General features: G+C 39.3%; 2 protein-coding genes across 3 annotated transcripts in view; one reads left to right on the forward strand and one right to left on the reverse strand.

The window, feature by feature from the left end:
- Nucleotides 1-14733: 14733 nt before the first annotated feature.
- MAP3K4 (mitogen-activated protein kinase kinase kinase 4) lies at nt 14734-77259 on the forward strand. Its single transcript, XM_026844562.1, has 27 exons — nt 14734-14759; nt 19972-20162; nt 24208-25589; nt 29810-30052; nt 34709-34855; nt 37471-37628; nt 38026-38142; nt 38566-38665; nt 38755-38838; nt 41025-41291; nt 43177-43326; nt 44340-44501; nt 45527-45660; nt 51018-51096; nt 53147-53213; nt 55496-55592; nt 56480-56596; nt 60777-60877; nt 62010-62090; nt 63531-63722; nt 64386-64456; nt 66714-66830; nt 68333-68492; nt 74617-74739; nt 75261-75367; nt 75574-75753; nt 76712-77259. Exons 1-27 carry the CDS (start codon nt 14734-14736, stop codon nt 76730-76732), a joined length of 4674 nt encoding a protein of 1557 aa, XP_026700363.1. The 3' UTR covers nt 76733-77259.
- A 2627-nt stretch (nt 77260-79886) lies between these two features.
- Nucleotides 79887-133646, reverse strand: part of AGPAT4 (1-acylglycerol-3-phosphate O-acyltransferase 4) — a 67395-nt gene continuing 13635 nt past the window's right edge. For both annotated transcript variants that reach the window (XM_026845474.1, XM_026845475.1), the window contains 7 exons: nt 117093-117262; nt 106000-106161; nt 104118-104271; nt 97325-97427; nt 95103-95178; nt 89639-89837; nt 79887-81226 (listed from right to left, as the gene is read on the reverse strand). In XM_026845474.1, the coding sequence (XP_026701275.1) occupies nt 81135-81226; nt 89639-89837; nt 95103-95178; nt 97325-97427; nt 104118-104271; nt 106000-106161; nt 117093-117262 (956 nt within the window). In that variant the 3' untranslated portion in view covers nt 79887-81134. The remainder of the gene's footprint in view (nt 81227-89638; nt 89838-95102; nt 95179-97324; nt 97428-104117; nt 104272-105999; nt 106162-117092; nt 117263-133646) is intronic.

A 133646-nucleotide genomic window follows, 5' to 3' on the forward strand; every position in this document is an offset into this window, starting at 1 on the left:
GGGCAGCCCGAGCGCTGCGTTGCCGGGGGTGCGTTTTTAACACCCCCCTCCTTCCCTCCGCCCCCCTCCGGTCCTTTGGCGATGCAAAAACTCCGGCTGCTGCTGTTGCTACCTCAGCGCTTTTATAAAGCGCCCACCGAGTGAGAAAGCGCCTCGATAAGGAATCTCTAGTGGCTGCGGTGGGTAAGGCAGTATTTTGTGGGCGCTTTGCAATTAAAAACAAGCCGTTTCCTTCCCCCCGAGTTGAGCAGCAGGAGCAGACGGGTGGTTGTGGGGCACTCGCAGGGCTGGCGCCGGGGGGAAAACTTTTACCGGCAGCTGGGGCCGGCTCCGGTGGGGGAGTGCGGAGAGGAGGGGGAGTAGCTGTCGGCGCCCCCCGCGAGGCTGACAAAGGGTGGGCTGTGCGCCTTGACTTGCGAAGAGCAGCGATGGAAACACCACCTTCTAGGAGGGTCTCTCGTGTTTATAGAAGCCGCGATTAAAACCAGGTAGTTGGGCTCTCCCTGGCGTGCCGATGAAACAGCAGGATCTTGGAGTATCGCTCCTGGCAACGTTGCAATCCGTATTTGTCAGAAGATGCAGTTTGAAAAAAAAAAAAATCTTCCACAAAGAGGGTTAGCGTTATGCCTGAAGCTTTTTGCAACTGCTGTTACCTCCTGAATGTGCTGACCTGCAGATTGGCTTTTTGCAAGTCTCCATCTGTGCCCTGCTGAGAGATGGGGATGCAAATTACTTCATGGTTTAGTGTTTCCAACTGGCTGTAGAAGTGTTGCATAAGTCCAAGTTATTAATTCCCTGGCAATTATTTCTCCTTTTAAAATAAAATCCTGTTGATGCACTTCACTTCTCACTAGCAGGCATTTAGGAAACGTTTTTTAAAATGCTTGTGCGATCAATTAGTACTGTAAAGCAGTAGTCAAGCACATTGTATTCCAGGTGTGCTGTGCAAAAAAGCTTCGTGCTGTCACGTTCCTGAGATCAGTCTTGGATATTGCACGTTGCTGTTTGTACTGATGTAATAAAAGGGAAGTGGTGATGCACTCCAGTTTGGATCGAGGCTATGGTGTTGAACAATGTCTGGTTTGAATTTTCATTAATGTATTTTAATGATTTGTTTTTCTTACGTCATGAGAATACCAAAACCAGAAGGTATATAACAGTTAATTAGATTTAACAGAAATATTATGAAATGCAAATGCCAGTAGGGCAACTGAATTCGTAAGCTTCCAAGTTACCTTTTGCAGTCTCTTCAAAGAGTAATAGTGCAGGTTAAGCAGAAGACGATTTAAAATTAAGTTTGTACAACAGCATGACCCTAGACCTGGGCTGTCTTCATGTAGAAGAGTAATCTGCAGTGCCTGAATGGAAAACACCCAGGCATTTCCTGTCTAGGGCCATTTCTGACCTCTGCTGGATTCTGCTTATTAAAAGACAGTTTATATGAGTCGGATGTGGGTGTGGATAGTGCGGTGGCAACTTTACCCAGCAAATGAAAATTGAATTAGTTATTTCAGAGTGAGCTGGTGGGTGGGAAGGAGATGTCTCAAAACAATTAGGTAGCCTTAATTTGTGTAGGGTAATGTATGTACTCCACTGTGATTCACTTCTGTGTGTACTTTGTGTATCGAAGAATCACAGAATTGTCTAGGTTGGAAAAGACCTTGAAGATCATCCAGTCCAGCCATTTATGTAACACTGACAGTTCCCAACTACACCAGATCCCTAAGCGCTATGTCGAACTTCACATGTATATATCAACTTCACATACGCTTTAGAACAGAACTGCTCCTCTGGCTTTACCTAGTACTTGATTTTTCTTGAAAGTAATGCAAGAGTAGAGTGAAGCATTTTCAACATGATTAAAGTTGATTTAAGTTTTGGAGTTATTAGATGTTCAGTCTTGTGGCTGTGAGGTCAGAATCTTGTTGAAATCGATGGGTCTGTGTGCAGGCTTGGCAATTTGAAATCCATTTGGTGGCAAATAGCTTTTAATTCTGTTGTAGAGTATGAATGTGTTCTTGTGATAAAGTGTTCTCACTAGTACTGAAGTGCACTGGTATAATGTATTCTTTTAAGTTAAGTTTACTTCTGTTGGAGAAGTACTCATTCTCATTAGCAATATACCTACTTTTGTTTAAAAAAGAGTTTATTGATTTATTGTCATGAGACTGCCTTATGGGTTGGAAAGCTGTTTGTGTAAGGATTCTGTGTCTTTGCAGAAGAAATATGTGACAGTATATTTTGTAAATCGCAGACAAGCATATGGTATATTCATGACTTTTTTTGAATCACACAGTCGTTAGTCCAAAGCATTTAATTGAGACTCTCTCCAAAAGCAGACTGGTTTTCCAGGTCTTCCTTTTCTTTCTTGAAATACACACTTCAGGGTGGAGAGAGGGGAGGCAGCTGTAAACTGAAAAATGCTCAGGGAACATAAGGGCAGATACTGTTTTTGAGATAGGATTGCACTTGGACATGGGCATCCTGCAGTGGTTGTGAATAAGTGAAAAGATACTAAAAAGTTTGGGGAAGAATTCACATTTAAGTATCTTATCCTTGTAACAAAGGAAACAAAGTTTTCAAGATGTTACCATTTAGATAATTTAAAACGATAATTAAACCAGGTTCATGTTTGGTGCTTCTTGGTTGTGGCCTTTAAGCTTTAAATTTTCTGAGCCAAATTTTAGGCTTTCCCAAGAATTTTCTGACATAAAATCCACTATAGAGAAAAATGAGGCCTTAAGCATTTCCTTTGTTGGGATGCCAGTTTTGGTGGCATTGCAAAGGCATGAAGAGCCATAGGGCTACTCTAACTTATGCCTTGATGCTTGTGGCCCTCCTCCTGGCATACATCCAGTGCAAGGGTTGAGGGAAGAAGCAAGGCTGTGAATAAAGCAGGACAGAACTGTGAATAATGTGGAGGCTTCCTCTGTGCAGGGGAATTTTTCAGTGGTCTGTCTATCAGATTTGTTGGCTCTATGGTGACAATGAACTGGGCTGTCAGTCTGCAGCATCAGTTGCTTGGGGGAAGCCTGAGGTCATGTCATGAATTGTGCTCAACCTATTTTTCTGTTTGTCAAATTATCTGTATGACTGATAGTGTATCAGCAGTGAAAGAGTTTAAAATTATTTTATTAATTCAGAATTATAGCTTCAGTGGGAAAAATGATTTATGTGTATAGAGTTTTACCATCTTTTTTGTTGTTGGGGTTTTTTTTTATGCATTTAAATGAGGTAAGATGTAATCTCTATTCTTCATGTATTGCATTTTCTTGTTTACATGTGCAAGATCGGGATGAATGACTGATTGCGCCACCTACGCACAAACACACATGAAGTGTTAGTTGTCTTTGGCATTTGTAGCAGCAAGGATTAGTCTGCCTTGTGTGGCTGCTTGAGTTGTTTTTATGTCTGTTAATTAGTGCTGTCTGTGTCAAGGTTAGTTTTACTATTATGTAAGCTAGTGATATTGGCCCTTGTGGAATGCAAACTCTGCTGTGATGAAAAACAGATCTACTGAATTTAAAGGAAAGGATAAGGGATATGCAGTAACTTTTATTTTAGGGAGCGAACTCGGATTTTTAGAGGTTTATAAAGTTTTGCCTTCCTTGGCAACCACATTTCTTAAATTATATACAAACGGTTCTTTTAAACTGCATCTAAAATAGCTTTAGAAGACATTTTTTTATGCTACCTTCTGCTAGTCAAGTAGTGTGTTGATTTCTGTCAGCATAGGAAAATACAGGTATCTCGGTTGTTATTTCTTTACCTGTGTGATTGGATTTACTGTTGTATATGCCATTTATGTTTGCAGGGCTATTACTTCCCTTAAGTTTTCTTCTGCTATCAACTGTTAACTGCGTTGATGCTATGTTTAGCCTGTAAACTATTAACTAAATAATATTTGAATTTTTAAAAACAGAAGTTTATTCATTTAAAGAGCTGATAATTGTGCCACGCTCTTCCTTGTCCAACTGCAGACTTAAAGCTAAACCAGTATGTTTGTTCTTAACGCTTGAGTTTGAGTTTGTGAAATGTTCATGCTTGTCCAGTCCAGGAACCCTCTATGTAAAATCACATCAGTGTGCCATGAACCTTGATCAAGTTTATTCTGGATCCAGACAAGATGGAATATAACTTTATTGCTCTGATGAATGTCTTCTGCTGTCACAGGGTAGAAGGAGGAAATTAATTCTGTCCCATCTGTGTCCTGCTAACATTTAATGGTATTGCCTGCCATGTGTTGTTTTCTAATGTGGTAGACATGTATGATTTTTTCTGCCCTTGGCTTACGTGTGCTGCTGGTTTACTTGCTGATGGCTTCTCTCAGAGCTGTATTTGTAAAGGTTTTTACCATTTTGGCTATGAGACATCCATCCAGTAAGTGATAACAAGGCCACAGTTACATATACCTCTGTTACTTCTTGGCTGCACTGTAGAACTCTCCATGGGTATGTCCGTTGAGTATGTGGGATGCTCCAAATAGTGCAGAGTACCACAGCTCCACTACATTGCCTGGGTTTTCCAAAGGTCATGGACTAGTAGTCCATCATCCAGTGCTTAAGCACCAGCTTCCACTAAACAATATATTTAGCTTCACCTTCAGGGGACTTATAGACTTTGACTTCGTCTAAAAGATGAACTGAAACTTTGGGATGAAAACCAATTGGTAGCTTTTTCTTACCTAGCAATGGAACTTTCTGACAAGAAGAGTAAAATTTCTGCATGGGAGAGTAGGGGAAGAATAGCAGTTACAGATCTTGTTACCTTTTATCCTAGATCTGTGTCTCTCCCAATTTATCAGTGTTACCTTTTATCCTAGATCTGTGTCTCTCCCAATTTATCAGTGTTATATATATTTATAGTTAAGCCTAGCAGCTTAATGCTTTCTGTCATAGTATCTCTTTTCCCAGTAGTATGTAACTCTTCTTGGTGTGGCTTAAATTTTCCTGAAAATCATCCAGATTTGGTAGTGTAGATTTTTCATAAGTACTTCTTAATGAAGTACTTTTTTGGGCTGCGTAGCTTGAGTCCTTGGGATCTGATTTGTGCAGGTGCCAAGAATTGAACTGCAGCACTTACTCTTTGGATTTATGCTATGCAATGAAACGATCAACTATCTTTACTTCAGTGATGAAAATGTTTTTCAGAGCTTCTAATTTTAAAAAAAATAAAGTCCTGTTCTTGAAAATTTCAGTTTGAAAAACTATTTTTCCCCGAAGGTGAGTTATGATATAACTGCGATTGAAAAAGTAGCACTAAGGATGAAGCATGGTGACTGAAACCAATTAATATTTTGACATTATTTGTTCTGAGACATTGGAGAGAGCTGGATACTAGCTGGGCTGGGTAAAGCTCTCTTAGCTCCTGTTTCTACAGTTCTAACCTTTGATCCATTTGCAGCTTCACCTGGTAGGCTTAAATGTGTATGGGGAAACCTGACAAATCCATCAACATTTTCACACTTTTTTACATGTTATAGACAATGTCAGAATTAAATAGGCCCATTGTTCTTTCTTATTGAAATAACATATGGCATAGTTTTAATCAAAAAATCTATTTGTGAATCAGAGGAAAAAAAACACTCAGAGATTAATGTACATACAGATTCTGTAAATGCTGTTATGTCATAATCCAAATTTGCATGAAAATTTACAATAATCCAAGATGGAAAAATTAATTAACCTTTCTCTGTTTCCAGATTTACTAGTAAAAAATAACAGGAGGTTCTGATTATTATTTTTTCTGAGATGAGAACATGAAGAACTGCCAAAACTGTTATAAGAACTCTGTTTTATTTTTTTTATACTTATTTCTAGTTGGTGTAACTTGTAGGAGAAAAATATTTAAATAGGTCTTAATAGCTCTTACCTCTGCTTACAATAAAAAGATATGAATACTCATTTGCATTTTGCTTAATTTATTTTTAACTCATCGTTTGACAATTTCTGTGGTTTTGAAGTTTACCATATTTTTATAGTCAAAAGGTGCTTCAACACCTCTTTGCTGTTTCAATAGGCTGCTACATTTTTCTGTGACTCTTAGGTCTTTCTGTCCTAAATAATCAAGTATTTTAAAACTTCTGCACAAGAATATAGGAGAACTTTGGAAGAAGTGTTAAAGTATTAGTAATTTACAAAACTGACTGTGATAGTTTCCAGATCTTGAGAAACAGAAAATTTTGTTTGAAATTCTCAAAATAAATGTTGTTCATCAGTACAGTAGTGCTGTAAGAAACTTTGTAATGGGGGGAACTGTCTACAGTCATATGCTTGAAGTCTACTGTGGAAATGAAGTGTGTTCACACTTGGTGGGTCCTTCTACTCTAGTTAAACAGTTTGAGAGTAACCAAGGGGGAAGAGATGTCATTGGGAATCAGTAAAAGATTAACTGTTTAGCTCTAAACTTTACCTTAGTCTTTTTCCCCAATAATGACTTCTTTTCCTTGTGGATTTCTACAGAAAGTGTGGTTGTTCTGTCACAGAGAAGTCTTGCTACAAACCACTGTTCATCTTGCAGCAGAAATACTTACTTTGTACTGCTCTGAGGCCTCAGCTGACCTGGGATTTAATGTACTTGGTGCTTAACTGTTAGCAGAACTGTTGTAGAGTAAACACACAGTTTGCAAGGAGGTGACAAGATGTAGGTAAGGGCTTCCTAGCAGTATTTGGTGTTTGCATTTGTGCAGCCATGCTACAGGTTAGTCTTCAAAGATAAAGAAGGTGTAAATAGTGAACAAAGTGTGGCTATTACAGGGCTACTATTACATTATGCTTATTTACTAATGAAGTTTTAGTGTTTCTGTAATTATTTCTATGCTGATGAACCCTTGTTCACAGGTTCATTTGTAAATAAGATACTGGAATTATGGAATTCAAGCAATTCTTGATAGTAATAAAAGTATTACCTTAAGCATCTTCCTGCCCAAGTACTTTGCTTTAATCATTGCTGAATTAAAAAGACTATGTTAGTTTTGCAGCTGTCCCAGAATAGAAATTATTATTCTCATATCCTAACGTCGCTCTCTCCCTCCCCTCAACTAGGAATATCTGCCATATGAAACTTGCTAGCGTAACGTGAAGTACATTTGTTTGTCTAATCAAAATGAAAGGGGTTGAAGTTGCAAAAATCTTTCTAACAAAGACATTCCAGCTAAATTGGATTGTTTTGGCAGGATGAATGAAGAACTAGGGTCTGTACTTTCAGTTACCTGTGAGTTTTGGGGGCTGATCACTTCTGACAAAGTGTCAGTGGGAAGCAGAAAGGACAGGCATCTTATCAGTTGCTTCAGCTGTAGCCAGAAGAGAGTGACTGAGGGTACAATTTCACATTACACTTAATGTGTTGGAGCATCAGGTTGCTTGCTTCTACCTGGTCTCTCCCCAAGAGGAAGCCGAGATCCTCCACTACATTCTTTCTGGTTCTAGCAGTCACATGTCTGTAGAGTTTTCACTTCAGCTTATTGACCTGGTGGGTAACTGATGCACCAAAAAATTAATTTGTTTCTTTTCCCTGTCAAGTTGGTGACAGAGTTCACATGATTGTTGGTGTCTACGCAGACAGGGCGGGGGTGTGCAACCTGGGAGACAAAAGGTGCACTGGAACAAGTTCCCTTTTTGCTGTCAGATGAACTATAGGCTTGGTAATTTCTGAGGCTCTTTACTTCATCCCAGTAGAAAATTGTGTGAATAAACTTCATTACATTTTATACTTGATTTTTAAAGTTTTTTAATATTACTTCATGTTTCTTGTGCTCATAAAACTTCTCTGCTGTAACCTGTTTTAATGAAAATGTAGAATCTGTAAAATTTGCATCTGCAGACTTACTTGCTGAAAAATGTAAGTGCTTTTTTTCAGTTAGCATCAGCAGTAAATGGTAAAATTATCTCTAAGTAATACCACCCTCCAGGTGCCACTTTTCCCCAGTGTCCTGGTTCATCCAGGATAGAGTAAAGTTTTCCCCAGCAGAGAGAGAGGGGGAAGGCATCTCCAGCCGGGTTATTCACACCATGCTGATGTCAGGTCCAGGGGCGGAGCCTTTTTACTTTCGCTTCTGGTTTTGGTTTTTGCCATACACGTCCTGGGTTTTCTCCTTGATCATTTAGCAGTATTTCTCTGTATATCTTTTGTCTTGTTCACTGTTATTGCTGCTTATTGTTGTGACCATTGATACTGTTGTTGTTCAGATTGTTCTATCACAATGTTGTATTAAATTTCTTGTTATTTTAGCCGGGGTCGGTGTTTAACTTCCAGCCCGACCGGTGCGGGTGGGGGAGGGGCAACAGCAACGTGCTCTCTCATCCCAGCAAGGATTAAACCTTGCACACCCAGTAAGATGGTTTTTCATTTCTAGACTACTAGACAACTATTCACATATACTGTCTTCTCCTCATTCCTCTGGGAGGAAAAATGTAGCTATGTACAACTGAATTTGAATTTGAAAATTCCTTAAAACTGAAGTTGTTGTGCCGATGCTATTTCTTCTTTAAAACATTATTTTGTAATATTAGTGAGTACAGAAAAGCAGTAGACTTTTGCCTTAGGATGTTGCTTTAAGATGACAACATGACAAAATATTTTTTCGTTTCCCCAGGTTACTTCTAGTCATTTAGCATCTCTGTCTCCTTCAAGCTTTCTTCTAATTTTAAGATAAGTTTCAATTTGGTTTTTTTCCCATTCATTTTAGCCTTGACATTGGTGTGCCTTACATAATAGCGAAATCGATGAGAGATTGAATGTGACCCTCATAAATATTTATATTTTAGCTTTCCGAAGAGATGGGAAATGGATGCCTTTAACTAGATAGGATTAGCCACCTGTAGAAAGCAAGAAGAGTGCAGATGTAAGGGTGATCATAGGGATACACAGATTGAGTTTGAGACACACGCTTGAAAAACAGGTACTGAGAAATGAAAGGAGTTAGTAATCTTGCTTTTTACTTACCAACTGAAGGAAGAGTTGCAAGGGCTTTAGAGAATTTTTTTTTATTTTGTCCTCCTTCCCTGCATTTTTTGATAACAGCCTTCATGTCATAAGAGATGATATTCTGAAGTTCCCCTTTGCCACTGTGAGATTGCTGTTAGGTGTTTTTCTGCCAGGTTTTATTGTAAATTAAGTTATTTAGATGCCTTTTTTCTAGAATAAAGTGATGTCTACAAGATCCTCGTGAGCAGAAAGCTTGGAACACCAAAGCCTTTGTTACTGCTCTCCCCTCCAGCTCAAAGTTGCTTTCAGTGCTTTTTGTTCTACTGGTGGGATGTGGCATAGGTCTGTGTGCTCTTGCTCTCCCTCAAATTTTGGAAGGCGACAGGTAATGGATACTCCTTCCAATTCCTTACCCAAAACCATGGGTATTCATTTGTTGAGCAGTGGTATTTTCTAAAAGTAATAAAGTGTGGTGTTTTGTTGTGGTTTTTTTTTTTTTTTTTCAGGAGACAGCTGATCTAGGTCTTTAATAGAGGAATCTCAGTGCTTTTTGCATTCACCCTTATAATTTGAAGACTTTTCTGTTCTTGTAAGTTTTTTTACACTAGAGAAACTTTAAGGACTATATCTGTAACTTGGCTTTGTGATAGTGATTCCTGTTAAAAAAAAAAAACAACAAAAAAACAAACAACAAACCACAAACACCCAAAACTTGGTGTTTTCCTGTAATTTGCCCAAGTTAAAGCCAGGCATGACTTTAGTTTCCGGTCAAATTCAATTGTACTGTTAAAAATCTTACCAAGTATTACCAAGTGTGTAACAGTAAGAGCTATTAATATGTTGGCAGCAATTAGAAGTTACTGGGAACTAATATTTAACATTGACTGTTCAGAAATGCTAAGATGAGGCATATGAGATTCAAATGTGAATACAAGGTCAACTATCTCCATTACTGTATGTCAGTATTAGAATCGTAGAATACCAGGGTGGAAGGGACCTCAAGGATCATCTGGTCCAACCTTTCTTGGCAAAATCATGGTCTAGGCAATGTGGCCCAGCACCCTCTGCAGCTGAATCTTAAGTGTGTCCAGTGTTGGGGAATCCACCACTTCCTGGGAGATTATTCTAGTGGCTGATGGTTCTCATGGTGAAAAATTCTTCTCTTGTGCCCAGTTGGAATCTCCCCAGGAGTAATTTGTACCTGTTAGCCCTTGTCTTTTCCCTGTGATTCCTTGTAAAAAGTGAGTCTTCCTTGTAGCCACACTTTAATACTGGAACATGGTGATAAGGTTTCCCCTAAGCCTTCTTTTCTCAAGGCTGAACAAACCCAATTCTCTCAGCCTTTCCTTTTATGGCAGGCTTCCCAGTCCTTTGATCATCTTTGTGGCTCTCTTCTGGACCCTCTCCAGCCTGTTCACATCTTTATTGTATAGCGTGGACTAAAACTGAACACAGAGTTCCAGGTGTGGCCTGACAAGCACTGAGTGGGGTAATGGCTTCTTCATCTCTGCTGGTGATACCGTTGTTGATGCAATCCAGTATCTTCTTGGCTTTCTTTGCCGCAGCAGCACACTGTTCTGCAGCCTGTGCTGCACTCCTGGATTATGTTTTCCCAGGTGCAAGACCTTGCACTTGTCCTTGTTGAACTTTGTAAAGTTCTTGTTAGCCCACTCTTCCAGATTCTCCAGGTCTTCCTGCAGGGTGGCGCTCTGTTCCAAGGTGTCCACTTCCCCACTCAGTTTGCAAACTTCCCCACATGCCAGCAAACTTTGTTGGATACACTTGATCCCATCATCCAGATCACTTACGAAAATACTAAACAGTGTTAGGCCCAGTATTGCTTCCTGGGGATCCGACTCCTGACAGGTTGTCAGTTTGAAAAGGAGCTATTTACCACCACCCTCTGGGTGCGACCTGTCAGCCAGTTCCCCATCCATTGCACAGACCACTTGTCCAGACTGTGATGTATCGGTGAGGAGGCTGTGGGGAATCATATTGAAAGCTTTGGAGAAATCCAGGTAGGCAATGTCCACTGCTCGCCCCACATCAACTCAGGAGGTTACTTGGTTGTAGAATGCGATCTGGTTTATCAAGCACAATTTCCCCTTGTGAATCCATGCTGGCTTTTCCCAACCATGTGCCTCATTTGACTTGTGATAGCCCCAAGGAAGATTCATTCACATTAGGTTTTAATGTGAACAATTTTTTTTGTTAGTGTCTCTCTGGAGGAAGAGTCGCAATAGGAATGTGTGACATGTACATCATTTAAATGTCCACACTAGTCACAGAATTTTTGTATCTTGCTATTAACCAGGCTATTTTGCACCTCCGCCCCCCACCCCCCAGCACTGTGACAGATGTACGCAGAGTGTATTTAGAAAAAAAATAGTTTTATTTGCACAAACTGTGAGGAAATTCCTGCTGCTCTGTAAAAAAATAATAAAAAAAACCCACAAGATTTTTTTTCTTGCTTTTTAATGAAGTCTTCCTTGGAATTGCACTATAGTCCTTCCTTCAAGGTTTTTTGTTACTGTTTCTTTTACTGCCCTTACAGCAGTTTGTATAACTGCTTTGAATGCAACAGCTGCAAGCATTTACTTTTAGTATTCAAAAATGTATCAGATCCTTCTAAGAGAAGACTGTATACAAAATTGGATTTATAGTCCTTTCTGCTTTCAGATCAGGAACTTTTCAGAACCAAGCCCACTTATTTAAGCTTATAGCTTCCCTCACAATGGGGAATTTTTTAAAGGTGATTAAAAAATAGGAGTGTGTGATGCATTCATAATGTTGGAACATACATACACTAGGAGTTTACAGATAGCAGTCCTGTACTTGAGCAGAACTTCAGTTCATTTTATCATGTTTTCCTGACTAGGTTGTCTCATCCTCAGTCAGAATTTCCCAAAGTGCTGCAGGTTGATTAATGAAGGTCCTTCCTAGTGCTATTGGTCCAGGAGTACTGTCATGTTCTGTGCTATACAGATAAAACCCAGTACTGCTCCATAGAGCTGCTGATTCCAGAGTTGTGTTGTGTGTGGTGTTTAGCAGCTCTTAACTGGATTTGTTTTGCAGTTTTAACAGATGCAGAGATGGTGACCTAAAAATCCTATTTGCTTTTTGCATTGCCAGCAATGGGACGATAACAATTTGCAATTATGTTCTTGTCAGGATATTGTTTATCTTTGAAATAGAGTGGTTGCAACTACATTTAGGGAGAGCTCACTTAGCTTTAAAAAGACTTGATTGTAACATGTAGTGCCTGTGTTTACTGCTACCTTAGCTGATTGACAGTGTACATTATGAAGAACAGGCTAATGAAGCTTTGTCTTCCTACATACTTTAATTATCAAGCTGAATCCCTGTTAAGGAACATAAGTTAAAAAATAGATACTTTGCCTTTAAAACAAAGGCACTGAGTGTCAAGAACAAGTACTTGGTAATTTGGTGGTGGACTTTGTACAGACCTTGCAGCTCCCTGTATGGGAATGGCAGGACGCCATCGAAAGAGTTGAGAAAGAACGTTACTGATATGTGAATGGTGTGATGTCTTTAAAACTGCAGGAAGCTGTTTACTGCAGCAGCCTGTGGAGGGTGCAGCTTGGTAAGTGTAGTGGTGAGTGATTATCCTGGCTACTGCGTTGTAATTGCATAACTCAAATGTATTGCTCTGCGCTTGTAGTCCGATCAGTTGACCTCTACTGCTCTGATTCTCAGCAAGCTTTTAAGCTGCACGTGGGATGATAGGCAGTGGCCGAACCTGAGTTAATTATGTAAGAGCCTGATACATTTGAACTCCTTCTTAGAGGATCAAGGGTAGCTGATAGAAAGGGAAGATTAAAAAAATGTTTTCTCCACATAGCTCTCAATTTTTAGCACGACCTCTTATTATTGGTTGTTACAAACTTTGAGAGTTTGAATAATGCTTCAGTAAAGTGCAAAAAAATTATACTGGTTAAAAATCATACTCTTTAGTGTTAGCCTACTTAATTTTAACATGTCCCCATGTGATCTTCAGTGGTCTTTTTGTGCATTCACTTATTTTTAATGATAAATGACTATATTTTTCTAAAGGCTCATGGCTTTTATAAACAGCAACAATTGCCAGACTTTTTGCTCCCTGTCCTGCTGCTTCAAATTTTATATCTCAGTTTTCCCTCTCTCCTATTTTTGTTTGCAGGCCTCTGAAAATCTAGAAGATGTATCTCTGTTTTCATGACTGAACTGGAATTGTAGATACATTGCCAACATTTTGACTCTGTTAAAAAAAACATTGAAGAAGTTCTGTATTCTGTCTCTTCAGATTCTGGTTGAGGTGTGCCCTGGTGTAACATACAGTAGTTGTTGAAAACAGTCTTGGTTATTTAGTTTTTGTTGCATTTCAGAGCTGTCAAGGTGTTTAGTTGTTTTTGTTGGTGTTTTTTTTTGTTTTTGTTTTTGTTTTTTTTGGGGTATTTTTGTTTACCATACTGCTCTTGCAGCTTTCCCAGTATTCCTGATTGATGAATCCTGGCTACAGCCTTTTCTATATTCCTAGGGAAAAAAAATGATGAGAAGCATTCTGTTCATTAAAATTGAAGCTGGGACCAGCCTGTAAACAGACTGATGTGAAAACTATGCACTTCCAGTTTTCTTTCTAATTGTTGTGTTTAAAGTGTCCTTGACAAATAGGAGCTTCAGTTGTCACACTTCTTTCACTTCTTGGGTTTATGCCTAATTAAGATTAGGATAATTTTCACTGGCTGTGGGGGAGAAAACCTTCAGTTCTTTGTAGCAAACAATAAATTAGCTTTGACTAATGTTTCTCAACTCTACTTGCAACAGTATTTAGGAACCAATAATTCTGTGTAATAACCAATACTATAATCTGTTTTAGGTTTGCTAGCAGTGCATTTTACAGGTTTGCAGATTTAGTCTTTGGTTAGTTCATAGAAGTAAATAGCACAAAAATGTTACAAATGCTGTGTCAGTAATCTGTTAAAACTATAACTGCTTTTAATACCAGAGGGTTCTTGCTGATGATCATATATGTCTGGTGTCATCTGGATGAGAAAAATTGATACTGGCATGACTAAACTGATGTAGTTGCTTTAGTTCAGACTGTAAATATCTAGTGCATTGTTGTACAATAAGGTTTTCACTGGTGTTCAGTGTCATTGATTTGAACTCTGAGTTAAGATTATGGTCTTTGCAACAAACCCTAAACTGAGTATGCTGAATTTCTAAACTTGAGTTGCAACCTATGCCTGCCTTTAAGCAAATCAGCCAGCTCCAGTTATCATGTCAGCTGCTAACAAAACTGGTTCTGTAGAGCATGATTGCTCTTTTGTAATGTGACTTCTAGTGCTGCATGTTTTGTGATAAATCTGCTATGTTTTTTAACAAATCATCAGCTTACTAATTATCTAGAAAAAGAATAGTATCTGAATGTTAAGTAAGTCATACTGGATCCCACAGTATAGGTATGTATATTATTCAGGTATGAGATTGGAGGGTGTTTTGAATACTTTCAGACTTCATGCCCTCTCATCAGGCATAGCAAGAAACAAATAAAGTAGTGACTGTTGAGGAAAGAACCAGCTTATGGTCTTTAATCAATTCTGTCAGACTGGTGAAGAGGTTTGATCGTTATACTCTTAGAAGAGGTTACTCACTTAAAAACAAGAGGAAAACGTTCACTTCAGGAAAGCAGACTTTGGCCTCTTCAGGGATCTACTTGGCCCAGCAACATGAGATAAAGCACTGGAGGTGAGAGGGGCACAAGAAAGTTGATTTGATGTTCAGAGATCATCTCCAAGCTCAGGAGTGATGCATCCCGACAAAGAAGAAATCAGGTAAGGCCACCAAGAGGCCTGCATAGATGAACAAGGAGCTCCTGGACAAGCTGATTCAAACATAAAAAAGAAGCCTACAGAGGGTAGAAGCAAGGACAGGTAGCCTGGGAGGAATACAGAAAAACTGTCTTATGTAGCCAGGGATCAGGTTAGGAAGGCCAAAGCCCCGATGGAATTAAGTCTTGTCCGGGGATGTCAAGGCAACAAAAAAAGCTTTTACACATACCTCAGTGATAAAAAGAAGACTTGGAAAAATGTGGACCTTCTCTGGAAGGAAAAGGGAGACTTGATCATCCAGGATATGGAGAAGACTGAGGTACTCAACAAGCTTTTTGCCTCAGTCTTGACTGTCAAGGGCTCCAGCCACACTGCCCAAGCTGTGGAAGTTAAGGGTAGGGACTGGGAGAAAGAAGAACTGCCCAGTGTAGAAGGAGATTGGGTTTGAGACCATCTAGGGAACCTGAAGGTGCATGGAATGAGATGCATCTACAGGTCCTGAGGGAACTGGAAGTTGAAGTGGACAAGCCACTGTCCATGCTATATGAGAAGTCCAGTGAAGTTCCCGCTGTCTGGAAAAGGTGAAACAGAGCCCAAATTTTTAAAAAGGAAGACCCTGGGGAACTGTAGGCCAGTCAGCCTCACCTCTGTGCCCAGCAAGATCATGGAGCAAATCCTCGTCAAAAGTATGCTAGGGCACATGGAAAACAAGGAGGGTAACTAGTGATAGCCAACATGGCTTCACTAAGTGCAAATCATGCCTGATGAATTTGCTGGCCTTCTACAATGGGCTTACAGCACTGGTGGATAAGGGAAGAGCAACTGTCGCCATCTGCCTGGACTTGTGCAAAGCATTTGACGCTGTTCCCCACAAAATCCTTGTCTCTAAATCGGAGAGATGTGGATTTGATGAATGGACCATGTGGTAGGTAAGGAATTAGCTGGATGGTTGCACTCAAAGAATTGCACTCAAAAACTCGATGTCCAAGTGGAGATCACTCATGAGTGGCGTTCCTCAGGGGTTGATGTTGGGGCCGGTGCTGTTTCACATCTTTGTTGGTGACATGGACAGTGGGACTGAGTGCACTCTCAGCAAGTTTGCCAGTGACACCAAGCTGTGTGGTGTGGTTGACACGCTGGAGGGAAGGGATGTGCCATCCAGAGGGGCCTGGATGGGCTTGAGAGCTGGGTCCCTGCAAACCTCATGAAGATCAATGAGTCAAGTACAAGGTCCTGCACATGGGTCAGGGCAGTCCCAAGCACAAATACAGGCTGGGCGATGAGTGGTTTGAGAGCAGCCCAGCAGAGAAGGACTTGGGTGTATTGGTGGATGGAAAACTGACTATGAGCCATCAATGTGCGCTCACAGCCCAGAACGTCAACCGTATCCTGGGCTGCATCAAAAGGAGTGTGGCCAGCAGGTCAAGGGAGGGGATTCTCTCCCTCTGCTCTGCTCCCAGGAGACCCCATCTGTAGTCCTGTGTCCAGCTCTGGGGCCCTCAACATAAGAAGCACATGGACCTGCTTGAGCGGGTCCAGAGGAGGCATATGAAGATGATCAGGTAGCTGGGACAGGCTGGAAGAGTTGGGGTTGTTCAGCTTGGAGAAGAGAAGGCTCTGGGGAGACCTTATAGTGGCTTTCCAGTACTTAAAGGGAACTACAGGAAAGATGGAGAGGGACTCTTTATCAGGGAGTATAGTGATAGAATGAGGAGTAATGGGTTTAAACTGAAAGACAGCAGATTTACATTAGATGTAAAGAAGAAATTCTTTACTGTGAGGGTGATGAGGGACTGGAACAGGTTGCCCAGAGGTGTGGCTGCCCCCTCCCTGGCAGTGTTCAAGTCCAGGCTGGACGGGGCTTTGAGCAACTTGGTCTAGTGGAAGGTGTCCCTGCCCATGGCAGGGCGTTGGAACTAGGGGATCTTTAAGGCCCCTTCCAACTCAAACTGTTCTACAATTCTATGAAAATAGTGTTTTCTCTGGTCTTTTATAATGTAACTTGTCCTGGTTTAAAACTGACTTGGAAGTGAGACCTAATATGAGTGCTGCAGGATCCACTCTGCTAGGCCCAACAAGAGTATCAGCACCCCACCCTCATCCTTGCCAGGCCAGTGAGATCACTGAAAAAATAAATAGTTCCATAAGCACTGAAATTAATGACTTTGTTTCATGTGGTTTAGTCTCTTGTGCTTGTTTTGTCTTTGGCAAAATGAGAAGGGTGTGATCTGCCTTAAGTTTTTCTTTGGTAGGGCTGTTTGCAGGAGTTCTCAGGAATAAAATTTTTCTGGTGTGTTCTGCTTTCCCAGTTCTACATTTACAAGATCCTTTTCTCTTATTTATCCACTTGTTTTCACAAGATCTGTAGGAACAATTTAAGTCTTCTATGTTATATTTGGCTAATAGTGGTTTATTAAATCAGATTTTTAGAAGGCAGACAAACAGCACGTTTTCCCAAATCAAGGAAACTAGGCTAAATGTATTGGTGATTTCGTGTGGTTGTTGTCATGGCCAAATTCACTGTAGGGTTCTCCTTTGACTACAGGTGGTGCTACAGTACCACCTGAGTCGTTTTTCTTAGATAGCCTCTAATGTTTATGTACAATAGTTGGTGAACTTGCCTACCACCTTGTCAAAGCTGTAATGTGAGAACAGTAATTTCAGACACTAAATGTTTCCATGGCTTTGCAGAGAACATAACTGTTCTGCATGTTAAGGGATTTGTTTCTGTTTATAGCTAAAGGCAAAGAAAAAGTACATTATCTGATCTTTTTGTTAGTCTTGCTGCTGTTTTACTAGCTGTCAATATTCTGGCATATTTCTTCTTGCAGATGCTTAGACTCACTCCACTAGAGCATGAGCAACATTCCTTGTCTGCCTCAAAAATAGTAGCAAGTAAAATGTCACCTGTGATTCAAGTGAAATTGAAGTTACCATGTACTAATGCTAGTCTTGCACTTTCTGATTTAGGTTGAGTGTTTCTTTGCCTCCATGTCTTTTACCAGAGTGGAGATTGTGTTATTTGCATGCCTACTTCAGACATAAAATATTTGAGGGGATGGAGACAAATTGCATTTTTTTTCACTCCTCCAAGATAGAGTGGTAGATGTTCTTCTACTAGATGTATGATAAAGCAAGAGAGTTGCATGTATGGCACCAGTGAGGAGTGGTGGAAATGAGAGGACTGTGCTGGGATAATGGTTCCCATAGTCTGGGAGAAGTCAGAGGTCTTGGTATCATTGAGAGCTCCAGCCTGTCCATCTAAGGCCGAAATTAAGTTAGGGACTTGTTTCGGCCTTGGTATCCTCCTTCCCTTTTTCTCCCTTCTCTCTATTTACCCTGGGTAGATAAGCATCAGATGGGTATATAGAGATAGTGAGACAAGTTAAAAGCCTGTCCTGCTGCCATCTACTTTCCCCTGAAACCTTAATTGACCAGAGGATTTCATAATTTTGTGGGACTTTTTTAGTATTGTGAAGAACTCAAATGATACGTTATTGGTAGGGCAATGATACAGTTCAAAAATTGTCTTAAAAGAGTTTATGTGTGAATTTAAAATTTTCTAGTATGTCAGCAGCTTAAAATATACTGAAGTTTGGTTGCTCACAGTCTGAGAGTAATTTCGTTGCTGTGTGTCACTTGATCATGCAGAGGAGATCCAGCTATTCATGGTATTGTTCTCAACTGCCACTCTACTGAAGTACTCTATTTAGTGGGACAGAGCAAGTGTCTCAGAGGAAGGAAAGGGTATCTGATACAATTACTTATTTATTGTATTTGTCATATTTTATTTTTAAAGCAAGCCCTAATATAACAGTGCATGCATGCCCTCCATCATAGTTGTTTTACATCTGACCTCTTAAGAGATGAAGCTGAAGCTGTCTTTGAGCTTGCCCAGAGATTACACATGAAAACCAATGGTTGTTTTTTGTTGTTTTTTTTTTTCTTCTTTCTTTTTCCTTCCCATGTGAGTTTACAAATAGATCAGCTCCTGGTGTTGGCTTAGTGGGCAGTTCTATGAGTGCCAGAACTGACTCAAAAGAAAGGCTATAGGAGTGTTTGGCTGGGGAGAAAGGGAGACCAAAATCATAGCAGTCTGAACTTCGTCTTGTTCTGCAATGGAGTTGTGCCATTGCTAAGGGTTAACTGTGTAGTACCATGCAGTTGTTTTGTTTTGGGTTTTTTTGGGGGAAAAGGCCTATACCTCACTGAGGGAAAGAAATGTTACTCTATAGTTTTATCTTTGACCAGTTTAAATCAAAATAGTTTAGAGCTTTGGAAAATGACAAAGACAAGTCAACATTTTTAAAATAATGAAATGTTTTCTAATACTGTATGTAATGCTACACTACAATGTTTGCAGATACTGCTAGATGTAATAGCAGTGAAAAGTTGTACTTGGGGTTGGAAAGCTATCTTGCTGGGCTCTGTGCTGACACACGTACTAATCCTGCAAAGATACATGCTTTCTGTTGAATTCAGTGATAGAGCATCCAGTGCCTAAGCTGATTTGGGGTTTGAAGAAGATATATACATTATCTTAATTTTGTGTTTGCATGAGCTCTGACTTCTTTTTAAGTTTTACCAGTATTTTTTCCAAAGCACCAAAGTAATTGACTCTAATTAAAAATTTACTATGGAGACCCTGTTTTCTTTTGGTACTAAAAACCAAAGTTCTGAACTTAAGCTTAAAATCAGTGGGAAATACATAAAATACATAGAGGTCTCCTATGCTAGATAAAAATTTTGTGAAAGGTGGAGAGCCTTGTCAATGAACTTAGAAGTTACCTTCATGGTTATGCATGTTAGGAGGTGGAGGATGGAAGGGAAAACCTCTGGTATTGTCTTTGCTGCTGATTAGATCAACTATCTTGCATTATGTTTGTATTTCTGGACCTGTGTTTTTTTCATGTACCTCTTAGTTTAGGCTTGCCACAAGTTTTCTTAGAAACAAATATATTACATATACACGTATGTTTAAGCTGTATTCTCCTGGTGACACTGGCTGTATGTACATCCTCTTTCTTGTATGTTGCTTATGCTTGCTTGATGGAAAAATTGCCATTATGGGTGTGAAAAAACTTGGGATAAATATACACATCTGTGGCAGGAAAATACAAAAGCTTGATTTGTTGGGATTTATCAATGGATTAGCTTTCTAAACAAAGTAAAAATTATTTATCTTTAACATCATGGTTTAACTTGTTCTCTACAGGAAAGAGTGCACATCAGAAGATGCTACTTGCAAGATCTCTGAATCTGACCCTGAGGAATTATCAGATGAAGCAAGTGCTGATACTTTTTATGGAACTTCTCCTCCTAGTACACCCCGCCAGATGAAGCGTATGTCAACTAAGCATCAGAAAAATAACGTTGGGAGACCTGCTAGCCGCTCCACCTTGAAAGGTGGGTGTGGTGTTTTGTTTTGTTTTCCTAAAATGACCTTAAAAATCATAGTAGTAGCCCACCATTACTTGATGGAGGAGATGTAAAGAAGATGGATCCAGATACTGAGATGCAGTGAAAGGCCAGGAGGCAGCTGTCGTAAGTTGTGACGAGGGAAAACTCTTTTGTGTATTAGAAGAAAAATTTTACCATGAGAGTGGTCAGTGAACAGTTTGCCACAGAGGTTGTTGGGCTGTTGAATCTCCATCTTTGGAGATTTCCAAAACATAACTGGATAACATCATGAGCAGACCAAACTAGTTTTGAAATAAACCCTGCTTTGAGCAGGAGGTTGGAAAAAATTATCTTCATTTTCCAATATTTTTTTTCTGCGATTCTATGGTCTCTAGTAATGTAGGAGTTGCTTCTCTGCCCCAATTTCATGTTCTGAAGCACTTCACAATCTGTTTTATAGAAAAATAGACTTTTTAGTGATTATTCTTTACTTCTTCAGTGTCACTGAAGCAATTAAATTGTGGTTACCACTACTTACTTCTGTTGATACTTTAGTCATAAAGTCATGACTGGGAAAAAAGAAGATACTTGACATATGTTTTTTTCCTAATGTTGCTAAGTAATGATATCTAATACTGAATAAAACAGTTTTAGGTGAAAATACAAATTTTAAGCTCTTCTTTCTTTATTTTTGAGCAGATATAGAATATGGTAATTGCTTGTTGAACAGATAATTTAAAAAAAAATGCAGTAGCTATATCTTTCCAAGCTGCTCTTCCAAGAAAAAAAGAAAATATGTGCAATTTTTTGCTGAGCTTGTGATGGATGCAAAAAAGCCCTTTTTTTAAGATTGTATGTTCAGTATTTTCATACAGAATATACCTAGGTTTGGAGGTTTTTTGTTTTGGTGTTTTTTGTTGTTTTGCTTTGCTTCCTTGCTTAAAAAAAACCTAAACAACTCAGACAAGGTCAGTTGCAAGAGTTGTTATGGCAGCTTGACTATTGCCAGTTAATATTTTGGAAGCAATTTTTTAAAATTGTTCAGCAGGAAACAGGAGAGGTTGTCACAGAGTACATTTACTTGAAGGGATTACATTTTCAAGGTAAAGTGTAGGAGAGAAGAAAGTAAATGGTTTAGCATGAATAAGGGAATACAGTCTGTTCCTCAGTTGCATAGAGTTGTGGAGTGCAAGTTCATAATAAAAGAAGGGACCATCCAAGCATCTTCCAAAGCTTTTGGTTTCATACAGCCTCTGAATAATGTCACTGCAAAGAGAACATTTGCCAAAAGACCTCTTCCATGAGCTAAATTGGAGACAAGTCTCCTTATACTTGCCAGCTAGCTGTGTAGGCATGGGAATTAAGCTGCTTTTACTGGCTTTTAATTGTGCCTTTTGGCTAAGTTAAACTTATTTTAATGCGGCATTAACCTTATTAAGTCTGTATATGGTAGTTATGTATTAACTTTCCTTGCTTTCTGTGATTTTTCTTGTTTGTTTCTGGGCTTTAAAAAAAATTAGTTTTTAAACAGAGAAATTGTGAGACTAAACAACTATAATGCATGGTATTTCATGGTGACCATTTGGTGCTGAGCACATACTATTGATACCTGTATGAGAAATGGGGAGCTGTTGTTTATCCTTGCTAATACATTATGAGTTTTGGAGTGAGGTCTCTCTGCTTGTGAGGGGAATGGTTTTTGCTTCTGGAATAAAAATATCCTGTTCTTGATTGCGGTAAGTAAATCTTTAAAATACGGTGTGGGGTTTTTTTAATGAATTGGATAGTGATATATTGTGTAAAATATCTCTTTCTGGAAAGTCCATAGTTCATTTTGTTTAACTTTGCCTATATGTACTATCTTGGAATATTTGTTCTGTATTGGTGGTAGGGGGGAAACAAAACAAAAAAAACCCTGCCCCAAAGCTAACAACTTTGAAGTGGACTCATTGATTAACTCTGAATGTGTATGCACATGCAGTTACTGAGATTGAATTAGTTTTACTTCAGTAAGAGAATTTATTCAGGGGTTAGTTTGATGTAACTAATTGGTTTAAAAAGTAAACTTGAAATAACTCTTCAGACATTTACATATAACGCAGATGAAATGCATCTTCCCTTTATTTAGACAACTGAAACAATTTTGGGCTTTAGGAGCTTGCTTACTTTCATCTCCAATGTTTGTTTAGTTTCTGTCATGCCAAGTTTCTTACAACTTGCATTATCAAAAACTAAATTGATTCAATAATCTGTTTAAACTTGTTTCTGAACCATCTCTCCTGTACTCCAGGACCCATGGGATTCATGTTTTCTGAGCTAAATGCATTTTAGAGTTGTTCCTAAGGCATATGTGTATCTCCTGATTGGTTTTTTGACTCAGAGGGTATGGAATGTCAGTCCAGCAGTGCTTGCTTACTTACTGAAGTGGTAGCTTCTTGGACTGTGCAAAAAAGTGCCTCAGTGTGCTTTGTAGTATCAAACTTCTGCAACTTCATACTTGAAGGAGAGCCTCTGTCCACCCCACTTACTTACCCCCATCAAGTTCTTCAAGTTCCTTTTGTCTTTTTTTAAATGAGCTGTTTGATATCTCAGACTCTACCATGTGCCCCCTCTCAGCAATCGATCATTGCTTAATCATGAAACCTATCTGCCCTATGTAGCACTAAAGGTAATTGTAAATCAAAATTTGCTAGTACAGCTGAACTTGTTTTACAAATTATTTTAAGCTTATTACAAAGCTGCAATAAAATTCATAATAGGAGCTCATACACTTATAACATTGATACTCATTCTGGGTTGTGGTTTGCAAATTTTTGAGAATTCAAGGTACAGTTGAAGTCAGGGATCATTGAACACGAAGTGCTCAGTGTTCTGAAATGTTGAGCAATAGCTATTCCCATTTTTGGCACCCAAAAGTACACTGAATCTTTATCATGATTTTTCTATATATAGAAAGGTAATATTCTTCCATCGAGCAGGCCTGTTTTGCATATAAGCTTATTAGTATTTCTGGTACTAATGGATGTTATAGTGAGGAGTACAGTAGCAAAGACTCTTAAGGAAATTACTGCCTCTAGAGTGGGGAATGAGCCATGTGCAGCAGATAATCCTTAGAGTCACAGTGAAAAGAAGACAAAGTATTCAACCACCATTCAGAAAGTCTTTTCTGTTCTTGAATAAGTAGGGGCCTTGTGATTGTGTATCTTGTTGTGTTCTAACTGCTGATCCTGGACTGCAGCTGGTCTACATACAGGTGTTTTTCTCCTACCTGCCACCAATTCCATGAGAGAACCACTGTTTTAATACCAAGCAATTCTTCTTGTCCCGATCTGCAAAGCCTAGACTGAAGCGCTTTTGTTAGTGCTACAGAAAGTGATAAGGTCTGCTGTTCCTGAGGAAAGAGCAGAAAGAGAAGAGGAGGTTTCACAATTAGGCAGGAAAGGGCTGTTGTTATGTGGTGAGGGGGAAGGCAAGTGTTTTTGTGTTAGGTGAGTGGGGAAGTAGGTTCCTGGTGTTAAGGCAGTGTATTAAGACTATGAAGACATTCCCATAACTAAGATCAAGCCCCTCAAGAGCCAGAATTGGATCATTCAAGCTATATTTCAGAATCCATACATGCTCCAGTTTTTATGAAATTGCATGTGTCATGAGTCTCTTTAATTCTGTTTGACTTGGAAACCTTAATAATGCTGTGTTGCATTTTGAGTTTTTGTTTGGGAGGCTGTGTGCCAAATGTATGGAAAATGAACTTGGAAACCGTTCTTTCCCTTTTGATCATACTCAGTTCTCAATTCTCAGTAGATGACATACTCAGGATAATGAGAATTCTCTGAGGTACTTTCCACAAGAGGTAAATCAAGAGGAGAAAAAAAATTTCCTTTGGTGCTGCTGTTGACTTAGATATATTAACGGTAACTTCCAAGATTACATTTTACATCTACCCATGCCTATTTTGTTTTATTGGTATTAAACAATGTTGTGATCAGGAGCTGGATTGAATGATGCTTTTTTTTGTTGCTGCAGTCACATTCTTTCTTTTTTTTCCTTACAGAAAAAATGAGTGTGCCGACTCAGTCTGTGCATAAAGACAATGGGAAAACCATTGAGAATGTGGAGGAGCACAGCTATAAGCAAGGAAAAAAGATCCGAGACACTCTAAGGACAACAGAACGAGATCACAAGAAAAATGTGCAGTGCTCATTTATGTTAGACTCAGTTGGTGGGTCTCTGCCAAAAAAAACAATTCCAGATGTTGATCTCAATAAGCCTTACCTCAGCCTTGGCTGTAGCAATGCTAAGCTTCCAGTCTCAGTGCCCATGCCAATACCCAGAACTGCACGCCAGACTTCTAGGACTGATTGCCCGGCAGACCGCTTGAAATTCTTTGAAACCCTGCGGCTTTTGTTAAAACTTACCTCAGTCTCAAAGAAAAAGGACAGGGAGCAAAGAGGACAGGAAAACACCTCTTCTGTCTGGCTGAACCGATCCAATGAACTGATCTGGCTGGAGTTGCAAGCTTGGCATGCTGGCCGGAGCATTAATGACCAAGACCTCTATCTCTATGCAGCCCGTCAAGCTATTCCTGATATAATCAATGAAATCCTCACTTTCAAAGTGAACTATGGAAGCTTCTCCTGTGTAAAAAATGGAGCCAGTCTCAATGGTACTTCAGGAGAAGGAGTTTGCAAAGCAACACATGGAACTAGTGCTTTGGGTTACTCAAGTTACCATGAACACCTCCATCGCCAGCGCGTCTCATTTGAGCAAGTAAAGCGGATAATGGAGCTGCTAGAGTATATAGAAGCACTTTATCCATCTCTGCAGGCTCTTCAAAAGGACTATGAAAAGTATGCTGCAAAGGACTTCCAAGACAGAGTGCAGGCACTCTGTCTATGGTTAAATATTACAAAAGACTTAAATCAAAAACTAAGGATTATGGGAACTGTATTGGGCATCAAAAATCTTTCTGACATTGGCTGGCCAGTGTTTGAAATTCCTTCTCCCCGACCATCTAAGGACAATGATCCAGAGGATGAAGAAGTTGATAGGGAGACAGAAGTAAAGGAATCCTCAGGAACATGCACAGAGGAGAGTGATGGTGAAGAACAAATCTCTGAGGAGAATGTGGAGGAACTTAGACAAGCCATCAAGAACAATTTTACTAATAAGCCAAATTTTGACTTTCAGGACCATTTTTCAAGGAGGCTTGATAGGCTTGAATCTGAGGATGACTCTGCCTCTTGGGTTATTCCAGAATGCAGTGCTGAGGCAAGCTGCAGCCAACACTGTTTGACCTCTATTTACAGGCCATTTGTAGATAAAGCACTGAAGCAAATGGGGTTGAGGAAGCTAATTTTAAGACTGCACAAGCTAATGCATGGTTCATTGCAAAGGGCCCGTATGGCGTTGGTAAGGAGTGATCACCAGCTGGAGGTAGGTTGCTACTAGTGTAAATGGGTAACAGGAGTGCCTCCTCTGCTGTATTGTTTCTAAGTGAAACTGGAGGAATTGGGATGTTAAGAAAATGTTGGTTGCTTTTTGAAACAGTGTATGTTATGGTTAAGAGCCCAGTTCTGCTTCCACTGAAATGAATCTGTCATTTGACCCGAACTAGAATTTGTGTGAAGCACAAGTGTTTGTATGATAAAATCTGTGCTCATTGCATTTTCTGATGTCTAAAACCGTAAGTCTGGAAAATTACAATGGAATATTAGGCACAAAAGTTGAATTATGAGAAAAATTAGCTATGAAAGTGGTCATCTTCCTTTTCTTGTCTTCAAAACTGGATATTTCTCTGCAAGACATCCTTTATGAAAACGTCACTGTTGTTTGGGATTCTTCCTCATCTAAATTAAAGTACTGTGGTGGCATGTTTTGCTTGAGGCCAGATTGGGTAAATGAATGGACTCTCTTGACCTATGATCTGTGAAAGCAAGTTATGTTAGCATGTTGCATTCTTCAGCTGGCTCTTAGTTTATTTTTTTTCTTGGTCATTTTATATCATTTAAGAACGATTGTGAGTTAATAAAAAAATTTTGAAATAAGCAGTAAACTAAGGACAGTAGCTGAAGTTCCATATGGTAAGTTGTGGTCACTAATTCTTTCAAGGCAGAATATTGTTTCTTAATATAAACTGTTACTCAACTAGTAGGGATTTTTATATTAGGAAGAACTAGTAGTAAGGATTACTTGCCCTCCTCGATAAAGTAGCACGGAGTGGGGGGGGGTGGCTAACAATGGATTTTGGAGGAAGGAATTTTTTAGCCAACATGCCCATTCTAATATGGATACCACATGTGGTCTTTGACACATTACCTAATCTCTTAGTGTTGACTGTCACATTTGCAAAAGGAACAAGACTTGTTTATCTCCCTTGGAGGTTACTTTTTTTAGGATAATAACTTTATAGAGTTACTCATTTTTGAGAAAATTGTTATTTGTACTGTTGTTAATATACTTATTTATTCTCTAATTGGTTTCGACTCGTGTTCTAGGAAGTTTTGCTATAAGAAAATCTTTGTATATTTCTAAAGTCATGCCTAAAGAAAACTTGCAGGTACCCGTTACAGTCACCAAATGTACCCCCAAACCATATATGCTTAGAAAGTTCAGCTTAATATATAGGTAGGAATACCTTTAAAAACCCAAAGGAAATAAAACATAATTTGGGGATACTGAAATCTACTTTGAATGTATTTTTGAAAATGCTGAATACCTCAAAAGTTTTGACTTCATAAGGGTTCTCGTAACAAGTTAATGAAACACTAGTAGCTAGACTCTTTGCAGCTTCACAGAATTAAACTTTTTGGTGATTTAGCATTGGAAGACTTCTGTAAGTTGTAAGGTTAATCTTTTCTCCTTCTACCCTTGCAACCTCTTTGAATGTTCATTTTCAGTAGTTATTACATTTTCTTTGGAATATGGTCCTCCTTCAAGAAATTATTTTATCACTAAGGGTGAATGTTACAAGACTGTAAACTTCTTTCCTTCCCCCAAATTAAAAGAATGCTGTCAAAAAAACACCCCAAACTGTTTAAGAAGTGTGGTGCCTACTGCAGCAAAAGATGACATTAGACTAAAATAGAAGAGATGGTTTTGAATTGCTTGGTCTTTGCCCCTGACAGTACTTTGAATGTAGTGTCTTGGGATTTTTTTAGTGCAGATCAGTTTGATATTTGTATGCAGCCACAGCTGTTAGTGTTTTCTTAATCATTATTAGTTCTGTTATTTTTGTAACTTGACTTTGTGTTTATGTGTGTACATACACCTTAAAATTTCTGGACATACTTTTATTTCTATTGTTCCTTTAAACCACTATCTTTCATCTGAAATACGCTTTCTGGATTCTTTTTCTGTATCCAATTTAATGCTCATTTCATCTTAAATATATGCATGTGTTTATACAGATAGCTGTAAAGTACAAGTTTCATTCATCATAGGCTCTGATACTTTAATAAGGCTCTAGGCATTATAGAGTCTGTTTTGCATAGAAGCTGTATGATTTGATTTTTAAAGAAAATGGCTAATGTTTCTTATTTTAGTTTACAAAATCAGAGTTGTGTTAGTAGAACAGTATTTAAGCCTGTGTACCTTGCTTGTTGGTTTATTTAGCTGGCTGCACTTTTGAGTATGAGTTTTATATATGATCTCAATAAATGGCTTGGAATTTGTTTTCTTGGGGGTTTTTAACAAGAATGTGGTAGTCACTTGAGGCATTTCAGATTGGGTCTACGGAAGGTTAAGATTAGTTGAATTGAACAGTAGAAGTTTGGGTGTCTGATACTAAGCCCTAATGTAATTATCCTTAATGTTAGAAAATTAAATAATACATATATTCAATTTTGTTATGTTATTTTTGCTCACAAATTAGTTCTTTAATATTTTTATAAGAATTGAATTTTTCAACACTAATATCACAATGAGGATTGTATTTTATAAATATTTTGTTGTAGAAATGTAGTATTTTCATGATCTATTATTAATGAAACTTTTTGTATAACAGCCTTTAGCTCTGGTGCTATACATGTCTTTAAAAGAGAGTAAAAAGAAGACATTAGTATACCATCTTAAAAGATAAGTTGTTATACTGTAGATCAAGTTGTGATTAAACTTCAACTAAACTAGGTATAAAGGAAATCCCCACTCATGCATGTTTGTTATCTCTGCATAATGAGCTAGTGGGTTTATAAACCACTTAAGAATCTGCAGTGTATAGTATGTTTTGTGTCAGTGTTAGACAGTAATGAATATGCTATTCCATTCCCTGTGACAGTTGAGAAACATCACAATATAAAAAAGAACCCAACAAACTAATAAAACTGGCTTTGTCAGTGGTTGTAAGTTTGTGTGGCTCTTCTGAGAAAGCAGAGTTGAACAGCACTGTAGGCACAAATGTCAAAAATGTGTGTGTAGGTGTAAGGGAATAAACAATTTCTTTTTTTTTTTTTAAATTTTTTTTTATTTTTTAATCTTCTGCTTAAGAGTGGTTTAAATTTTAACTTTTTAGCCAGAACTTTATCATTTGATCTAATTTCTGGTAATGTTTTCTCCTCCTCTGAAGTGATGTTATATAACTTTGGCACTGTAAAAAAACCTGAAAAATGTTGATTATGTCTAATATATGAGTGAAGGATATTCAGGTGTCATAGTTAAGAGCTGTGAAATGAGAATTAGAATAAAACAAACTTAATCTGAAACAAATCTTATCCTTAGATGATGTACAGTGTGTTGTTATCTTTAAGAGCTGCACAAATATTGTAGTTCATATTTTATTCCTAAATTAAATCCTAAAGTGACTCTATGTGCAGCTTTCTTAGAATGTTATCACAAGGTATATAGTTTAGTTATCTAGGATGTCTATTTTGGATACTTTCAATTATTTTTCTCTAATTAGAAATGTCACTTCATTTAAATGCAGCTTTCATTTAAATGGAAAATAAGTTTATTAATTGAAAAAAACACCTTGATCTTTCTATATTTTACCTTCCTTTTTAAATTTCAGTTTCAATTTCTTAACATCTACCAAAGTTTGTAAGTTATTTTTTCAGTAGTTTTGTTCAATTCCGCTAGTGACACTTTCTTGAATATTGCATTACTTTACAATATGGAGTTTTATATAATATATGCGCTATGTATCTGAAAAGAAACGAGGTTAGTTACCTGACACAGCCGAGTGCAAACTTGTTTTTCTAGATGTGGTTATTAGTGTAGACCTTTTGATTTATTTGTTTTTTAAATATATTTTGAAATTCTCAATAATCTTAACAATGACTTGAATATATGTTCCTATATATTATGTTAGGCTTAACTTGTATGCTTGTCATTAACCTCAAACAGCAGTTTCTCCCTGTGTAGTGAGCAGATCTCCAACTTTAATGAATTCCTTAATTACTTTAAAGCAGAAACATAAAGTAAGAGATTGTCTCGTTCACTCTCAAGGTCCATAATTGTTTTCCTCAGCCTGGTGATCCTCAAATTAAAAAAAAAAAAAGTTCACTTTTTAAAAAATAACTAAATTGAAACTTCTGTGGTCGATTTGCCAGTTAATAGATTCTTACCTTTTAAAAATAAACTTTTGTGCATGTTGCTTTAAACAAATGCTAAATCCTAAAGAATTTAAAGATCCTTTTCATGATACCTATTTCTTGTTACAGTTTTCAGAATTTCCAGATCCCATGTTGTGTTCAGATTACGTGCAGTTACTAAATTCCCCACCCTGTTGTGAGCAAAAATGCAGCACTGTATCATGGGAAGAGCTGAAATCCATGGATTTACCATCTTTTGAACCCGCATTCTTGGTCCTCTGCCGAGTCCTGCTCAATGTTATCCACGAATGTCTCAAGCTAAGGTTGGAACAAAGACCTGCTGGGGAACCATCTCTTTTGAGTATTAAACAGGTTTGCGACAACTGGGGTTTTTTTATATTTTCTATTTGAAATTACTTTGTCATTTGGTTATGATAAGATTGTTTGTTTAAAGAGGATTAGTTTAAGAGATGACAATGTATAATTATGTAATAACTTCTATAAATAGTCTTGTATTTCATATGAAGATCTGGTTTTTGCATAGATAAACACTTGGTCATATATACCTCTCTGATTTAGACTTTCAGGAATCAAAACTGGTGATTAAAGAATTATCAGCCAGCAAAGGTAAACAGTATTTGTTCCATTTGCATTGTAAGCTATATAACCTTGCCCAGCACATTTTCCTCCATTTTTTATTTTTTTAGGCAGTGTAACCAGTTTTAAGGGTCTGTAGATTTTTTTTTTTTTCTTTGATTTGATCCTTTTTTCTTTGCAAATGTAAGACCTCTGCAAACACGTGGTGGACAAGTAGTGGAAGTTGATTTAAGGAAAAAACAAAATGAAAAAAAAAATCTTCTTTCCCAGCATACTGTTTATATAAATATCTGATATTTTCTGTGAGTAGTAGCCCAAGATTGTCAGTCCTGTCACTGGTTAAGAATGCTGTATGAGAATTTATTTTCTGGTGGTTATCTGATACAATGAAGGCTGTTTAGATCAATGCCATTTCTCAAAGTCTAATCCAGGATATACTAAAATTGTCTGAAGATATCTCCCTGCTCCCTGGCAAGCATTACCAGATCGGGGTTTTATCAGGTGGTTGTTAAGGGTAGACAGTTAAATAAGCTCTTGGGCCGATTATGATTTCACATTCCAGTTATCTGCTGCTCCAAAATCAATTGCTAAGTTATTTTATGGTCCGAAATAAATTTCAGTCCTCTCTCTTCCTGTGCCTGCCCATTCCTCCACAGCTCCTTTGCCTGTTCAGAAATACAATGGGGGACAGCAAGCATTTGCTGAGTGGAATTAATTTTTTCAATGTAATTAGCAAGACAGTATACACCATCAAAACAGTCTGTATAAACACATTGTTTTCCAGGAAGGAAGTATCATTTTTACTTCACTCCTTACAGACTTTACAGCAAAGTCTGGGTTTGAGATACTCTCATCCAACCTTCTGCGGTGTAAGCTGGGCCCTGTATTAGGTTATCTAGAGCCTTGTTAGGCCAGATCATGAATACTTTTAGTGAGAGAGAGATTCCACTGCTTCTTCAGCCATTCTGTTCCAGCATGTATTTTTTTTCTTCCATTAAGCATTTTTTTCTTGTATCCAAAGAGAATTTATCTGAAGCAACTTGCGCCTGTTGCCTCTTGTTGGTTTGCGTGCATCTTTGTGAAAGGAATACTCCCATTTTCTCTGTAACTACCTCTAAGGCATTGGAAAACTGTGATCAGATTCCCCTTGCATATTCTCTTCTCTAATCTGAAAAAATTCAATCCCTTGAATTGTTCTTTGCCTGCATGTAGCACAGTCCAGTTTGGTTTCTATAGTGGTTGACCTAGCGGGTGTCATTTGGGGCACTAAGACCTTTAAGTATCTCCTACTTTTTGGTACCATTTGTAATGTGTAACAGCACTGTTTGAATGTAATGGGCATGCTGATACTCAGCTTTTCTAGGTGAGGTTAAATTTTTGTATTCCTAGCAAGACAATTCAATTTAAAAAAACCCCAAATGATTTTCAAGAAAAAATACAGACAAAACCCCCCCCCATGGATTATATGCTTCCTGCAGTGTGCTCTTTCTCCCATCCTTTCTCTCTAGCTTCCCCTTTTTCATCCATCTTGTCCATCTTTCACCTCCAACAATAGGTTTTGTGATGCTCATGACCCTGTGTTATCAGAGAGCACTGTTCTCTTTTAATGGCAATTTGCCATTATGTGATGGCAGTGTAGTTCTTGGACAGTACAAGAAGGTTCTGAAGTGTTATGCATTTGTGCTGAGAAGTGGAGGGATATGTGTGTGCACGAGTGTACATGGGTTATTTCTGTTAGGTGGTTAAACACTGATTGTTAAAACCTGTGTTGAGTGTCTTACAGTACCATGCAAAATAACTATCAGATCTTTCTGGATCTTTCATACCAGTTTGTATTTTCAGAACAGTAATAGATGATACTGTTATTTCATAAAAGCTTCTTCCTTACAGAAATCAGTGGAGGGAGTAGATCAATACTTCTAAAAGATTTTTAATTCCAGATTATAGGATACTGTAATAGAGAAATGCAGTTTACGAATAAGTAACTTCTTCATCAGCACCCATTTAGGTCTGTAGCTAGAAGCAAAATAGCATATTTTATGTTGAGGTATGTGCTGATTTCTTAATTAGCAGTTCTATTATCCACACACCTGTTAACCAGGTAGTATTTGGACATGTGTTTTAATGATTAAAGAAGAAGCCAGCTAAAGGATGTGTGTTTGGATGGGGAAAACTGTATCTGGTGATCAACACTCTGTCTAGATGATTTTAATGGCATGTGGTGTACCTCCTGGAATTTTTGGGTCAACAGTCCTTGTATCAGCCACCAACATGTGCAGACTCCTTATGGTCTGTTATTGTCATGTTGCGTGCATTAACTCTGAGGTAGTCTGACTTATTTGCGAAGTGAACTGTCACTCCTACCTGGTTTCTGATAAGTGACTGATACCACTTGGAGCCAGTCCACAGTGTACTGACTAGTTACTGTGTTCTGCTTAATCACGTTTTGTGTATTGGGTATAGTTATAGGTCATTCAAAATAGCTGTGGTGTAAATTTTGGAAGTTACCAGAAAAATTTAAATGTTTGGTGACAGATTGTTATTTTATAGGTCAAGTAAATGGGGGGGGCAGGGGACTTGGGACGGGGAGAACGGGACACAAACCATCAAAAACCCCAGAAAACTTAATATAAACTTTCTTGCTCCAAGCTACAGTAACCTAGAGGCTGTATGACCTGGCCTGCCTGCTCTGCAGAAAATAATCTTTTGTACAGACTCACTAAACAACAAAAAAAATCCCAATCAAACTAATAACAGTATTTTCAGTTTAATCTGCACGTTCTTGAGTGTGCTCATTATAGACCATATTTTTGTTTGCTTTGTGTGTTTCAGTTCCAAAAGTTGACATTTAAGATTAGCATTACAGGGCTTTTTGTAAATCCTATATTCTGTTATTGAATAGCACTACACATCACTGTATAGCAGTGTTATTTAAAAAAACCCACAAAACTTTAATGAAGTTTTGAGTGTTTTATTTTGGAATGAACAGATGCTACTCTGCAAGTTTTAGAAGTGAAGTTTGCTTGTATCTAAGATATATCATACTATATAGTAAAGTTTTATGGATAAGTGATATTGCCAAGTCCCATCTGTCTCTCTGAATAATGAGTAGTTAAAATACCAATTTTAAATTCTTTGAACAAGTTACGTTTCTCTTTGTGGATTCAAGGGCAAAAAAATCCCAACAGTTTGACAGAGTACAATTGATGTTATTGAGTGGAGAGTGAAGAATGCACACTGACTTTTAAATACATGACGTGTTAGGGATATAAATGTGTAATTATTCGATTTCCACCTTACAAAAAATGACCTCTTTTTTTTCTTTTTCACCTAACTTGATAAGTTTTAAACTACAAAGTTCAGAATATTACCCTTGTTTCCCCTGCATGTGCGAGAGCATGACATAACATGTTCTCACCTGTAAAAGAATGCAAAGACTTGTTGTATTAGTAACACTATTGTATGGCTTTTGCTTTCATGCCATTATAATTTCTCATACATTGAGTCCACTAGATTGATATATTATTTTGCAAGGATAACCATTATAGAAGATTTTAAAATGCAGATTAACCAACCAACAGTTCCATTCACTCTGACCCTCCAAATTGACCCCTCTCTTCCTCTCAGACTCTCAAAGTTTTTGCTCAGAAAAGGTCAGGGGTTGTCAGACCTGGAGACTGATGATAATTTCAGAAGAATGCACACTTAGCACTGGAAGGGCTTCTGAAAGAAAGGCATTTGTTATTGTAGGTTTGAAACTGTTCTTGCTCTTTGTATACTTCTATGTCTGTGGTTGTGCATATTTCTTCAAATCAATAAAAGCTGTAAGCTTTCCAGAAGGGATGACAGCTATTTGGCCAAAAATGACCACCTTTGTGGTTGAAAAGAGTAACTTTCCTTGTGTTCGCCTTGCCCAGGGAAGCAACAGAAGAAACACTAGCTGTTTTCAAGTCTGGTATTGGTTTGAGAGTTGTGGACACCTGCCCAATAGATTGACAGTGAATTTCTGTAGTAAAACATTTATCTGAGGTCTCAAGCATCTGTCAGACTCATTGCATATTATTCCTAACTTGCTTCCACTTAAACTGGTGATTTGATGATTGTGAGCCCTCTTGCCCACTTCAAACTTTTTAGCTATGCAGTACGTTGCTTGCTGTGGCTCTGTGCAGGGAATGAAGTCTGAAATGTCTGCCTTCATTTACAGTTATGTGGCAGATGGCATGATGGCAATTAAATAGCCCTGGAAAACTAATCACATCTTTCCTGCAGATATGTAGAGCAACTGTATTCATTTCTAAAAGCTGTAGAAATTATGTAGTGATAAACTAACATGTTTAGACAAACTGGACTGACAAATTAAGCTTTCACTTCCCAGAGGAATTGAAAGAAGTATCTTGACTGATGGCAGATTTTGCGTTTTTTCTCTTGCAGCTAGTGAGAGAATGTAAAGAGGTTCTGAAAGGTGGCCTGTTAATGAAGCAATACTACCAGTTTATGTTACGGGAGGTGTTAGATGACTTGCAAAAGATTGATTGCAACATTGATTCTTTTGAAGAAGACCTGCATAAAATGTTAATGGTAAGCTTCAAAAGAGAGAAAATATTTGGAGTTTAGTAAGTATATTAATCTGAATACTGCTAATAGAAATCGATTGTCCCTGTTGGTCTTGCTAAATTTTTTGTTATTGTACTCCTTTAACATAATTTTATTGTTTTAATAGACTTGTAAAGGTAATGCAGTAGCCATTGCCATTTTAGCAATAGTGATTTTTGTTTACTGGGCTGCGGTAAGGTATACTTGTAAATTTCGTGTATTTACAATAAAATGGTTCATATATAGAACTGTAAATTCCATCTGTTTTGTTTAAACTTTTACTAACCTCTTAGTGTTGAGTAAAAATATAAATCGAATTGTTTGACTAACTTCATGTCTTAATATCTTGGTATTGCATTCATCCATTAATGATACCTTATTTTTAATGTGTATTCATTATTGCAGTGACTTAAATACAAAGAAGTATTTTCAAGACAAACACTTGGCCTCTGAAAGATACTAAATGAAATATTCTTTAGTAAATTTATTTTAAAATACTGTTCCATTGGATGTGACTGGCTTTTATTCTTTTCTGAGTTTGAACTTTCTCCTCACTGTTCTGGGGGGAAAAAAAAACCCCAACCTAAGATACACCTCAAAACCTCATCACTAATGTTTTGTCATCAGAGCTCTTGGTACCACCTATTGTTGAATATGCATGGATTTTCCTATTACATGTTTTTCATTGCCTACTATGATGAAAATGTACTGTTTTACCTAAAATTTCTTATGCTGTGTCCCTGCCTTCATCTCCATCTGAAACTTCCAGAAACTTCCAGCAGAAGTGACCTGGCTAGATGACAGGAATATAGTTCATCTTGTCCATTTTGAAATTCCTTACCTGTTTTTTTTAGGTAGCTGTAATGTTCTCGTGCTTTGAGGCAAGAGTTTGAACTTTGTCAGAAGTTTTAATTGTATAAGGATTTTGCTTTTTGTAGGTCTTGAAAGGAATGGTAACAAAACTGTGTAAATAGGAATAAATATATCAGACATCAGAGAATCACAGTGCGTGCCTATTCAGAGTTGCAGGTTACTGTAGCGCCAGGAGCAGGGGAGAAAGGTTGGATGAATGATCAGGATTGTCAGAAGTTTTGGACAGCTGGGCAGAGGGAGCTGAACAGGTGATCTGGACTGAAAACAGGGATAGGGAAAATACATATGAAAATCAGAAGGTTAAGACAGGATTAATGAGGGGTGGGGGGTAGAACTTTTTGTCTTCCTGTGGACTCCGTTTATAGGCAGGCCAGGTAGCTCAGAAGAGTACTGAAAGATGAATTACACTGAGAGTGAAAGGTGAATTCAAGTCAAGAAAATAGCCCGAGACTATCAAAACACAGTACTTACCTAACCCAGCGTAGAGTTTTAAGGTTTTCCATATCTATGCTGCTGTCTTGAGACACCACCTAGAGTACTATGTCCAGCTGTAGGCTACACAACATAAGAAGGACATGGACCTGTGAGGGCCACAAAGAAGATCGGGGGCTGTAGCAGCTTCCGTAGGAGGACAGGATGAGAGAGTGAGGTTGTTCAGTTTGGAGAAGAGAAGGCTCTGGGGAGACCTTATAGTGGCCTCCCAGTACTTAAAAGGGGCTACAGGAAAGATGGGGAGGGACTCTTTAACAGGCAGTATAGCGATAGAATGAGGAGTAATGGTTTTAAATTGTAAGAAGGCAGATTTACATTAGATGTAAAGAAGAAATTCTTCACTGTGAGGGTGGTGAGGTACTGGAACAGGTTGCCCAGAGAAGGTGTGGCTGCCCCCTCACTGGCAGTGTTCAGGCCAGGCTGGACGGGGCTTTGAGCAACCTGGTCTAGTGGGAGGTGTCCCTGCCCATGGCAGGGGGGTTGGCACTAGATTATCTTTAAGGCCCCTTCCAACCCAACCATTCTATGGTTCTGTGATCTTGGCATTATTACAGTGCGGTCTGAAAATACTTAAAACCAGTAGGAAGTGTCTTAACCATTTCTAAGCAGGGATGTTCTCTGATATTATGGATTACTGAACTAAGACAAATTGCAGCTGATTTTTTGCATTCAGTACTATGCTGAAGGGCAGATGTTTGAAGGATTGTACTTACCTGGATTTTTATGTTGGTTTACAAGAAGAATAAATAAAGGTGAGAGATAAGACGATATAAAGGAACACAAGGTATAGCGTAGAATTGGAGAAGCCTCTTTACTGCACTTATCCATGTCCAGGAGGATATATTCAATAAAATGTTTCGGAGTAATCCAGTTAATAAAAGGTTTAGAGACTGTTTTTCAGTAGTTCAGCTTTAAAAACTCTGGCCACTGTAGGTATTCACTGATAAAATGGTGATTGCAGCACAGCAAGCAAGGTGGTGATACTGTCAATATTTTCAGAAAAATATTGTGGAGACATGGTGTTTAATACTCAGTGGTACTTTCTACTTCCCAAGCCATAAATTGCACTTCCTGTGTGGAGACATGTAGCTCATTTTCAGTCATAGTAAACAAAAATGGTTGTAGAAATATTTTCTGCTAATTGTAAAATACTGAGATTGTTGATTTGAGAACTTACTAGTCCTTAGTTACACGTTGTGTAACAACTTCTCTAAGTTATTTCCTTCCATGTACAGGTTTACTTTGATTATATGCGAAGCTGGATCCAAATGCTACAGCAGTTACCTCAAGCATCTCATAGTTTAAAAAATCTGTTGGAGGAAGAATGGAATTTCACCAAAGAAATAACTCCTTATATAAGAGGAGGTGAAGCTCAAGCTGGAAAACTGTTCTGGTAGGCTTTAATTACTCTGCTTATGGTGTTATTTTATACCCAGGTACATATTCAAGTTAGCACTTGTTCTGGGTTCCCAGATTGGGCTTCTTGAGGCCTCAGTAAGCAGCTGATAATATATGTGAATTTATGGATTATTACAATGACTGTAGCTATAGAATGCAGTAAGTGCAGAATGCCCTTAACTCTAGCTATAACAGGAATACTACTTCTGTGGAAAGTCCCCGTTCCTGCTAGCCCTGTGCACGTAGAGTAACTGAGGGCCCCCAAGATGCTGCTTGTTTCTGCAGGCGGACTTGGCAACGCGGCTCTCTTGCAATGGACAGAGTAGGAAGAAGTTTAAGGTGCCATGCTACCCGAATAAGACTCTGAAGTTCCACCATTTCTGTTGCTACAGTGATATTGCAGGAATGCTGCTGAAATCTACAGGAATATTTTTAGATTCTGGACTACAAGACAGTTGTGATGAATTTTGGGCCAGTGCCGATGACAGTACTGCATCAGATGAAATCAGGTATTAAGCCGTTCGGCTTAATAATAGCAAACACACTTACTTATGTTTCTATACCCCTGACAGATACATACTGCATTTGATTTCTAAGAATGAAAACCTCCTAAATGCAAGACTCCATATACTTTATTGCTGACATTTCAGCAAAATGAACCATCATTTTGTTCGTTTGAAGCCTAGTAACCTTCTTTTTAGTTCAGGGTATGAGAGATTGTTTGTGTAATGCTCTTTAATTGCAATTTTTATATCCTTATCAAAAGTGTGCCTGCACATGTTCAATTTATTTCAGTCAGCTGCTTGTAAATATTTATCTTTTCTATGTTCTTTCTATTGACCTATATGTAAATAATTCTTGTTTTCTCATAGCTATATAAATGCAACATGATTTATTAAAGCACTGTCACTTTGTTGTCACCAATTTTTCAGGAGGTCTGTTATAGAGACCAGCCGAGCACTCAAAGAGCTGTTTCATGAAGCTAGAGAAAGGGCCTCCAAAGCTCTTGGTTTTGCTAAAATGCTGAGAAAGGTAAGTTAACAGCAGAGTCTCATCTTATTTATATGCTTAAAAGAAATATAGTTTGAAAGCATGTTCTTTTGTTTTGTCATTACTTGTAGGACCTTGAAATAGCAGCAGAATTTGCGTTGTCAGCTCCTGTGCGAGATCTTCTGAATGCTCTGAAAACGAAAGAGTATGTGAAGGTAAGTTTAGAGGCATGAGAGTGGAGATGCTAAGCAAAGCATCAAAGGATATTTATTGGCATACTTTTGATTTTTTTAATGTGTCGTGTTTAATATTAAATTGTGTCAGTCATTATTTTCTGTACCTGTTATTTGTGTGAGAATGCTAGTCTGTGTTTTTGGAAATCAGTGTCTAGTTCCTTGTCCTCTTAAAGGTTCTATTTGTCACTTAAGAAAAGCCTTTTTGCTTCAACACTACTTACTCATTTGTGAGAGCGGAGAAATAACACTTAGTAGGGAGCGTTATGAAAAATAAATGCTGTAAAGTTAGAGGTAAACAGATAAATCAGAAAATGGGTGTGTTTTAAGTGGATAATCAGACTATAGACCTGTTTTATGTGCTTTTATAAAGCAACACATATTATAGTGGAGCTCTGCTCTAGTGAGCTTCCTCGTGAGTACTAAGGATATGAGAAATACAAGAACCATGTACTGTTTCAGAATAACCATTCCTAGAAAACTGTTGTACAGCCAAAGTGCGTTAAACTCTGGGTACCTGATATTTACTGTGCTATAAATTCCCACGTGTATGGTTTTGATACTGATATTCCCACATTTATGGTTTTGCACTTTATTCCTTAAAAATGTCTAGGTCAACGAATTTAAGTGTATCAGTTACTTCAACAGATTAAATTTATTTGGATCTGCTGTTCTTTTTTGTCCTTCCATACAGTTAATGTGTACAATTCCCACTTGGGAAATAATTACTTCTACATGACAAAATTCTTGTTAGATTTATATAAATGATTGCTAAAAGTAGAAATTGGTTCAAGGGGAGACTGACAGGCTCATAGGAGAGAAGTTCATAAAGGGTTGTTAAATACAGGGATGAAACACTTGGCTCAGCAGGACTCTGGTCTGTGAATTGTTAGAGTGGGAGAATAGTTAGGGAAATCAGTATATGTTATATGTTTACTTTTAAAAATAATTTTTCCCCAAGTATCCACTTTTGGCTATTTTAAAACACAACATTAAATTAGGTAGACCTTTTAGTTAAAGATAGTATCATTGTTGTTAGGCACATGTTTTGAAAAAAATTTTAAGCTCGAGTTTAAAAAAATCTGTGTAAATACATGGGTTAAATAATCTAGGTAGATTATTTGGATCTCAAGATGTATTACCTCTCCCCTTTTTTTACCACTCAAAATGACACACATTTTGGTGATTAACACTTCATATATTGGCCCTCTAACATCATGTAGTGAGTTTAAATTTTAAACAGCCTTTTCAATCAGATGCTCTTTAGTTTTGGGAAGCTTTCAGTAACAATCATCTAGTTTTTACATTGACTTATAGATCATAATGATTTTAATTATAAAATATAGCTGCCTAATGGTAAAAATGTTGAGACCAGTGTTTTGTCCTGTCTTGATGATGTCAGACTCTGAAAAGACAGAATTAAACTTCACTGTAAGTCAGTTACCTCGTGTCAAATCACACGTATCAACTATTTTACTGTTTTCATAGTCTGATTCTGATGCCTGACTTGGTTAAAGTATTGTTACCCTTGTGACAGATACAATGCAGAAGTAGTTTTTAAGTAGTATAAGTAGTATTTTATTAAAAGAGAACACACTTACTGGACTTAATTAATCTTTCATGAATAATAGAATAACTGCTACTTTTTAGCCATATTTTTACTTACTTATGTTTTGTAGCCATTGAGAAATGTTATGTGGATTCTTAGAGATCCTGCAGGAATTTTTCTTCTTCTAATATTCCAGTCTTAAAAACATATGCTTCATAAGTTTTAAATTAGCTTTGACTGATTTACTTTTTTCAATATGTGTGTATATATATATTTTATACATATACACGCATACATAGTGTATATGTGAAATTGGACTTTTTATAATAAGATTCCTTTAGAAGAAAATGTAGAAGGATCAACTGAAGGTTCAAGGAAAGATGTCACTGGAAGTTTGTGATCTAGCAGATTTCAAGAAAATTATTTCTTATAATGCATTTTGACTTCTAGTGCAAAAATGGCTGAATGTATTAGTATGTATATTGTACAGCTGTTTAAGATGGAAACTCTCCCTTTTGCTTAAATGAGATGACACATATCTATTTTATCTATTTTATATATCATAGAAGACAGTGAGATTCACTCATTCAGTTGTTGCTCTTTTTTTTTTTTTCTATAGGTGCAAATCCCTGGACTTGAGAGTTTACAAGTATTTGTACCAAATAGTATTGCAGGGGAAAAATCTGTGATTTTGCAGCTCCTCAATGCAGCTGCTGGAAAGGATTGCTCAAAGGATTCAGATGAGGTTGCATATGAGGCCTATTTACTAATGACCAAACACAGTGATAAAGACCATGAATTAGATGACAGCTGGAGTGCATGGACAGGTCAGCCAGTCAAAGTAGTGCCACATGTAGAGACTGTTGATACACTGCGCACCATGCAGGTGGGTTTGGTTTGTTGGTTGTTTTTTGGGGTTTTTTTAACCCTGTGTATATGATCTCCATACTTCTATGAATGCTTATCCTTTCAGCTTAATGACAGTAAGTGAGGTATGTGTCCTTTTACAGATAATAAAAAGTTAAATTCAAGGATAGGGTTGGTTCTTGGTTGTGCTAATGCAAGTATTAAATTCAATGGATTTTAGCATTTCTTAAAAAGATTAATCACTACAATGTGTATTTTTCAGGGTTAGACTTTAAAATAAAGAGATAGTTTCAGTATGTGTCTTTGATATCAGAAGTGTGGATAGGAGTTGAAAACAGTACATTTTATAAAGAAGTCACCAGTCTCACAAGAACGTGTGGTGACTGCTTTCCACACACTGAGGCATGAAACCAGTTACTTTTGATCTTGGATGAATTGTGACATTTAAATTTTTGTGGAAGCTACTGGATGTTCAGCAATTCTTCTGGAAGAAATCTTTTCAGTCATACTTTCCTTCATCCCAAGCCAACAGGAGTTCCCTGCCAGCAGTTCTGTTACGCTTTAGCAACTGAGCCAGCTGCAGCTCCGTGCCCCTCCTGTTCTCATATCCTGTGTTAACCTAATGAATTTTCCTTTTGGTATGTCACGCAGTTCCTCAGATCCCTACCATAAATGGACTCTACTGTCCACAGACAGAGTGACTTTCCATGTCACTGTGCCTGGCCTCTAGCATTCAGAGGGTTCTAGCAATTAAAGGCAGTTGAAAAAGTCACTCCTGTACATACTGCTGTTTTTAACATGCAAGCATGTTACTTCTTTTTTGTCTGTTGTCCAGACTGAACAATAAAAAAACAGCCTTTCATTCAGTGCTTAGAATTTCATTGTACTTCTATCAAAGTTAACATTCCATTCAGAAAATGGAAACAACAAAAGATGGAATTTGTTTTGCAGATGGTATTCTGTCAGATACATGTAAGCACACATAAAACACTCTGTGTATTTGTTTGTATGTGTATAACACTGTTTATTAATTTTTAAAAATCCAATATTGAAAGGTTAGGAAGTAAAAAGTCCTTCAGAAAGATTGTGTCCCATGTTTTTAAATGAACATGTTTTGATTGCAAACTAGAGAAAACGTGTTACTGAAAAAATACTAATAAAATAGAAGAATCCCATCAATATTTAAAAAATGTTCAGAGTGAAACTATTCTTTAGATATGAGGTACTGAAAATTGGGATGAAGTAGGTCTTGTTTTAGGAGTAACTTGTAGCAGATACATTGTCTGTAGTTGGAAATCAACAGAGATTAGTATGTGACTCATAGTGCCACAGCAAAGGCAGCACCATCTGTGACTCTGTACTTTTATAGACTTCTGCAATATTGGAGCTCTTGTTTCCAAAATGTATTCTTACATTTTAATAGTTTTCAAAATCTGAGAAATTCCTGTATGGTAAATATGTGGCTTTCCCTGTTCACTAATAGTTTTTTGTCTTGAAGTGTATTACATTACTTGGATGAAACGTGTGTATTTATGTGATGGTTGTTACCTCCATCTGCTTTGAGAAAATATTGTTTTGCTTAACTGCTGCCCTTTCTGTGTATAACTATTCTGAAGGTAATTTTAATATAGCATTTCCCAAATCTTTTCTGAATAGGAGTATATTCTCTTAGAAAACTTGCTGTGGTATTTGTCCTAACAGAGCTCTGCTCATAAGATGAGTTTATCAAGTTCAGTTGCCAGCATCAAGCTTCTCTATGTGAATTAAAGATTTTCATGAATAGTAACAAGAGATGTTTTTCGTATTTTAGAATTTAAAAAAATAACCAGTTGGAATTTGTTAGTATGGACCTGTTTTCATAGAGGATTTTGTTTATAAAAACTAGTGATATCTTGTATTCCTAGGTCGATAACCTCCTCCTTGTAGTCATTCAATCTGCCCACCTTGTGAGTCAGAGAAAAGCTTTCCAGCAGTCTATTGAAGGGCTCATATCTCTGCACCAGGAGCAGACATCTAGCCAACCAGTCATTGCCAAAGCTCTACAACAGCTAAAGGTAAGCAGTTTTCAAGATTCTCAGTCAAAATCGATGGTGTTTTGTCACTGATAAGTAAAAATATGTAAGGAGTCTTGATTGCAGTGATGATGGTATATTTTGCAGTTGTAATTTATGCAACCTCTATGGACTTTACATTCAGTACAATTTTCATTCAGTTTTTGCAAAGGATTTGTGAGTGTATTTTTGAGCAATATTGGTGTAATCATTTTTGCACTGGCTAAGTGGGAAACAAGTCCATAATGCAATAGAAATATTAATAGCAACAGAATACATATATTTTACTATGAGAGCACTATTGAATTGAAAGAACATGTTTGATTTCATAAAAATAAGTTCCATGAAAATCCATGATCAGCAAGACACAACTTTTTTTTTTTCCCCCATATTCGGGGAAGATGGCTGCTTTGTGGTGTAAAAGTGGGTAGATCTGTCTGGCTTTTTGCTCTTGTTTTTAGTGTGAGGGTTTTTTTTTGTTGTGGGGTGCTTTTTTTGTTGGATAAGTGTTTTCTTTGGTGGGGTTGTTTTTGTTTGCTTGGGTTTTTTGTAGTACTCAGAATAGCAAAGTTTTGTTAGGTTGAAGTTGCAACATCAGGTCCTTACATTTTCCTTTGAGTTCAATAGAAGCTATGTCCACGCACCAGGGTGAAAATACTACCAAAGTCTTCGTCATGTTATAGACAGTAAAACTAATTTTCTCTTTTCTTCTCTATCTGGTTTTGATTCTGTGGGGTTTTTTTCCCTGCCCCCCCCCCCCTTGCCTTTGTTTTTGAAGTGAATCTCACTCAAGCACACAAATTTAATTATAACACTTTGGTTAATTATAATATTTGCTTAGTGCAACTGCTGGAAGGCTTTTTTTTTCCAAGACTAAATGAATTGTGATGACATTAAAGTACAATTCCATTTAAAGTAATGTAACTGTTAGATTCATGCTTGCCTTAGTCTCGTCAACTGTAAAATATAAATAATAATTTGATGCCCCTCCGTCCCTTTTTGTTGTTGTTACTCAGAGTGATGCATTACAGCTATGCAATAAGATAAGCAGTGCCATTGATAGAGTTGATCACATGTTCACATCTGAATTTGATGCTGAAGTTGATGAATCTGAATCTGCTACTTTGCAGCAATACTACCGGGAAGCTATGATTCAGGGTTATAATTTTGGGTTTGAGGTAAGGAGACAAAAGCTTAATGGCACGTTTGTCTTGTAGTTTTGGTAAGAACAAATTGAAATTTTTGGTTTTGCATTGGTGTAAATAAGGTAACTATAACTCTCTGGAAGTATGAAGAATTCTAGCAGAACTTTGTAAAAAAATGTGTTGCTGTAGAAATCTTATGTGCAAATGATTGAAAAAGAACAGCTAGATCTATTAAATTCAGACTCCAGTTAGCAGTGCCTGGAACTCTAAAAAGCTTTAAGAACTTGGTGATTTCAAGTGTAGTCTTATAGGCTCTGCTACTTGTCAGCGTTTTAGATGAAATCACAAATATCCTTTGATATTGAATGTAATTGTGTAACTTGACTTCTCAGAGTTTTCGCCTAGAATAGCATACTACTGTAATATGAGCCATTCTTTAAAAGTTTATGGTAGTTTTTTGATGCAGCGCATACAGCTTTTGAGTGCTATCCTTAGAGTGCTGATGAGGAAATATCATGTTCAGATGCTTTTAGTATACTGTTTTCACTAATTGATTCCTGTGAGCTTTATGAAATTCTAAGATTGTATCATACCCTGACTTACTTCTAAGGATAGTCTTCTAAAAAACAGCTGGTATTTCTGCTTAATTTTTAAAATGTACATACATAGCTCCTTTATCTCCAACGTTACCTGCAGTATAACTAAAAATAAACACTACTTTGTGGTTCAATCTCTGATTATGGAACTGAGCATTTATGTAGGATGTTTCTTAAATGATGTGTACACTGATAAACATTAGCACATGCCCGTATACATACAAGAATGCAATATGGCTTAAGTGTTGCCTCTCATTCTAACACTTTTTACAGCATGTATTTTTTCATTATTTTTTTCTATAAATATGCGCTGCTTGCATAAAATAATTTTGTTGAAGAATAGCATGTGACTGTTACCACACTGTAGAGTTTTATTAGCCTGCAGATACTCTAGTAGATATTGCAAATGGTATTTTTGTTACTCTTATTAATATGTGAAAAGTAATCTTTAGTTTCTTACAGTACCATAAAGAAGTTGTTCGTCTGATGTCTGGAGAATTCAGGCAGAAAATTGGAGACAAGTATATCAGCTTTGCCAGAAAATGGATGAATTATGTGCTCACAAAATGTGAGAGTGGCCGAGGCACTCGACCCAGGTAACAGCCAACTTGTTACTGCCATAGTAGTTTGTATTTAAAGACCATGCAGGACTTTTCACACTGTGAATAATACTTTATTGTTTAGATGTAGTTCTTCTGAACTATTGATGTTTCTGGCTTTTAAATTTTGGAAGTAATTTGAATAGTCAATGTATCAAACAAAATGAACACTCCAATTGCTTAGCAGGAGATTTTGTAGAACATTGTCATGGTTTGAGCTTGGAGGTCACCTGAACACCCCACAGCTGCTCACTCCCCCCTTCCCTCCAGTGCTGGGAAGGAGGAAAGCAAAAGACCCAGGAAGGTGAGATTAGGACAGGAAGGGGTGTTCTCATCCTTTAAGATAGAGGCAAAAACCAGACTCGTTAGGAGAGGAAGAAGAGAACATAAAATTTAATACAGACACCACCACCACCACCACCACCAGGTAACAGACAGAGCAGAACCATAAGAAGCATTACCACATCTTGAAAACACCCCTCCTGCCCCTCTCCCTCTCCTTCACAGGCTCAGCTTTGCTCCCAGTATCTCTACCTCCTCCTTGCCAGCAGCGCAGGGAGCAGGGAATGGAAAGTGTGCTCAGTCCTGCCGCTTCTTCCATCTTGGGGGTGGAAGCTACAACAGCGGTGCCTTCTTCCCTTGGGGTCCCAGCCTCCTTTGGGCCAAGTCATCTGGGTCAGTGTGGGGCCCTCCACAGGCTGTAAATCGGCATCCGCTTTACTGTAGACCTCCATGAGTGGCTGGGGGGTGGCCCTGCCATTTCACCACGGGGTGCAGGGGAGTCTGTGCTCTGGCACACCTCCCACCCTTCCTCCTCCTTCCTTCCACTGACCTCGATGTTCACACAGATGTTCTTGCTACTCCTCCTCATAACTCCCACAACTCCTCACAGGTTCCTCTTAAATACATTATTGCAGAGGTGCAGCTAATTGGGCTGGCCTTAGTACAAAGGCAGGTCCGACTTCAAGCTGGGGGAGCTCTGAGAAGCTTCTCACAGAGGGCCACCTCTGTAGCCCCCTCCCCTGCTACCAGGAAAACCCCACCACTCACTCAAACCAGGGAAAATGGGAAGAAAAAGTGGAGATTGTTGGACCCAGACAATTAAAAGGCTTTAGATAAGGGTCATTGGAACAAAAGTGCTATGTGATCAGGAGTCAGTAAAGATTGCAGAATATGCAACAGTCATTCTTTGGGTATTCTACAGAGAAAACAGCATTGTTTTGTCAGTTGCAGAAACAATGTACATATGGAAGCTTTTGCCTCCTTGTCCTTCTATTAGTCCTTTCTGAAAGCAATGTATGAGCCACAGATGAAGAAGTGTTTCTGCTCTGGTGAAAATTCTTCAGCTTTATGATTGCAATAATGGATGCATATGTGGATGTGTTTTGTTGTAGTTCAAAGTACTTTCTGTCTGTTGACAGTAGTGTTGTGCCTAGTGGTGTCTCAAATTGTGCTTACAGTTGGTGCTATGAAACTCTACTGCTGAGCACTAATGAAAAAAGTTACAAAGTTGCATCACTTTGAATACATAAACAGAGGAACTGGGAAACCGGTCAAAGCGGAATGATTCCATTACTTGATTTTATTTAAGTGTTTTTTGCAGCATTTTGCAGCTGGTATATCAGAAATTTAAAATAATTATTTTGCATTAAAATAGGTGCCTTATATTGATCTGTGCTAGCACAGATCACACATCAGTGACAGGTTTTTTTTTCCTTAGAGCATAGGGCTGATAGGTCTGTCCTGGAGGTGGCTTGTTCTGCTTGCTAGAAGAAGAAGAGGAGAGAGTGGGTGGGCTGAACCATGTGTAGATAGGCCTAGTCAGCTTAGTGTGCTAATCTTAAACAAAAGGAAGAAATGAACCAACCAAAACGAATCAAAAAATCAAAACAGCTTAAGGCTTTTCTAATTATGTTAACAGCAAAAGAAAGATTTAAGACAACATTGGTCTATTACTTGATGAGATTGGTCACCTCACAAATAGGGATGACGATAAAGTAGAGACATTTAATTCTTCCTTTGCCTCTGTCTTTAACACAAATGATGGGACCTGGGACCCCTGGAGTCCTAGGATGGAGGACCATGACTAGGGGAGTGTTAAACTCTCAGTTGACTTCTGACTTGCACAAAATTTGCAGCTGCTTGGAATGGATGTGAGTCTATGGGGCCTGATGGAATTAATTTGAAAGTACTGAAGAAATTGGCTGATGTTATTGCAAGACCTTGAGAATGGTCTTGGGAATCTGGAGAGTTCCCTCTTGACTGGAAGCTAGCAAATGTTACTCAAATTTTCAAGAATGGGCAAGAAAGAGGACCCTGGTATTATAGGCCTGTTAGTCTCACTTCATTTCCTGGTAAAATTATGAAGACGATTATTCCAGGAGTGTGGGAGGCATCGGCCTGTCAGCCCTGCACAGCCTCTGAAAAGCAGCTAGGCTTTGATGAGAAACAGGCCTTTGGGAGAAAGATAAGAAACTGCTGAGTTGTGCCAAGGTGACAGGGAAAAACAAAGGACAGCTGCAACACTGAACTGTGGAAAAGTCCTAAACTCTGAGAAGTTACCGCCACGTGAACAAGAAGTTGATTGGTCTGCACAGCGTGTGTTAGAGTGGTCTTATGCTGATAGGAGAAAACGTTAATAGCTGTCTAATTGCTGATTTGCTAATTATGAAGTAAGAGCTTTGGTGAGAGTGTAAGTATGTACTATTAGAAAAATAAATGGCTTTGCTTGTTATAACTGTCATAGAGTTGTGCAGGTCCAATATCCTCCTGCAACACAGAAGTTATTGAAAAAATACTTAAGAGACAGTGTAGTCATTGATCAAAGTCAACAGGACTTCATGGAGGGCCAGCCATGCCTTACTAACTAAATAGCTCCTTATGACAAATTTACTCACCTAGTGCATGAAGAGAAGGCAGTGGATGTGGTTGGTTTTTGTGTTTTTTAAAAATTATTATTAAATTACTATTTTAGCAAAGCTTTTGATACTGTCTCTTACAATATTCTTCTGGACAAAATGTCCAGCATACAGCTGGACGTGTGCACAATATGATGGGTGAACAGTTGGCTGAAGGGTTGGGCTTAAAGAATTGGAGTAAATGCGGTAACATCTGGCTGGCAGCCAGTCGCTAGGGTGTTTCCCAGGGCTCAATTTGAGGGCCAGTTCTCTTCAGTGTTTTTATCAATGATCTAGACACAGGAGTTGAGTACATACTAAGTAAGTTTGCCAACAATACTAAATTAGGAGGAGCCGTTGATTCCCTTGAGGGTACAGAGGCCTTACAGAGAGAACATGATAGATTATGAGTGCTGGGCAACCACCAACTGTATGAATTTTAGCAAGGACAAATGCCAGATTTTGCACCTGTGGTGATGTAATCCTGGATATATGTATAGATCAGGAGCCAAGAGGTTGGAGTGCAGCTCTGCAGAAAGGTATCTCAGGGTTCTGGTTGATGGAAAGCTCTATGTGAATTAACACTGTGCCCTGGTGGTGAAAAGGGCCAACCATATCCTGAGGTGCATTAGGCACAGTATAGCTAACCACTTGAAAGAAGTGATTGTCCTACCGTACTTAGTATTGATGCAGCCTCACTTTGAGTATTATGTGCACTTTTGGGCTCCACAATATAAGAAAGATGTAAAAAATATTACAATGTGTCTAAAAAAGGGCAACAAAGACTATGAAAGGATTAGAGGGCAAGACTAATGTGGAGTGATTGAGGATACTAGGTTTGCTCAGCTTGGAGAAGAGGAGACAGAAGTTACCACATTGCTGTCTACAACTTCCTTATGAGGGGAAGTAAAGAGGGAAACACTGATCTCTTTGGTGTCTGGCGATAGGATGTGAGGGAACAGCTTAAAGGTGTGTTAGGGGAAGTTCAGATTAGATATTAGGGAAAAGCTCTTCACTGAGAATGTGTGTGGTCAAGTTCTGGAACAAGTTCCCCAAGGAAATGATCATGGCCCCAGGCCTGTTTTTCAAGAAGTGTTTGGACAGTGCTCTTAAATATAGGGTTTAACTTTAAGGTTGCCCTGTCAGGAGTTGGGCTCCTATGATCCTTGTGAGTCTCTTCCAACTCAGGACATCCCTTGATTCTACTTTCATTTTGTAGGTTGCAGCTGCTAATTCTAGTAGGTCTAAGAGGAGGCAGTGGGGAAGAGCAGGTGGCTGAAGACAACAACTTGCTCTAGCCAAGTTCTTCTTTGCCAGTCAGAGAGGGACCTGGGGGTGTGATTGACAGCCGGCTGAACAGGAGCCAGCAGTGTGCCCAGGGGGCCAAGAAGGCCAATGGCATCCTGGCTTGTGTCAGCAATAGTGTGGCCAGCAGGGAGAGGGAAAGGATCTTACCCCTGTACTCGGCACTGGTGAGGCCGCCCCTCGATTCCTGTGTTCAGTTTTGGGCCCCTCACTACAAAAAGGACATTGAATGACTCGAGCGTGTTGAGAGAAGGGCAACGAAGCTGGTGCAGGGTCTGGAGCACAGGTCGTACGGGGAGCGGCTGAGGGAACTGGGGGTGTTTAGTCTGGAGAATAGGAGGCTGAGGGGAGACCTCATCACCCTCTCAGCTCCCTGAAAAGAGGTTGCAGAGAGCTGGGGATGAGTCTCTTTAACCAAGTAACAAGTGACAGGACAAGAGGGAATGGCCTCAAGTTGTGCCAGGAAAGGTTTAGACTAGATATTAGGAAACATTTATTTCCAGAAGGGGTTGTTAGGCGTTGGAATGGGCTGCCCAGGGAGGTGGTGGAGTCCCCATCCCTGGAGGTGTTTAGAGTTGACATAGCGCTGAGGGATGTGGTGTAGTTGGGAACTGTCAGTGTTAGGTTAATGGTTGGACTGGATAATCTTCAAGGTCTTTTACAACCTAGATGATTCTGTGATTCTTTGTTTTACTTCACCAGTCTAGGCCTTGAAACCATGGATGCCCAGTTATTGCTGATCAGATAGTCATTAAATCATTAGTACTGTTTTGATCTTGTTTCAGAGAGGAGAATTTAAGCAGAGAACATACTGGTTTGACTTATTGCTCTGAAACATTATGAGTGAATTGATGGTAACTGTTCTCAAAGACAGCACATATATGGGTTGAGATGTATAGCATGGCCTGCTCATTTTATGTGGCAGGCTTTGCTGAAATCAGACTTTATTTGAATATTAACTGGGCAGATGTATTAATACAAGTTAAATATTTTACCTTTTGTATATTAATCCATTTTCTTACAAAGATTTTTATCATATTTTCTAGAGGAAAAATAATTAACTGCCATTTACTATTCTTGGATGTTGCTGAAACTCTTATGATGGCTTTAGCTGAAGAGCAGTTAATTTTCTGTCTTTTCTTTTTGAGATAGGTGGGCAACTCAAGGTTTTGATTTTCTTCAAGCCATTGAGCCAGCATTTATCTCAGCTCTCCCAGAAGATGACTTCTTGGTATGGAATAAGTTACTCTGCTTGTTTATTTCTAAATGCTTGTGAAGCTATCAGTATGTTTTAGGGATATTTTTTATAAAACATTGTTTGAATACAGGTGCTGTTCTGAAACAATTGCTGTTATATATAGCTGTTGATGCTGATATCTCCTCAGTTTGTAAGATTCGAATAGAGTACTGAATAGAGTATATATGTGACCATTGGCATTAATGTTTTCAAATTGCTGACAAGATGCTGATACTGTATTGGGAGGCTTATTTCCCTTTGTCTCTTGGGAAGCAGCCTTTCTACAGAGGTACAATTTATAGTTGTCATAATAAATTTCTGAATTTAAGCTTCTGAGGCTTAATTAGCACCCAGAGTTATTTCATGGGTATGAATATGAAATCACAGATATTTAAAGGTATTTCTTCAAATTTTGCCAACATGAAACAGACTTTAAATCATCTTTCTTTTGTTTTTACTGTGAAAAAATGACTAGACTAAAATTGGCTTTTTTATGTGCTCTGCCTTTCTCCTTTTCCTGTTGAAACAAAATTCTGAGAATTTATTTCTCTGGTCTTGGTACAGTACTACAGAGAAGTGAAAGCATAGTTGCCACAAAATAGCAGATTGTAAGTGTCAGCTTCTCTGTTTTTTATTAATTTCAAGACATGTTTTGAAATGCTGACCACATTTATCTTCTGTAATACAGCAATTATATAGTTCAATCTTTTTTTTTTTTTTCACATGTGTTTTTATCAGGAGCTCTCAGATTATATTTTAGTCCCACATGTGTGTTGCTGAAAAAAGGGTCATCTGCCTAAATGACAGATTTAAGCTTGTATTTGAAATACATTATACTTTAGCTTTAAAGTAGCCCCTCAACTTTATTGGCTTTTAAAACTTCTAAAACAGACTTTGACCAAGTGGGAGAAAAAGGGGGGAACACAAAATCTTAACTGCATTTCTGAATTTTTGCTTTGTTAAACAAGACTTCAGTTTTGGAGAGCATCACTTGAAGCCACTTTGATTTATCTGACTCCTGTATAACACAGGTCACAGCATTTCACCTAGAAATGCCTATGTCAATCCTAATACTTTCTTTAGATAGTACCTAATGTCATAGAATAGTGACGGTCTAGATTTAAATCTGAGATGCTGTCTCAGTCTGGGTTGATAAAATATGCCAATCCAGGGTACTCCCTTTTTAAATTTTTAAAATTTTATTTAATAATTCTTTTTTTGTTAGTTTAGCTTCATGTTCCTGGTCTTTACTAAGTTTTTGAATTTCTGGAAGAAATTTTGACTAGTCTGAATGACTTGTATAGAAGCAGCCTTCATAGCAGCTATGCCAAAGAACATAATTTCAGTTCTTTATTGTGAAGACATATTTTGTCCCTGATGTTCTGAAAAATGAATTGAACAAGAGGAAGATTTAATAACTTGTCCAAGGTTACATACACAGTGAATAGTACACCTAGTAACTAAGCTTAGATTACCTGAGCCCCAGTTCAGTGTTTTAACTATTAAATACCCTTTCATGGGTAGATAAGGAAGGTGGATTTCTTGTAACATGCAGTGCTTCGTATTTTGTTGTTTTGCAGACTTTTGGCATGTGATTCAGGCCATCATACTCACCCAATTTCTGTGGATGTTTCTTCTTGGAGTGAGGAGAGGGAGGGCAGAGAAGGTTCTTGCAGCTTTTTCCAGAAAGCTTGATTTTTAATTTTATTAACAGTGAATATTTTTCAGTTCCACTAGCTTTATGTTATGAAGTGTTCTTTATGAGATATCATTATTCTGTTCTTACGGCTACATAATTTTGAGCAGGTCAAAAGGCAAGACAAGACTAAGACTTTCTAGCTTAAAAAAAAAAAAAAAAAAAATCAATGAAGTCAAAACCCTAATGTGGATCCAGAAATTTAATATAATTGATAGAATGTAGGGGTGCTTACTTGACAGATTACATATTTAACTAGTGTAATTTAATTACTGTGACCTTTATCATATGACTATCAACTCTGTTGTAACATAAAATATCACAGCTTTTTCTGTTTGTCTTTTCTAGAGTTTACAAGCTCTGATGAATGAGTGCATTGGCCACGTTATTGGAAAACCTCACAGTCCTGTTACAGGTTTGTACCTTGGTAAGGCAGAAGTTACTGGCATTTGTTCTGGAGCTTTGCCACTGCTGTTACAGAATTTTGCTTGTAAAGTAATTTTAAAATGCTAGAAATACCAATAAAAGTATATTTAAGCTTTTCATGACTGTTGATGTGAAACCCATTATTGCCTGACAAAGTATAAATACATGGTGGTTTTACTCAAGAAATTTAAAAGCTTTACAGATGCTTTCCTCTGATTTTTGTCCTTTAATTCCTGTGAAGTCTTGAAGATCTTCTGGAAAAGGATTGTGACTTTTTAAATGTTGGGTAAAGAAGCCATTATAACTTTAAGGAGGCAGGTTCAATTTCCTGTCCCAGCATTTCATTGTGGCACTGCAGATATTTACACTTTTGACAGACTTACATTATTGAGGTACAGAAGAATTATTACTGGGAGCTTGATGATAGAGCTGTGGGGAAGTAGTTTTCCAGTATTACAAAATTTGTTACAGTGTAAAAAATATCTTTGGTATTAGAGTGAAGTCTGTGTATTTTGTTGTTTATCTTGAGAAGAGGATGTTTCCTCAGCTGTTTCCCTTTCAGGTATCTCTTTCTCAGCACTGTTTCTTTCTTCCTTCTCCCAAGTCCTTTGACTAGTTTAGCGTTCAGAATACCATTTCATCTTTTCTTTCCCCTGATGTCTACTTCCTGGATAGGCTTTATGGCAGAAGACATGAAGGGAGGGTAATTTGACTCAGACAAGGAGGAGTTTTTTCCAGTATTTCAGGAAAGTTTCAGTTTTGATATAATTTTGATGAGAAAACTTCATAGCTGAGAAACCTTCCACCATGAAAGTCAGTCCAATCCTTTGGAAAGAAGCATAGTCCAAAATAAATTTTAGCCAAGTTCTGTACTGTGATGTATGTAAACCTGTATATTCACTTTTGATACTGTTGTTCAGAGGAAAGCCCATTTTAAGGAAGTCACTACATGATGATTCTAAAGTACTGAAACTCTTATAAATAAAAGCTATTACAGACACAGCAGATCACACAAACTAAATTGCTTGGCAGCTTTTGGCTGAGAGGCATGGAGAGGAGGTGACAGAGGCACATGGTACAGACTTGAACAGCAGAGGCATGGAGAGGAGATGACAGAGGCACATGGTACAGACTTGAACAGCAGCCTGAAACTTTAATACATGTGAAATAAACATAAACTGAATCCTGGCTGCAGATATTGCAGATAGCCCTTTCCATCTCATCATCAGGAGAAAAATAAGAATTCCTAGTTCCATTTGCATATCACATTGAGGGACTTAAACCCACTGTGATCTTTAACCCTTTTCTGAAAGGGAAGGATCCATTTGTGTGCATGCTGCTGCCTGTAGGTACATGGCTGGGGGGGGGTGTCTCCTGGTGTTTAATCCTGTCTCTGCTTTGTGAAACTGCCTGTGTCCACCCAAGTGAGTTAGGTTCTGCCTTCTGGGTCTTCTGCTAGCGTCTTTGAGTTACAACAGAACAATGAACACTTGGCCCTGGCATCTTTTACTTGTCCTGGTAGTGCAAACAAGGCAAAAATGCAGCTCACTGATTAACCTAGCTTGGCAGAAAGTACTGACTTGTGTCTTGATGGACAATCAGCTGGTTTTTGATGTGACTGCCACAATATTTTTCTGGCTAATTAAGGAGGGGTTGAGGGAAGGGGAAGACGCTTCAAACTACTCTCACAGGCACTGAATGAGATAGGCATGAGGACAAAGGTGGCCCATTTAGGTTTCACTCTTTCCCTTTTTACCACTTCTTGGCGCAGACTGTCATGGGGGTATTAGTATGGGTAAAGCAGTCATATGTGGTTTTTTTTTCCTAGCTCTTTTTGCTTTCTGTTATTGTCTGACAAAAGTAATTCTGATGCAAAAGGAACATAATAACACTGTTTGCTTTTAAACTATTATTTTGTTTATTAATATTTATTTTACAATAAGATAAATCATCTTTAATCTGTGAGGTTGAAATAATGAAGATGTAGTTTTAGTGAAGTAAGTACACCTCTTCTAATTGCTAGTTTTTAATTCTCTGGAGAATTTTTTGTTACTTTATAGGTGACTTACATGATAGAAAAATATAATCAACTAATACATACAATGATTTATTTAAAATTGCAATAATTTGGATTTTTCTTAAAGGTTAAAAAAGTATGTGCCACTTAACACTGTAAAATAGGAATTTGTTTTAATTTTATGTCTTGAATTGGTTGGTCCTAACAGTTTTTCTGACATCTGAGTAAATGTGCTACCTTTTTCATGTTTGCAGCTATTCATCGAAACAGTCCCCGTCCTGTAAAAGTACCTCGGTGCCATAGTGATCCACCAAATCCTCATCTTATCATCCCCACGCCTGAAGGCTTCAGGTATTTAGAGTTAGTAGAGTTCTAAACTGGTTTATCCTCTCTTGGCTATGCTGTCTGCCAGTAAGTGGAACATCTCTTCTTTTCTGTTGAGGGCAAAGCAGGTAGAAAAAATCAGCATGTTAGTGATCCGGATTTTATCAGTGTGCTTTTAAGGAGGATATAGTTTCTTTTTCTCCCCCTGTCCCCTCTTTATTTTACAGTTTTTATTGGTGCATGCTTTCTCACTTTGAAGTCATTCTTCTCCCCTTTGTTTTTCCTGAAAACAGTGTTTCAATGTAACAGGCTTTAATCCAGTGAAAACTGCTCATTAACAAGACTCTTATCTCGTTTCCCACTTCGAAAGTCTGCATACATGCCCATGACAGTGTTTTCAGTATTTTAGCATAGATAAGACTTAAAAGATGTAGCATTCTGGAATATGGTGGCATTTCTGCGTCATTACCAACCTGCTGTGAAGAAGCTTAAAACATTGGATGGTTTTGCTTCCCTTTGAAAGAGTTGACATGAGAATTGATGCAAAACCCATTTTAAAAAAATTTCAAAATAAACTTTGCTATACATATTTGTACACAAACTAGATGAAGAACAGCAACACAGTATCAAACTCTACACTTTTTTTTGAAGTTGCTTAGCTGTTGGCAGAAACTAGTACTACTCTGAAGATCTGGAGATTTTTATTTTGATGATGATTATTATTGTACATATTGACAGCCCCTGAAGCTTCTGAGACCCAGAAATATTCCACATAAAAGTCTTTACGTACTTGGAAAAACTAACCGGGCCTCATTATGCACACTTCAAGATTTTATTTTTAAAATAAACTTTCAAATCCATACCTTTTTTTTTTCTTTTTAAACTGTTTCCTGAAGTTTTTCTTCTTGCCACAGCACGCGGAATGTCCCTTGTGATGCACGGAACCATTGCAGTGTTGCTGTCAGTCGCCCCGCTCCCGTCGGTAGCGACTCAGCTCAAGCCAAACCTGTCAGCAGTGCAAATGATACCAGGTAGCCTCCACTCCATGACATAGCAGCCTCATTCTACTTATATCACCCATATAACTGTTTCTGCATACTTGTATCCTAGTAGATCATTTGCACCGTGCTTTTCCGTCCCATCGTGTCTTCCACGGCTCCTTCATTCATGTTTGACTTAAGCAAAATCTGATGTCTTAGAAATAGATAAGACTGCTTTCAGATTTAAAATGTCTGAACAGTGTGGTAGTTAAGCATGCAGTTCTGACATAGATTACAGATATTCTCAGTTAAAATGTCCATTAAATTAACCTATGCCAGTCAGTTCATCGGTATAACTTTACTAAATAATCAGTATTGGTAACTAACACTTTGCACTAAGATGACTGTAATGTGCAAATAAGCTCAAGGATTTATTTTTAATGTTAACTAAGAGTTTTGAGATTGTTATTTTCTGCCATAAGTATTTTGAAGTACTATATAGTGACAAACACAGAATTAAACATGTAAGATTTGAGGAGGGTTTTTTTTTTTTCTTGCTACACCTTTGTCGTCTTAGGGTTGTGGAGGATAAACTCAGTATGAAAGAAACCCGACCCGTATCAGAAACTGTAATGGAAACCACTCCTGTATTACCTGTTTGTAGAGGCCACAAGTGAATTTTTTGGCAGACAGATGGTAGTATCTTTCTTGCTTTTTGGCCTCTGATTTGGCTGTTATGTTTCAGACTGTTGGTGTTCCTTCCTCCCATACCACAGTCAGACCATTGACATGTCTCCCAAGTTCTCTAAATATACTGGTTTGGGGTTTTTTAATTTTTTTAAGAATTTTTTTTCCTGCATCCCGACTGTGAAAATCCTGTTATTCATACAGTGATATTCTTAGGGTTTATAAATAGTTTTTTTAATCTTTTTTATTTCTACCACAGAGTGCCAAAAGCTTTCTTGTGTAAGAGATTTGTATGAATGGAGACACATGATTTGTCTGTATCGCACAGCCATAGAGAAAAGAAAGAACAGGTAGTGAAGCACCAACAGATGGATGGTAACCAAAGGAACTTGGATACAACTTGATTATGATTTTTTTTTTAATAAATAATTTTCTTGTTAGCCAGCAAACCATCATGGTTTATAGATTTGTCACCAGATCCAGAGCAGAAGCATGCATTAAGAGGGAAGGAAGTAAGTTGCCACTTTATATAAAAAAATCTTTCCTGAAGTCTTTTTAGTTTATTTTTATGATGTGACTTGCACCCTACAGTAGCCTCCAGATATACAGTTTGTGAATCTGGGCCCTTTTTTTTTTTTTTTTTTTTAAATCTGAATTTTTGTCATTAAAACTACATGTATTTATTCATGTATCCTTCATGCTTCTGTTTAAGCCCCCTATTGAAAAAGACAGAGTAGGCAGTAGTCCGTAGTACTATGCACTTGAAAAGCCCTTTTCAAGTAAACAACATTCTAGAGAATTTTCACTGAGAGGTTTTGACAGCTTTATAAGCTGACAGGGTGATGGTTAATTAGTATTTATGATTTCAAAGATGCAGAACTTGTTTATTTTATAATTAGTCTTTACACAGCATATGAAGGTGATTTTTGTCTAGAACATGTACAATGCTTTGAGCCAAGGCATATCTTTGAAGTTAGTTAATTTTTCAAGAGGAAGATAGGAAGCTAATTTTTAATACTTGTAGGCTTTGTTGTGATTTTATACACTCGATGCAGCTCTCAGATTGACACACTTGAATACAGTAGTATATTCTTTTAACGTTTTCTGCATGTGTGTCCTGCACGAATATTGATCAAAGTGTGAAGGTTGTAATTTTGACAGTTTCTTCTAGTTCAAGAAAATAGTCACTAGGAAGAAAAGAAATGAGAATTCTACTCCTTATTTGCAATCAAATGCATAATACTTTAATGGATTGTAACATAAAAGCAGATGTGAACGCAGGGTTTTTAGTCGAATTGTCTAGTCCTGTTATTCAAAGACTTGTATTTTTCTCAGAGCTCTCAGTTTTTACTTTTCTGATGGTTGTTAATAAAATATCCCATGATATTGTTTAATACCCTGTATTACCTAGGAAGAATATGAAGAAAAAAATTATTGAAGCAGAGATAGGGTTTTGGAGGCTGGGCTATTTTATGTTTTGGGGTTTTTTAATTGAGGAAAGGCAAAATATTACAACATAATATATTTATAGTAAATTTCTGGTTTTAATATAGTTAAAAGAAAGTTGCAAACTTTTTAACGCATTGCAGTCTTAATTATGGATTTCATTTATTTGTGCTCCAAAAGAGAAATGGAATCTCTTGGATCAAGTAAGTGTTCTGTGGGTTTGTATGCAAGAAGTGTGGGGTCCAGCTGTTGGAATAGCTCAATCTTTGTACACTTTCCAGAAACTCTTTAGACATTTATGACATGATTGAAAGCATTAAATATTTATAAAAGGTTGAATATAGGAACTTGAATGTAGAAACTTGATAAATCAATTGTACTAGGCAGTGCGTAGTGCACAAATGCCACCATAGTTCTATTGAAGTTTTTCTTTAAAAAAAAATAATTTAGTTTAATATAACTAGAAAGTAAAATCCAAAGCAGCAATACTTGGTTGTTTACACTAAGCTTTCTCATGGTTATATGTTTACACTGTATTCGTACTGATGACCTTTATAAATGTTTAGTTTCTGCGCTAGCTGGGGTTATTATTCATCATTTTATATTTATCCAGGACTGGAGCAGAAATTTAGCAAGGCTTCTTTTCTTTTACTCTGTTTCTTTGCCTGATAACATGCACACAGTCTTTCTGGACACAAACAATAAAAGTTCTGGTTGCCTAAGATAGGTCTGAAAGGGATTTTAGACACCTACATTTAAAGCTGTGATGCTTAAGGTCCTTTGTTCAGCTGCTGCTTCATTTTTGAGGTGGTTTGGCTTTGCTTGTTTTTAAGGTCTTTGCGCATCTAGAATTGTTGCTCTGTATTTGCTGAGAATAACCTCAGCACTTCTTGTTTATTGAAATCTCAACTTCCTGAAGAATACTGAGGATTTTCACTAGTTCAGTTTGAGTTCCTCTTCAAACTTAAAAGATATAGTTGGCACTAGTACAGAGTGCAAAGCAAACATCGTATTGAGAACATTTGCATGGGAATAAGGGTGTCTTGGGTTTTGGCTTCTCAGGATTGTGCAGATTGTATCTATTTTTTAAAAAAGAAACTATTACTAGGTAATAATTGGATACAATTTGGCAGCAACTTCAGGGCTGTAGGGAAGTCCTCTAATAGGTGTGTGCACTTTGTGATGCCAGGTATCTTTCATCTGTTTGTAGTTGTTAGCTTTCTGTGAAGGATTTAACAATGTTTCCTGCTTTCCAATAACGTTTAGCTCATACCTCTAAAGCATTATGCTAAAGGAGGCATCAGTAACAGCTTTTTCCCACCATGTCTTAAAAATTGAAAGGGAGCCTTTTCCAAAAGGGAGTTACTGTAGAAAGAATTCTATGAGGAATTTATGGCTCTAAAACATGGGTGGATTGTTCAATGTCTTGGGCTGGAGAAAGGTGCCTGAAGATTTACAGATTTAAGACTCATTTCTCTCAATATTGTTTCCCTTTCTGTTCAGCATGTTTATTCATCTGGGTCTTATTATGAAGTATCTGATTCTACTCTGTGCTGTCTGATGGAGCTAGGGCTTTTCCAGCAGTCAAGCTGCTGGCATTCAACACTGTTCTTCCTGTCAGATGGCTTGTGGCTCTTCCCACTAGTTTTGAGTTAATGACTATGGACTATGATTGTACTTGCAGCACACTAGGAGCATATGAATTCACTTACCACCCTTCATCTGATAATGTGGTTCACATTACCACCCAGCTGAATCACCTGGCACCAGCAGAAGCCTGTCTTAGTATATTACAAGTCATTAAAATAAATTCTGTTGATATGGGCAAGTAACATTTTCAAGTAGTTCATGCTTTTGAAGCCTAGGGTTTTTTTCATAGAGTGGCATAACTAAAATTATATTTAAAAGTCTTCATTTTGGGGAAAAAGATAGCATAGAAAAGGTTTTCAGTCTACTCAGCATCAGTTTTGCTTTCATGTTATTTTCATGATTCATGTCCTAGGCTTCAGAGGTTCTTTCTCTTTAAAACTTCAGTTAAATTGTCACTAGAAGTTTAGTGCAATGCTAAGTTAATTAGTACAATGGCTCTCTTTAACAGGGGTTCCAGTGTCCCTGAAAATGATCGACTGGCTTCAATAGCAGCTGAGTTGCAGTTCAGATCCCTTAGTCGTCACTCCAGTCCCACTGAAGAGCGAGAAGGTGATTGTCACAGTAACAGATTGTGACCTGGATGTGCAGATGATTTATTTCATTTATATATTTTACTCTGTTCCCAGTTCTTACCCTTTCAAAAACTTTTTTTCACCTTTTCCCATTCACATATCTTAGATATTTAACTTTTAGGCTTATATTGTTAGAGTAGGTTCTTCTGTTTTCAAACATACCCACTATTCTCTTGCCTTCCATATTGTTTCTGAATTGTACCTGGAGGAATTTCCTGGTGTCTTACAAAGTTACAGCATTCAAAATGAAATGTGTAATGCGATTGCTCAATTATATACCCCATTCAATAGTAAATTTCTAAATGCTGTTAATGAGGTATGAACTGGGCCCATCAGGACGCTGAAGAGTTTTCTGTCCAGTTTTTTAACTACCACTGCAGTATTCATCTTACAAATATTTTCTGTTATTTGAATCCTGAAAGAAGGGACAGGGTGTGTGACTTGATGTCCTGATCAGGGCTTCTCCTTCACGTTTCCCCAGCCCCTGTATATGTGGTATTTATTACAGCAAATACCTTGAAACCTTGATTATTAAGATAGTGTGTTCTGTGCAAATTAAAATGAAGTACAAAATCCTAGGCAAAGTAGAGTTGATATTGTGGTCATCCTGCAAAATGAAGTGGATTTCGGAGAAAGAAATGCCTTAAAATGCCTAGAGGTATGGGGGAATTTTTTGGTTATTTTTTCTAAGCAAATGTTGAAAATATTGTCTGCCTAGTTCCCTTTTTTATTTATCTGTATGAGTAGGAAACTGGCTTAGGTTGGCATGAATACAGGTCTTTTTTCTAAGGAACCTTAGAAGATTGTTTTCCTACAGATTTCTTACATATTTGATTCTGAGTGCCCTTACTTGAAGTGCTTTCCTCAGCTGTGGGAGGAGATCTCTGTTCCTGTGTAAATTAAATCCTGTTTCAGAATAGCTTTCATAATTTGCTTTCTAAAGAGAAGTAATTTTTGAATTCAAGAGCATGCATTGCTATATGGTTGCCTTATATACTTGTAAGGTGTATTAATCTTGATATGTAAGCTCTCAGCCTCTGCTGAGTATAGTGCCATAATCCTTAATATGAGATAAAGCCACTTCTATGCTCACAGTATTATTTCTCTAGAACCATCGTATCCAAAAGGAGATTCAAGTGGCTCATCCCGACGGAGCTGGGAGCTCAGAACTTTAATCAACCAGACCAAAGGTAGGTGTTTAGGAGTCACTATAATGTAATGTCTGTTAAACTAGTGCTGCAATAAATGGTTGAATCTTAATGCTGATTGTGAAGAGGTTTTTCACAGCTTCATATATAGAAAGGGGGGAAAAAAAAAGTCCTGATTGCAGATAGAAGGTACTGCTAAGAAAATCACTAGGTGTACTCACTGAAGTAGGAGTAATTAAAAATAAAAGTTATGTCTTTTCAGTTTCTGAAAGATACTATCAGTGTTCTACAAAATAAGTACATTTATTACTATGAGAATTGCAGAAGTTTGCTGTCCCTATTCAGTGCCCAGTTATAAATTGCAAGACAGTAGGATGCACTTCCTCACTTCTTAAGATCTCTCCCCATCATGGGATTTTCTTATTTTGGGTGTCTTAACAGCATGTGATTCTATACTGTTTCCTAAATTCAAGGCTGTTATGGGGCCCCTTCCTCTCTGTCCTGCTGCTTATTTTCATGAAACTTAAAGTAACTGTCCAGATATATTCATGTAGCTTGCTTGCCTATATTCTGAGAGGGTGAAGCCTCATGAAACGTTAGAAGGAAGTTTTCTGTCACATAAAAACTTGTCTCTCATTATGTGGGTCTGAAGAACAGCAAAATTGTTTTCTGAAATCTAGAAGTCTTATTTTTTTGATCAGAACATAAACTGGAGGAATTGGGTTTGTTTAAACTAGAAAAGAAGAATGAGCAAAAAATTGAAAATTTCTAGAATACTGCTGCAGTGGGAACTGATTTTACTGTTCACTGTGAATAAGACCAAGATTTTGGTTTAAAACTACAGTGAAGCAGATTCAGTGTAGATGCAGTGACATTAATTATAGGTGCAGTAGAATATATTGTTTGAGAGTATTGGTATCTCCATCTGTTGGAGGCTGTTAGTAACAGGTTAGATTGCTGTCTGTCAGCAGTGAGGGATGTGTAATTTTTGTGCTTTACAAGGAGGGAATAAATTAATGCTGCCCTGAGATTTATTCTGGCCTCACTAGGATTCTGTTTCATTATAAGACTTGAAAGCTGGAGTTATCTAATATTTCTAAATCTTTGAAATAACAGATGCTATGAGCTTTCCAAGAAACCTCTCATATCTGTAGCTGTCCTTTCCTTGATGCTCTTAATGACCCTAACACATTTCCACTATCAGTGATTAGTTACAGGCCAAATGCAAACAAATATGTTGCATTTCATACATTTAATTTCCTTGAATCAAATAAGAGATTATGAGAAAAGTACCAGTATTTTCATTTTACTTTAATTTTGTTTGTGATTGCTAAAATGTTTTATTCTTTTCCTACATCTTAAATTGGACTCACAAAATAGTTGTCTTCTAACTCAGGTCACTTCACGTGGTATCAAAAGGTCACAAAATAAAAATGCAGTGAATATTTCCCAATCAAGGAAATTGTTCATCACTCTTTTTAGACACTGCTTCCAAGCAAGCACCGATTGAAGCTGTTCAAAAGTCCGTTCAGTTGTTTGAAGAAAGGAGATACAGAGAGATGAGGAGGAAGAACATCATTGGCCAAGTTTGTGACACACCGAAATCTTATGATAATGTCATGCATGTAGGTTTGAGAAAAGTGACTTTCAAGTGGCAGAGAGGAAACAAAATTGGTATGTTGATTATACCTTCATTTCTCATAATACCAAGCTTAATATTTTTGAAGACTGTCTTTTGAAATCTTGGGTCTCTGCATAGATAATATAAGCTTTACTGAAATCAGAATGTTAAAATACAAAATACTGTTGCATCTAGGTTCTCCTTTATGTAGAACTTCAGTAAAGTTTTCTCTGGTCAAATAACAAGAAGCAAAGGAGGAGAAAGATTTGATAAGGATAGTTACTTGGATATGATCCTATGATTCCTGCATGCATTTAACCCTATAAAATGAGTAGTGCTTTTGGAAGAACCAGAAATATGAATGGAAATGAGCACAAACTTTGTGATTTGTTTAATTTACCAGTAATATTGTCCTTTCCCCCATATGATCATTATTTCCTCTTTAGTTTGGCATTTGTGGGGAAAATTCTGATATTCATGAGAAGTTTTCTTTCAGGTCTGCCTGTTAATGTTGTGGTTTTACTTTTAATCAGCTTGAATTCAGGACTATGAATATAGTATTAGGTGTTACAGGTTAAAAGCTACTTGAAATTTTAAATTAAAATAAAGGTTAAATAACCTTGGCAAGCTCAGTTTTCAGTGATGTTTTCTTAATGGAGTTGATGTACATTTTGCTAATTGAAGGTAGTGTAATTGTTCTTATTTTAATTATGTAGGTGAAGGCCAGTATGGAAAGGTCTATACTTGTATCAGTGTTGACACTGGAGAGCTGATGGCTATGAAGGAAGTGAGTACTCTGTATACATGAATCACTACTGTCCTTGGGTTTGTTGTTTTTTTTTTCCAATCCAAATGTGCATGACTTAGCAGGCATTAAGGATTTCTGAACACTGTTGCTAACTGGGAAAGGATGGAAAGACAAGTTGTTTCTTCTAGCCAAATCTGCTATTATGACATGTTCCTCCTTAAGTTGCTTAAGTTTTATTTTAAATAAAGCAATTTAAATGTATGTAAAATGGATAATGCTTTTTTTACTAATCTCATAGGGATGCTGTGAATTTAATGAATGCTTGCTTAGTATGTATGAACTCCCATTTAAGAGATCGTAAATTATTTTTGAAAGAGTTTTCTGTTTAGCGAAGACTGTACCACAAACTTGTTTTTACTTTGCAGTGTTTCATCTCTTGTTTTATTCCTTTCTTAGTTCATTCCTTGGGAGAAAAAGATAGGAAGTATCACATCAGAGGTTTTTCAGCTTCTCCTGTATTTAAGTGAGCTAGGCTGAGTCACTAAACTGTTGACTAACCTGGTGGGTACAGAAAATTTAATTTTCAGGATAGAAGTAAGTAAAGCTGTGTAGGTGTAGAGATCCATCTTCCCTACAGCACGTTGTTTTTTACAATATTTGTGTTTAGTTTTATTGCATTTCTGCATCTTCAGACAACTGCAAGCAGTAACTGTTAACAACAGTTACCCTGCCAGCCATTTGATGCTAGACCAGTTATGTTTTAAGAGTGAGTTTTTCCACACACAGAATATATATATGATCTCAAAGGTGTGGAAAAGCAAGGCTGGGCTTGTGCTTAACTACTTCTACTATACTCATTCACTGACTAACTAATACCAACGCTTGAAATTTTATGGTTGTTGGGTTTATGTTGCTTTTTTTCTCCCGATGAAATAACATTTTTCCCCCTAACAGTAGCACTCTGTTTCTGGAACTCAGAGTTGCTTTCTAGATGCAGGTGCTTTTTACACATTAGCATATGTGTGCTCTTTAGCAGAAGTTCGGATAAGTTAAATGGACCTTGTTTGACAGTTGTTTCACTAGTAGGCTAAATATACAGTATGCTGCCGCCTTCTGTAGTATTTTTAACTTCCAGAATTACTTCACCAAGAACCATTCCCTGCCTCCCCACTGTGGGCTTAAAGGCAAAATGTTTGCAACTTCCAAATAAAGGCTTTTGTGGATTTCCTTGAGAGTACCTTGGGAGAAGATTTATTTACTGATTTTTAAACAGGCTAAAAACATTGTATTCCCCCTGACACTTCTTCAGACTTTACTGTCTTAAGCAGTGTTGTTAAAATCTCTAAAAATTATAGTGAACAAGATTCACTACAAATACATAGCATTGCAATTTTGAAGCATTAGGAAATACATAAAATACTTGAAGGTCATTTGTCACCATTTATAAATAAATAAATCTCCATTTATTTAATTTTACCACTGTTTGAGTACAAACTGTATTCTAGAATTGCTCTACAGAACAAAAACAATTATAGCATCCTAGCAACCAAAGGTAAAATACGTGCATTTATTTATCTAGCAGTTGTCCTGTACTCAATTAATGAAGTTTCTGCTTTCTACCAGTATGGCAAAGGTACCATTTTCCATAACTTGCTAGGAATTTTGTTTATCTTTATGTGAATGGAAGCTTTAAATCAGTTTTTCAGGAGACTTGTTTTTTCCTCCATGAAAAATCCATCACAGCATATTATAGCAGAACTAATGAAAATGTATTTCTTTCATCAAAACCTTTATGACTGTATTTGTTCCACACCAGACTTTTTCCTTAGAACTGCCTCATTCTTAATGAAGAAACCCCTCGGAGAAATCCCTTAGAATCTCCATTGATGAAGTACCTGGCAACTAGTCTTTCTTGAATGATAGCTCTCACTGATGTTATGTTCAGATTCTCTTTACTGTGTCTATCTACCACATTTAAGCTAGCAGGCAAGCTCAGAAGAGATAAATATGTGCACACCTGTGTATTTATACATTTAAGTAACAACGTTTTGCTCTTATATAGTTTATAAATCATCATATTGGTATGTAATTTTCAAAAATAGTTTGGTCTGTTTAAGTTTGGGGGTGGAGGGATTTTGGAGCTTTTTGTGTGATGATGCTGTTTTAAAAAAAACCCCAGCTTTTCAGCTGTTTTCTTGGTTTGGGTTTGGGATGGGTTGTTTGGTTTTTGGTTTTTTTTTTTTCTTCCTTAGTAATTTGAAATAGTGGAAAATAATGAAAAAAATCTTTCTTGCAGATAAGATTTCAACCTAACGATCACAAAACCATCAAAGAAACAGCTGATGAACTGAAGATTTTTGAAGGCATCAAGCACCCTAATCTTGTTCGTTATTTTGGTGTGGAGCTCCATAGGGTAAGAAAACCTAAATTACTGGGGCTTTCTTATAGGGCTGAGATTTTAAGAAGCTTTGGATCATGGAGGTTTTACTTGATAACATTCTAGTTCAACTTAATTGTCTGGATGTCTCTGAATTGTAGTGTCTTTTTTCCTCTGAATGTTGAGGTCTCTGAAACATTGGAGAAATATTTTGGAACTGGTACATAAACAGGGAAGGTTTGTGATAAGTGAATAAAGCAGGTAATGCTGGAGCTGTTCCATGCTGCTACTCTATTCAACTGCTCTAAAACCAAGCTATATCATATATGGTATGGTGAATTTTGCATGTAGATAAAGACTAGACAGCCTAAAACCCTTCACTGTTAGCAGCAAAGGTTGTACGAGTATCTTGTTGATTCTTGGAAAAATTTTGTGTTGGCATTTAAATCTTGATGCCAGACAAGAATCTTAAGGAAGCAGATCTTTTGGAGTTCAGCTAGCATCTTCTTCAGAAGGTAAAATGAATTTTCTTGCTTGAGGAGCAGAACTAATGAAGCCTGGTTTTCTTATGGAGTTGGATTCCAGAATTGCATGCTGAGATACCCATCTTTTTATTACTCTCTGCTTCCCATGTGCCCTCCCCACCTCCCGCTGTGAGTCTCAAGTCATTCCTGAACCTCTACTCAGTGAGGTGGGATGGGAGCAGGATGTCTGGTGTCTGGCTGGAAAGTGGTGTGTGTTTTTCACAGATTTGCTCAATATGAATGGGTTGACCTGCGGACCCATTTGCTGGTTTGGAAGGGGACAAAGGCTGCTTTCTGTCTGCATTTCTTTACTTGGGGACACAACTTTGAGTGTCTGTGCCACTGGGTCATTGGTCTCTCAGGCTAGTTCTAAGAGCTTAATGTCTCTGTCATCTTTTTGTATTAATTAAGTCTAGCTGAAATTGGCTGGGCTTGGAAACAGAAAAAGGGAACAAGAACCAAACTTCTCCTTGAAGTGAGTTAGAGTTGGCATGCTTCTTCAAGCCACACACAGCCACAAAACACTTGCCCTCCCCAAGAAATCAACACATGATGTTGCAGGAACTGGGAGAGGAAAGAAAACCCACAAGCCCCAAACATTTAACCTTTCTTCTAAATATGCAAAGGATCTTTTTGCATTTCTGCATAATATACCTACAAGATTTCCAAAGTACTTTTTGGTTGATGCCAAACTAACGGATTTTATGCCACCAGATAGTATCGGTTGCATACAAATGATGCAGGTAAGACATATAGCAGAGAATTTTCCATAGCTGTGCAAGAGAGTATATTAGGTTGAAGCATGCCCAAGAGAACAGAGTTCTGAAGAGATAATTTATTAGCTATTCCATGGTAAGAGGACTTCCATTAAAACGTTAGATGGTACTTCCATTACTCTTGTCACAAACAAATGAACAATGGAAGGAAAACTTGATCCTAATTCAGTGTTTAAAGGAAAAAACTTAAAGGAAAAAAAAATGAAACAAATGCAATCCGGTTTGGTTCCCACAACAGGAAGAAATGTACATCTTCATGGAGTACTGTGATGAGGGCACTCTGGAGGAGGTATCAAAACTGGGCCTTCAAGAGCATGTCATTAGGCTCTACTCAAAGCAAATCACGATTGCTATCAATGTACTACATGAACATGGTATTGTTCATCGAGACATTAAAGGTAATGTTAACCATAAAAGGTAATGTTGTTGTTTCAGTGTTGTAGCTGGGGATGGGGTGTGATGGGGGACGTATTTGCAGATTTAGCGCACATTATCTCTACAGCCATTAAGTGTATAACGCCTTCCACTCATTTTTCAATTCTCAATTTACAAGTTATTGGCTAGTTACGTGCTCCTTTTTAAGTGCAGAACATAAAAAGTATTAACAGTTGGCATTGCAAACTCATAAATTCTGCCCATGATTTATTTAGTTTCTGTAGAAGTTGTTAAGATTGTTGGGGATTTATCCAATCTCAAATTTTGGTCCTTTTGTTTCTAGTACTGAGTTACGTAATGCTGTTTTTCTCATCTATGCAAGAAACAGTGGCGTTTTCTGGGAGCTGACAAGCAGTGTACAGTGCTAGAGTTGTTCATCAGAACTTTTCCTTGATTCCCATTTTCCAGAAGATTTCTGAGATTTCAGATGAATGGTTGATTAAACATAGCAGTAAAAGCCTTGTTAAAAGAAGTTAAAGGGATATGGTAAAATTACTTATCTAGTGGTTTTTTTGCCATACGTTTATCTACTCATGCCTGGCGTTCAGCTTTTGCTTACAAAATGAGCAGACTTGGAACTCCAGTAACTGAAGGGGGGGTTGGTTTTGGCATTTGCTTAAGGCACCCAGTGTCAGTCCACATTTCACATTCATTTTTCTTTTCCTGCGCCTTCCAAGAACATCCTCCATGTCTAGTTATCTTGTTTTTGTTAGTCTGCCATATTTTGCTCACCTATGGCAGAAACTTAACAGAAGGTAGGGGAAATAATGCACACAATATGCCCTGCGAATGCTCATTTTATGACAAGGCAGTGCAACCCAACGATGCTGGGTTTCTATGTCCCTCTTGCTCACAGGGTTTTGAATCACCGCAGCAGTGTAGGAGGTTCCCAGTTGCTCTTGGTCCTTTGGCCTCGTGCTTCTCATTTGGGAAAAGAACTATCTACGATCCAGAGGCCTTCCACCCAGGTAGGCCACTCTTGAGTCAGTTTTGGCTTTTTTTCCTAGAAAACACTTTCCCTCACTCCCGTTCCCCAGCAATCTTGCCTTTTCTGGTTCTCCTTCCTGACCAAAGGTTTTTCTCCAGTTGTGGATTTCCCTCCATGCTTTTCACAGTGCCCCCCTGTCCTTGCCCTTTACTTGATCATTCCATATCCAGGTTCTGCTTAGCTGAATTCTGCTCTCCTGGAAGCGCGTTGTGATCAAAATCCAAGGTTGGCTGACAGGGGTTTCTTTTGTGGTGCTCTATGTCATTGCCTGTTTCCAGATATGTTTCCAAATAGGTCTCCCTCTCGTAAGGGAAATGCAGTGAAGTGAGAAGAGCTGTTTAATGGAACCATAATGCTGTGTTATGTGAGGGCATTTCTATTGCAACAGGTTCCTCATACCAAATGTTGGGGTGTTCCTTGAGAATAACAGCAGTTATAAACAGAGGGTCACTGCAGATATATCTATGTATAGACCTTCCCAAAACTTAATGAAAGAATATGAAGACAGACCGCAGAGAGTATTTTTATAAAGGATGCCTGATGTTACATTGGAAGTCTCTTGCTCTCTGTCTCCTTTTATGCTAACATTGCATCACCAAATTTTCAAGCTAACAGCAGTACAGAAGACTGGTTTTACTTTTAGCTCTTGTGTAGTCAGGTGCTCTTCTTATAGAGAAGAATGATAATATGTCATTCAGACTGTTAAAACTGCTTTCAGATCTCACTGTCAGATCACACTCTCGTGGCCAGTTTGCTGCACATCGCTGTGGATCTGTTTCTTTCCGCAGCAGATAACGAATTCTTAGAGTAATTGTTTATACGTGTCCCGCAGTTGGTGTCTGACAAATACCTTGTGCTCAAAAATGGAGTCTTTCGGTTAGTAGTGTCCACTAGTGTCACCGTTGTCCTTCAGATGCTATTATGGCATCCAGTTCTGTGAGTGTAAAAGATGAGGCAATACACAGATGCCTTGAATCCTTTTTCAGCTTGTGGTTGTGGGAGCAAAGTGAGGGTAGTGCTGTTGGCTGGTTGTTACACTTGGCTGCACTGGTTTTGCTTCGTCTGCATCAGTGTGTAAAGTAGTTGGTCCAGTATGTAGCAGGTGATTAAGTCTTTTGGGATACTATTTTTTTTTTAATCTCTATCCTGGGTATTGGATTTTAACCCCTGTAGCTAAGCCCGGATTCCTCAGTTACAATTACTTCATTTTTTTTCACGGAAAATGTGCCCAGTAATTGAGAATGATGGAATATGTAATGCTGAAAGGAGTCTCTGGGCATTTCTGAGTCCTCTGTTCAAAACAGGGCTGACCTCAGTATCGGACCAAATGTCAAATTAGATCAGACTGCTCAGGACCTTGTTCACTTGAATTATGAATTCCCATGTCTCCAGGCCCCTGTCCCACTGACTGACCTATCCTCATTGTGAAAAACTTTTTCCTGATAACCTCCCTGGAATTTGCAGAGGTTGCTATTTGTGCCCATTGCCCCATATCCTTTCACAGGGTGCCTTTGAGGAAAAAATCTGTTGTCTTGATATCCTCCCATCAGTAAATCCCCCCTCTCCCTCCAGTCTTCCCTTCTTCAAGCTAAATAAACCCATCTCTCAGCCCTCTGACCATCTTGATGCCCTTGGTCTGTCTTGTATTGGGGAGCCCCAAACCAAGACACAGCACTCCAGGAGTGGGCTCGCGAGTGCTGCACTGACAAGAATTAATCACTGAGGTCGTGCTTGGTGCTTTCTCTCTGGGAGAGAAGGGCATATTCCTGAAGAGTGCTCAGGTTGCATTTTCAGAATGAATGCTGAAAATTGTATCTGAAGTTTCAGTAAATCAGAAACCTCTGAATGAGACGCTCAAGGCTGGAAGTCTTCATCAAAGTCTTAACTCTTGTTAACTGTGTTGTTAGCTCTCCCAAAATGTCTGCCTTCATGTCTTCGTGATGAGCACAGGGGAAGGAAGGCCATTCAACAAGAGACAGAAGCCAGTTCAACAGGAGAATACGAGCATGTGTCACACTTTCTAAAGTAAAAGAGGATGCTAAAGCTGATTTTTCTCATCAAATGGTAGCACTTGGCCTGCTTGTTTCTTGAGTGAATTCTGCTGCTGCACTGCTTAAGTACCGGCTGAGGACTGTCTACGAGCTTCCTCTCTCTTTGTGGATTTATGCCACAGTGTTTAGTGGGGCTTTTGATACTGCTCCTAGGAGACACAGTATTTATACCAGCACCTTTGGAATACCATGCTAGTGCAGTTTTCGCTGCACTTATTTCTGTGCCAAGTCAGCCACATATTACAAGGCATGAAACTTCAGTTTAAATGCTTTGGGTCATAGCTGTGGTTTTCTCTAGCAAAGGTATGGCTTTTGACATTTGCTCTTTGTTTGCAGTCTGCCCAGAAGATCTTGTGGTATAAATGGCAGTAGGGCTGTGCAGAACCAGGCTACCTCTTGTCTCTGCCAAGTAAATCCAATAAAGATGCTTTTGATAGTGTATGTTTAGGAGGACAGAAGGAATAGATGGGTGTATTGTGCTTTTTTGCCGTTTTAACCATGGTCTCTGGTATTCTTCTTTTGCTTATTAACCATGTAGATATGGTAAGAATTCTGTTACATTCCCAGTAGTAGCATTGTCACAGGTAAAAAGCATCGAGCACCTTCAAAGTAGTGCCCTTGTGTCTCCTGTTCTCTTACCCAGGTCTTGCTGGATTCTGTGCAGGTTTCATCTAACAAGGAGACCCTTTTTAAAGACTCCTTCTAGAGTTTGGTCTTGGTCTCTGAAGCAGAGACCAAGCAGCTTACAGAACAGAGATTCCAGTGGACAGCGCATCATCAGAAGCCTTAATCAGCTGACAGAAGATGTCAGTAACACAAGTCTTCCAGTGCTCTTTCTCTGTGGTGAAGCTGGTTCATTGCTTTGTTCCATTTGACAGTTCCAGGTGCTTTCAGGACAAAGGCTCACAGGAGCTTTCACAGTAACATTTACGCTATTTTTTTTTTTTTTAAAGGGACAAACTTTAGTTTGAAAGGCCTTGTAAGTAGGTTCTGAACTGTATTAAGCCAAACTGTCACAATATCTTTAGATCCAGTCACAAGAGATATAGTTGTACTTCAGCTCTGCCAGTTTCAACCCACTGCAGTAGTCAGAAACCACTCTTCGGCCTTCCATGAACTCTGCATGTTCTTTCTTGAGGAATGGGAATGTAGGTTTCCAAAACATCCTTGTAAAAGTGTTGGCTAGTGATGACAGTTTTCCCTAAGCTCTTTGTGTGGGCTAAGTGCACCTACTTTCTATGTGATAAGTAATTGCTTGAAAACAGAAAAGCTGTGGGCAGTAGTTCAAAGGAAAAAGTTGCTGATAGAGTAAGTGCTGCTCTTTGAATGCATTGCCCATATTTAGTGTCCTGTTGAGCTGCCTTTTTGTACTGCTTTGGTGTTTCTGGATTCTCTTTCATTCAGGGAGCTGAGGGATGGTCTACCCAGCTCCGTTACACGTGCCTGGGTGTTGCAGGGTGACTCAGGACACCTATGTCCCTATGGGGGCAAACTGCAGATCCCAGCCAAAGAATTCTGATCTTGAGTATGTGCAGGCACCTGAATGCCAGGTGCGGAACGCTTACAGACACAATGTGTGGAAGAGTTGTATTCACTGGCAGTTAATTCTTCTTTCAGAACTTGTAAAAGGCTTACAGTAATTAAAGGTTTGAATTTATTTCTGTTAATGATTTCTCTCCCCCTTTTATAGTGCAGTTCTGTGCAACACCTGTCGGAGTAAATAAATTGTGCTTTCTCATAGTAGTTAGAGAAAAGCCCTTTGAGAAATGGGCAGGGTTTTGGCATCATTGACCTGCACTGCCTTTTTTTGACTTGAGCTTTTGAGGATTCTTTTTATTTTCCTTGAATATCTTGGGGATGCCCAGCCAAGCTAAGTGGAAAAAGTTGTTAACTGAGAGAACATAACACAAAGGAGGAGCAGCCAAGAATTCCTGTGCTGACCTATGTTCAAGGTGGAACAAAGTGAGAAATTTTTGAAGGTTGTATTCAGATGAGCTGCTTTTTAAAGAATCCTCTGTGTAACATGGGAAAGGCTATGTGTAACAAAGTCCCCAGCATTTGCCTACTCCTAAAATAGGTGGGCAGTTTTGTTTTGTGCAAACCATTCACCTTTCCTCTAGAGAGATCACAGCTGAAGCTGTATTTCTGCTAGGTGACTCTTGCAACCTACTTGTGGTTTTGTTGTGATACTTGCAGAATCCAGGATTTGGCCTGACGTGTATAGTGAGCTCCTTCTGCTCTACCTGTTTTCTGTTGGCTGTCAACATGTGTTTCGGCAGGATGTTGGAATGAAAGGAAACCACTGGTTATCGAAACCACTTGGCTTATTTTGTGGTGTTGTGTGGAGCAACTGTACTTGCAGCCAACTACAGATTCCCCTTGGAGATTTTCAAGCATTCTAGGGAAATTTTTTTATAGTGCAAAATGGCAGTGTAGCCAGCTATTATAACAGTAGCCCTCCTCCAAAAATTCTTCTGGAAGCAGAGCACAATAGCGGGCATTGGGTAGTACATGTAATAAAATGCTGTAAGCTCCATTTTGGAAGCTGGCAGTGATGACACAGCTGTAAGATATCATCTGTCTTGACTCAGCAGAACTGAGAAGATGGCTAGTGGGAGGTATGCAGCAATGGCCTCTGCTGGGAAGTTCCTTAAGGATGGGTGTTTTTTCGCAGTGCAGCACTCACAAGGATAAGCACTGGAATTCATAAATTCCTGGAGGAGTAATTCCTCATAACGAGCACATATGGAAAGCTGATGAGTTTGCCCACCATACTGCTTTGTGTTTTGAACACTTCTTGTTGACAGCTTCCAGTACATTTAGTGTTAACACAAACCCACCAAAAATCCCGTTGTTTAATGGTAATGTACCCTTTGGGGAACATCTCTAATGCTATCATATTCCATGTTTAATCCACAGGTAGAGATCTAAGTGTGAATTCAGCTATTAGCCTCTACTGTGTAACTTCCAAGAGTATATTGAGAAGCCCTTGTTCCTTAATTCAGCACTGATTTAACAAATGTTACTGTCTTTCGTTGTGTTTCCTAGGAGCCAACATCTTTCTTACCTCATCTGGACTGATTAAATTAGGAGACTTTGGCTGCTCGGTGAAACTTAAAAACAACATGCAGACAATGCCTGGAGAAGTGAACAGTACTCTGGGGACTGCAGGTAAGGAGGCATGTGCTAGGCAGATACTTGTCTAGTTACATAAAAGGAGATACCTCTGCCAGAAGTCTGGGCTGGAGTAAAACAGTGTTTTAGGGAAACTTGATTTTACCTTGGCTAGTTAGATAGGCTTTACATCCAGAAGTCCAAACAGTCAATGAATGATATAGCTGGAGAGAGAAAATTGTATTTGTCAGGTAACTATAAAGATGCTGGAGCTTATGCTTTCTGGGGCTGTATCTCTGCAGTAGGACTGCTCTTACTGAACAGCTGCTTCATCTATTTTTAATAAATGAAAATTACTGTACCAGAATTTTCACTATCACTTTTCAAACTGAAAGACAGTTATGCTGCAAATGTGTCAGAGAACAAGCAGCCAGCAAATGACAAAACATAGCAAGAAAAGCTGAGTGGTACTTCATTACAGATATATTAAGAAGCATTTGGTTTGCCCTATTAATCACTTAATGTATTCTGTTCCTTCTGCTGTATGAACTGATGACATCATATGTGTTGTTTCAAAGCGTACATGGCTCCAGAAGTAATTACTAGAGCTAAAGGAGAAGGACATGGACGTGCAGCAGACATCTGGAGCCTGGGCTGTGTTGTTATAGAGATGGTCACTGGCAAGGTAAGGACGTTTCACGTACTGAATGAGTGCAAACTCTTCTTAGCAGTTTCCCTGCAAATTCTGGTGCCACTTCCAGCAATTTGTCACACTTAAGTCTGCAGGTACTGGGGTGGTTTTTAACTTCCTGGGGTACAGAAACGTATGCTCTGTGGGATAGCAAGTTGCTCTCTAAACCTTGCGCTTTGCAATGCTGTTACCTGTTGCAGAGGCCTTGGCACGAATACGAGCACAACTTCCAGATCATGTATAAAGTGGGGATGGGTCATAAACCTCCTATTCCTGACAAAGTGAGCCCAGAAGGGAAAGACTTCCTTTGCCACTGCCTGGAAAGCGACCCAAAGATGAGGTGGACAGCCAGCCAGCTCCTCGATCACCCTTTTGTCAAGGTTTGTCTCATGGCTTTGGCTACAAAGACTGTAGGTGTGAGTCGAAAACAGACTTTATAATTGGCTTCATCGTTTGCAGCTGTGCTGCAGGGCTTTGTATCACGGTGGGAGGCTGGTATCAAGCCGATACTGTCCAGAATACAAGGTTTGGCAAGTTTTCCAAAGCACATGTGATGTTGCTAGAGAACATTTGACTAAAAGAACCTCTGGCGTGCAGCATGCAATAAACTTTCACTGCTGTTTTGAGATGCATTATCTTTACATTAAAAAGGCTTGTCAAGCTTAAATTCTGTGGTAGTTAATTGGATCTGAAGGGCTCTCTGCCTAAAGTTTTAATGAGTGCGTATGTACAGCCCTCTGTAGTATAGAGATAAGGGTCCTCTCCATTAAATGTGAAATAAGGACATGCTTGAGAACTTCACCATCCTTCAGTGCGAGGGTCTGCTTTGGAAGTTCATACTTCCCATTAAGTTCATACTGAATTATCTGGCAGTTGGTGTAACAATCTGCAGTTCTTGCATGAACTATGTTTGATTCTTTGCATAAGAAGAGCAAATATTCACAGCTCCAAATGTAGGTGTATTAGTAACTTCTTTTTTGAAGTAGGAGCACAATAGGTTATTGAATTCTGTCCCACTTTCCAGCGTGAAGTTGTTCATTTTGGTATTCTGTTCAGTAACAGTGGTTTAGGATCATCATACCCATCCCTCTATCAGTGCAACTGTAGCCACATCCCATCCCTCAGAGGCAGAATGCTGCTTTAGGCACCTGAGAGTTGCACAGTGACAGTGGAGACATCAGTATTCACATATAAACACTTGTCATTTCTTATCTGTCTAACATGGGAGAAAGAAGAAAGCTTCAAAGATGTTCAGTGAAGGTGCAAAAGAAAGGGATCAGTTGTCATCTTCTTGCTGCAGTAGGGAGACAATTGAATTAACTGCCCTTCTGTCCACAGGTTTGCACAGATGAAGAATGAAGTTATTCAATCTCTGGCCTTTTTTATTCTGGCAAGATACCTTTTAATCACTACTGTATGTAATATTTACATAAAAGACTGTGCTGAGAAACAGTATAAAAGTTGAACTTACGAAGACTGCACAAGTGACGAGCGTCACTTTCTCTGCTGCTCCTGTATGTTTTACTTGCCACATGTTGCTCATGTGACAGTGTCTGCAAGTTGGAAGAAGCTGCATGTTTCAGTGAAAGTGCCATTACTACTGTATATGGACCATACCTTTTTTGTTCTTTCTCCCGTTTCTCATTTGATTGAGAACTGTAATGTTAATACGTAGTATTTTTGAACTCTTTAGGTTCAGAAAAATGCTGTAGTGTTACCAGGCGTTATGGACCTTGTTTTTTAAACTGTTTGTTGAGTGCACTGACTGTGAACTTTTACTGGTTTTTTGTTTATTTGTTTTTGGCAAGCTTCAGATTTGTTATGCACAAGGCTGATTAATGAAATTTTAAAAAAAGTTTTTTCTCAATAAATGGTTTATTTTAGGAGTTGTTGGTGAAGGGTTTTTCTTCTGAAAATAAGTATGTGGCGTTGTGTTGCATTTAAAACTTTTTTCAATGCTTGTTTAAGACTGCTAAGCTATAACCTAACTGGAATAAGCTCCTCTTATATTGCAATAGTCAATATCTGTCACGTTCAAGATGGGCAGTTACACAAGATGCTTCTTGCACAAGTGGTAACAGAATTAAGGTCTTCCCCTTTATCCCCTCCCGAGGAAAGAAGGTGATGTGCAGTTCCCTGATGCTATCTAGTTACATAAGGGATAGAGCCATGGTCTGAAGTAACTTGCTTCCTGAATGTGAGTACTGCGAACAGGGAGCAACCTGCATGCCATTTCTGCGGCCAACAGAAGAATTGGTTACGACTATTCTTGTGTTCTATTCGGCAAAACCAAGAAACTACTCTCAGCTTTTTAAAACTGATATCTGATCCTGGACTTTGATTTCCCCACCCTCAATTGTAATCAGTCTCAGAAAAGCAACAGATTAGAAGTGGTTAGCAGTTAAAAGAAACAGTCTGCAACACCTGATCTAGTTATTTTGTTTGACTTGCTGTTACAAACAGATTGACTGTTGCTTGTAAGCATTAGCACAAGTTTACATATTTCTGTTACAACTTTACACCTTAAAATGGGTAACTTACTTATAAAGTCCTGTCTCCTCTTCATCCACAAATCCTTGGTTTTCTACAGGTGTGGAGTAGCTTATAGCAGCTGGGTGAGCTGTTGAGAAGGTCTCACAACAGACATTTAAATCTAGAAAAGCATGAGCCTTGTTGTGCAGGTCACCAGTGCAGTGTATCTAGGCTCTCAAAAGAGACAATGCTGAATTTATACATTCCCTTCTCTTCAGTTGTCTATTTTCAGTGATGAGAGGAGGGGGAAGTACATTGTCATCCTCAGCTACAGACTATGAAAGTACCTGAGGTAAAAGTCCCCCTGGCCTGCTGTGTGCTTCACTTTGCGGTGTATCAGAAGTGGCAGGGCGGTTTGTGTCCTCACTTGCCTTGTTTCAGGTGCCCTTATACACAAAGGACAACTGCAGACAGCTTTGGGGAGTCAGGATAAAGGTGAAAAGGAAAACTGTTACTAGTTTGTTGTTGCTGACCAAAAGAAAACTCATTCACTGCATGTTTTCTATTTATACTTTTATTTTTGTATAAACAAACGTTAAGACTACTTTTGTTAAGGCAGTTGTAGAACATACAGTTGCTTGTGGGGACAAGGGGCAAACACTGCTTCCTAATGACATATGTCATTCTTTTAATACAGTGAACTGGACTAGGTTAACTTTGGCAAGTACCATTAAGCTTTCTGTGTCTGCCAGTGAACGCTGGAAGGGCCCAGTGGTGCAAGTTCTTGTGTGCTGGGGTTCTAGAAGTGCTTAAGAGGACAGAGGCAGGAGTGGTGTGTTTGGCCCTGTTCTAAGGATTGATCCAGGGAAATGGGGTGTGAAATGGTCTAAATACTCTTTCAAAAGTATTTACATGTTCGGTGTTTTCCTCTGGGTGAAGTGGCACTGCATGCAGTTGGGGAGGGAAGGACTAAGATTCATAAGGAATGTTAAATATACCACCATGTTAAATCAGTGGCTCTAAAGAGGCAAAAAGCTGGTCTCTATCACTACACGAATATGTATTTGCTGCTCAGAACTACTCACCCCTGCTTACAGGGTTCATTCTGCCACCCTGAGAAAAGCGTGCCACATCTGCCAGGTAAGGGTGATAGCAGAATGCTCTCTTGGAGAGATCGCCTCTCTCTCCCACCCCCACCCATTTTCAAAGTGTTGCTATTACAGTCCCTTTAGGCCTGGCTCATTAACTGCCTGATGCACTACTGCCATAGCCAGACCTTCAGGCACTACTACAAGTTACAGTACTTGGTTTTCCACTGTTAAGACTGTTTTAGCAAATAAAGTGCAGGGCATGTGCTTTATTAAAAGAAAAGCTGTGCAAGCATGTCAGTATTTTCTGACCCTGGGCTACATTACATGTGTTAAAAAACTACACTAAAGTCCAACTTACTTTGTGACATCATACAACCTGTTCCAGAAAGCTTTAGAGCATAGGGAATAGTGTGTACACAAGACAGGTGAGGAAAAGCACCCCCAAAATCATCCCTCACACTTCCCAAGGCCTGTTCCTTCCTTCACATTGTATGTTTCACTCCCTCTGCTCACAAAAAACTTTACTTACTAACCCATGCTAAAGCACTATTATACCTGCTCTTTCAGTGCTGCGTATTAAGAAGACTAGTTCCTAGATGATCTGATACACTGAACAGCAAATACATACTTCATGGAATGATTTGTTCTGTTGTATTAGCCCATTTCTTCTGGCCTCAGTTTTATTATAGGAAAGGAAATATATTTTTTTTTATACCAGCTGCCAGAATCAAGACTGCTTACCACCTTCTCTAGAGACACACAGGCTCTTCAGTCCTAGAATGTCACTGTTTAGGCCTATGTGCAATGAAAATGTACTGTCACTGAACATGCCAATCATAATCCCCACTGTTCAGCATCAGTATCTTTTAAAGAGACTGGGGTTTTTTTCAGTTATAATTGCTGGTAGTTGGAAGTCCCCTCCTTTTCCTTTTTTGTTTTTTTAAACAAGCTTTTTTTAGTAACTTACATATTCTTAACTCTTGAAGTTTAAAAACAAGAGGAGGCTGCCCTGGAATCAGTATCAGGGATGTCAGAGCAACACAGTTTTCCCCAAGGGGCTTGATTATCATTTTACTTAATTCAGAAGGGTGTCAAAACAAGTCCAGACAGCCATAAAAAACTAAGTCATAGCGTTGTCCTAGGTCTCTCTCCTGCTTCCCCTCTTCTCCCCAAAATAAAAGCAAAAGATGATTTAACTATTACCGCAGGCTGACTGTTGTGAGATACCATGTAATCTAATTTATCAGAAAAGACAGACAAGCAGATTAATTGGGATCACAATAGTACGGGTGTGGGGCATAACTTTTAATGCATGCTTTGCATTGCTTAGTTACAGCATACCCAGTTGTTTTGTTTCTACCAATGTTAGGAAGGCCTAGAATTTTAATCAATGTTTAAAGCTGAAAGGAATTTTATTACCTCAGTTTTTCCAAACTATAAATGGCATTTACTCTCAAAAGAATTACAGGTTTCAGCTATGCCTTTGATGTATTGCCTGGGGAAAGACAGAACTTAGCTCTGCTCAGGCCAGAAGGCCAAATGCCACTCCAGGTTATGCCACCGCAGGGCTCTGATCTAACAAAGTGGGCCCTTAGCCAGGGTCTGGCTGAAGAGTCAAAAGGGCCATGTGGTGCACACTGTGGGAATAAGTTCTAGATGTATAAAAACTCTACTACAATTCTCCCAGTTCGGTAGAGCTGCTTCAGTCCAATACTGGTAATAACCAAACAGAGCATCTTACTGTATTTAAACATTGACAGATTATGGTTGTTAAACTGTTAATGTGTGATCTACACAACTATAATTTTAATCATCTTGTAACAATCTTCCAACGTTTATCCGTTCCTTAGAGCAAATTAAGAAAGATAAAGCCTGCACCTCTGGTTAGTTTCCAGGTAGAGTCTCATACAAGCACACTGTAATTTTTTTTTTTTTTTCTCTTCAAAACTTAAGTCACTTTATAGGAAAACCAACCAAACAAATGCAAACCTGTTGTGGAGAATATACGGAGTGCATCTTTCAAGCGTGTCATCCAGCCCAAACCCGCAGAGAAAAATAACAGGAGCACACATTCAGATATGTATGGCAATTGCTCATCCTACCCTTCCTCTGATCTCACTTGAAGGACCATGATATGCACTTAAGAGTTTTCAGAAGTTGCATTTGTTCCCTTTGGATAGAAGCAGTCTCTGAAGATACTACTTTTGTTTCTGCTTGTTGTCATTGTTGCCATAGGTGGAGCCCTTGTTAATTTCTGTAACGCCTATCATCCATCTGACACCAACAGAAGCTGCAAAACAAAAATAAAGTTAAAACCTGCTTGCAGACAAAGGCTGAAGATCCATACAGGTGTAACATTCTGAAAGAGACTAACAGTGTTCTCAGCCTTACAGCAGCACAGCATTAAAGGTAACTACCCATCCTACTCCTACTTGACCTCTGATGAAAGGTTCACCCCCCTGCCCCTCTATCAAGTAATTTGCCCACGGTATTTCGTTGAGGAGGATCCTCACTCACTGGCCTCAGGCTAGACCAGCGGGAGGGGTGTGAGAGGCACACACTGACATGCTCAGCCCTGTTAAGCCTCAGACAAGACTGGCTGTGAAAGGGGGTGCTCTGGGGCTGCTGGCATTACCTGGCTCCCCAGAATTGTGTGACAAATGTACTGATGTGTCCACACGCAAAGTGTGACAGGGGAAGGGAATTTTGCTTGCTCCTGTGCCTGGAAGAGCACGAGCAAGTGCAAGGGCACTTCAGATCTTGATTAAAAAATATCCTTTTTTAACATATCCAGAACTGCCATACTTCTTTCAGGCCTAAACCTACTCAGAAGTCACAAACACCTTCACTCTGCTCAGAATGCTTTTTCTAAAACAAAAACAAAAGAACCCAAGAAAGCCACAAACCTGCCCTAAGCTTCCAAATCCCAGTTTCTTCTTGACCAACAGTGAAAAGGCACAGTGCTGTGAGATGCTCTTAGAAGTCTCATTCCCATCGGTCTTCACCTCTCTAAGATGACCCTGAACAATTCCTCACCAGCCAAAAAACTCCTTATGCTCAAGTCAGAGCCCAAGATCACCAAAAGCCAGATGCTTCATACCACTGCCTGGTATCAAGTGTGAACAGCAGGGCTGATACAGCACCCTGTGCCCAGGGGCCTTTGCTGCTCTTCAGCACAGGCAGGGGTGAGGGCTGTCAGCTGGTAACCAGTGCTGCTCTGTGTTTTACCAGCTGCTTGTCCAGCTGTAACCTGGTGCTACCACATCAACCATGCAAAATCATTGCTTTTATAAATAGCCGCTTCTCTCTTGTGCTTCAAGCAACCTCTTTTGAAGTGAAGTGGAGCACAGACTATCGAGCAAATGTAAGGCAACATGAAAAAGATGAATAAATAACTAAGTAAGAAGATAGACTAGAAAGCAGCTCTGTAGAGAAGGACCTGGGCTTCCTGGTAGATGCCAGCAGTGTGTCCTTGTGGGAAAGGAGGACAAAGCTGCCCAAGGCTGCATTAGGAAGAGGATTTCCAGTAGGTTGAGAGAGATGATCCTTCCCCCTGCTCAGCACTAGTGAGGCACATCTGGGGTGCTGACTCCAGTTTGGGCTCCTTGGTACAAGAAAGGCACAGACTAGAGTGAGGCCAGTGAAGGGCACAGAGGTGATTGGAGTGGAAGGAACATCTTTCATACAAGGAGAGGCTGAGAGCTCAGACTGGTCACAGCCTGGAGAAGAGCTCAGTGCAATCTTACCAATGTGTATAAACATCTAATGGGAAGGTGTAAAACATACGGAGCCAGGCTCTTCTCAGTGCTGCCCAGTGACAGGACAGAAGGCAATGGGCACAAGCTGAAACACAGAAGGTTCCCTCTGTGCATAAGGAAGAAAAAAACCCTTTACTGTGCAGGTGATGAACACTGGCACAGGCTGACCAAGGAGGCTGTAGAGTCTCTGTCCTTGGAGATGCTCAAAAACCGATGGGACACAGTCCTGAGCAACCTGCTGTAGCGGGACCTACTCTGAGCTGGGGGTTTGGACAAAAAGTTCTCCAGAGGTGCCTTCCCACCTCAGCTACTGTTTTCTGTCTGATTGTGTTTTGTTCTTTCACAATACCAGCACTTGAAAATAAAGCAATCAACTACAGACTTGTGCTTTGTACTAAGACAATAAATTGACAGATTTTAGAAGTGCAGGTGGTAATCGGATACCTGAGATGAGCCACACGCGATGTGACACAGTGATGGCTGAAACAGACAGTGGTGCAGTGGGGAAGCTGGGCTGCCCGTGGGGCTGCCCTCACGTCTTAGGGATGCTGAGGGAACAGGAAAGCAAGGCCCTCTCACAGGCAGAGCCCTGTGCAGTGCACAGCCCAGAAAGAGAGATAGCTCCTAGGGAGTTCACTGTCACACACCACTGTTAGTCTGTGACTGGAAACACACGCAACTGGGACAAGTGAAGGGTTTCACTTTCACAAATAGAAAAGAAAAACACATCTCTGACATTTAACTGACCATGAGCTAAGGAAGACAAGAGGAAGATCCAACATGCAGCCTGCAGTCTGGGATTGTAATTTAAGAGTAAGCATGAAATTATTAAGGCTTTATCCAGAAGGGACAGAAACAGCATCTGGAGCAGGGCACAGAGCATAAATAAGAGCAGCTGTTATAGCAACCACACAGCACATTGGGGATTTCATCCAGTTCGAGGCATGACACTGCCTAGATATCAAAAAACACCTAGTTCAGCAGTTCAGGTTTGGGGTTTTTTTTCTTCTTTGCTCCCTGGCAGAAGTTGCCACTGCCCTCCTGTCCTCATTTCACCCTGAAGCCCTCAGCACCCTGGGGCAGGCAGAGTGCAAGAAGGGACAGCTGCTGTTCACCAAGCCTCTGGAAGCAAAGCTGGGGTGCCTCAGTGGTTTCTTATTGCACTGCCTGCCTCGCCACAACTCCTGGAGCCTTAGTGCACACCCCAGTGATATCATCATGTTTAAGGATTTATTCTGCTGTTGTTTTAAATACAACTATAGTAAGGGGGACTTAAGTTTTTTACTACAAGGAAGGGGAGAGATGGAGATCAGGCAGGAATTGTGCATAACTTAATCAGCTGAGAGTTTAAGCCCACTCTGAGAAGAGCAGAAGAGAGAAGCTATCAGCTAAGGCATCCCTGCACTGCTCCATGGGAAACTACAGAAGGTAACTGAGCTCCTGCCATCTTTCTGCCCATCATTACCCACCAGCCAAAAGTTGCAGGAGGTTGCTGAGGACCTGCTCTGCCTGCCAGAGGGAAGACTGAACTAACACAAATTGACAGAGCCAATAATGGAATCTCTTTTCTGGAACATATTTTAGCTCCAAGAAAACCACCACCTCACATATAGTAACACATCCCTCAGCAAAAAACTCAGACCTCAGGATTTCTTCTCATCTGTTACCTGGGGTTTGTACCACACAGCAAGTGCCATAAGCAGCACAGCAGGTAGGGGTATAAAAATTTCCTGTATATAGTCTGCTGTACACCTGAGTTACATGGGTTATATGTTGAAATTAAGATCTGTACAATTAAAGCTTATGTGAATGGTAGAGATTGCTATTTAGGGCCTATCTTATATACTATTAAGGAGAAGAAACAAGCAAGTGAAAAAAAAAACCCGAACAGTTTTAGGCACCAGGCTGAAAGGTCAGATTATCTGTCAGCTCCACCAACCAGCAGAATCCTACACACGATTTGTATCCTCCTGCTGTTGTAAAATTTACTGTTAACACCGCTGGCTTGTGTTCTCCTCACCTTCCACTCATCTCAGCTTACGGGCATCAGCAGCTTGCTGCCCAGATCACATCATGCTCTGGCCCTTCGGTCCATGTTCTGCACTTGGACACTGTCAGGTCACCAAAGACTCACTCACAGTTTGTAGTCTGCACTCTGGAAATGGGTTTTCCAATAGCACCATGCGTGTACTGTAGAGCAGACATACAACAGCTTCTGCAGAATCAAAGCTGGCTCATTACTACTTACACTTGGTTTAGATGAACTACTTTTCTTTCCTGTAACTGATACTTAACGGCTGGCTCCGTGCCATAAGCCCAGATGCCATTATGCTTTTAACATTAGACAAGTAAGAGCTACTTCTTAATTTAAAAGCCAGGATAAGCCCTCTCATCTTTTGCATACAGCACCAACAATCCCCTTTTAACTGCTGTTGACAGCTCCATAATAAAATACTTCTGGAGCATGAAGGTTGTCCTCTTCAACACAGATTACCAAAACATGAAAGACAACCTAATGCTGGGTTCTTTGGAGTCAAAAGAGATTGGGGAAGCAGGAGGAGGGGAAAAAAAAGAAGCAGCTGTCAAATTCATATACTGACATTTGACAGACTTGCTCACTGCTTTAACACCAAAATATCAGCCCCAAGTTTTAAATAGCAGTTATGAGCTAAGTACATAATTCTCTTGCCATGTGTCCTATGCAACTAAACCCAGTTTTCCAAAGAGACTTTTGTCCCTCAAACTGCTTGAGCATTTATCCTCTGGAGCAGGGACTGCCTTGTGTTGGTTCAAGTAGTATCACAAAAGGGTCCTGGTCCCAGGCTGGTAGTTAGATACTAGCACAATGCAATGATTATTGTGAGTATAAATAGCCAGACTGCTGCCCAGCAAAGCAAGAGGGGATGGCTCAGCATTCTCAGTATAAAGAGGAGACATCGTTTATTTAGGGCTGAAAGTGTTTGAGCTGAACCAGCAGAGTTATATATACACTGGTTATTCATTCCCTGGATCTGAGAGTTAGGGTCTGAGGTATTACAGTGCTTGTACTCCAGACTGACCGCCATGGGGAATTTCTCTTACGGCTCTTTCCACCTGAACAGCCAGTTACTTACAATCCAGTAAGTGTTTTACTGGAGAACACAATTAGCAGAGACTGTCCAACAGAGAAATGACACTCTGGAAACAAAGCAGAGGGTACCAGGTAAAAAGACCTCCTAGTTCCTCCGCTCTTTCCTACCACAGAAGGTTTATGCACATCTCTTGTGCTATCTGCACCTATGCTAATAAAGGTAATGTTATCCGGTACTGAAATCTGCCCTTAGAAACAGCAGTCTACTTATAATGGGCTATCAGGGACTGCAATAAGCTTCTCAATTCTGGAGCATCAGGTGAGCTGTCAAATTGCCATATGAAAAAATAATATCCCAAATGCAACTACCTGTGCTGCTTCAGTTAACGAACAGAGGGAAAAGGTCTCCTAGAAGCAATGTGAAACAGCAGTTTTATCATCTGATCACAATGGTAAATCCTGATTTACAGAAAAAGCTTCCTTTTACACTGTTAAGCCACCAGGTACCGATTACCACTCACAATGGAGAACAGCAAATACAGTCCACCCTGCTTTGCTACAGACTGGACCTGCCAGACAGACAGTTCCAACTGGCACCAAGGATCACAACTTCCGGGGTACATTTGTGTTCATCTACTGCTACCTCCCAGCCACTGCTGAAGTCACTTCTGAGGCCTTGCCTAAAGCTGGAGGCAGAACTGCAGAATAAAATATCAGTTGCTCCTCTGTCAGAAGTCGGCTGCGTCACTCCCAGGACATTCATGACAGAGACACCCCTCAGGATATAGAGCAGAGTTTTGAGAGAACAGCCCTCCTACAGAAACTCAGCTACTGACTACTAAAGTCAATGTGACAGCTTTGGCTGAAGTTGAGATGCTTCCACAGAACAAGACCAATGATTCTTAACTAGTAATAACATTGCTTTTAAAGGGATAGAGTAAAACAGATACAGACTACAACACAGTAAGGGAACTGTTGCTCTTTTGGTGAGTAGTGACACATGCACTTTTAAGTGACCCAGATAAACCAGCTCTGCTTTTTCTTTGTTTTTACTGAAGGCTAAGCTTCATTCCACTCTCACAGATTCAGGGCACCTATCTGCTAATAAGTGACAACCATCATCATTTTTGCCTGCTCATCAGCAAGAGGTGGCTGGCTAAGTCTAATTAGGTGACGGCCTCTATTACAGACAATGCAGTGTCTCCTGCTGCACCACAAATCCTGGCCAATTACAAGTACTTTGGGTTTAATCACCCCAAATATTCAGAGAGAGAGCAGAGCTGTTGCTAAGCACAGGGGTCTTTCAAAGGTTGCAGAGGACTGCAACCTGTGCCATCCCACCGATGTGGCGGAGATGTATGGGGCAGCAATGCACATGGGCACAGTGGGCCATTAATCTTGCCATTCTTAATGGGGTCCTCAGCTGTGCTTTTGAAGCCTGGGAGCTCATGCGTTCATTCTGGCAACAGACTGCTGCTGTGGTTTCCTGTTGGCTCCAGTGTTACAAATAACCTGAAAGCAAGTCCACTGGATTATCACTGCATTCAAAAGAGGACTCACAGCAGCCTGCTTATTAACCTTTCCTTGTGGCTAGAAGCAGAATAAAGCTAAGTGGGGAGTAAGACAGCAAGAAAGATTAAAAAAAAAAAAAAAAAAGAAAGAAAAGGGCTCTTTTGCAGTCCACTCTTAGGAGCATCATAGCTTTTTTTCTTTACAGGTTCTTTCCCCTCACTTCCTGATAGAGAGAAGACATGAGCTAGTTGTAAAGGCCATTAATGGCAAGATGGTATTGGACTTGGGGTGGGGGGTGAAGGGTGTGGTGTCACTTAACTAAATTAGTAAGGGCTAAATCCAGAAGCATCACAGATGCCACAATGCCAAACATTACATCATCCAGCCCCGAGGTTAAAATCTAGAAACCCCGAAATTATGCAGCGAAGTTCCCTGTGAAGGGCATGCAAAGCACAAGGCACTCTGGAATGGCACCCAACCAATCATCCCCCTGAGTGGAGCAACCAAATTAAGAGGAAAATGCTGAAGGAAATATGAGAAATTTTAAAAACTTTGGAATGGCTAAGCTTTAGTGCCCCATCAGGCCATTGTTCCCCAGCCCAGCACCAAACGCAGACTATGCCAGCATTTCTTCCAAAGACAGAACAAGTGCTCTCCTGAGTGCTATTGCCAGGGATGTAGCATTTGCAATGGTGTCACACCTCATCCCACCCACTGTTGTATACACAGTTTGAACTTGAGCACAGGGAAGACCGACTGACCTTTCTCTGCTACTGAAGAGGAATTGAACCTAACACCTCACGTTCCTGAGAAGCACACCCCAACCAATGTACTCACTCTTCATTCCCACCCTATTCACTAGTCAGAGAAGATGTATGTGGTGGTGGTGGGGCACTACTTGTGCCTTCCAAAAGGTAAGGTGGGTAAAAAAAAATGCTTCTAAGTTGTAGTCCCTGCTCCAAGAAACTCTTACACATTTTACATAAATCATTTCCAGGGTAAAAAGCACCAACAATTTGTCCAGGTAAACACAAGAGCATAGGATGTCCCTTCCTTTCCCTCTACCTTGTCCACATTAATTTACCAACTAATATGTTGGACTTTATCCTTGCTCTTCTTTTCTTTCCTTTGGCCCAAAGCACCATGATGCAGATTTCCTGCATGCATGCACATACACACACACACAAATTCTTCTTTCTCCAATTATAAGAAGCTTCCATGGTAGCTAATGGAGTTTGATTTTGTGGGCACTTTCTGAAAAAGGATATTGTGTGCCTACCATATCACAGATGTGCAAAAGGACATCATCTTAAATAGACTAGCATGGGACCTACTCAAGATTCAGATTTCTTAGAATGCAAAGAAATATTATGCAGTACAAACAATCTTGTAGGTAGAAACCAAAGATGCACTTCTGAGACAAGAAAATGCTCTATGTTTTCCTATTTCCTCCATGTTACTATTCTGGACGTGGCTTTTTAAGCTAACTCTACTATCCCTGCATCCAAGTTCACTCAGGAGTGAGAAGGACTGTGAAGTTCTGTTTCTTTTTCAAAGGGTTTTTGCAATATACACAGACACTAAGGTGATGAAACCATAAATACATGTGATGGTCAGTGCAGCCACTGAAAATATTTGCTTTATAAATGTATGGCTTATTCTGGAAGGGAACTTACTCTTCAAACAGGCACTTAATATGCCAGAAAGCACAGACACCCAGATACAATCTAATTTGCAAAACTGACCTGGTTCCTGCTTCCATGAAGGATACCAAATGAGGTCTTCCCCCCTTTCTGTGGGCCAGCTCCTTGTTTGTTTTCCTTCCTCCTCTCTTAAGTAACATACTAGTTTAAACAGAAACCAGGGCAATTCAGAACTACCACAGGAACTGTAGGAATCACCTGTGATAGTCTATGTCCTGTGCTACCTAAGTAGATGGCCACAATAGGCTGTCCTTAAATCGCAAGTTCATGGATTCCACTGGATGACATATAAGACTATGATTAGATGAAAGAATTCTCAACAGAATACATTATCCTTAAGCATCTCTTCCAGGCATTCGTAGTACAACCCAGCAACACGCTACACAAGAAAAGAAAGCTTTTTTTCGGCAACCCACTGGAATGTTACTGTTTTGATTTTTACAGAAACAGAAAATTTGTATGTAGCTCTTACAAAAAAATAACACAAGCATACAAAAATAAACAAACAAAAAATAATCTATTTAACCTATTCCAGGCTAAAGTGGGTATAGTATCAGCTGGTCTGTTGAATTCGCAAGTCATGTTTATATTTAGGAAGCCTCAATAAATGATATCTGACAGTTACCCTGTAAGTAATCTTTCTGTTTCAGAAAACTTACCCATTACGATGACAAATGCAAAAGTAGCCAGTGTCAGTGATGATCCACTGTTGATCATGTTGATGAGCAACTTGAATAAAGGATATAGCAGCAATAAGGCCCAGAAAAGCCAGTTCAAAAGTGTCCATGGTCGTCGGGGTGGTACTATAGGGACTGCTGGGTAGGTTCCTGTTCGGTAGTATTCTTCCTGGAACGCATCCTATTAGAACAAAGGAGGGCAACAATTAAATCCCCATCTGCCAGCAAAACTAGCCATTCCCGACTTTGATGTTCCTCCTTCTTCAGGCTTGTAACCGCAGGGGAAGATCAAAGACCAAGTCATGGCTGGAAAGCTCGTACTTTGAAGTCAACAAGCACACAGACAAAAAAAAGAAGAGCTTACATTGATGTGTGCCTCTTTCTTTCTCTGACATATAGAAGCCTGGAAAATAGCATGCCTGGAGACTATAACAAGCCCAGTAAAACAAGAAGGGTGAGGGGATGTGCGCTCCTGCAGCAATGCAGACATCACTGTTGAACCTCCTGCAAGGGCTGCAGCCACTGATCAAATATTGCTGGTAAGCCAGAGAAGCATTTGGGCTACATATTCAGCATCATATCCTCTATTCCCTAATGTTTTCTCCAACCACTGCACTGAAACAGCATCAACAGCCCTGTCAGAAAAGGTGAGAAGACACCATCTTGTCCCATACTCCAAGGAACACCAGTCCCTTCTGTCAGCTTTTTCCCATAGATGCAGTCTTGTTCATCTTGTTCCCATGAGGCTTACGGAAGGAAGTTGGGGTGCTGAACCTCTTATAGACAGTTGATCATGCAAATAGTTTAGAATCTCTCACTGGTTTTGACCAAAGGACTCTCCCTTTTAGTATCATATGAGGAAAACAGAGGAGTGGGTTTTTTTGTTTTTGTTTTTGGTTGTTTTTTTTGTTGTTGTTGTTGTTTTGCGGTGAGCTTTTTTTAAAGCATGGAAGACTTAGAATTCAGTACCTTCCTCTAGAGCCCATATGGATGAACAGCATTGCCTGTAGCAATGTGATATCAACCTAAGATATCAAAGTGGGTGGGGGAAAAAAAACCCTTCCTGCTAGTTCAAAAGCAAAGATTATTATAATCTGTGTTATCACATAAAGTTGGTTAATTAATGAAGTCAGCATTAAACTGACATAAAAAGGAACCTCAATCTAGTCAGAATGAAGTACCAAATTTCTTCAAAGAAAGGAATGCTTTATGATGGTTTCCAAAAATTCTGGCAAAGCCTAATTTTGTTTTGGTCCTAATCAACCACAAGATTATTTCTACTATGCTATGATTTTACATTTCCTTACACTCCAGCTGACACAGACAATTCTTTACTTATTTAATATCAACGTGAGCAATTACAGGCTGCTACCATTATCTATTTCAAAGGGAACATTCAGCTTTTAAGAGATTACACAGTAATTAAAGCATTTCACTCTATTGAGATTAGAAAAATTATGACTATTTTGCGCATGTGAGTTAGACTGTACTGGGATCACTATGGCCAATTAATTAGCTGTCTTCATCAAATTACCCAGTGTATGAAGTTTTCTTTACAGTGCCTTGAGGATTTCAGTTTATGACTGATTTGACACAGAGCTACCAATCATCAGTAAATTGAATGCTACTATATACAATGAGGTTTCTAAATACCAGTATTGCCCTGAAAAGGTAAGAATTTCTGACTATTATTCGTATTGCCATTAGGGGGCCTATTGCTACAGAGAGCCAGGCACACTTATTTAAAACAGGCCAGCAGTTTTCTCTTTATTTGCTCTGTGCAGCATTAGGGGCAGCAAAACTGCTGACCACATCTCACCAAGAGGTATGAAACAGATGAAAGAAATATACAACGGGCAAAACAATATCACTGCCATCACCTCCACTACATGTTCCACATTGTTCTGGGGAACAGCTCTTCAATTCCGTTACCATACTTTACCCTTAAAAACATTCACATTTTTGCAGTAGAGATCTGTGGGTTGATCTGTCTTCTAAGCTTTTGCAAGAGTGCCTATGTGTACCCATCAACAGCTCAAGCCAGCATTTAAACCCATGATGTACCTCAATTCCCCTCAATCACCTCGCCCACATTAAGTTCCTTTCATTCCCCTGCATACAGAGCTTGTCTTCAGTTTGTAATACATCCCACCCACCCAAGTATCATATTTGGACATAGAAACATGCTCCCTCTAATGCCCCCACCAAATCTGAGTTACTTCACACAGTGGAGTGGGTAATGCAGTGGGGGGAAATCAGGAAACATCCATCATCTTGTGAAAGGCTAACTGGATTCTTCCTCCCTGCTCCCACCAGGGAGGTCTGACTGCAGAGGTATGCCACTGCCCTTTCATGAGGAAGCCCATAAAGAAAAGTATCCAAAAATATATCCTTTGTTCCTGAACACTTGAGTTCTGTTCACTTCCCCTCTTCAGTTATGCTTTGCTAATTCCCAGGGGCATTTCAGCATATATTTTCATGCCCTGTTTTCCATGCTTCTCTTACAAGAAAGAAGAGTTAGAAGCTTGCTTTCTTTTTAATGGAAATTAAGATTCTGAAGTAGAACTCTATTTTAGGCACTGAGGCTGTAAGGAGGTGAAAAAAGAAAACAAACATGCAAGAGCTGGCAGAGTTGTAACTATTATACAGCACCTCTTCAGACCAGGCAGCTAAGATGCTCAGCCTGTGCCTTATTAAAGTCAAAGGGAGTCTTTCTAGCAATGGCAGCTTCAAAAAGCAAAGAAAAAGAAGATGTGTGCAACCCAAAATGCAGCTCTGTCATAATTTTGCATTAACTAATACAGTGCTGGCCATCTGTGAAAGGACAAAATTCACCCCAGCTAGGGAAGAAGTACGTGGACACGGTGCTTACTGTAAGCCTGGGAAAGGAAGAACAACAGTGTTTGGTTTAGAACAGCACAGTGCCATTGTTTATCTGGCAAGGCCCTATTCGTTGCATTTGCAGAACACGAAGTGATAGGTAGCAAGAACATAAACATACCAGACTCCCAGAGAGCAGCATCTCAGATAGAGGTACATGTAACAGATCAGACAATGAGGTAAAAAAAAATGGAAAAAGATTTTTTCAAAGACTCTCACTCTTTTACTAATGACAGTTTAAAAAAAAAAAAAGAAAAAAAAATTAATGTCCCTTCATGTGCTGATTTCATTACTCATTTAAACAGCTTTGTGGCCCTTATCACAAGTGCACGGTACTCCAGCCTTGATCTCAGTACCTGTGGCAGACCCCACCTATTACTAGAGCATAATTCAGCACACAGTATGTAAGTCTTGAGAAGATACTGCAAAATTATGAAAATCACTGAGAATAAGCTACGGCACATGCAACCATAATGTAAGAGAAAACAGGGGCTCTGTTTTTCAGTAGTGTGCATACCTTGCCTTACTTTGAAACAGAAAGTGGAGTGCTACAACCAGGGGATGAGTGCATATCTTGCAACAAATTACTGCCAACTGAATACAGATTTGGTACATTTTATCATAATTATTTACTGACTCTGAGGACAGAATTCATTTTTGGAAACAACACCTAGGGGGCAATGCTGCTTGTTATCCAACTTAAGAGACAATTATGTCTTTAAAGATGCATGACAGAAAGGTGAAACAGAACTGCATTTTTACCCTGCAGGTGGGCTTTCATCATCTCAGAAGTCTTGAAGAAGTTGTCCCTGCTCTATATTCTCCCAGTCTGATCTTACAGAGACATGGTCTTGTGTAAACCATGAATGTCTGAAATGAAGTAACAGTTTCACTGATGCAAAACAGCTGAAGGAAGAAGATTATGCCACTTTCAGAAAAAAACAAAACCACCACCAAACCAAAAATACCCCCATCATTCAAAAAAATGCCACACAACCAAAAAGGTCTTAATGAAAAGGAGAACTGAATGAACATCTCTTCCTCCTATACTTAATAGGAAACTGGATTTAACCAACCAGCAAACTAAGTTGTTATGAAGAAAGCAGGATAAGATGTATGCACTAGAAATAACTGAGTGTTCGCCAAAGAGGGAATAACAGAAACAACTTTGAGTGAGTTACATAGCAAACTATGTAATAAGGTATTCAGGAAAACAATCACCATATTCTCATTTGATTTACGTTCTTCTCTTGCAAATGTCCAAAGAGTTTTTAGGAACATGAAACAGGGTTACAGATAAAGTCATGGCAGCAGAAAGTGGACTTTTGCAATGTTCAGCAAAAGGGCCACCTGCATTTATATGCCCACAGAGAGAGCACAGGCCCATGGGTAACATAATGCCTTCCTGCAGAAAGGTGTTGGCGATTGTGTCTGAATTAGGTGCTAGTGGCACAACATACAAGAAGCGAGATCAGAGGCAAAGCTAGTGGATCTATAACTGAGGTCTCAATACACAGTAACTTTTCACATTCCTGTAAGCAAGCTGCTTAGAGGGGCAATGAATTAAACCAGAAACAGTCATGATTTGAAGCCAAGAAAGAGTAGAACACAGTCAATACAGAAATGTTAATGTTGTGTTCTGGGTGAAGTATAAATGGCACAGCAGAATTTTGCTGCCCCTGTGAGAGAAAACCACAATGTAGCTATATTTTATCACTTCTAAATATGAAGCCCTACTGTATTACAGTCTGAATACATAACTGAAATCAATTTATTACAGCAAACCAAGCTGCCAGGCTCTCATGCCTTGCATACCTGTGACTCCCACTGACTGAAATGGGAGTGCTGCCTGTATTCAAAGAGTGCATCTCCCAGCCATTATCTCCTATGTTGATGTAAACAAAACCCATGAGAAACAGCTTCGGAAACTTTGAAAGACACATACAAAAGTAGTTTTTTTGGGGAAAAAAAAAAATAAAAATCACCAGGCACTTACAAACACAGTCATTATTATTCTGCCCACATCCTATGTAATTAGGAATCTTAAATGCATGCCTTTTTTGCACACAATGTGAAAGCAATTTATCAGCCTGTTCTATTAATGTTGGATCTTTGCCTTGGTAAAAAAAGATAGGGTAAAACAAGGGACAAAAAATTCTAATACGCTAAAGCAAAATATACCTCATTTAGCCCACAAATTACTTATTGATTTCAGAGGTGCCTTTAAGGGGAAGGAGGTCCTTCTACCAGGCAGGAGGTAGTTGTATTTTTTGTATCCTTATGCAACTTTCTAAACAAGAGTTTTAAAACTACTCTATTGAGGATTGCTTAAGTTTTCTTCCTGTTGTTCTTTAAGTACAAAATAAAGGCCATCATGACTGACAGCACAAGACCAGTTTGTGTCTGGAGAAACAGGGCACTTATCCTGAAAAAAAAACCCAAATCAACCAAGCCATCCCAGGCCCCCAAAACAGGACCACTACACATGCACACTGTAAAGGTCTACTAGCAGTATAAATAACTGAGCACTAGTGGCTTGCAAATGCTGTCTAGACAAAAAACCAACCTTTTCTTGATACAGTTTGTGGAGCCAGTTAGAACATTCCTGCTCATCTTCTGGGACTTCCTCTAGCGGAATCCTCCTGCCAATGGTAAAAAAAGAGAAATTGAATAATATGAAATACTTTGGCTCCCATGAACAGCACTTACATTATACAGACAGATTATCTATCTGACAGGAGACTCAATATATTTTCCATCTTTTTTTAATTCATGGTTACAGCTCCCAGAACAGCAAAGTATAGTTTGCTTCTAGAGTCACCTTTAGTTTTTAGATGTAGCTGAAATTCAGAAATTTAGATTTATGAAATAGTATTGCACTATGTTTGAGCTCAGTAGAGCCACTTCCTAGATAAAGGTTTGCAATTTTCTGTTTCCAAACAAAGGTTTTAAATAAATTGATTTCTTATCCTACCTATCGAGTTCAAGACTGTATTTAAACAGCTTGGCATTAGGGAGAAAAAACCCAAGCTGTTCTCCTTATACCTAGGATAAAGCACTCTAGTATTTCTCAGGTAGCATTTCCAATTCCTGTAATTTTGTTGCATGCAGCCTGGGTGGATAATTTACAGCAAAATGGCTCCTATCACTGAAAAACCCTGTCTTGACAAAACAAAGTTTTCATCACATTACATGAATTTTGGTCAATAATCCTGTGACAGAAAAAAAAAATCCCCCTGTCATCCTTGTTTATGTATGCTAATAGCAATATTTAATAATTTTAACTTTTTTCCATATAGCATGTGTTTTAGTTAATATCTATTAAGAGCAACATCAAATTAACTTCCTTCAGCACAGGAGAGGGCACTTTTCACAGTCACGATGCTCCTATTCGCAGCTGATAAATTAAGAGGTGTGACACTACAGTTTTGTTCCTGCATTAAAGGAAGCCGTAAGATGACAAACACTGTAAGTCATCACAATTTAAGCAGAGACAAACAAGGCCATCCAAATTTTACAAATTTCTACTGAGTGCAACAGCTACAGCACTTCAATAAGCAAATATGGAGGATTCTGAAGAACATCTGTGATGGTCCCCAATTAACTGCCAAAATAAATTTTGCCATGAGGTTTCCTTTTCAGGAAGCTCAAAAAGACAAATAGCTAGCCCATGTCATGGAAAGCAATTTCTATGCTCTGCCAGATTAACTTGCAGGAGGCTGAAAGGGTGTAAAGGGAGACACAGCAAGATGCACACCTCTACCGACACTGCCGGAGGAATGTCCCACTCAGGTAGGGCCAGCTGCTCCTCCATGAACACTAGCCAGCCAGGCCATGTACACCAAACACAAGGCCACTAGGCTGAGCTACCCATGATAGCCAAGTGGGAATGCAAATTCCTGTTGCATCCACGAGGAATCAAAAGAAAGGTTTTTTTACCTTTGACCAAAAAGTTGTGAAGAAAGTATTTTTTCAAACAGAAAGAAAGTGGAGGTAAGAAGAAAAGGTCACCCTACTAATGCTTCATGTCAGTACCCAAGATAAACCAATTGGACCAGACAATTATAGCTATAAAAGGGTTATGATGAACTCCTGGCCACTTGTGGGATCACTTTTGGGCTCCTATGCTCCAACCCTAAACCATCACATAGCCTGAATGCCTGCAGCATGGGTGCTGCTGGTAGAACCTGGTCTAGGAATAACAGCCTTGGAATTGGCCCATTCCCATTAAGATTATGTGAAACCATTGGGGTATTCAGCACTTACAGAAACATTAATGATACAGAATCCAGGTAATCGTTTTTTTCATTAAACAACCCCCTTTCTTGGTAAGAAGAGAGTGGCAGTCAAATACATCAATAGCTACACCAAAAAGAGATTGGAACAGTCCTGAGCCTGGCCTCCACCTGAGTGGGAACTATTGTGCCAGGGACAGATGTAAAGCCACTCCATCCGAACACTGAGTAGATGTTTGGTATTCTGACCAAGTGAGTGAAGAGGCCCCACTGTTGCTGCTAAGTTGACAAATAGACACGCAAATTAATTAAAAAAAAAAATAAAAAAAAAATCTGTAGACCTTTATAGGATCCTCACACATATAAAGTCACAGAACTTTACAAGAAAACCTTTCCATCCCATATGAGTTTATATCTGCAGTTCTGTGAAGTCAGGTTACTACAGATTTGCTATCTGTTACCTGGTTGAAAATATTTCCTTATTTATGCAATTGTGATTGCAAGTACACGCTCCTGTATGACAAAAAAAGGAATTGAAATATGGATTACTTGCCTTACATATAAATCGGCATGATATTTCTTTCCATTTAGAACTCCCAGCAACGTTGGATTCTCATTATTTCTAAAATTGAGGGTAGAATCATAGACTGCAGAAACTACAAGAAGAGAAACAGGTTATGTAAGTACTGTAGTAATAAAATGGAAATGTCGTTCTCTCTCAGACAATGAGCATATGTAAATATGGAGTCATCAGCAATAGCTCCATAGTTTGAGTTGTCACCAAGGTAGAGATGACAATGGAATATTCAACATGCAGGCTTTAAAAGGCCAAATAACCAGTGACCCTTTCTGGAACTACCAGTAGACTAGAAAGGTCTGCTCTCCACCCATGCCGCCTTCCCCATCAGGTGCAGAATGTTGGGCATAGGGAACACAGTTACAGTTTCTGACAGATAACATACCTAAGACACTGTAGGAGTCAAATGGCTGAAAAACTATTAGCTTTCTCAACTAACTGCGAATAGCACAACTCCCACCCGAAATCTGGGTGAATAACCAGGCAGATACACACTTCATAAGCAATTAACAATATCTACAGTTTGACTAAGAATGGGTAAAGTGTGTGTGAGACATCCTACAGCCAAAGGGCTTAATGCAACTATGATCACTGGGGTTTAAGACAACCTCCCCTTCAATGTCCGTTACTTGAGAACTGAGGCACTTGCTATAGGGTGAAGGCAGAAACAGAGTAACAGACCACATCCTGTGTGAGCTGGGCTGCTGCTATGAGGACCTGCAGCTGTGAGGAATAGAACATCCACATTCTGCAGAACAAAACTGGCAGCCAAACTTTCAGCCTCCAGAAAACAGTTTTTGCAGTTCAGGACTGCACAGCAACAGTATTTGCAAAGGTCATTCATATTTAAACTAAGACAGCATTAACAAGCAGGTTCTACAGAAAAAGCATTCACTGTTTTTAACTACACAAAGCATTTCAAAAAAGTTTATTTGAACACATCCTTAGAGACACTGTTTTCCTGATGTCACAAAATTACCAGAAAGCAATTAATTATCCTGACACTGAAACCAACTGTGCATCGTGGTATGAATTCTAAGATCAATGCCAGAAACAAAACTTTTTTTTTGTCACAAAAGTGACTAACATGCACTTCACGTGCAGCTTGCTGTTATTTTAGGTTTTCTGCTCTAGGGATTTGCAATAATGAACACTGTGATGAACCTTTATTGTGACAGCTCTTGACCCACCTAAGAAAGCCTTTTATTACACAGAACAGATTTGCTTTTGGTTTTGAAGTCTCTCTAGCTATGAGAGAGAAATACAGCGTGATCACAACATTCAGTCCCCAGAAACTCACCACGTTTGTTATTGCAAAACAGAATTCATAGTGCAGAACAGAACAGCCTGGCTTCAGCACTGCAAGGAAATCCTGAAAACAGAGGCCAAAACCCTGTCACTGCATACAGACCGTATCCCTCATTAACAACTCTATTCTTTTCCTACTACAGTCGGATTTTTAGTCTAAACTCAAAACTACAACACATAAGCCAAAATCTACTTCAAGCACACTACTCTCCCTGTACAATATAAGTAGGAAATTACTTTTTTTTTAATAAATTATCTACCTCCATTTTTAAGCTTCTTAGTGTAGAAGGATTTTACTAATCCACTCTAATTTACTAATCCAGTGTAATTGAAGGAAGACAAGAGCTCAATTTGGTTTATATGGGGTAAGCTTCTTAGTTTATTCATTAATAGCATGAGATTATTTTAACGACAATAGGGACACAATAAAGGAAAGTATGATGTACACAGCACTTGTCCTTTTGTCATTTAGAAGACATCTACATTTCAGTTTTGATATGAGTTGCATGCTTGCTCAGACACACTGGAAGATGCTTCTCCTGTTTTGAAAAAACTTCTGTAGAGTTGGTCAGGAACACCTTTATGCACTGATGGCTGTACTCAGTTTTCCTTCACTCCAGGGAAAAAAATACCCCATTCTGGTTTGTAACTGGTCTGTAGTTTGATATTCAGTCCAGTCCTTTTCAATATCACACTGAAATCTTTTGGTGAGAAGCAGTGCCAAATTCAAGACAAGGATAGCATATGCAGGAGTAAAGAGACCCCTGTTATATCCAGATATAAAATATCTGAAGACTTAAGCTTTTCCATTTTGAAAGTGCAGGAAAACAATAGCAGAACTGTCAAAGAAAAAGACTTCACAGAATTAAAATTTGCCAGAAAGCTTGCACAGCCAAAGCAGCACTAGCATGCTGCATGACACATTAAAATTGATTTTTCATTAAGTATTTCATAATTACATAATTAGAACCGGACATCTCATGACCTTCCCATCCAAAAGCTGAAAAGTCAAGAAATTTCATATTCTAAACCAAGTTAAAAAAATATCTTCACAGTATCTTGAACATATTGCAACTGTCTCACTCCCAGACTAATTTAGGCAGCATTTGTGAAGTTTTGCTTCAATTGTGAAATAAAATATTTTCTCAAGTAAGTTCTCTTAAAATATCTTTTTCATTAAAAAACAAACACAATTCAGTATTTGGAAGCCTTTTCAAAAGCTCAGCACAGATCATAACTGAAAACAAAATTTTTCTGGCCAAATTGCTATTTTCTGACAAAAAAGGCCAGCTCTTTTGATTTCTAATCTCTGCCCAGCTTTTTTAAATATCTTTACCTTTTGGTTCTTTGTACAAGCATTCTGACAGAGAGCTACGTACTTAGGAATTTAAGATTTAAGTTCTTAATTTCAACCTAAGAAATCTTCAGATTACATATCTAAAGAGGATTTTTCAACTGTTCTCTTTAATTTAATGCATTATTTTGTGGACATGGTGGATTATGCCAGAATGATCATCTGACAAATCAAACTATAGGCAATGAGCATGCCTACATACGGCTTCATACTGGCACACAATGATCTGAAGGAAAGAGAGGGGAAGAGATGATGGAATTGATTGTACTGCTGGTATGACAGCCACCTTGACACAATCCTTTGATTTAACATTTTATTGCTCTGGTCATCTGGGTCAAAAATCACTCATCCTCTCAAACTTGTTAGTTTGCTCAGGAGGATCACCAGGAGCCTCACTAAGCACTGAAAAAAAAATCCAGGACTTTAAAGTGCAGCTCATGGGAAAAGAAGTCATTGCAAAACCCCCAAACACTTTCATATCGAACTCTGTTAGAACGTCACCCTGGAATTTATTCTCATGCACACCCTTTAGGACAGTAGATCCCACCATGCACAACTGGAGGAAAAGGCTGACAAACTGGACTTAACTACAATCCATCGTGAGGCACATCTTTAAATACAAGTCTCAACTAAATAAAAACAGCTGAAAGGAACTGCCTGGCAATAAAAGTAACAGTAAATATATCTTTTGCAATATTTATGACATTTTTACTGTAAATAATGGATGAATGCTTCAGAATAAGACCTGTATTTTCATTTGCTTCCATGAACAGTACAGGTAGCAAACTCTACAACATAACAGCAATTTATTAAGACAGCAAACAGCTTCTAGAAATGAAGTTCCTAGGGACTGCATCTGTACTACCAAACTGGTAGACATGGCCACCAATACAAATATCAGAACAAGTTCAAAAAAAATATTAAAAGCACTCCTTTAAGAACCAAATTGTGCAGATATATGAATTTGTGAAAGCAAGTCTCTGAAAAGAGTTCCATTATCACTTATGAAAGAAATGAGTTAGGAGGGAAAATTCTTTATTTGTTATTTTGTGTGAAGGACATTTTTATCTAAATATATCTGCTTATGCTGACAGGTATGGCACCACTGGTATGGAGGCAGATTCTCATGTATGCACATTAAATAAATTCCTGCTGAAGCTAAGTTTTTCAAAACAGATGGACTTGCTAGACTGATGTCACCAATGCCTGTTTCCAACAGACACAGAACTACTGCAGTAGCTAGCACTGAATTGATACAAAGTTTCACAAAGCACCAAGGTGTGATGACCCTGCTGTGGGTGAGCTACCCCTAGAGCCACAGAACCAGTATCCATCCATCCTATAGTACTACAGCCTCAAACAGGTTGAATCACACCCTTGTCAGAAAGGAGGAACAAAGACTAGAGGAAAAGGAAATGCTGATCTCCGTCACACTCAGCTTGGAGCCAGATCCAAACATTTGGCTTGCCTTCACTGCTACATCATTACGCAGCTGTCTCCCTTAGCCAGGCACTCCAGCCAGGCCCACCACCCCTTGTGGAAGGGCAGAAAGTGCATTAGCCTAAGCAGCCAGCCCCAAAACCGGCTCAGGCAGCTCAGCCCAGGTCTCTCACTTTCAGACATGGAGGGATATCCCCCTGCAGACTTGGCCACTGAAGTAGATGTGAATACTGCAAGAGAGACACGTCAGCCTGCAAAAGTCATTCTTGTAGATCATTAGAGATGTCACTGAACTGAAGCTATGAACATCTTCATGTAGTCACTGCTTCTTCTGCAGACAGAGCAGCAATTCATCAGTCACACTGATGCTGTTTGGAACAAGTAATTTGAGGCTGTAATGGAGGGATACAGTCACGTCCTGGGCCATGTTTTAAGGCAGAGCATAACAATGAGACTCAGGGGATTTATAGTGAAATAATCAAATAGTACTGTTTACCAATGTAAATATTCAAAACAAAAAAATGTCCAAATTACTACAGCATATAGCCTCTGCATATACTGACACCTACAACAACACATTACTGCTTATAACATGGGTACCAAATGCCACTGCATGTTGACAGAGATAAGTGGTCAAATCCTATCAGTATTCATGTAAGAAATTAATAATTTCTAGATAGAATTTACATTTATAGATTATGGACTGTCATTCCCTATTCAAATTCCCTATTCAAAAAGCATTTATGGACTTCCCTGTTGCCTGTATATATTATATATTATATATTTTAAGGAGCTCTAAAAATAAGATATTGTTTACAAAAGCCTTTCAAATGTTCTTCACATGTACCCCTTGTCTCTATAGAAGAGAAACCTATAGTAACCCAGACAGTAACTCTTATCTCCCCCTCATTGCAAAAAGCAACAAGGCAAGTAAAGCAACATATCCAGAAGACTTCACACCACCAACCTGGGGTCATCAGCTGTTTCCCTCAGAGGTTTGTTGGTAGGGTTTTTAAGCTATACAGTTTCAACAAAAGCTATCTATCTATGAGAAGTTATGTCTCTCTGTGCTTCTCCTTGAACCCTTGCAGGGTAATATTACCTTCTTACTAGCCTTACCCTGTTTGAACTATAAGTCACAGCTTCTGGACTGAGGTAGTGACATACACTTCCCTAAATACGAAAGTAATCTAGTAATCTCAGTCTTCTTTTTCTGAAGGTAATTAAAATATTTAGGATCCTAAGAAGTGTTACTGTAGAGTGTACCACATGAATGCCTAAAACATTTTATAAATGTCATTGGGTGCCCTAAAATTGTTTCCTTTTGAAACAAATCAGATACTCGTACATAATCATACCACGTTTTGCTTGCTTTACACAGAGTAATGAGTATAACAAATCACCACCAAAATAACCTATCTCTGATTCCCAGCGCAGAGCACTGGAGGTCACTGAGTTTTGACTCAGCTCTTCCTCAATGCCTCAAGTCTACCCCCTCCCCCTCAGCAAAACAGTTGCCCATATTCAAAAAGGAAGGTTAAACTGTGCCCTAAGGGAGTTGCTGGATGCTGCTCATAACTTACATCATCTTCACATATCAGAAGAGATCCAAGCTATGCTATCCATTCTGGGAGTGGGAAGTTGTGAATGCCCGATAAGCCACAACAGTGATATCATCTACCTGACTTGCAAGAGGGTATGTAGAAGAAACATGAGAGATAGCAAGACAGCTGACTGCAAAGCTTTTACAGCAGCTATCCCAGATATGCCACATGAAAACATGTCTTCAAAGACAAAAGAAGTTTTGACATTAACCTCAATCAAGCTAGAACATTTTCTTCTAAACCACTAACCACTTTGTCTTTCTTACATATCAGCCTTCTAACAACACACAATCTACCAAACCCCAAAGATACTGTAGCACTATGGGTACTTAGCACTGTCTTTCCTTTACCCATGAAGTAAACAGCAGAAGACTTTAATGGATTGTATTAGTCAAACAAAAACACTTCAAAGGCATGTGTCCCATATTCTGATGTCCCTTTAAAGGTGGCAAAGGCATGTACCAGAAATAACTGGGGGGTGGGGAGTTCAGAACAACATTAACCAATTAAAACTTACTCATGTTCTGTAATGTAGAAATTATTTATTTATAAATTTTGCCTGCATGTATCTTCAGTCGAGGTCTACTCCCCTTCCCCAGCTCCACAAGGAAACTCTAAAAAGAGTACATCTATACAGATATTTAAATCAGAATATTTATTTATAAATGGTGTTATTTGAGGTAGAGATTTACAACAAGAAAATATTTAAGACACACTGCCTCACATTTTCTAGTGATGTATTTGCTTCATTTAGAACAGGATTACTTAGTAAATACTAAATATTATCCTTTGGCAATAAGTATGAAATGTGCAACTTGAGATCCTCCGATAGAGACCCACAGTAACAGCAAACAAAACAAAGACAAAAAACACAACATTGCCCCAGGACTTTGTAAGTAAAACCTCATCTTTAATGTTTGCAGGCTAGTAGAAGAAAGGTCAGAAAGGATCCCTAGCAGGCTTTTCTGCTAGGTCACATGCTACAGGGAAAAGAAGAGCGTGGCAAAGTGACAGCAGTTAGATGAAGTAACCACTTAGCATTGCTCCTTGTGACTTTCCTTACCTACATTTCTCAAACACTGCACGGTGACAGCAAATCCTTTCGTTCGTGGCAGCAGGTGATACTTGAGCTTGGGCAGGCCTTTGGCTTCAGCTACCTGCATGCTAATCTGGTGCTTCTGTTCTGTGAACCTTGTGCCCTCACAATGAATCAGGAACTAAAACCAAGAGAGAACTACAGTTAGACAACAGCTCAGGTCTTCTACATCTGTCTGACCAGAGGCCTCTCTAATTCTCACCAACACAGCCCAAATGAACACTGCTAGCAGGGACAGTGTAGCCATACACACATCTAGGTAACTGAATTGCCCTGGAGTAAAAAAAAGAAACCCCAAACACACACCAAAAAAAAGCCAAACCCAAGCCCTCTCAACTGCCCTCACCCATCCAACTTGCCATCCTCTGGTTTGAACCCTAGCATTTAGGCTTTAACATCTGCTCTGCTACTTGCTATCAGAATGACTTGATTTCTCTAAATGAGTCACTCAATCTCTAACGAGATGTTAGAAAACACTCAAAACACACCTCCTGTTGCAAATCTCTCACAGATGGCGAGGTGTTTGAGTGTCATGATATCTAAAACTCGGTTAAGTGTGTAAACCAAACACACTTCTAGGAAATGCTACAGCGTGCTTCCCCTCACTCCCAACCCACTTGCTTTCACTATGGCATGAGGACCACTGACAACTACAGTAATTTTGATGCCAGTGACTGAGCTGGTAACAGATGTAAGGCAGTAGATGCAGGGCAACTGAAAGCTCATCCCCTTATAAACTGTACAGTGGAAGTGCTCAGACATGAATGATTACAATTTTGCCACTGGCATGCAGGGGAGAGCGGGCAGATCTTTGGAGATTTACCACTTGCCCATCTGCTTTCTGCTAAGCCTGAATGCAAACTAACACATCAAAGAGCATTGCCAAATAGCACAAGTGAAGTCCTCATAACCCACAGCAAAGATTTAGCCAACAAAGACAGAGACTGAAGAAAACTAGCCAAGCAGCCAGCTTCAGTTCCAGCTCATCTAAGAACACTTTTACTCATGTAACACATGCATAATGTTAAACATCTAGATGAAACATACAGAAACTGAAGAGAAAATCCTTCCAGCCCACTTGGCATGCTCTCTTCTTACCTGTCCAAGGTGCTATTGCTGTGCCTTTGGACATTGTGTCACCATACAAACACAAATTGAAACTCCACACTGCAACAATCCCAGGTCTACATCAACAACTGTATCTCTTACTACAGGTATAGCTCCCTAGTAATACCTTTGCAGCAGTCTATAAAGGATGGTGGCAGTCTGTGCTCACCAATTAGAGCTGGACTGCCTAGGTGTACAAGAAAGGCATGCCACACCTTTTAAGAGTCACAGAGCGTAGGTAAATCCCTGTGAGAGAGGCTGGAACTGAAACCAAGATTTGTTGCTTTGCTAGTCAGCCTCCTGCCCGGAAGTCATTTAATCATCATCCATGCACAGAGCTTAGTTTCGATTGCTTAGCACTCACTTAAATCAATGACAATTTAAAAAAAGTTTTGTTTCAGAGAATGAGAGATACAGCATATACATCTTCACTAGGAAACTGCTTCTTAAACAATAGTTTCTGTAGGCCCTTGTGAAGCTGCATAAGGTCCCATTTCCTGAACTGAATCCTCTCTCACCATCACCAGCTGCTCCATACAGTGGAAGAAAACTGGCAAGACAGACCATTACATGAGACATTCAAGACTGAATCAATTCTTAGAGAATACGCTCCTGATACTGCCAGGAAGCTCACAAATCAAAGTTCTCAGGAGCAACCTAGTGACTATCCCATATTGTCTATGCCCTTCATCCCTCCCAAGCACTACAGTACCTTGCACTCCACTTGTTAGTTGTCACTCACCCAAAAGTTTTCAGGGTAGTCCCGGAGATTCAGCAGCTTCTGCATGACTGTTTTCCGATCTTCCTCCCACTTACGCTTGCAGAAGACTATCTCTAAGAAATACCACATCCAGCCAATAATAGGCATATAGGAGAGCTCCTTCTTTGCAAGCACTTTGGAACTCTGCAAAGCAAAGTCAAAGCAAGTAAGATAGAGTTACAACACTTAAATATTCTCTGTGGGTACGACACATGCACAGTTCAACACTAACCTATAGGTTCATATTCAACAGTCCCTGTTTTAACACCAGTGCAAAAGCAAAACAACAAAAAGAAGTTTTTCTCATATGGCAGAATAGTCAAATCTAATCTCAGATACCTCCATGAAAGAATTCCAGATTTAAATATATTTATCTATCTGTGTGTGTGTGTGTGTATGTGTGCTTGTCTATCCTACCCAAAGCCTGAAAAGCAAACCAAATTCCTTCAAACACTGAGGAATCCATGCAAAATACCCAAACCATATAAAATAAAATTCTTAATTCAAGCAGACCCTGGGCAGTAGCAACTCAAGTCCCTTTAAGATATCTTGCAAGTATTCTTCTCCCTGAAGCTGGGACATCTCACCATGACAAAAAAACCCCTATTCTGAATGAGGAGCCATCAGAGAGTCACTGCTGCACAACAATATATTGATGCATACACATGGTTTATCAGTGGAAGAAACCTTAAAGAGCACTGGAAACACCACCAATAAGAACATTTCATCTGTGTTTCAGTTTATGGAAGGGAAGAAATACTTTCACAAAGCAGGCTTCTGGAGTGGGAAAACCAAAAAAGTACTGTTCCTGTCTCACATATGTGACAGTCATTGAAGTAATTTGTCCAGATCCTCCACAAGTCTGTGGTTCATCAAGCATTCAACTAGTTTCAAATCTCAAATCCTACTCCAGAACTTAAAACTGATCATTTCAGACTGACATCCCTTTGGGCAGGAGAACTGATTACACTTGTTCCTTTCCTGTCTTCCAAGCCAGCCTGTCTTGTTAGGTTCTCTTATCTTTCACTCTGTTATTAAGTAAAATGGCGTGCATGCGTGTGTGTAGCAATTGTTACTTCAGTATTTCCTGAAAAACACTGACATTTTCTTAGAGGATAGATGGGGTGATTACAGTCCAGTTTCTATCCATGATACCATTATAAGCTACCCCATCAAAGTGCTCTGCAGATGGGTTCCAGAACATTGTATTTGACTAATAGGAATTTACTGGTAGAAATTACCATCAACAGAAATTACCTGCTTTTATTTTTTTGGTCACGTTCATTTGGTTACTAGGGGAAGAGACTTGGTCTAATTCTTTATCTCAGTTCATTTCTCTTATCAGCTCTCCTTCCTTGAGAAGGAAAATACCTTAAATAATTATGCTATCTAAATGTTCATAAGACTGGAAGGCAAGTGCACATCACATAGTTTCACTAGCAACTGTTACACTGAAGCAGACCATAAGATGACATGAGACAATGCCATTTCTATGAATGCAGGAACCACCTGTCAAATGATCTAACAGTTTGTAATAAAGTGCTCCCTGTTGATTACTCGATCAGGACTCCAAACCCACATCAGTACTCCAAATCCATCTCTCCCACAAGGGGCAGCCGTAGGATTCGGCACACTTTTTGCCTTTTTAGTTTCAAGCCATGTTGGACATTAGTCCCTACTGCATGTCAGCAACAATACCGAGCCCAGCCTCCTCTTCCAGCTCCCCAAACTGCCCACAAACAGGCTTTCCTCCCATCACTTACCTTAGCTCTCTGGTTTTCCCACATTACTGTTTTTCCTTCTCTAGGTTACTCTTAATACAAGTAATTTTCTTATTTCCAAAATAAATGTAAATAGTTCTAGCAGATAGCTTTAAAATCCTCTAAAGATCACTTTTTGTTGTAGGCCATGTACAGTATAGCTTCTGTTCAAAGCACACAGACCAGTTCATATGCTCTTCCAATCCTCTGCCCTTTACATGCCTGTGGAAGAGAGCTGAGCCAAGGCTTTGCCCCAAGAAACTCCAACAGATGCAAAGTGGTTTTAGCTGAACAGGGAGAGCTAAAACCTTAGGGAACTACTGCCCACCTCAGCCACAACCAGGGCAGCTGTCAGCCACAGCCTAAGGGAAGCCACTGCACAATGAGGCCAACAGCAACAGCGTCACCCCCCAAAAATAGAAAAAACCTCCATGATCTTAAAGTATATTTAAAGTAAGTGTTCAGTCTGCTCCACATAGAATGTACAAGGCCTCCAGAGCACAGAGTCAGAAAATACTATCTAGTAGTCCTCCCTCCAAGACTTTAAAACATGGGAATCCTAGTCCAAAAAGCAAGCTAAAGTAACAATTTCAACCGAGGTACTTTCTAATGTTTTGCATATTTTAAAAAGCATATGAGTTAAACTAGGGGCAGGAGAGAAGTTGCCACCAGCAAAACAAAGGAATTATGTTGTGAGCTGAGGTGTCATATAGCACAGGTATAACCACAAAAGCATAATAGATGTTTTAATTCTTCCTCAGGTCACATTCTTACTCATTTTCTGTGCCAATGCATTTTTAAATTTTAAAAGCAGTCTTTTAGATACGTGAGAGTGTGACTCCTTAGATAGACATAAAAAGAAACTAAATCACCTTATGCTATTTTGTGCACCCCATCTATCCTAGGAGTAGAAGGAAGGCTAATGACACAGAACTAATTAGAGAAAGGAAACTCCTCAGTGCATTATACTGCCAAGACTGCTCTTGTGTGGGAGGAATACATTAGGCCTCCCCTCAGAAGCTACAATCTCTCTTACAGTAACTAGAGCTAGAATCTATTCTGTTTCAGTCATCTACCCATGCACAGCTGTGTAAATACCTGAGGGAAAAAATGCAGCTCTAGTTGACTTCAGCCACTAACTTTACCAAAAAACTTGGGTAAATAAGCCACCTCTAACCTTCAAATTCAGTTCAACAGAATAAATTTCATTTAAAAGTGCTTATTTATTCCATGTAAGCTGCCTTCTTGAAGGATGTCAAATATTTTCAGTGCACAGAACTGTGTAATTCCAACAGATGTTTAATGAAATTATTGCTGGATGGGGACAACTTGTTTACAATAATAGCATTTTAATCCAGATTCATTTCTTTTGGCCAAGTTTGCTCTGATGTAAATACCCATTAAATTCTTTTTGTGAATGATCACACTAATATCTCATTAAAAAGTATTTTTACAAGCTTACTTTATATACATTTGCACAGCTATACTGTCACAGAATAAAAATCTTGATTTATATGTCCAGTCTCAGTTATTCACTACCTCTTAATCACAGAATGCAACAAACAGCATGAAATCAACCGGCAAGCTGACGATGTCTAACGAAATTTGTTCCAGTTTCAAAGCAAATTCACTGTAGCTGCAAATCACTAGCAGTAGCAATTTGCATTCTAAGTTATTTGCTCTCCAGGCTGCCCTCAGCACTGACATACTTGTGATGATCCTGTTTGCTCTATTTTTGAAATATAGCACTCCTCCATATTATACTCTCCGGGACATCAAGATGGAAAGATATGTTTCTCTAGTCCCTCAAAGCTATTGTTCCAGAAAGTAGTTTGGCTCCTAATCCCTAATGCTTCCTATTGAATAACCTTTCCAACATGGAAAAGTTTAACACAGCAGTATTTTATAGGATGTATGCCTAGGCATGTGCTAAGATGCTGTGATAAACACAAATAATAATGATTTTTGGCTTGCTACATGAACAATCACATAATTTAGAATCACAGAATCATTTAGGTTGGAAAAGTCCTTTAAGATCATTGAGTTCAAACTGTAAACCTAACACTGCCAAATCCACCACTAAACCATGTCCCTACAGAACACATCATGTCTTTTTAAATACTTCAAGGAATGGTTATTCAACCACTTCCCCAGGCAGCCTGTTCTAATGCTTGACAACCCTTTCAGTGAATATGTTTTCACTAATATCCAATCTAAATCTCCCCTGGCACAACTTGAAGCTGTTTCCTCTCATCCTATCACTTATATTACCTCCTTTCAGGTAGCTGTAGAGAGTGCTAAGGTCTCCCCTCAGCCTCCTTTTCTCCAGACTAAACACCCCCAATTCCCTCAGCCGCTCCTCGTAGGACCTGTGCTCCAGACCCTGCACCAGCTCCGTTGCCCTTCTCTGGACACGCTTGAGTCATTCAATGTCCTTTTTGCAGTGAGGTGCCCAAAACTGAACACAGGAATTGAGGGGCGGCCTCACCAGTGCCCAGTACAGGGGTAAGATCCCTTCCCTGTCCCTGCTGGCCACACCATTTCTGTCTGACACAAGCCAGGATGCTACTGGCATTTTTGGCCACCTGGGCACACTGCTGGCTCATGTTCATCTGGCTGTCAATCAGCACCCCCAGGGCCTTTTCCACCAGGCAGCTTTCCAGCCACTCTTCCCTAAGCTTGTAGTGTTACATGGGGTTGTTGTGACTCATTTGCAGGACCTGGTACTGAACCTTAAACCTCGTACAGTTAGCCTTTGCCCATGGCTCCAGCCTGTCCAGATCCCTCTGTAGAGCCTTCCTACCCTCAAGCAGATCAACATTCCCACCCAGCTTGGTGTTATCCACAAACTTACTGAGGGTGCATTCAATCCCCTCATCCAGAACGCTGATTAAAATATTAAACCAAATTGAACCTAGTACTGAGCCCTGGGGAACACTGCTTGTGGCTGGCCACCAAATGGATTTAACTCCATTTACCACAACCCTCTGGACCCGGCCATCCAGTCAGTTTTTAACCCAGCAAAGAGTACACCCATCCAGGCCATGAGCAGCCAGTTTCTCCAGGAGAATGCTGTGGGAAACGGTGTCAAAAGCTTTACTAAAATCTAGATAGACAATATCCACAGCCTTTCCCTCATCCACTAAGCAGGTCCTTGTCATAAATGGAGATCAGGTTAGCCAAGAAGGACCTGCCTTTCATAAACCCATGCTGAGTGGGCCTGATCACCTGGTTGTCCTGTACATGCCACTTGATGGCACTCAAGATCATCTGCTCCATAACCCTCTCTGGCACTGAGGTCAGACTGACAGACCTACAGATCCCCAGATCCTCCATCCAGCCCTTCTTGTTGATGGGTGTCTGCTAACCTTAGTCAACCTCTGGTTGACTAAGACCTCTCTGTCTAGCCTCAACTGTTGATAAATGACTGAAACTGGCTTGGTGAGAACTTCTGCCAGCTCCCTCAGTACACCTGAGTGGATCCCATCCAGCCCCAAAGACTTGTGTGTGTCTAGCAGGTCACGAACTATTTCCCCTTGGATTATGTGGGCTTCATTCTGCTCCCTCCCTGTCCCTGTCTTCCAGCTCAGGGGGCTGGGTACCCCAAGAACAACTAGTCTTACTATTAAAGACTGAGGCAAAGAAGGCATTAAGTACCTCAGCCTTTTCCCCATCCTTTGTCACTATGTTTCCCCTCACATCCAATAAAGGATGGAGATTCTCCTTAGCCCTCCTCCTTTTGTTGCTAGTGTATTTATGGAAACATTTATTGTCCTTTATGGCAGACGCCAGATTAAGTTCTAGGTAGGCTTTGGCCCTTCTAATTTTCTCCCTGCATAACTTCACAACATCCCTATAGTCCTTCTGAGTTGCCTGCCCCTTCTTCCAAAGATCATAAAACCTGTTCTTCTTCCTGAGTTCCAGACAAATCTCTCTGTTCAGCCATGACGGTCTTCTTCCCTGCTGGCTCATATTTTGGCACATGGGGACAGCCTGCTCCTGTGCGTTGAAGATTTCCTTCTTGAAGAATGTCCAGCCTTCCTGGACCCCTTTGCCCTTCAGGGCTGCCTCCCAAGGGACTCTGTCAACCCAGCTCCTAAACAGGCTAAAGTCTGTGCCCAAGACAGCATCTAACCATCACATCACCCACCAGTCCTTCTCTGTTCACAAACAACAGGCCCAGCAGGGCACCTTCCTTAGTTGGCTCACTCACCAGCTGTGTCAGGAAGTTACCTTCCACACACTCCAGGAACCTCCTAGACTCTTTCCTCTCTGCTGTATTGTATTTCCAGCAGACATCTGGTAAGTTGAAGTCCCCTATGAGAACAAGGGCTAGTGACTGTGAGACTTCTCCCAGCTGCTTACAGAATATTTCATCTGCCTCTTCAATCCTAGTTAGGTTGTGTGTAACAAGATTCCCACTACAGTACCTTCCTTGTTGTTCTTTCCCCTTATTCTTACTCATAGACACTCAACCCTTTTGTCACCATCATCAAGCTCTAGACGGTCAAAACACTCCCTAACATACAGAGCTATCCACCAACTCTTCTTCCGTGCCTGTCCCTTCTGAACAGTTTATAGTCATCCATTGCAGCACTCCAGTTGTGTGAGTTCTGTGATTGCAACTATCTCATAGTTTTCTAGCTGCACATCTGCCTCCAACTCCTCCTGTTTGCTGCCCATGCTGTGTGGATAGGGCTATTGATCCTGCCACTTTTATTGGGGAGAAGCCCTAATTCCTATGTGACCATTTTCAGGCACTTTCATGGTTTCTAACGCATCAATAACCCTTGCATCTTTGCTGCCGCATGGATTTCCATCCCTACCTCCACTGAGATGGCAGACCAAAGGACCTTGATAGCATACTGTCCCTCAAACACTGGACTGCTGCCCCCAGGCTTACTTCTAGCAAGCCTGGTTTTATCCCTTTCCCCCTTCAAATCTAGTTTAAATTCTACTAATATATTAAAATGTACAAATGAACTAATGTGTTCGCACACATATCAGTCCCATACAATAACCTACAAAAGTCTCTTCTCGCACTTATATCTAAGGCCATGCTCAGTTTTTCCAAGAGCAAGTTTCAACATGAACAACTTTTAAATAGAATTTGTTTTTTCTGACATATGGAACAGATAGGGTTAAAAACTGTTACATGTGCTTAGCACTTTTTTTATAAGAAGCTTAAAGCAAGATAGCTAACAACTAGTTTTTCATAATGATTTTCTGCCTTGTCTACCCTGTCAAGGAATACACAACTATGGCCTCTTTTGGAAATGCACCTATGTTGATGCCAATATAATAAGCCACTCAGAATAATGTTTATGTTTTGCCAAGGTAGAAAGACCACCAGCATTAGTAACCTGAAACTCATGACACTAGGTGAACAGATAAACCAGCAGGTTTAGCTTTAAAGCACGGGTAATTTTTGCTAATATCAACTACTTTGTCTCAGAAAAAAGGTTACTAAAATTACTAAAGAAGCTATTTCATCAGTGTTTTGTCAGCTCAAGCAACAAAGCAGAAGAGTACAATGAATCCTGGCACAGAGTGCATTACTGTGCTTTTGGTGGAAGTCCTGAGTAACATCCCTCTCCTCAGAACATGCCTATGTCCCAGTTTCAAGTTCTGGTGTTCAGTTGGGTCTGTTTTCAAAGGGATGCTTAGCACACACCTTGAAGAAATTAAATGCTACTCATATGTTTAAATGCTGATAGAGTGGCTAGGCTGTCTATCACTAAGAAGGCGTTAAGTCCTAGGACTTATGTCTCTATTAGTTGGCATCAAGCACCTCTATATTCCCTCCCTCCTACACACATCACTGAGGCCTAGCAGCACAAGGATGTGGGTACGTGTGGCTGACAGGTCTCAAAGACTGAAAACAAAACAGGAAGATCCCTTCACAAAAAAAACACAACTGGAAAACAGATGTAAGTGATTAATAGTTTGGCCTGAACACAGGTTAGCCTGAAATCCCTGCTGACTTCTAGTTTTTATGGTTTGCTTCCTCCTTCTGATTTCCAACAACAACCAAAAAATCTTTTAAGGTTTGGTGCTATAGACAATTACTCATCAGTAACTTCAGCTGCATAGAGTCCAACTGCAGCTAGCAAGACAATCTCAGTGGCTACAATAACTTGCAAGATTAAAAATGAGCACAGAATTGCTTTGTCGTGTTGTTTTCTTCTTCTCCACTATAAATGATAGATCTCTGGCTCTCACTTAGCACTGTCAACCCAGTTACTCCTAGCATTTTCAATGGGTGGTCCAAAAATGTATTTTTAAAGAAAAAAAAAAAAGTTAGAATTGTCTCTTTTTTTTCCCCCTCCTCCACACACACACTTCTCAAATTCTTAGCACCTTCTTTGGTTCTTTTTGCTAGGTTTTCTTCCACAGCCATTTAAAAACCTTCATGAAAGCAGAGAACCTCATGCCATCCAAGTACAAGAACTGAATCATTTGAAGAGGACTCAGGTTCACAAACCTAACAACAGCAGGCAAGAGACTATGCCACTTCACTCCACCCCCGACAAACAGCAAAAAAAGCTAAAACTACACTGATAAAAACCAAACCACATTGATACAGCATTATAAACCTATTGGGACTATGGCAACTTGGCTATAAGGAGAAAGGAGAAAGCCAATACAGAAGAAGAGAGACAAAAGGAGCAGAACAATGCACAGACTGAATGTTGTAGCTAAGACCAGGAGGGGCATATCATGATTAAAATCAAAGAGGAAAAGGGAAAGGCTTTTTTCTTTTGGCGCTAGAAGGGGCAAGACAGGTTTAAGGAAGTTTAATCTTGTTTTTAAACGAGCAAAAGCAAGCAAATACTTACAGCATTTAATGCCTTCATGAAATAAAAGCTCAAGCTGTAAATACTGAGTTTGGACACACGCTTGTGACACTGTTAAGAGCACTATCATTGTCTACCAGGGCTGCAGAGTACAGCTAGATGTCACAACAAAGCTGTTCTGATTGCCTGCTGCAGCCAAGCACAATCAGTCCCTACTCCTTCAGCCCTAAATTGTCTTCACCTTTTCCCTCTTCCCCCTCCCCAGTCATCTCTCCTTTGTTCACTGGATTAGTTAAGGCAGGAGAGAGGGAAGGGGTGTTTGAAACATGCCAAAACAGGGCAGACAAGCACCAGAACAGATGCAGGAAACAGAATGGCATGTGCAAGATTTCTTTTTCAGCAGCAGTGGACATAAGATCAGCTTAGTAAGATGTTGGTAGATACTTAAAGTTTGCATAGAAACTTTATGGAGTATAAAATTAAACAGCATTAAATATAAAACCCACTGGCTCACAAAGTCCCTAAGCCACAACATGCTGGCAGCTGGGATACCACTTAAAAATCTCTCTGGATGCTTGCCTTTTTCTTTTATTCCCTTTCCCAAACATCAGCCCTCCACCTAATGGTTCTTGCATTAATTGTGCTGCCTGCCAAACCCTGAAGCTTCGAACACTAAAAACTCATGTAAGGCAGCACAAAGTCAAACCAAGCTACCCCCCCATCCCAACACATTCACCCACTCCCTACTGCCCCAAGTCAAGTACCAGTATGCCAATACAGACAATCCAATCAGGAAATGGATTGCGGGTCATTTTCAATTATTTTTTTTTAACCTGACTTAAGATGAACCTTGACTGGTTGCCCCAACAGGGAAATGCACTGCTTTGCTGTGTAAAGACATCTATGCAAATGAGAGCACATGGGAACTATTTCTTCCTGCAACAGCTTCTGGGAAGTAAAACCAAAGTACATTACTCAAGACTGAAACAGTTTTAAAAAATTTTTGAAAAATATGTATCAGTTCCTAAAAGAATCCAAAGATTAGCAAAAACACAAACCAAGTAATAACTGTAAGCATCTAAAAAAAAAAAAAAATTCTTTTCAGTTAGTGCAGCACAGTAATTGTTCAACAGTTATTCTTCTACGTAGTGGTGGTCTTAGGTGTAGGAACAATAAAGAAAAATTAAAACATTATCCTAATTTAAAAAAACCCACAGATTAAAGCTAATGAGATTCAATCCAACCACACAGCACCAATGTAAAACAAGAGATTTTTGACCTTGTAGGTCCCTTTTAGTTTGTACAGAAATAATCCTTTAATTTTCTACAATGGTGCTTTCCGAAGAAGCACCTGACCCTCTAAAACACAGCTTAATTTAGAGAACTGTAGCCATTACGCTTACAAAATTAGATAGACTATACTAAAGCACCACTGTATAATGACACATAAAAGGGAGAATGCTTTTGGCATGTACATATGCCTGAAAGGAACACATTTCCCTACATTTCCTGCTGTCTCATCAATTCCACTCCAGCTCTGTGCTCAAGTCCTAGATGTGAGGGTAGAACTGCTCCTCAGAAATCAGGAGCCAACAGCCATTTTGGTAATATGCAGGGCCTGTAATGCCTACGTTCATTTTCCTCCAGTTTTAAGGCCCCTTTTTGTTTTTTTAAGCAGACTATCATAATTTGAAAGTGACTGGAGTGGTGCCTAAATGTCCAGAAAATGCAGAGTCCAAGGGAGAGGCCACAAAAAGTTACAGATACACACAATCCAAGGTCAGGATCTTTGACAGTGGCCAGTAGCAAAGTTAGAAGATGATGCTGCAGAAGACCTCCAAAATGTTCTATTAGTCTGCTTTCTTAGGAGGGAGGAACTCTTGTAGGTAGAGAATGTCGTCACTACCACAGAATTAAATCAAGCTGGCTTAGGAGGGGATCTTGAATCATCCCCATGAGCTGCCAGGGGAAACAAAAAATACAACTTGAAAACAAACGCAAACATACTCCTAGCCTAATGTAATAGTGTATTCAACTACGGATAAGTCATTCCTCCCCCATCTCTTACTAGCTATAACCTGCTTACTGCTTTCAGAGATGGCTGCTCTTTCATTCTGAGAGACAAGGACTGACTACATCATTCAAACTGTAGTTGTGGATTTGTAAGGCTACACTGGAGAAAGCAAACATATTCTACAATTTACTGGGAAAGAATCAGAGACCAGCTCATCTTTCTGCAGCACAATGAACCGTAATAGTTACCTAGCAAGCACACAAAGAGGAACACTGTAATGACCTCCAGAGATTAAAAAAATATCTCCATCAGATTTAACTGCAGTGCTTTTAAAATTTCTGTGAATGCCCAAGTAATCCTGTCTCAGTATTCTACACACTTGCACTGAATTGCTTTAGGTTCACCTGTTTGAGCCCAGATCTGTTAACTTTCAAAAACACAAAGAATTTGCTTTTTCTGCATCCAAGAGGAGGAAGTTTATTTTAAATGCTAAACAAAACTCACCCCCAAGACTCCAAATCTTTCACAAAAGTTCCAACCACAGAGGAAGTCGATTTCAAAGTTGTGATTAAGGATTACAATGGCATTCTCCTTCCCATACTTGTGGTAACTCTCTGGGTCAGTGTAGAGGGTACAATGGGTGCCTGACCACCATTCCAGCAACATCACCATCTCTGGAATAAAGAATAAGAAATATACGAATGTACACAGTATATGCAAAACCAAAAATTAGTAACATGTTGAAAACCATCAGTCACATCAACAGCATACAGCGAAGAAAGGGCTGTAATGACGTCGAAATGCTGAACACAAACCAGTGTCACCTATCTTGGTACAGCAAGGGGGGAACAGAGAAGGGAAATAGGGAGATTTCATGGAAAGAGGGAGCTGAAATCTTCCATGGTGATATTGACAAAAATGTTTTTCATTTATTTAAAAACTGCAAATTCAATGCTACAAAATATTTTATCACAATACATGTAAAATTAGTGTTTATGGTTTACAATAGTACAATAAAATTACAAGAAGAATAAAACAAGCTTGTAGGAGAAACACACCTATTCTTGACACACAGGTCCTCATACTCCTCTAAGAACTGTACAATTATAGATTAGAAAGCAGTTTAGACAAGACACCTGAAACCAGGTCTGTTACATGTACACCTTACAGAATCACAGAATCATCTAGGTTGGAAAAGACCTTGAAGATCATCTAGTTCAACCATTAACCTAACACTGACAGTTCCCAACTACACCATACCCCTCAGCACTATGTCAACTCTACTCTTAAACACCTCCAGGGATGGAGACTCCACCACCTCCCTGGGCAGCCCATTCCAACACCTAACAACCCCTTCTGGAAAGAAATGCTTCCTAATATCCAGTCTAAACCTTCCCTGGCACAACTTGAGGCCATTCCCTCTTGTCCTGTTACTTGTTACTTGGTTCAAGAGACTCATCCCCAGCTCTCTGCAACCTCCTTTCAGGGAGCTGTAGAGGGCGATAAGGTCTCCCCTCAGCCTCCTCTTCTCCAGACTAAACACCCCCAGTTCCCTCAGCTGCTCCTCCTACGACCTGTGCTCCAGACCCTTCACCAGCTTCGCTGCCCTTCTCTGGACACGCTCGAGTCATTCAATGTCCTTTTTGTAGTGAGGGGCCCAAAACTGAACACAGGAATCGAGGGGCGGCCTCACCAGTGCCCAGTACAGGGGTCAGATCCCTTCCCTGTCCCTGCTTACATGTCATCCTGTTAACTTGTCAGGAGTAACAGTCATATGCCCTGCTACAACTGATGCATTCTGCATTTGACAGGGGTGCATCAGTCATCCAGAGCAAAGCCTGTAGGTCAGACTGGTTGAATATCTATCCCCAGACCAAAGACAAGATGGGTGGCTAGCAAAGCATGCAAAGCCAAGAATACTTATTAATAGTAGAACTATCTGCACATTCCTTGGTTGATGAATTGATGAAGTTCTCTGGGGTGTAGAGGAGGGGTGGAGAAACAGGGAAATCACTGTTAAATACCTCAAAATCACTCTGAATTAACACCCAGATTTGTTCCCAAGCTCTAACTGTATATAAATGATACAAGGATTAGTAGGACAGTGAGGGCTTTTTAAAACACAGCTGTACTTACAAGCTGGAGAGTAGTTTCTCAGCAGTCTCCTAGTGACTATCATATAGCTTTCATCTTCCTATTTGCTTATCCCATTATCAAGCACAGGCATGATTCTGTAGTTGGTTTGGTTATAACTATAAGCCTGACCACAAGACTTGTGAATCAAACCTTTATTTAGTTTGGGGTATGGGAAGTTGAGGTGAGTCAGTAAAGCCAACAAGTTTGGAGACCTCTGTCTCCATGGAGATGGAAGAGAAAATCTAAAAGCAGCAGCTCTCCTCAAGCAACCCATGTTGTGAACTGGGAGGACCATGGAACTAAATGAGACCTATCTGTCAAGATGTAAAAGGAGTTAAGGGACACATTTTCTTCCTGTCAAAGCTATCACAAAACTACTGCACCAAAGCAAAGGTCTAACATGAGAAGTTAATTCTTTGTTACATGAAACCTATCTCATTCTCAGAGCATATCTGTGCCATATGAATGTCTCTGCTGGAATAATGATGTATCTGAGACACTCTTCTGGCTTCAGGCAAGCCCAAAAGCATCACAAATCCTTATTCACCTCAGGGAAAATCAAAACCAGGCCAGTCTTTGAAACACTTCTGAAATCCTTTCAATTTAGGTCCCCTACTGGCCTCAACCAGTGACTGAAAACAGAAAACAGCTAGGAATAAGTTGTCTACATCTTCAGTCCTCATTAGCAAAATGAATTGCCTGAAGCTTCTGGATGACATTGTGCTGTACACTGGAGAACATGTATTAGTGACATGAATGAATTTTATCTAAGAGTGTTACAGCCAGGCTAATAGACAATCTCTATTCCAATAACATTATCTTAATATGATGAAACCATGTTTATGGTACAGATAAATGACTGACTTGTCAGTCCCTCTGCTCATTTCTAATCAGGGCAGGTAACTACTACCATGGCAGGAGTACATATTATTCGATGCATGCTATTATACATCACAACAATAGTCAGAGATGTGGAGGGAGACCTGAACTGTTGTATGTTAACCCAAGCATAATTTCACTGGTTGGAAATCAATTTCCCAGTAAAAGCCAAAGATGTTCATATCTCAGTGAGAGCGCTGTGGAGATACAGTACTGTGCTTCCAGACTTCCCCTGCTAAGGACTGCCTTGGGACACACATTCACAGTTTTACATCTTTCCAAGGGTGTAGCTTTCTATTAGGTTTATATTGAAAATAAAAGCCCTCCACTCCCCAAAAGACAAGCAAAACTGAATAATAATTGGGACAAAACCCACCACACTGTAATCTGCAAACCTTTACAGAATCTCCAGTCATATCCTGAGGCAGAACACACAGAAAAGATAGTGACAGGATTATCTTGTCTTTTGCTTAACTAGAAGCCCAAATATGAAGAAATGATTACCAGATGGGAATTTTTCTTTTTTAACCTCTGCTATTAAATCTACTGCCTAAAACAAACAAGAAGAGATGATGACTGTGAGGCCCTCTTAATGAAAAAGCCTATTTTACCTGAGAAAAAGAATGACTTCAAAGCCATCCCACTTCAAGTTGGGGGGTGGGAATGTCTTTTCCTAAGGAATTTGAACAGAACAACAATGCATCATGAATCTTACTGTATAGGTGTGCCACATGGATAGGGCTCTTCAGTTACATATTTTCAGTCGCAAATACATTCCAAAAAGCACAGACAAAAATATTTCGATATGTTGTTTGATTCTTTAGGCTTCATATAAGCAGGATTTTTGTTTGAATAAATACTGCGGAAATAGGTCCCTATTCCGCACCTTGCATGCCCATTTGTCACTGATGTGCTCAAGCAGTTGCTGCAGAAACACAAAGCAGGCACTGAACGCCTCTGTATTAAATACAACAAATACCATCTGCCAGCCTTTAAGTTCTTTACATGCTTCTTCCCCTCATTTTGCCTACTCTTTCCCCTTCTTCCCAGCATCCTTTCTCTTTGCGGTTCTCAAGCAATGATTAGTAGGGTCAGTTTGCGTTACTCTTGCATCATGTCACCAGTTTACTTCCACAACCCGCCACAGAAATTTATTACCCAGCAACTTGCAGAGGTGGCTCAGCAGCACAAGGTCACTCATGCACACTCTTCTTCCCTCCTTCACACGTAGATGATGAGTGCAAGTTTCCTCCTCTCTACACCAGTCAGACTGTATACATAAAAATCAATTCATACAGGGGGAAAAAAGATTCTCTTACTCCTGACCACATCTGGTCCAAGATTTCCAAGGCTTCTCCCCACCCCCTCTGACAAGGTTTTGGAGTCTGAACATCACAACTGAGCTGGTAAATTCACATTCACCCATGTCATGGGGGTTCCTACCTTGCAAAAGAATTCCTCCAGTGACACTTCCACACAATTAATTCAAAGGAAGGAGAAAAACCAAAACAATCTCTCATCCCTGCTTTGAAGGCAGAGTCCTTGCAGTATGTTACAACTAGCTTCAGGAGAGGCTGATGGTAAGGAAAAAACATTCATTCAAATGCCTAATACAGATACTCTGTCAGCTTAAGAATTTTGAGGTTTCCTATGTTTCTGGAATAAAAAAAACCCTCACCCTGATACACAGAACAGCCTCTACCTCCTGTGAGAGTGGACTGTTTCTTAGCACTTCAATGCAAAATTTGAACTGCCTCAATGCCTGTACTTACAGAACTAAAAAGAAAAATCTCTAAGGCTGACCTGAACTATAACTAGTTAAATGAGAAACATTTAAGGGAAGAAGGGAAACACACAGAGAGTTTACTGAGACTTGTTATTTTCCACCTCAAAGTCTTGCAATGAGTCATTAAAACAGTTAACACTGCTCTTCTATAAAAGTTGTTAGTAATTCCTTCAGCTAACTATTCTTGATAAGCCACGGAAACATTTGATTACAAGATTAACCATAAAATGCCTATATTGAAATGCAATCAAAAGCATAGTTATGTAAGGACTCAATATGTACAATTAGTTGAAGATCTCAAATATTTAACCTGTTTTAAAAAGCAAGAGAATTGTTTTCCTCTATGGCTTTCTTAATTTTCTTTAACCTATGTATCAAGGCAGCACCAAGAAGAGAACTTAGAAAATTCTTATGGGAATATACGATAAAAGCACAGTAAACTCTCCAATACAAACAAAAAACAAGTGGACAAACTGTGGCCACCATTTCAAAGACCAGACAGGGTGAATGGCTGCATGATGAATTTGACACAATCCCACATGACATCCTTGTCTCTAAAATTGGAGAGACATGGACTTGATGGATGGACCAATTGGTGGATAAGGAATTGGCTCAATGGTCACACTCAAAGAGTTGCGGTCAACAGCTCAATGTCCAAGTGGACACCAGTGACAAGTGGCGTTCCTCAGGGGTTGGTGTTGGGGCTGGTGCTGTTTAACATCTTTGTTGGTGACATGAACAGTGGGACTGAGTGCACCCTCAGCAAGTTCGCTGACAACACCAAGCTGTGTGGTGCGGTCAATACCCCAGAGGGAAGGGATGTGCCATCCAGAGGGATCTGGATAGGCTTGAGAGGCTGTTTAACCTGAGAAAAGGTACCTAAATGGGGCCTACAAGAAAGGTGGTCAGGGACATTTTACAAGGGCATGTAGTGATGGGTCAAGTGGTAATGTTTTTAAACTGAAAGAGGGTAGATTTAGATTAGATATAAAGAAATTCTTCACTGTGAGGGTGGTGAGGCACTGGAACAGGTTGCCCAGACATGCTTTGGATGTCCCTCCCTGGAAATGTTCAAGGCCAGGTTGGATGAGACTTTTGAGCAACCTGGTCTAGTGGAAGGTGACCTTGCACATGGCAGGGGGGTTGGAACTAGATGATCTTTGAGGTCACTTCCAACCCAAACCATTCCATGATGATGATGGTTACGATAAACCTCTAATGGTAATAATCAAGGCCTCAACGTTTAGTTCATGGGAATCAGTTATCAGCAAAAGGGAGACGACAACCTGAAGCACAAGTCCAAAAGCTACCAACTCCAGTTAGCAAGCGATCCCTAAGAAGTTTCTGGGAAGAAGTTACTGATGCTCTTTAAAGAGAAGATAATTTGAGAAGAAGAAACAACATGTATCTGTCCTGACTGCACATGCATGTTTTCCATGTTGGTGGATTCATATGAGCAACTTCTGCTTCCTCTCAAAGAAAGACTAAAACCAGTCAGAAGATAGCTGGAAAGGATGATTATGCAGTTATGGTTTCCATCACCTCTACGATGCCTGTGTACCTCCAACTAATATCAGTGTTTCACAGACAATTGCCTGTCTTTCTCTGTCCTGTATCCCTACTCTCCCCAAATCCATAGCCACCAACCCTTCTTCCTCTCACAGGCTAAGGGATGAATAGATAAATTTCAAACAACTGTTCGCAATCTGAATTTAACATGAAGATTGCAATTTCTCTTTTAAGCTTGAAGAGGGCTTTCTGCATGCAAATCTGTTCCAATTTTCCAGGCATGTCAACTGTTCTAATAAGAAACAACACTTCTGACTGCAAATCATTTTTTATATTATCCATTTTTCTTAACTCCATCCCAACTGTCTTCAGCCAATCAGAAAACATCATCCCAAACAGTAAAGATCAGATACACTACAGCCTCCTGTTACTCATGTGGACAGGCATTGTCTGGGAGTACTTCATGTTGTCTAACAAATAGCACTTCACATAAGAAATCCACACCAGTCCCCAAAAAAGTAGGTTAGGGTCCAGATGTGAGTACTGATTTAACAGCACTAACCTACTTCTTTAGCTTGCACAAACTTTGTCTCTCTTAAGCAATCAGCATCATCTGCTATCTTGACTGCTATATGCACACAACTATTTCTAAAGTAAATTTGAATTTCAAAATAAAGGATTTATACACTACACATCACCTTCTTGAAGTTTAACATAGATTTCTCGTATGCACTTCAATAATACATTCTGCTGAGGTGGCCTGTTAGAATGCAGAAAGCATTCTGGAGAAGCATGCTCACAGTGGTTCTGTCCCAACTGCTCTGCAAGTACTATGAAGCAGCTTTCCTGAATAATAAATGTACATAAGGACTATCAGGAAAAGTTTTGCTCTGTTCTTACTAAAAGGAAGCATCTCATCTCAGTTAGCAGTAGCTAACATCAGGTTTCCATGAATATTAAATTATGCTTTTTATTAAATTATTCAGTATTTGATGTATACAAACTAGGAAGTCTAGTATGTTCATCTGTATGAGCACTAACAGGCGTAAGAGGTGAGTGATGGGAGAGGAAACATTAAAAGAGTAGGTGAGAAACAAAAGAAGGTGTTAAATGTTCTGCAGTGATCAGTAATACAGCATTTGATAGCCCTTAGTTAGTTTAGCTTGGGCATGCACAGCAATTGCTTTCTAAAGAGGCAACCAAACAGCTTTCATACTCTGGCACACAGACCCACAATGGGACAAAGCAAACCACCTGATCCATCACACATCCCTCTCCTGGTATGCCTTCAGGTATGACCCTGCACCGTGCCTTACCCAGGGACTAGCTTCTGTGTCCCACTGATGAAATTGTTACTGAAATGATAGCTTGGATGAGCAGTACATGTGAGGTTACTCCAGTTCTCATTTTGATGGTTAGGATAGCATGTTACTGTTTAAATCCCAAATCAGAAGCTTAAATGAGAGCAGGGTGACCTATATTAAGCATAAGCAAGTGCTGTCTTAAATTGATGAGTCAAAAAATCAAATCCAATAATCATGCAGCAGTTACAAATCTGCTCCTAAACTTTTATAAAACGCCGAATGCATGGACAAGTACCAGGTATTTGAATCTCTACAGTTTCCTTTCAAGCTCTTTCCTGATACCAGAAGGGGTAGGAACAACTTGCTCTGAACAAAAGTTGAGAATATAACATAACTTAATAAATTTTCAGAAAAATCATCAGCTTTGTACAGGACTTAAACATACACAAACAGAGTAAAGAAAAGCAAATAATTGAAGAGGCAAACACAAGTAAAAACTTACTAAATAACAAGAAGAAAAAAATCAAAAATATTGTTGAAGACAGGAACCATTAGATGGGTACAGTCAGTTAAAGAATTTTACTGGTTTTGAACAGGATTTCAGAGAGCAGAACACCTGATATATTTGTAAACAGGCCAAAAAAGAACCTATCAGCTAGTACAGAAAAGGCTGGGGGAGATAGCGTGGAAGTGCAAGCCAGGACTGCAACTTAAGTTTTAAACAAAGTAGATTTTTGCTCCTTGTTCCTCAAGAACAGGCCACAATATTTATTTTTGTGAAAAGACAGTATGAGTAAGTCATGTTGTTTAAATTAATGTGAGAGTAGGGGAATGGATGGATAATTCGTTGCGCTGGGATAGACCCAGAAGTCTGTTGATGAACCCCACACTTCATTTGATTATGCAAGGAATTTTTGTTTCATATTATTTGAGAAAAACATGTTATGAGTTAACCCCAGTCAGCAGCTAAGACAAGGAGCTAGGAGGAGCTGTGCTTCTGTACCAACTATTTCTGAAGCAGCTCAGCCTGTCATACATTGCTAATACCTTTTTAATTCGGGGTGCTGTGAGCCTCAGATTCTCTATACCCCCAGGGGACTGGGATTTTTGACGCCCATCTTGACATATTACTCCCCAAAACTGGTTCTCTCATGAGGGTCCCTTGACCCTGCTTTGTTTTATGGAAAAAACAGCTTTCAGAAAAATCTGGATTATTCTCTTGCCTTTCACAAACTCTTCCCTCAACTGTGCTGCCCCAAACTGGGTGTGACAAAGCACTGGTGTGGGTTAACCCTGATCAGCAGCTCAGTGCCACACAGCCACTGGGTCACTACCCCATCCCCAGTGGGACAGGGAAAAGAGTATGAAGAGCAGAAGCAAGAGAAACCTGTGGGTTGATCTAAAGACAGTTTAATAAACAAAGGAAAGAAGAAGGGAGGAAACACAAACAAAAAGAGCAGCACAAAAGCAGTCACCTCCCACAAGCAGGCCAATTCTCAGCCTGACTCAAAAACAGCCTTCCAAAAAACAGCCCTCCCCTCAGTTTTTATTGCTGAGCATGATGTTGCATGGCATGGAATACACCCTTGGTCAGTTCAGGTCAGCTGTCCTGGTTGCACCCCGTCACAGCTTCTTGCACACTCTCAACTTACTTGCTGGGGGCACAGACAGAGTGAGCAAAAGAAAAACACTGGTGTGTTACCAACACTGTTTTAGTTACAAATCCCAAACACAGCACCATACAGGCTATTAAGAAAAAAAATTAATTTATACCAGCTAGACCCAGTACAACTGTAAAGAATTAACTCTTTATAACTAAATTCTGTCTTTAAATGGTGACCAGACTAATGACTAAGTCATTCAGTCATTTCTAGCCAGCGTTAGAGAAATTTCTTGAGTTAAGCAAGACTGTCTCAACAACAAAACACATACTTTTACCCCAGTATCACCAATGAGAAAGCAAGGAAGACTGTTGACAGGGAAGCTGTATGAAAAGAAAGGTAATGCAAAACTCATAATCTAATAAATTTCAACTCAGGGAGACCCAGATGACCTCCCAGAATACTGAATCAGAGGTGAAATGAAGTCTCATGAAAAGATAGTTTCAGACTGTGCATGGCACCATGTTTTTAAAAATAAAGAGTAGAAACATTCTACTAACACTTAGACTGGTAAGTAGATAAATGATCAGGCTAACTGCAGACACAGTATTCAGGCCACAGTCCTACATGGGAATGGAAACAAAAACAAGTTATACAGAAGAGATGTCTGCAAGAGCTGGAATTTAGGAAAACAAACCCTCTATAATTTTTCAGAGGCAGATCTACATGTCATTATCTGATAACTCTGATTTTATAGACAAAAGAGAGACTGCAAATCTAATACATCCAGGCTATACTAAGCAATTCACATGGTACAATAAAAGAAATTATATTAAACTGAGGAGAAACTGAAGATTGGTAAACAGCTGTAAAGGAGAACTAAACTAAAGAGTGCAACTGTTTGTGTTGTCTTTTGGTCAATCTGGATGAAGAAAGATCTCCTTGAAGAGTTTCTGAGGACTAAAACATCCAATCAAAATTAATAAATTTTGTGGATGATACAAAGTCAGAACGCACTTTAAAAAACAGGTGACCTTAAGAAGTAAGGTAATAGAAATGGAATTAATTTTGATAGAACAGATCATTGCGTGATGCCTTACAGAACTAATAAAACAGAATCTCATAATTTAGAAATTATAGGGGAGAGATTATCTGGGAACATTAGCTTGCCACTGGAAGTTTCTGCTCTGTTTGCATTATGCAGCTCTAAAAAGGAAAAAGATGGCATTAAGACGTTTGTTCCTGGAGAGAAAAGGAACAGCATGTTGCACTACTGAGATAATCTCTGGTCCAGCACATCAGTACCAGACATCCATGCTCAGGAAGGAAAAGCTGAAACAAAGCATCTGCAAACCAGGGCTATCAGGATGACTGGAAAAGGAATAGCTTGGCTCACTTAAGCTATCAAACAAATGCTGAAAGAGGATTGGGTTGCTCCCCACAAATATGGCTCAAGGATGTGAGAGGCTAACAGTGCAGAATAAGAACAGTAGCACAAGAACAACCATGTTTAAAGTAATGGAAAACACAGGTATCTGATATGCTGAAGCTTCTTCTAATTGCTCTGGCAGATTAGAAACACCTAACAGCTTTATAAATTGAACAATATTCATCTTAAAAGGAGTATATTATACTGCTGCTAAAAAGAGTATGAATTTATCTCAGTGACACTGGGACTGCTTTCTAGTCTATTTCCTGTCATCAGAAAAAAAGGGGAGATTTTCCAAACAGACTATCTTATAGACCAATGTCTCTTCTCTTCCATCACTGTTTGAGAAACAACACTGCAGAGCTATGCTACCACAGGTTGCAATGAGCATCCACTGGACAAGGAGGAACCCAGTATCCTGCAGCAATATGCAAAGGCTTCTGTTTAAGCAGGGTAGCACCAGCCAGCAACCTTTCCCAAAGGAGTTCTCAGCTGAAAATCACCTTCTAGGGGGTCGGGATCTGAAAATTCAGGTACGCACAAAAACAAACATTAACCAAGTTAATACATGTCATAACTTGTATTTATTCAATCACAACTGACTTTTTTGGCATAAGGAATCATTAGCATTTCCTTAATTACAGGGCTGTCGACATTGTCCCTACTTTGGACTCATACCTTCACTCAGAACAACAGCCCACACATTCACATGACTAGGGTTTTTCTGCCATACGCATTGCTTATATGTACTAGTAAGACCATCTAAAGATTAGGGAAGTTATTTGACCCAAGTGAGTCTTTCATGTTTAATCCATATATTTAGGAAGGAAACCTACTTTCACATAATTTCTCTCCTTCTAGCATATATTCTTAAAATAGTCTTAAATTACTACATAAAGCAAGTTTATCTTCTTTAGTTTTGAAGCAAACAAAAATACGAACTTTGGAAAGAAAGCATTTCAGAACAAAATGGCATATCAAGATAGAAAATCCCATTATTTTTATTTCTCTAAATCCATGTCTTCAACATGTTTAACCTGCATTTTCAGTTACTGACAAGAAAGAATGTGAATTTGTCTCAAAGAAAAATGACTGATGATAAAGGAGACTACCAGTTGCCATAGAAAGCAACCTCTTGCACAAATTGGAAGAAAAGTTAATTTGATTAGGAAACTGAGCGAAAGGTAATTTAAATCCGGAGAAAATCTTCAGTGCTTCTAAATAAAGCCTCTAGTTACTAACAGTTAAATTTCATAGAGGTGTAAACATATTAAAAGAATGAATTACCATCTCTGCAGAACAGCAGAACAAGAAAACTAGGGGTAATAGCATCTAAGGTTTCTGTATTTTTCCAGTAATATTTGCATTTGGCTTCTGATTTCAGATAACTAGCACACTCAAGAAATACCCACATATTACCAGAAATAATAACTCCTAAAAATAAATTAGAGCGTAAGTCAAGGCAGTTTAACTTCTACTTGGTTTTCTTATGCACAACATATTCTATCTGAATTTCAGGATAGGAAACAAAAAGCTGACTGAGTACCTGTATTATATCATCAGAGTTAATGGTGAATAGCCACAGAACCTCTATCACTTCGAGAACGTTGTTCAGAACAAAACCATTACTCATTTTTCACTTGCATTCCATGAATTCTCTGCCTGTAATTTTACAGCACCTCATCATGTGAGGTCTTGAGAGACAAGAACTATGTCCCAGTGCTTATTTTAGCTTCGTAATCCCTAACAGTGACTTTCACAAAGTGTTCTTTAAAGGGACAATAAGGTCAGAAACTACAAGTCAAACAAATGGCTTTCATGAATTAAAAATAAGGTACTACAGATCAAATACACCCATCAAGTACACATAAAGCTGTCATTTTTGTACTGTGTGTAGTGTGTAAACCCTGAAGTTATCCAAATATATAAATATACAAAAATCCCCTCTTTCTCTTACTGAAGAAAGTAATACTGATCAGAAATAGTACATTCTGTTAAGTCATACACCCAAAGTATACAACAGCATTACACTACAGGTAAGGATGTTACTGATTTTATTATCAACTGAAATTAAATTGTGTTTGATTTTAATATAAGTATAGAATTAAGGGATATTTTAGTAAAAATCATTTATTTTATATTTATTGTATTTTGAATCTAGCAACTGACTGCTACTCTAAAATCCCCTGTACAGCCCTGTACCGAGGCTGAAGGGATTGGTCATAATTGTTTAGTAGGAAAGGTTAGAACCTAGACAACAAAACATGAGGTGGTTTGTAAACTGATTTATAATACATGTATAGGACTAGAAGAATGCAAGTAGTTGTCAAGGTCCAGGATTAATGGGAACTGAGGGAAGTAACCATAACAGCTTGCAGGTACCTGCCAAGAAAACTGTGTCCTTAAGCAAAAGGTAATTCCGGCAGGGGGAGATCGCGACCACCATGGACCACCTACTCACATGACACTCCAGACCCATTTCTAGACATTTCTAACCTCTACTGCGCAGAATCAGAAATAGGAGGAGAGTATGTTAATGATTTCTTGGAAGTTGTATGCTTATGTATAAAGACTTAATGAGTATGTATGAGTAAGTTCTATATAAGGTGTATGATTCTGGTGCCTGGCACATGTTGTTGGTGAGAGCACTCCCCTACACATCCGGCCATCAATAAAGAAGTGTCTGCTTATCTGCATCAAATTGGTGCCGATAAATTATTTTTATCCCGGATTTCGGTGACAAGGACACCAGCACCTTTTAGTTTGATGGTGCTTTCACTGATATTTCCTCAAAGCTTAACTTAGAAAACAAATTAACAGGCAGAACACTGTGACCTGCTCAGACAACCTACAGCTTGTGTGCTCCAGTAGGTGAGGATGTGGAGATACCACTAATGTGCCTAACCTCTCATTGCTCAAAATAAAAGGATGCCCACCAAAAGAAGCATTACTGGCTTCCTGCTCTGTAGAGTCCCAGTGGCTCAATATAACGCTGCAGAAATACTGCACGCAGAGCTTATGTGGTACATGGCATAATCAACAGGCTCCAAGTTTATACTCTTCTATTCAGTTTCCAAAAAGACAGAGTCTGCCAGTTACAAAAGGCAGGTTGTGCTTCTCTGGTAACCCAACACATTTTCCTATTGTATTTTCTTTGCAAATGATGAAGAGTGGCATCTAGATACACCATTTTAAGTAGGTACAGGAGGAACAGCTATTGCTTCTTTTAAAAGGCACAATCTGACTTGTCACAGCAGCAGCAAAATAAAGACCCATCATGCAATCAAGGTGTGTACATGTCACAAACAGGTATCACAAGATGCATACGCACTATGGCATTTCTTTCAACTTTCTCATAAGTATTTCTATCACAACAGAATCACAAAAACCAGGAAAAACTTCAAGATTTAAGCAGGAGATACAATATTACACAAAGTTTACCAGATACCAGAATTTTCTCCCATGACAAACTGATCAAAACTGAACAGAAATCCCACAACAAAGGCAGCAGCCTATTGCAAGAGTCGATGATTTCCTTGAACATAGCTAGATAGTTCCTTTCTGAATGATCTTTACCACTTCTGTTGCCCCAACTTTCTCAAAACTAGATATACAGGACTCATGTGACTCACTGACTTGGATGCAGCATTTATCAGCTTGCAAGGTGATGGAGACAAAGTTGTCCTCTTCCCATCCTCTAGGCTATACACATTACTGATTTACAACAGATTGAAATACTCCGCTTTAACTCATGCAGGCTGACATTTACTCTTTGCATTAGAAAGACTTACAGCTTTTTAAGATCAATCCTTCTTGATGGTCATCTGGACTTCTCACAGGACTTCAGCTACTTGAAATTAAGAGCTGCACAGTAATAGCACCAGTTCTGGTTGCTATATCAGACCCATCAAGGGCAGACTGTAGAGTTGGTAGGTTGCCAGCTGGCATGGGCCTGAGTTCTTCGAGGTTCTGTGCAGGCCATTTGGATCTTCTCTAAAAGTCTTGCCTAAAAAGCTGGAAAGCAGAAAGCCAGTGCATATAAACACTATTTAGCATTTGAATTTACCAACTTTATTTGAAGGCTTAGACAATAACCTCCTGTGTTATCAACACCGCTGCTTCAATGTCCTTGCAACAGCTTGCACCACAGCAGAACAAAGAAGGGACAGAAAGAACCTAGAGGTACTCCAGTCCTCTCTCATTATGGGCCTGTTATTTGAAAATTTTTACCAGTTCAGATCTTTCTCCAACTGGAATTGCCATGGAAAACGCAATGTCAGCAAGTTCAGCTGAGGGATAGAAACCACTCATGACTTAGGTTGCTGTGAGCATCATTCCTTCCGAATTTTTTCTGACTGCCAAGGTTGTGACTGAGAAGCTTGTGAAAAACAGCACAGGAGCAGAGGACAACACTTCAGCCAGGTGGCATGCAAAGGCTCCTCCAACAGCCCATAGTCCTTCAAATCCAGATGTTGCAGCACATCAGATCACTCTTTGACACAGCACTGCAGTGGGCCAAACAAACACATCTTAAAGTTCAGCAAAGGAACATTTTGTTTTATGAACTTTGTGCAAGAGGTACATCCTCTTGCAGAGAAAGATGCACATGAAGGAGCAGGGTCCAGATCAAGAGGTCAGCCCCAAACTTGATGGGGTAGTCTCTCTCTGCTCTTAGCTAAGAAAAAAAATAGCTAGACAGCAAAGGAAACATAGATCTAAAACAAGATTCAAAACTCTGTTTTAAAATACACTTTGCTTTTCAAACCAAAGCTGGCCATTTATTTTAAAAAGTCCACACAACTCAACAAGGTATGTGGACAGGAAACGGGGATTCATCAAACGTCCCTAGGTGGGGGACACAGAGGGAGCCCTAGGCTGGCTACAGAGCCCACTGCCACTGCTCATTTTTTAGACATCGAGAGCAAAGGCAGGGCATGCAGCATACAGAAACAGTCCCCAGGCAGGCTTGCAAGGCAGAGTTCTGTTACAGACACAGGGCATGCACAGGCCGCTGAAAGCAGAGCTCACTGATAAGTGCCCAAAGGCACGCTCTACACAGAGGTAGCCTGTGACTGGCAAAGAATTATATGCTAAAAGAAACACTTCAGAAGTGTGTCATTTGGATTATTAAAGTACAAACAAAACTACCACTTTAAAGTGATAACAACCACCTCCTCCCAACACTTAGTAATTTGTCAACATAACTTCAAGATAAAAATCACAGATGAGGAGAGAGGATGATAAATTATGTAGTTAAAAAACAAATCAAGCAAACAAAAAAAGCCCATCCTACCCACCCAGCTGGTTCTGTGAACTATAAGAACCAAATGCAACTTTAAGCTGAAATGTGATTTTTGTATTAGTCATAATTAAACATTAGTTTCTGAAGACTGATAGTACACCTGTCTCTTATACACATCTCTTATGCACAACATATTCTATCTGAATTTCAGGATAGGAAACAAAAAGCTGACTGAGTACCTGTATTATATCATCAGAGTTAATGGTGAATAGCCACAGAACCTCTATCACTTCGAGAACGTTGTTCAGAACAAAACCATTACTCATTTTTCACTTGCATTCCATGAATTCTCTGCCTGTAATTTTACAGCACCTCATCATGTGAGGTCTTGAGAGACAAGAACTATGTCCCAGTGCTTATTTTAGCTTCGTAATCCCTAACAGTGACTTTCACAAAGTGTTCTTTAAAGGGACAATAAGGTCAGAAACTACAAGTCAAACAAATGGCTTTCATGAATTAAAAATAAGGTACTACAGATCAAATACACCCATCAAGTACACATAAAGCTGTCATTTTTGTACTGTGTGTAGTGTGTAAACCCTGAAGTTATCCAAATATATAAATATACAAAAATCCCCTCTTTCTCTTACTGAAGAAAGTAATACTGATCAGAAATAGTACATTCTGTTAAGTCATACACCCAAAGTATACAACAGCATTACACTACAGGTAAGGATGTTACTGATTTTATTATCAACTGAAATTAAATTGTGTTTGATTTTAATATAAGTATAGAATTAAGGGATATTTTAGTAAAAATCATTTATTTTATATTTATTGTATTTTGAATCTAGCAACTGACTGCTACTCTAAAATCCCCTGTACAGCCCTGTACCGAGGCTGAAGGGATTGGTCATAATTGTTTAGTAGGAAAGGTTAGAACCTAGACAACAAAACATGAGGTGGTTTGTAAACTGATTTATAATACATGTATAGGACTAGAAGAATGCAAGTAGTTGTCAAGGTCCAGGATTAATGGGAACTGAGGGAAGTAACCATAACAGCTTGCAGGTACCTGCCAAGAAAACTGTGTCCTTAAGCAAAAGGTAATTCCGGCAGGGGGAGATCGCGACCACCAACTCATGGACCACCTACTCACATTACACCCCAGA

This window comes from Athene cunicularia, assembly GCF_003259725.1.
Source record: "Athene cunicularia isolate RWA chromosome 3 unlocalized genomic scaffold, athCun1 chr3_part1, whole genome shotgun sequence".
NCBI classification, from domain to species: Eukaryota; Metazoa; Chordata; class Aves; order Strigiformes; family Strigidae; genus Athene; species Athene cunicularia.

Excerpts from the sequence above, each read along its gene's own strand:
- MAP3K4 (XM_026844562.1), top strand. The coding sequence starts at position 14,734 with ATGCATCCCGACAAAGAAGAAATCAG. Across the intron at positions 44,502-45,526 it reads GTTATAATTTTGGGTTTGAG|TACCATAAAGAAGTTGTTCG; the intron begins GTAAGGAGACAA and ends AGTTTCTTACAG. Across the intron at positions 55,593-56,479 it reads CCCACGCCTGAAGGCTTCAG|CACGCGGAATGTCCCTTGTG; the intron begins GTATTTAGAGTT and ends TTCTTGCCACAG.